General features: G+C 40.2%; 3 protein-coding genes across 5 annotated transcripts; all 3 read left to right on the top strand.

The window, feature by feature from the left end:
• Positions 1–7,676: 7,676 nt before the first annotated feature.
• rb1cc1 (RB1-inducible coiled-coil 1) lies at positions 7,677–32,336 on the top strand. Of its 3 annotated transcripts, none has more exons than XM_080778574.1 (23): positions 7,677–7,851; positions 10,714–10,846; positions 10,987–11,113; positions 11,375–11,545; positions 11,929–12,131; positions 13,341–13,755; positions 14,070–14,240; positions 15,198–15,382; positions 15,881–16,067; positions 16,514–16,595; positions 16,727–16,791; positions 16,896–16,999; positions 17,845–18,004; positions 18,807–20,722; positions 22,922–23,129; positions 24,639–24,747; positions 26,323–26,689; positions 28,315–28,369; positions 28,489–28,536; positions 29,064–29,122; positions 29,615–29,742; positions 31,062–31,132; positions 31,378–32,336. In XM_080778574.1, exons 2-23 carry the CDS (start codon positions 10,776–10,778, stop codon positions 31,453–31,455), a joined length of 4,980 nt encoding a protein of 1,659 aa, XP_080634700.1. In that variant the 5' UTR covers positions 7,677–7,851; positions 10,714–10,775; the 3' UTR covers positions 31,456–32,336. The 3 variants fall into 3 exon arrangements, with proteins under 3 accessions (XP_080634700.1, XP_080634699.1, XP_080634701.1); XM_080778573.1 differs by lacking the exon at positions 7,677–7,851 and adding an exon at positions 8,225–8,605; XM_080778575.1 differs by lacking the exon at positions 7,677–7,851 and adding an exon at positions 8,225–8,605 and having other exon boundaries at positions 17,878–18,004.
• A 9,093-nt stretch (positions 32,337–41,429) lies between these two features.
• On the top strand, positions 41,430–96,270 carry st18 (ST18 C2H2C-type zinc finger transcription factor; the record flags this gene model as incomplete). The annotated part of the gene is made up of 24 exons (XM_080779061.1): positions 41,430–41,483; positions 42,543–42,717; positions 66,235–66,350; positions 69,172–69,223; positions 70,679–70,709; positions 71,715–71,947; positions 73,683–73,751; positions 75,826–76,647; positions 80,780–80,914; positions 81,780–81,870; positions 81,976–82,068; positions 82,728–82,939; positions 83,994–84,208; positions 87,002–87,247; positions 88,933–89,048; positions 91,310–91,372; positions 92,204–92,272; positions 92,523–92,585; positions 93,040–93,120; positions 94,709–94,930; positions 95,101–95,189; positions 95,643–95,746; positions 95,844–95,990; positions 96,130–96,270. The coding sequence occupies 24 exons, from the start codon at positions 41,430–41,432 to the stop codon at positions 96,268–96,270; spliced, it is 3,639 nt and encodes a 1,212-aa protein (XP_080635187.1).
• Positions 96,271–100,185: 3,915 nt separating this feature from the next.
• Positions 100,186–115,199, top strand: pcmtd1 (protein-L-isoaspartate (D-aspartate) O-methyltransferase domain containing 1). The gene is made up of 6 exons (XM_080777514.1): positions 100,186–100,362; positions 108,770–109,221; positions 109,464–109,566; positions 109,857–110,028; positions 112,404–112,527; positions 113,105–115,199. The coding sequence occupies exons 2-6, from the start codon at positions 108,915–108,917 to the stop codon at positions 113,509–113,511; spliced, it is 1,113 nt and encodes a 370-aa protein (XP_080633640.1). The 5' UTR covers positions 100,186–100,362; positions 108,770–108,914; the 3' UTR covers positions 113,512–115,199.
• The last annotated feature ends 24,973 nt before the right edge of the window (positions 115,200–140,172 follow it).

Genomic DNA, 140,172 nt, shown 5'->3' on the forward strand with positions numbered 1-140,172 from the left:
AGTTGGCCTCGCGTCTGGCGGGCTAGCTTGAGGTGCCCTTCAACCCTGTCCCTGTGATGGTCACTGGCCTTTGGCGTCTTGCGGAGCCAGGCTCTAGGTTGCGTCTTGCGCCTGAGCGTTTAGAAACGTCTGTCTATGGGGCGTCTGGGTGTGGTGAGAGGTAAAGTACTCTCCCACCACTGCAGCATTAACTGCGGTGCCTCCAACTTGGCCTGGCGCTCCATCAAACACAATTGGCTGTGTTTACGGGTGGGAACTTAATCTGGCGATGGATCAAGTGACCGTCCCTTTTGCTGCACTGCAGAAGCTACTTGCAAGTGTGTATGGGAGGATGCACACAGTAGTTTATACCTCCCCAGCTGTGGGGGTGTTGGTGCCAGCAACAGGGACTCAAGGACACTTGGGGCAATTGGGAATTGGCGATGACTAAATTGGGTTCTCCTTCCATGGATTGTCGCCTTGACGTGGCGGAGGAGCTTATGTATTTCTTACCCAGAGAGCAGGTCAAGGCAGTTACATGCCGGACAGCTCAAATGGTAAGAGATCAACTAAGGACAATCCTTAGATAGAACAAACCTGTGTTACAGAAATCACCACAAGGGTATCCGAGATACCACCGTGGAGCATGCTAGGAGGTGTGGTGGCGGTGAGCACACTGAGCAGGGAGTCAGGGACCCCAGTTAAATCCCCCACCCACACACACACACTGCCTTTCTCAAGTAGTTTCATGTCTTTTTCTATATCCTTCCTGTGCACTGTTAACGCATTAAAACCCGTCAAAGTGTAATTTTAGATTATTGCATTGGATATCAGCAGATGTACAAGCTCATATCTATTTGTGAACATTTTTGAAAAATCTTGATTTGTGGTCTGCGGCCAAATGCATATCAATTTGAGAACTACTGATTTAGAAGGGATTTGTAGAATCGGGCTCGGGCGCTATTGGGTTAATGAAAAGACAGCCACACTAAATTAGTTCAATTAAAAATGTCAGTGTAGATTGAGAACTGATCAATAAAGGTCGTATAAAATGGGGCTTCCGTGGCTGAATGCTCATCAAACTGGAAATTTAAAAGGTTGAGAATCAAACAAAAATTAAATGGTCGAACTACTAGTATTGATTATGCACTGAATGATTTGAGGCATGACAATGGTGAAATGTATTGAGCCAGTATATGAAACGCAACCCCTGTGCACGTTTCCAGATTTTCCAAAAATAGCAGATCTACAAGCTCGTAGCGCGGTACTCAGTGCTGTGCTATGAGCTTGTAGATCTGCTATTTTTCAACAGCTGAAGTTTAAAATAGTGGTTAAAGGCTATAAGGCGACAGACACGGCCTTGGGTCTAAATGGGTTACGCTATGACTACGTTAAGTTTGAACTTCATGTGGTGCAACTGGCTCTTAAACTTCTGAGAATTAGAGTGTATTTGACGGCTTCTACTGTCTGCAGATCTTTGGTCCAGTGATGCAGATTCTGAAGTTCAAGACATTGGAGGAGGATGTGGAGAGACGGCCTGGCAGCTGCTGTCTTCACCAAAGACATGGACGACTCACTACATCTCTAAAGCTCTTGGTGCTGGAACCATCTGGTAAAACACGTCTACTATTACTTCTGTAGGCTGCATTGAACAACAATCTGGATGCAATTAACAACTTTCAACCTGGCATCCCTAGTTTAGACATGTCATTATACTGTATGTGACATTTTTCCAAAAATGGCAGATCTACATGATCATGTGATGTCTTAACTTACGTTTGTAGATCTTTGCTAATTGTCGGTGGGACAAAATTATGGACAAAGTATGTAAGTGGTTAATAGACAAAATGCAAAAAACACAATATAACAGATCCCTGTTCATATTTACTGAATAGAGGGTGTAATAAGTGCAGTTTCTTATGGAAGATCTGGTAAACATTCAATAACATAATTTCATACAGTATTAGACAATTGTAAAACAACGTCACGTGTTATTCTAGATCTCTAGAATAGAAAAAAACGTATTGGCATTAACCCATTTTGGGCGGGAATCCCTTTTGTTGTTTTAAGCATTATGTTGTACTTTAGCTTTTGAAAAATAGCAGATCTACAAGCTCGTAGCGCGGCACCGAGTGATGAGCTTGTAGATCCAGGGATGCAAATAGCATGCCCTGCATACTGCAGGGCATTTAGACTCACTAAATTGCGACAGGACGCAATTGTGCACCCTCCGGGGGTCCTGGGATGCAGTACTGTACTCTATGTCATTGAAGTATTGGACTCATAAAATGTCCCTGGGACACTTAAAAGACAACCCCTGGTCCCGGGACCCATTACATTGAAAACCTATTTACATCACTGATCTGCTTTTTTTTATTATCGTGAAATGTGGCACAAATCTTTTAATAAATTATTTCAGAGCGAACATTCTTTACTCAAATCTTTGTTTCTGGGGGGTCCCTGGAACAACATATTTTCAGATGGGGGTGGGCAGCCAATTACATATATTTTTGGATAAAACATTTATGAAAAACCCATGTTTCGATGTCGTTCTGACAGGATTTAGAAGGTAGGCTTTTTGTAGAATCGTCCTCAGGTCTAAATGGGTTAAAATGCAGTAATAAAAACTAAAGTAGACGGGATTATATTACTGTATATTGGTTTGCTTATCTTGTTGGAAAATGTAAATTGTACTTGAAGCAAGGAGAACATTCAGATGTTATATGTTGCATAAGGTTATTTCACTGTCTCCTCTATAGTGGTAACAGCCTGCAATCATGTAGTCTGCAACATTGTAAAGTGATGACTGCCTTATATTTATGTTTAAGGAGTACCGTACACAATAAGCTCATAGCAGTCAAAATAGCAGAATACTATTAATTACGGTCCTATCAATTGACAGTTCGGTATTTTTAGGCTTTATTAGAGCCCCTCATGTAAAAACAATATTCCAATATTTATTTTTGCTATCATGGCTATTGAGAACCAGTTATTCAGCAACAGGTTTACAAAGGCTTCTGTCATCTTGAATTCATGTACTTGATAGACTACGGTATTTGCTTGTTTATTAAAATACTTCTATTGTAACAAAGTTTTGCTTGTATAGAATCTTAGGGTTACTAAAATGTATCATATCGTTACGTTTAATCCAGGCCTTATTGCTGACCTTTCCATATCTTCTTTTGTCTGTCAGGTGACCGTCAAGGTATCTCAGAAGAACGTCTGAACAACATCCTTGAACTGTCCTCCAACCAGGAAGCCGCTGAGAGCAGAAACGGACTGCTGATACTGTTTGTGTGTTTAGTGTTTCTTTCTGGATGTCCCTGTATGAATGCATTATTCACAAGGAGGCAAATCATCTGACTCAAGTTTGTGTCCTAAACCGGCTGTATCTCTCAAACAGGGAACCCTGTAATCAGATTATTGTCATAACCTACAGTACTTGTTAGTTATGCAGTTTCACTTGACTGTACATTGTACTGCCTTTGAAATGTCCGTCTTCAGTTGAAAGTCAGATATTCTGATCGTTTAAATCAACAGTAGCTTAGTTTCTGTTTTTTTTTTTTTGTCAGATTTATAGCATTGGGAGATTGTGGAATAGTTGTCTGGCTACGTGAGTCTACTGTATCCCCAACAGCACTTACCAGAGTTATGCTATTTTTGTACGTTGGCCTGTGAACTTTGAGATTATTGAAAGAATTTCTTTCAGACATACTGAGTATTTTACTTCTACTCCACAGCCACTACATCTCAGAGGTAAATTGTAACTGCTGTAATTTGTTTTGTATTTAATTTCAGTTATTGCTTATATGCCTATTCAATGCATGTCAAAGTTGGGCCGGCAGTGCCGTTGTTTTGACTAATGCGGAACCCTTTATATGGCCGTCTGGTGTCAGGTAGATGGCTAGACATGGGTGCACACCTGTCACTTGACAAATGTTTATGCATGTTCTTTCATTTATAATGTGCTGTATTTTATTTATGCCATGTCTAAGCATTTATGTGTTTGTTACCAGTTCAACGTTGGTTTCAATAAATCCAGCAGTATGCAGAACAACTGATTCATTTTTGGACAAGAGCTGAGGGAGTGATACAAATTATCTTGTTTGAAAACTTGTATGTCCAACTCTGCTTGGAAGTGTTACATGTATAGGCTAAGATTACAACAGAACATCGGTGAGTTACTTTCATCTACAGAAGATAGAGCTGCAAAAATGCAGGTCAAGTTTCAACTCCAAAAACCCAGAAGTATGAACTGAAGACTGGTTTCATGCTGCAGTAACCGCACATGCCCAGTAGGTGGCAACAATGTTCTGTTTTAAAGGGAAGGTATGGGGAATTGGGATTGTGTTTTTAGTTGATGTAGCCTATACTTGGGGTCATATATTTCATGTTTCATGTCCAGCTGCAAAAGTATTCTATTTATGTTCTCACTAGAGCAGTGGTTTTCAACCAGTGGTCCAGGGACCACTTGAGAAGTGTTCTCTTCATAGCCAAAATATTGCAATATAATAATTAACTTTCACTGTTGAAGTAATACTATAGGAATATATATCTAACATTGTTTCTATAAAGTATGATGCCTCAGTAGATGAATCGCTCATATACGAATAACAAGAATACAAAATAAAAATAAGATCTGCAACAGAAGAAAAACATGTCTCTTTTTTCTTTACTTTTTTTACCTATAGGGAGCTAACATTGTCTGAAGAAAGCCAAACAAAAATGTGTTTTACTCTTGTGTACACAATAAAATGCATTTACTGAGCCTCGCCACTGTGGTTGTGCTCATTTCACTGCATTTCACTGTCGACAATCGGCTCCCATCTTCTTCTTGACATTGAATGCAAGGTTCACGACAGCTCTGTGTCAGTATATCTTTGTGCTGGTGTGGTCATGTGTGTACTGTAAACTCACTGTACAAGGGTGTCGAGGAGGGGGCTCAGCATGCAGCCCTGAAAGGCCCTCCTTGTATTGAGCGCGCAACAACTGCTTGGAAGAGGTTATGCCAGCTGGTCAGTGTGTGCTCCGAGGATGTAGCCTGGGATGCCTTCAGGTGCTGCAGCCTGTTTCGTTCACCCACTTTAAAAGGCTCTGTGTGACCTGGGCCGTGGCTCAGCAGCAGTCCAGACACCTTGGCAGTGTGACCTGGGCCGTGGCTCAGCAGTCCAGACACCTTGGCAGTGTGCCGCGGCCCGTGGGTTCGGCTCCCGATCCCGATGGCTTTTATTGCATGCCACTCCCCCATCTCTCTCTCCCCCATTTCCTGTCAGCCTACTGTACTACTAAAATTAAAATAAAGGCGAAAGCCGCAAAAAAGGCTCTGAGAAGTTTGGTGGTGGGTTGGCCTCCACAGGTAAGGCTCTCTCTGGTGATTTGGGGCCTTTTACTGTCCACCAGGGGGAGGGAGGTGCATGGGGGGCCTCTCTACGCAGCTCATGAATCTCCCTCTGAAGTCCATTATTGTCTGTAATCCCTGCCACACATTCCTCACCTCATTACTGTATATACTGTTATGTTGATTTGACCTTCGATCCCCTCTATTCTTGTACTCCTGCTTGGCCCCTTGGTTCTTTGAAGGTCAGAGTGGGATTTTGAATAATCCACCATAGTCCCGGTCGGAGCTATAGGAGTGTAGGTAGAGCGTATCACACACACAAAAAGTGAATACCAGCACTCACAGAACGGTTCTTTAAGGCACTTTGTTATTTTATCCACAGTTTCTGGTTGGATATATCCAAATTGTCTTTGTAGAAACAGTGTACAATGCAGTTTGAGTTTCTACATGAAACTGAGTTTTCAGAGATCAGATTTGATTGAACCACCTAGGAATGAGGTTCAAAATGCAGTTCAAATCTGACACTAAAGATGTGTCTTAGAAACTGAAGCCTGATTTATACTTCATCATATGACTGTGTCGCTTGCCAAAAATGGCTGATCTATAAGCTCACAATGTGTCAGAAATAATGCTTTGACAGGTCAGCAATGTCTGAATACACAATCTAATCTGATCACTTAGACCAGCGGTTCCCAAACCTTTTTGGCCATGCACCCCCTGTTACCTCCCGACCTACCTGATGCACCCCTCACATGGAAGTATAAATTGCATAAGCTATATAGAGACACATATTTCATTTCAAAATAAAACCATAGCACCACCATTAGACTTTTCATGCACCACAGTTTGGGAACCACTGACTTCAGATCAGATCAGACTTAAATGTATGGTAATTAGGATACAGAAGTGCTTAACAGTAATCAGTACAATCTTAAAATTAATCCCAAAACAGAGTGTTGGGAAATTAAATTAGGGGTAGGTTTTTCGGTTTTTCGTAATGGACTAAATTAGAGAATATATCTGGGACAAAATATTTTTCACAACCACCAGATTGCCATAAAATGGTAGGATAATAAACAAACATTGGTGAAACTAATTAAGGCTCCATTGCAATTTAGTGTAGCAGAGCCTGTCCAGTGAACCAACCAACATGCACAATAGCAGCATCCTGATGTTTTACCTGAATTGAAAACAAGTTCAACCTTTTTTTCCCTCCATGCCCCTCTGATGATATCACTTGCCACTTCAGATCTTGGTTCCATGGCATCACATAGAATAGATGTTGCCTGTGATTAGGCAACAACCCTAACCCTGAAATAATAGATTCCATTCTACCCCATGGGTCATGCAACAGGCGGCCCCATAAGGACCCCAGAGGTGTTGCCTTTATTTTTTTGCAATACAATGGGAAAAGATTTCTTATTTTTGCTTGTTTGTTTTACTAAAACAATGCAATGGGGAATGCTTCCATCATGCTAGTCTCCACATGGACAGATGAGTCGACAATCAGCCAAAAAATGGTGAGCTAGCTTTGAAAGCCTCTGAAAGTTACATTCATGCTTTCCACCTATAGTTTTGTTGCCTACGTATAGTACTAGTACATACCTGCTTTCAATAGTAACTGGGTGTGCGGAAGGCTTTCACTAAAAAAAAAACATATGCATAAGCATAATAATATCTGTTGGGGTCCCTGCCTGCTTCGTCTCTGTCTCAGCTTTAAAAATAAACTTTGACCCAACATCAGAACTTTTGTAAGGGGATTATTTGTGCATATTCTGCAGATTGATCTCTAAAGAACAGGATGGTTAAATTATAAATAAATAAAATGTATGTGAACTAGCTTATCGGATGATAAATATTAAATGATGTAATATACATCTTTAATAATTACATATTATATATTGATGAGAAGAAGCTGCCTGCAGGCTGAAGCAAATCACAATCATCTTATAGCCAGGTTCTTATACTGTATGTCTATGGGTTCTAACACTACACACTGCAGCCTACATTAACCACACCCCTCCTCATGTTGCAGCAAAACACAACAGGCTTTTTAGTTCATTTTCCCAGAATACATTGAGCAAAAAGTACAGTGACGACAGTATGTTGTGATGGAAATTTTGACTCTTTTGGGGGATGTGTGCGCTTTGAAACTAAAGTGTGTGTGGGGGGGGGATGCCAGGCTGAATAGATGGATGTTGATGGTTGTTTTGGGCTCTTTGATATTAGGGAGCACAACACCTCAGGGGCTCTGCATGGAGATTTGCAGGTGTGTCAACCTCCTCACAGTGGGACTGGGAGGGGACAGGGGACATGGTGGAGGTCTGGAGGGGGTCTGAAAGGAAAGGTAGAGGGGGGAGATCACTCGCAGAATGCAAGGTTGAATGTTGTAGAGAGTTGTAGCAGAGAGGACAATGTTGGTTGGTGAGTGATTCTTTCTTTGACCAGGGAGCCAGTGAACTGAGTGAAGGACTTGGAGGACTGGTGGTGTGCTCTGTGAAATTGTGAATCAGTGGTCTCTGGAGCGGATGCAGGTGAGCAAGACACTTTTTATGGCAAATAAACCTCAAACCTTTTATAAGCTATGTTTTTGACCGAACCCGGCAAAATAATAGTCTCGTAAATTGGTTATGGTGTGGAACTGAATTAGTCAAATTGCCCAAACAATTAACAGGGGGATCCAGGAATGCAATTTATGTTACCAGCCAAGAATTTAATGGCAGTGAGAGAATTAAGTAGCATACATCCAAATGTAGCTTAATTATAAACCAAGTTAAATTATTTCTTCGGGAGTGTTGGAGTAGTTGCGGACAGCGTTGCAACCATTCAGTGAACAGCAATCGCAAGTGAACCAATCGTTCGTGGGTCGCACATCATCAGACGACAACAACAAAACAGACTGGCTAGTGAGACAGTCAGTTAGCTTCGTTAGCCAGCCTGCTAAAATAAACATCAGCTGTTGACCGTTGGTAGATCGTGTGCACAACAATAATCGGGAGGAACATCTTTAGCCTTAAATGTCATGTCGTAAATGGGTATTTTAGTTGGCAGCAGTGTGGTCAGATTGTGAGATTATTTTAGTAATAAGTAAGAAGAAAAATACAGCTGGCCACGGTTGCTGGCTGGCTATAATTTCAGACTCGTCTAATCTAGCTAACGATAGCTAGCATCTGCTCTATGTATGCCAAGCTACAGTGTAGCAATAGCTAGCTTGCTAGCATCGCCGAGTCAAAGGTGGAGCCTCAGCCCGACCAGGGGGAGATCATGCATGCGAGTAAACAAAGAAAGGTAAGACCATAACAGAGCCGTTCATTTTATTTGAGACATTAATGGCGAGACCGCGTCGGCACATGGACAGCCGTTATGTCACGATCAGGTCCCGTTGGAGCATTCTGCTGGTCATGTTTCATCTGTCAAATGGTCGACGTTGTTGTCTGATGCCATATAACGTTAGCCTGGTAGCTAATATTAGCTGGACAGACAGCAGCACTGGGTGTCATTGACCAGCTTGATCATGCCAACAGCTGCTGCTGGCCTTTTGCATCGCCCCCAGTCAAGTCAACCCCCAATTTGATCATGTCAATGACACATTTCCCCCAGTTGATAATGTGTCTTTTTTATGTTTGATCTCTACTCTAATCCAAACCACCCGAGCGCTATAGCGCTGTTATGATAATTGAGGCCGTTTTGTTGTAACCACTTAAACCTGGCGTCACTGTATTCAAAACATTTTCAGAATGTTACATAGTTTTCCCTAAATGTACTGAATAGCAGATCTACAGACTACAACAAGCACACAACGCGTCGCGCATCTGAGCTTGGGGATCGGGTAGCAGAAGTATACGAATAGGGGCTTAATACGTGGGTAAGTAATAAGTTATAACGTAGCAGTGCTAGCGCCCTTGTGTTGTTGCCTTACTAAGTGGCAGCTGTGAAATGAGTTTATTTCGTGGTTTCGCCATACAGTTAGGTGGCTAGCCCAGTGTTCAGTGTTTTACTAGGCCTCTTGGGAGTTGGGAAAGACTGCTCGGGGGAAATCATCTTCATCACACTAGGTGGTCATGGTGGAAACCGTTTCGTTTGAATGCTGACACATTGGCTGACACATGAGTAATCCATGTCATTTTGGTATTTTTTTTCTTTCTAAGACACCACTAACTAACGTTAATTATGGTGAACTCTTCATAGTAGCCAGTCCAGTAACCTTAACCATGAAGCACATGGTGACTCAGCTCATCAGCCATGTAACCTCAACACCACGACTCATTTTACAATAACAGACCTCCTTGGACGTATGATCCTTCCACCTGTATATACCAGGTTTATGTGCAAAATCGGACAATAGCAGACTTCAGAGACTTGATGCTTAACATCACCCCCTATTGTTCCTTATTTCATAAACGGCTGAAAGCTGCCATTCAGTAATCTAATAGCCCAAAATGCACAAGTGTCCATGACAACAAGGAACGCAACAGGAGCAACCGACCATTACTCTTAATTGTTGTCAGACTCTAAATGTTCTGCATTTCTGTAGCTGTAGCACCTTTTACATTCACACCGAAGAATAGGTCAGCCATTTTTTATTCAGAACAAGGTCCGTTGCTCTCCCCAGGTTGGCGGAGGGTGTGTAGAGCCCAGGATCACAGTAGATGATTGACACAGGGGTGAAAAATGGGTTACAAAATCGTGGGATAAAAATATATATATAAAAAAAAGAACAAGGTTGATTTCAGACTTTCAATATGACCTGAATTATTTTGATGTGAAATATTCGCTGGCAAGTATTTTGTATTTTCATATCGTTTATTCTAGTTATGGGAATGATCAATTCATTAATTAAGTTTTGATAACCTTATCGATCGATTAACCGGTTAGTTGATAAGCAGCGTTGTTTTTGTATCCGAGGATTTTCCTCAGTGTCTAACATAAAAATCTACATTGGTTATACACAGAAAGAATACAAAAGCCATATTATTTGACTATTTATGATATAGGACCAGGCAATGGCATCTTTGTATGAGGAATATAATGTCACATCACATGCAAAAGCAGAGGTTTCTGACTGTGGCTACCAAGGTGGGGGAAACTTTATTTAACCGGCCTACCTGTGCGTTCCTCGGCCGCAGACAGCATTCACAGAAAACCCAATGAACCGCAGAATTTTGTATTAATTATTAACCATTGCGTTTAATTGATTACTTTCTTAACGGCGATTAATAGATTCCTGTTGACATACTGTAGGCTTAAACTAAAGGAACTATTAACATAACACAGGTGTGTAAAGACCTTTTAAGAATAACCCAACCACCATAATAATGGGAATCCAAAGCAAAATAGAAAAACTGTAAACTAATTACCATTTTGTCCACTGTCTTTTTGTGCATGTGTTGTTACAGGGTGTCTTTCAATGACTAAATGATCAAGTTAAGGAAGAGTGAAGATCTCTGGAAGATTCAACATGAAGTTGTATGTGTTCCAGGTCAACAATGGCATCACGCTAACATTTGACACAGAACTCGCTGTGCAAACGTAAGGCAGTCAAATATTTGTGTATTTCTGTGTTTGACTATTAACAAATAAATTCAGCATAACTATATCTATTTGATTTATCCAAGCTTGAACGAGGAGTTGACTAATCTGAAAATTGTTTAACTCTTATTTCTATTTAGTGTGCTAGACCTTAAACATGCCATCCAGGTCAAATATAAGATTGCGACCCAACATCAAGTCCTCGTTGTCAATGGAGGGGAGTGCATGGCTGCAGAGAGGCGCGTCTGCAGCTACAGTGCTGGCACTGTAAGTTTTGCAATATGTTTGTTCCTCTGTTGAACCACACCACTAACCATAATATTTAGTTGGAAAAAGATTCTGGAGCACATGGAAATCTTAATTTTTAGGCAAGGTAAGAGCAACAAATAGTAGTATTCCTAGTGACTTTTCATCCAGAGAATTAGGTACGTTGAAGCACCTGCACGACAAGTAAGGATGTTGTATTGTATGCCGGAAGAAGCATGTGATGTTATATTCAAAAAGTATTTTCTTTGTTTTGATTTCTAGGACACAAACCCCATATTCCTATTTAACAAAGAGATGATCTTGTCCGATCGAGCTCCAACGATCCCTAAAACCACCTTCTCCATTGAGAACGAGATGGAGCTTAAAGTGGAAGAGTCTCTAATGATGCCAGCGGTCTTTCACACGGTTGCCTCACGAACACAACTTGCTGTGGTAATTGCATACCACCGTGATAAAGCTAACTGTCTCATTTTTGAGAGACATACTGTAGGCTTAAAGGAACATGCCGGTGGTCTGGCATGTTTAGTATTGACATACTATTGACATTACAGTTGACTTTTCTAAGCATAACAGTTACATTTTCAGGGAAGCCTTTGGATTCCATTAATTCCAGTACAGTAAAAATCTGTTTCTGTACAATATATGGCCAGAAAATGTATTGACAGCAGCGTGGTAAAATAGAAAGGCATTCTTCTGAGATGAAGTCAATACTTTATTATTTCTGTTGAAATGATGACTAAATGGCTGGATGCATTCTCAAAATGAGTAATAAAGGGTGGTTGTTGAGCTTGTTTTCACATTTTGTCTCTCTCCAGGAAATGTTTGAAGTTGCCAAGAAACTTTGCTCTTTCTGTGAACGTTTGGTTCATGATGAACACCTCCAACACCAAGGCTGGGCTGCTATAATGGCTAACCTGGATGACTGCACCCTGTCTTATCAAAAGCTGCTCTGGAAATTTGACACCAAATACACACACTATCAAGAGGACTTTGAGGAAATTAAATTCAAACTCACAAAGTAAGTGATGACTTTCAGAACACAATATTTTGCACTGAGATTTGACATACTGTTACGAATGGCAAGCACTGCTAGTCTAGATGGTGGTTAATTGCGGCATATGTAGTGTTGCTAACATTACTCTGAATCTTAATGTTTTTAAATTGTACTGTGCAATATCAAACATCACCCATTTTCAATATTATTAGAGGGTACCATTTCTCTCCATTCACTCAGCGGCTCAGAGGTGGGCTGTGGGCATCATTCATACATAGGCAGGTTTGGTCATTCAAGATTTCAAACTTACGGAGACAGAAATCGGAATAGAATTATGGGGCTGCTATAGCCGAGAGGAAAAAGGAAAAGGAAGGTCTAGGAAAAGAAGGTCCCAGGTTTGATTCCCAATTCCCAGCCCTCAAGACATTTGACACCTAACTGGGTGAAGGACCAATTTCAGGTGTACTAAGATAAGGTTGAAAAATGGCTGAAGGTTCCTTTCAACTCAGTCACAGCAGGCTACATGAAAGTTATGAATAAGAGATAAAAAATAATCCTGCCGGTTATTTTTGTAGCTTCACCATTTCTAAAAAAAAAAAGTATAACTAATGAAACATTTTAAATGTAGGCTGCACAATTGCACCTAATTTCACTAAGACAAGTGTGTAGCTCTCAGTACAGTCCTCGTATGCTGCATGGTTGACAAGTAAAAAAGCAAACGTAAAACCAGCAACCATGGACGCTGATTATAGCTGAAATGCTTATTTTCTTTCCAGCATGAAGACTATTCTGTAACTCACCTTTCAGTCCTGATATTGTCACTGTACACACACAGGTGCATGGCATGTTGTAATTATTCCACGAGCAAAGACTGCAAAGAGGGGGAATTAACTTGGGTTGTTCTCGGATAGTTGGACAGGCTGATAAACTGGAGTTGTACACACAGTATGGCGGTTAACTGTCGGCAATCACCATCTATTGTGTACACACACACACACACACACACGAGTACACACAAGCTGCTGGGCAAAACACTAGCACAAGCAGGCAACGGATATTGGTAGCGCCACAGCGACTGCTATACTAAATGGTTGGGAATATGTTTTTCTTCCGCAAATCGTCCTGCGGGCTTCATTAGGCACCGTCGCAAGCCTGACGTGGCCTTTCGGGCCACCAGTGTTTACGCCACTGTGTCGGAGGTTTCCACTGATGTCTCCTCTTCTGTGGTTGCAGGCTAGGGACGGCAGTCTCCGTCATGGCCAAGATACCGTTGCTGGAATGTTTGACACGACACAGTTACAAGGAGAGCGTGGAAAAATCCGGCTCGACCCCGGACAAGGACTCCGAGTCGGACGAACAGAAATCCACCGACTCTGTGCGCTGCGCCGCCGCCGACGCACAGAAGACCACCAAGTTACCCGCGTCTTTTGCCGCACCGGGGGAAGCTGCGTCCCCGCCAACCGAAGGCCAGGAAACGAATGAGATGACCGACAGCGGTGGGCTACGGGCCGCCCTACAGGAGGATGACACCCCGGAGTTTGTGAACCCGCCCTCCTTCAACGTCACACTACTAGATTGGATCAATGTTCAAGACAGGCCCAATGACGTGGAATCAGTCGTGAGGAAGTGCTTTGACTCCATCAACAGGGTGAGTTGGTTCTGTGTCACACAGGCAAGAAACTTAAGAGTATATATTAATAGAGACGGCACCCGGAGGAAACCCGATATAGTGGACGAATCTGGTATTGCCGCTCGAGCGAGCGCTTTTGAGCAACTTCATGCAAGTGGATGGGAGGAAAATCCAGTGCCGTCTCTATTAATATATACTCGTAAGGCAAGAACGCATAGAGCGCCATTAGAGCACTCAAGCTGGCCTCATGAACTAGATTTACAATATGCATATTCCTTATTATTTGTCATTGTGACTTAATTCAACGTTGTACGGAAACATCTTTATTTCAGCTTGACCCACGGATCATTCAGCCCTTCCTCGCAGACTGTCGAGACACGATTGCCAAACTAGATAATCAAAACATGAAGGCCATCAAGGGGCTCGAGGACAGGTTGTACGCTCTAGACCAAATGATTGCAAGCTGTAAGAAGTTGGTCAATGAACAGAAAGAACTTGCTCAGGTAAGCCTAGTCTTAAGTACAGTACATTTGTTCAAGCTTTGTTGAATGTGTGTGCTGTATATGGTATAAGTCTTCATCCGTTGCTTCTGTCATCTTTGAGTGAACTGGAAGCAGTGATTAAATTTACTCGTATTGTGTGGTTAGACAGGTGTCAAAATGCATTGCAAAAACACAGATTCTGCCAATGTATAGAACATAAGTTCAGGACAAATCAAATACTTTTTTACTTGATCAATTAAAAACCTAACCAAACAGATTTTAAATCATTCACACGTAAGCAATCAAACCATTGACAATAAACCTAACATGATATGATTCTTAACTCACCACTGACTAACAATTGGAGTGAGTAGGAGTATGTCGTATGATCAGAGTAGGTCAAACAGAGCTGCAGAGCATGTTGCCCCGCAAACATTTCAAACACCAGTGGGAGTGGAACTCCAGGAAGTGGTGTCACTTCTATACTGATCACATGATTGATGATTGACGGGTTACCACAGGGGTGGGCGATATGGTGATATGGTCATTACACAGACGTCGGTGACGTATCAATTTCTGCTTTACTAGAGAACTTATGTAAATGGTGCATTTATATAGCGCAAAATAAGTAATGTAAAGGGTGAAATATTCCTCAAGAACCCAAAAGGCATCACAAAAACTGCTGGCTGGATTTACCTCGAATTTCATGCTCCCTCAAGTATGATTATTTTGGCGACGCCATGGCCTTTCCTCGTGTACCAAGCCTGTCTACTTGCACAGAAAGTGAATGTAATCTATTTCTCCTTCATGGAGCACAGAAGCAACGATGATGAAACCATATTCTACCAAAGAATTCATCTAGCCTTAAACGCCTTTCGGCTTATAATAAATAAATAAAAGTGTCTATTTTATTGGGTTCTAACAATCGTGTGTGTGTGTGTCTCTCTCTCTCTCTCTCTCTCTCTCTCTCTTTATTAGGGATTTTTGGCTAATCAGAAGCGTGCTGAGAACCTGAAGGATACATCTGTTCTGCCTGACTTGTGTCTGAGTCACGCCAACCAGCTTATGATCATGTTGACCAACCACAGGAAGCTGCTGGACATTAAACAAAAGTGCACCACTGCCAAACAAGAACTCGCAAACAACCTTCAAGTCCGTCTCAAGTAAAAGCTTCAACCGTTTTATTTCCCTCTTCTTTGCATTGCAAAAATCTACCTTTTTTTATACCGCCAGTGATCACTTCGCAACCATGCTCATGCAAATGAATCTGAACCTAGATAGATAAAATGCAGGCCATGCAAACACGGTTAACTTAACCCATTTTGGGGCGGGAACTTCTTTTGGTGTTTCAAACATTATGTTATGCTTTAGCTATTGAAAAATAGCAGATCTACAAGCTCATAGCGCGGCACCGAGTGCTTGTAGGTCTGCTATTTTTTTTAAACCGTGAAAATGTGGCGCAAACCTTTGAAGATATTCTTTCAGAACGAACGTTTTTAACTCGAATCTTTGCTTCTGAGGGGTCCCTGGAACTATATATTTTCATATGGTGGTCGGTGATGATTTAGAAGACTTTTCTTTTGTTTAAAATGTTGACGTAGGGCCTAAATGGGTTACGATAAACTTAACTGCGTTTATTTGTTTGATTGGGTTACTTTTAGATGGTGCTGCTACGTAATGCTCCACGCAGACCAGGACGGGGAGAAGCTTCAGGCTCTGCTCCGGCTGCTGACGGAGCTGATGGAGAGGGTGAGGGTGGTGGAGGCCCTCAGCACGGTGCCCCAGATGTACTGTCTGGCGGTGGTGGAGGTCGTCCGGAGGAAGATGTTCATACGCCACTATAGAGAGGTCAGTTGCAAATGCGTAAAGGCTCATTCATAGTCTGGATCTCCGGTGGTGAGCTGACCACCGGAGCTGAAATAACGTTGATCGGCGGTGAGTAAAAACAGAGAGAAGGGCTGGGGCGGTGGTTTGCCCTTCACCGCAGCTCGTGACGTCGCGTCGTAGTTCGGAGGTCACCTCACCACCGAAAATCCAGATTATGAATAACGCTTCAGTCTCGAGAAAACACGTGAACATAACTTCATATTTCTTCCTCTCTTGAAATGTTTTCATTTGAAACAAGAGGCAGTGCAAAAAGCGTACTTTATTGTGTTTTGTTATTACTTTTCAAATATATTAAACTAAACGGCGATGAACCTCTTGTGCTACTCGACAACAGTCAAAAGTGCAGTTAGGACCAAGATAATATTCTGTGAAATGTAACCGTTATTTATATTTGTACTGTTTTTCAGTGGGCCTGTGCTCTTGTGAAGGACGGGAAACGACTGTATGAGGCTGAGAAGTACAAAAGGGAAACATTTGGGAGACTCTTCAGTAAGCCTGTTTGAATTGAAACCCTGTTATTCGGCACGTCTTTGAAAACACTACCGGTACACAGTGTGATTCCAACCTGGACCTGACGACTGGCAACACATGTATTCATTCCCTTGCTTCTTTTCTTCCAGGGAAATCTTTCCTCCGAAATCGCCTGTTTAGAGGACTTGATTCATGGCCACCCACATCATTTTGCGTAAGGACTAACCCATAGCTCTTTGAACAACTAGGAATTTCAACTATGTTATTTTTTTGTGGGTTACATTTTAACGAGTCCTGTTCTCTCCCACTGTTCGACAGACTCGAAAGCCCAGAAGGTTTGACTATGAGCTTCCAGACATTTCGATCGATGACCTGCAGTACCTGAAGTCTTGTTGTCCCACGGAGGTGCAGCCTTTCCTCATGTAAGTTCATTTTGATATAAAACAAAAAAAAAACGTTTTTGGCATATTGTATTTATCTGAAATGTTTTACTCTAGTTTTAGTTGACTAAATATTATTATTAAGATTTTAGTCAACTAAATCGACAGTCGACTAAAATGTATTTTGGCAGGCCATGGTGGCGTCGTAGTGCCTGATTTATACTTGGCTGTGTGCCGGTTTTGAGCACGTGTCATTTTATGCTATAAATGTGTTAGTTCTACTGGATCTCTCCCTGAATTAGTCGCCCCCTCAACGTTGTACGTCTACTTTTTCTTTGACGAGATTGACAATGTTTAGTCGTCGTAGCTTAGTTTTTATTCAGTCCACGAACACTTTTCGTCGGTTGCAGTCGACGAAAGTAAATGAACACCGTTGCTGTTGTAAATCAGTGGCTTAGTTTAAGACATTCACCACCATGTCACCACATAAGGGGTCTTTTAATGATGCATGTCGGTGTGGAATAGCAATTTATCATCTTGTTTATGTTATGCGTTTGTATTTAGAAAGCAAATGGGAAAATCTAAATCTGTAAAAGGCCGCATTTCTGGATTTTAATGACCATTTTAACACATTGTCATTGTGTGTGCCCTTTCAACATTTTCAAAATAGTGAGTTTTTTTCCACAGACGTCCTGGGCATAGTGGTAATTCCCCAGGACGTCTAGGGCACACACATTGTTAAAATGACCAGATGACCACAAATGCATAGCCCCCCCCCCCCCCCCCCCCGGCCTAGACAATGTATACAAACATCTGGAAATGATTTCTCATTTAGGACATTTTGTGGTGCATGATGACGTTGTTTTCTAATACATTGTATTTCACAGGATTAAAGTGCCTGGGTTGAATTGTCCCCCCAGGGTTCCCACACTGTGTGACTTTGAGCCTTTAAACCAGCATGTGGAGATGCTTCACCACCTGGTCCAAGCAGCGCAGAGTGTGGACGAGATGTCTCAAACTATCACCGACCTGCTAAGCGAACAAAGGGTAAAGAATAAAGATCTCTTTTAACCCATTCTGACCTGAGATCAGATTCTAAAAAAATGTCTTCTACATCCTGACCGTTTTCCATTCTGACCTGAGATCAGATTCTAAAAAAAATGTCTTCTACATCCTGACCGTTTTCCATTCTGACCTGAGATCAGATTCTAAAAAATGTCTTCTACGTCAGTCGTTCTTCGATTTTTCCAAAATAGCAGACCTACAAGCACCACCGAGTGGCGCGCTATGAGCTTGTAGATCTGCTATTTTTAAATAGCTAAAGCATAACGTAATGCTAACAACATAAAGGGTTTCCCGCCCAAAATGGGTTAACCCATTTAGGCCTGACGTCGAATGTTTCTGTATCAGTGGTGCTCAATATTTCATGTCAAGGACCCCAAAAATTACAAGTAATATGCCAGGGACCTCCCCCAGAAGCAAAGATTTGAGTTAAAATGTTCACTCTGTAACAATATATATTCAAAGTTTGAGGCACATTTTCACAATTTTTCAAAAATTGCAGACCTACAAGCTTGTAGATCTGCTATTTTTCAATAGCTAAAGTATAACATAATGCTTTAAACACCAAAAGGGGTTCCCGCCCAGAATGCGTTAACCGGGAAAACCCTATGTTTCTATATCGGTGTTTCTACAAAGTATTTCTTGTCAAGGACCCCAAATATTATTATGTAATTGGCCCGCCGACCCCCATCTGAAAATATGTTGTTGTTATATTCATGTTGGAATCCATGGAATTCATTCATTTTTCTTGTTCCATATTTTCCTTTCATTCCTTTCTGTCTCCCAGAGATCCACACCACGATCCGAAAGCACACCCGGGTCGACCACCCCTACCTCCTCCAAAACCCCCTCCTCGGGGCTCAGCCTGGTGGGCCTCGCGGGGCTCACCTGTCAGCCCCTGCTGGTTCCCTTCCCCCCCGCCGGCACCACCACGTTGGAAGACCTGTCCCCCGACAGCATCGACGCGCAGACCTTCGACTTCGAGACCATCGGCCACCCCAACATGGACCCGCTCCTACTCCATCAGGGCTCCCTCGACCTGGACTCTCTGGCGGAGAGCCCTGAGTCCGACTTCATGTCCGCCGTCAACGAGTTTGTCATGGAGGAGCACCTGACCTCTCGGTCTCCCATTAACCCCATCAGCGACCCCACGAGCCCCGAGATGATGGTGGAGTCCCTGTACTCCTCGGTCATCAACGCCATCGACAACAAGCGCGCCCGGGACAACACCACGCTGCAGAGGCAGAACTCCGAGATGGCGTCCCTGAAGCTGACCGTGGAGAAGTACAGGTTCGCCGCGGAGGAGTCGAGGACCAACCTGAGCAGCGTCAAGGACGACATCTGCCACTTCCGAGGCCTGGTGCTGAAAGAGCAACGGGACTTCGGCTTCGCCCTCAAGAACGTGACGGCGGAGGTGCGCGGCGCCGTGGACGACATCCGCAAGAGGCACGAGTCGGACGCGAGGGAGCGGCACGAAGCCGAGCTTCTCTCCCTCCGGCGGGAGCTCGAGGAGCAGGTCCAGAGCCTGACGGAGGAGAGCCGAGTCAACCGAAAAGTCGTCGAAGACGTCCAGCGGGCCGTGCTGGAGCTGGAGGGGCTCCTGGAGCGCAAGGAGAAGGAGCTCGCTCAGCTGGAGGGCGAGAAGGAGCGCTGGGCGGAGGCGGAGAGCGGCCAAAAGGAGAGAATCCTGGACCTGGAGCGGAGGACGGGCGAACAAGCGGAAGAGGTCAAGACTCTGACCGTCTCCGGAGACTCTTTGGCCAGCCAGCTGGAGAACATGCACTTTGAGATCGAGCGCGGCCAGCAGAGGCTCCGGCAGGAGATGGAGGGGGCCGAGCGGACCCGCCTGAAGGAGTCGGAGGACAGGATGACACGGCGACACGAGGCCCGACTGGAGGCCGTCTCCAGGGAGAACCGGGAGGCCCTGGAACGCCTCGCCGCGGAGAGCGGGGTCAAGTCGAGCGAGGCGGACCGCTGTCACGTCGCCGCCTTGGGAGAGAAGGAGAGTCGGATCGAGGAGCTGGAGGCCCGTACGTCTGAGCTGGCCGACCTGCGCTGCAAACTGGAGGTGGAGCTGGCCCTCAGAGAGTCGGAGACCGAGGAGGCCAGGCTGCTGTTCGAGGACACCAAAGAACAGCTGGCGGAGGGCGTGAGGACCCAGGTGGCGGCTCGGACCGAAGCCCTCGGCGACGAGGTGGCGCGCCTGGAACGGCAGCTGTGGGTCAAAGACGAGGAGTGCGAACGCGCCCTGGCGGAGCTGAGGGCTCTCACGCGGCTCGAGAAGGACCGCTGCGTCTCGGAGCTCGCGGAGCGCCACGAGAAGGAGACCGCCGCCCTGCGGCAGCAGGCCCTCCACGCCGAGAAGGAACACGGCGAACATCGACGGGAACTCCAGCGAGACCTGGACCAGCAAGTGGCCGTTCTGCACCGAGAGAAGGACGAGCAGCTGGAGGGTTTCCGGCAGCAGGAGCAAGACTTGAGGACTCTTATCTGCAACCTGCAGGCAGAGAACGACCTGCTCTCTGAGAGATTAGAGCAGGAGAGACGAGCGGAGAGAAGTCTGGAGAAGGAAGGGGCCTTGGAGGTTGTGTCACCGGATGCCTTTAAAGAATTAGAGCAACAGAAGGAGGAGACGGAGAAGAGACTGTTGGACATAATTGGACAACTTGAAAATGAGCTTCATGAGAGAAAGTCCTCAAAGGGGTGAGTAAACTCATGACATGCCGAGTTAGGCACGCTGTTATTCATTGCAACGAATGTCAAGTTCAACCCTGTTTGTTCCGTCTTTACTCTCACAGCGGAGCCTAAAACCATTTTTAACCTTTTGGTAGGAAAATGGTACCCGACTGAAAACCTTCAGACTAAAAGCTGTCTCACACCAGTGTAATAGAGAAATGCATCACATGCAAAGTTTCTGCATAAAAAGCATACACACCGAGTCCAAAAAGCTAAACACATGGAGTTAATTTGGACCCTCCTTTTTGGTTGTTGGGCCTGCAGGCAGCATTCACAGTGGTGTCTAAGTGAAAGGAGCAGTCACCCCTTTTCAACCTTTCAACTTCCTATAATTGGTCCTCAATAATGCTTGCAAATGGGTGAAAGTGGTCCTTGTGTTCATTGACTTAACTGTACGATTGATCGTTGTCTACCTATTTATCAAGCTATTAGGCCTGTTTAATTGTTTGCATGTTAATTATTCACAATAGATTAGCAAATAGCCTGAGCTTGCCGTTTGCAGTATACATGTATATTACTGTAGGTGTGTGCTGCTATGATGCAGCATAACATTGAAAATATATACGGTGAGAAGCATCGTGATATACTGCGTTATCTACTTGATCTAAAACTAGGATAGAATTAACAATGTAAAATAGTCTGTAGCCTAATTGTTCATAATAACCCATAAAATTCAACATCTCCGTATTCAGTGGCAGCCTATATATGTTGCTTTATTGAGCGTCGCAGTCCCGCCCCCTTTCATGACGACGCCAGGCCCAGGAAATTATTCCCAATGCATTTTTACCATAGACATTTCAAAACTTATTTTTTATAGACCTTATAAGCGTCGTACAAAGCCAACTCAAGTCATGACAACAAACACAATATTTTTGGACCAAACAAATAATTTCAAAGAAGAAAAACAACAAAAAAAGCACTTATTTATAACCTGCCGTTTTCTTCTTTTTCTAATTATTTGTTCGGCCTGAAATCTTTTGTTTGTTGTCATGATTTGTCACAACTCGAGTTGGCTTAAAAGGTCTTTAAATAAATACTTTTTGAAATGTCTATGAGGAAAATGAATGGGGAATCATTTCCTGGGCCCTGGTAGGGGGCGGGACTGCGACGCTCTATAATTGAACTGTATTCTATGGGATTACCTAGATTATTGATTATTATATATGCTTGGCCCTCGTTCTCTCTGCGTGTTCCGGTCTTCCGGTAACTTGTTCTCAAGAAGCACCAGAAGTTCAAGGACCTTTTTAGCATATAGTGTATGACAGTGGTTCCCAAAGTGGGGTCCTTGAGGGAGTTCCAGGGGGTCCCCATCTAAACGATTGACCCTTATGGGTCTGTAACTCTGAGAGTGTACAAATGGAACATTTGTACACTCTCAGAGTTAAATTAACATTGATTTTACAATATAAATTGGGGTCTCGGAGATTGAAATGCCATTTATATTAAGTGAGGGAGTCAGGGACCCTAGCCTAAATGCATGTAAAACAGGGGGTCCTTGAAATTAAATGCGTTGAGAATCACTGCTGGAGCTGTAAAAATCTTCTCTTATATGGGGGTCCTTGGCATATCTTTTCAAATGGGGGTCCGCAGGCTTAATTAGTGTCAATTTGGGGGTCCTTGACATGAAAAGGTTTGGGAACCACTGGTGTATGGAATGAGACGACGGAGGTAGATGGAAAGAACGAACGCCAATCAAGTCGAGACAAAAAATACTTGCTTTGCTTCGTGCCCTGATATAAGTTGATCTCTATGCAGTGTTTTCACTGTTCCTATCAGTGTTGTTTTCGTCGACTAAAACTACGACGAAAAATGTTCGTCGACTACCTTTTTTTCACTGACAAAAACTAACTACATGAAAACTAAGCTATGATGGCTAAAACTAATTCTAGAGACTAAAGTAAGTAGCCTTGCCGAGCCATGAGGCCCATAGGGGCAGGAGCCTATCTCCTGTTTCTGTAGTGTGAGGCAGCTTGGTGTACAAGTACACCCCCTGGACATGACGCTAGTATGTCGCAGGGACTTACCCCCAATCCAACCCTTGATGCTGAGTGTCAAGCAGGGAGGCACTGGGTCATTGAGGCATTTCAAGAGACTACTATGATTAAAAACTAAAAAAATCAAAAATTGCTGAACAACACTGGTTCCTAATACTCTCCGTCTTCTCAGGGAGGAAGGCTCGTCGTCCGTACCGCAGGCCGCGTCGGGCAGCAGGCCAGCGGCGGCCATTATCAGCACGGCCCTCTCCCTGGACTCTGCTCTCCAGGAGCAGCTGCAGCAGGAGAGAGCCTCCCTGCTGTCCCAGATGGAGCTGCTGGAGAAGATGAAGGACGACGAGATGCAGAACCTCAAGACGTCGCTCATCGCCGAGCAACAGGTCTGTGTCTTTTCTCCATCAGTGTGTGTGTGGGTGTGTGTGTGTGTGTGTGGGTGAATGTAATGCACAATCTATGTAAAGCACTTTGGTTAACACATTTTGACCTGAGATCAGATTCTTAAAAAAAAATCTACATCCTGACAGTTTTCTGAAAAAGATATGTTTCTATGTCGGTCGTTCTTCCATTTTTCAAAAATAGCAGACCTACAAGCTCGTAGCACGCCACTCGGTGGCGTGCTATGAGCTTGTAGGTCTGCTATTTTTCAATAGCTAAAGCATAACATAATACTAACACCAAAAGGGGTTCCCCCCCAAAATGGGTTAAAAGCGCTATATAAATGCACCATTTACCCTTAAAAAATATTTTTGCACAAATCCTGAACGTTGGGCCGTTGCACTCGCCGGTTCTGGTCTAGCACCACAAACGTAAATTAACATACGTTAAACTGGTAAAAACCCATAATGGCATATTGACGGTGGATTGTGTAAGTGTTTTTTGCAATGCAAAATATTGAAACACAATTTCTGTTGATATGATTTTTTTCCACCCAGTCCTGTTTGCCTTTCCCTGGAAAACAATTCACAGCAGATGTTTGCCCCAATTTAATATAACCGCCACTGGTAATGGCGGACACCGATATACTAGTGTCACTGCCCTGAAACTTTTTTTTTTTTTTCTTTTTTTTTTTTACCGGTTCTTCGCTCACTGTTCTACATGCACCAGACGCAGCATTTACTAGTCATTGTAGATTGCAGGCCTGTGGCTTAGCCTGCATGTACACACACACACACACACACACACACACACACACACACACACACACACGCCATAATTATAGTACACAGAATGTTGTGATGACCTTGCACATAGCAGGAGAGCACTCGGAACGGCAATTTGACACTAGCGTCTGTGACACTGCCTGAGGGAGAAACCCAGTGTTGGTAAACATGCCTCCCTTCCATGAGCGCAGAAACACACAATCCAGCCTCTTGACAGCTAGCAGCAACTAGACTACACCCCTACAAGCTCATTTTCTGGAGCTACTGTATGTTTGCTAGATTTTGCACGGTATATTTCACAGAGGCGTGTGAAACACAATGTGGCAATGGTTTTATCATGAATAATCTAATCTGTTATTATTCTTTCTTTATTTGACCACGAGAGAATACAATTACCGGTACAATACACATTTTCATAGTCAAGGCCAGTGTTGTTTTTTTTTGGCAGCAAATTTAGTCAATTTTTTTAGCCAATCTACAAGCTCACAACACGTCGCAGTGCGGAACAACATATTTTCAGATAGGGGGGTCGGCGGCCGAATACATATATTTTTGGGACTTCTTGACATGAAAATGTTTGAGAACGACTGACATGGAAACATGGGGTTTTTCCGAAAACTGTCAGGATTTAGAAGACATTTGTAGAATTGACGTCGGGCCTAAATCGGTCAATACCCACCTGATCCTCTTTATTGACTCATACCTGTCCCCCCTGTCCCCCCCCACTAGACTAACTTCAACACTGTGTTAACCCGTGAGAAGCTGAAGAAAGAGCAGATCATCAATGATCTCACGGAGAAGTTGCGGCAGGTTACCCAGCAACAGGAGAAGGACAAAGGTATCTATCCAACCATTGAGTGAAGAGTTTGAATGCCTAGATATTCCTAAAGGTAGATATGATGCTGAAAAGGAAGACCTTGTTTCTCCTGGGGGGGGGGGGGGGGGGGGGGTAGTACCTTGTTTTAGTCATAAATGAAGTGTTCTATTTCATCCCTGCTGTCCGCCAGAGGCGGTGCTTTAAGCACGTCCCTTCGCGCATGCGCAGTCGAGTATTTTATACCAACAATGATTCATAGAACCGTAGTTACATACGTAACTTTCGTTCTGCGCTCTGGTGGCACAGGGGGGGCAACGCCTGAGATTGCCGAAGGCACTTTGTTGACTAGTTGCACTTTTATCAAGGGAATGTGTGCAATATCTCTGTTTTTGTATGTTGGGTGTTTTTTTTTCCTTTTCTCATGTGAATGTGTATGTTATTTGTATGCAGCTGTGACTACCAAGGGAGACAAATAAAGCCAACCTTGAACTTAACTGCCCATCACTGTGGATTCTAGGAGTTTGTCTCCAACGCAGTGCATCCGTCTTGGCCCTGAGCGTCCATTCGGGGACTAAATACGAACATTCCCTATTCATGTCAAACAAAGGAATATTGGACGGTAAAAAAGGTTGAGAGACTGCAGCAAGATTCAGAACGGCAGTGTCACGTTAATGCCCCCATTCCCCTTGCTGTCCCACGGTCTCACGGCAGACACACACCCAGACCTCAGCTTAGTAGTACTAAATGTACGCAACGTTGAATCACACGGCATTTTAATTGATTAAAAATTACAACAAGCTCAAATTGGGTGCTCCCCCATGTGTCAATGATGGCAGTGTTAACAACCCGACTCAACCCAATGTTTCATTCATTCATATTTATTTATTTCATTTCAGTTATGGTTTTACTAAAAAATGGTCTCCAAGTGGCACGAATAAAGTAGCCATGTATGGTATTTCCCAGTATTTCGCCTGATTATAGCTATTAACCCATTTTGGGAGGGAACCCCTTTTGGTGTTTCAAGCATTATGTTATACTTTAGCTATTGGAAAAATAGCAGATCTACAAGGCACAGAGTGCCGCGCTATATGAACTTGTAGGTCTGCTATCTTTTTTTAATCGTGAAAATGTGCCTCAAATCTTTGAATATTCTTTCAGAGTTTCAGTTTTTAACTCAAATCTTCGCTTCTGGAGAGGTCCCCTGGAACAACATATTTTCAGATGGGGGGGGGGGGGGGGGGGGTCGGCGGCATATTACATATAATTTTTGGGGTCCTTGACATGAAATATTGAGAACCACTGATATAGAAACATGAGGTTTTTCAGAAAAAAATACATTTTAAAAATATCTTTTTGCCCAGGCGGTGGCGTAACCGTCTGGGCACCCGACTGGTAGTGTGCCTCCCGAGCCCGACACGGCCTTTACTGCATGTCTTCCCCCCCCCATCTCTCTCCCATTTCCTGTCAGCCTACTAGTCTGTCCCTTCAAAAAAACAAAAACAATAAAAGGCATAAAAGCCGCAAAAAAAATCTACATTTTAAAAAATTCGACGTCAGGCCTATAATGGTTTAATTGTTTGTGGTCTCATTTCTAAGCTCTGATAGAGACCCTCTCGGAGGACAGAGCCAGCGTCATGCAGGAGAAGAAGCACCTGGAGGAGGAGCTGAACCGTCTCCGTGGCACCGCCCTGGTGTCCTCTGCCTTCTTCTTGCCTCACCCCGCGGGCGCCGCCGCGGCCCAGGAGGCCATGCTCCATGCGGACGGCGGCGCCGGGGCCTCTTCTTCTTGTGGCTTCGGGGCTTCGGCAGCGGCCAGGTTTGTGCCCGTCGTAGGAGGAGCCTGTTCCTCCTTGGAGCCGCCCCCCACGACGTCCTCCTCCTCCGACCCGGACAGGTTGGCCTCCGTGGCGGCCATCCAAGAAGACGAACACGTGGACTCTGCGGTGGAGGCGGTGACAGTGCAGTAAGCAATGGATCTATATATATATCCCCAAAACGCTTTAAATTTAACCCATTTTGTCCTGGGAACGATTCTATGAATTTCTTCTAAATCCCTGACAGTTTTCTTGAAAAAGCTGTGTTTCTATGTCAGTCGTTATTTGATTTTTCAAAAATAGCAGACCTACAAGTAGATCTTGTAGATCTGCTATTTTTCAACAGCTAAAGCATAACGTAACGCTAACACCAAAAGGGGTTCCCGTCCAAAATGGCAGATTTTACACTAAAAACTAATAAATTGTAGATCAGCTATTTTCAGCATGCAACCAAGTGTAAAATGACTTATACTGGATCTCTTGTCCACTATAGTCCCTTCCTAACATTTTAGTCTAGTTTTTATTTGTTGATTAGTTTTAGTCATCATAGCTTAGTTTCCATTTAGTTTTTGTCGACGAAATCAACCCTGCAGAGATGATTCTAATGGATATAGTAGAACTGATAAGCCTGAAATCATTATTACTAAATAATCTGTTAGTGTTAAGTCATGCTGGTGTACAAGTGCATGTAAAACATGGTTGCATGTTGTATCCAGCATAATATCATATTGGGTATGTTTCCAAATCAGAATATTAAACAATTCTAAAAGCTATTTCCGTGCAAACGTTCAGAAAACTATTCATAGCGTATAGTCGTATTTTTCCAGTTTATGTGGGATATTATTGTGGTGTGGCATTACCCATGAGCAGACGTAGAATACGCACATCGACGGGCTGGGTGCTGGACTAAATAAACTTCAGTAGGTATTGGATGGAGGCATTACCATGAGCAAGCTCTTAAAAGGCACACGTTACCCCCAATAACATTTGGCTAGAATACCGGAGTATCTGTAATTATGTTGGAATATTAAACGCACTCTCTGTGAAGGAGGTCCTCTGAACTGGCCATGACATTCATGATATTAAATTTTGGAGTTCATGATCATAATTGCTCATTGGCTCAACTAAGTTTAACTGGTATTAACAACATTCAATTTGAAACGGTGCAATATAATGTAGCTGTTTTGGCTATTGTGTTTGTCTTTATTGAGAACATTTGTAGCTAAATAATAATACGTGGCTAAATAATGCATTTATGTGGTTGAAGAAAGATTTCACACTGCTCAAGTTTACAAATTGGGGAGAGAGAGAGAGAGAGAGAACAAACAACCTTGTCATGGCCATTATAACCTATATTATTGCTTATAATTTTAGGGGTGCAATAGTTAATCAAAATATTTTGTGTTTGTGTATTCATTGATCAAACGCAATCAATTGGGTGGGTGTGGCGTTAAATAATTTTTTTGCTCCACTTTTTTAAAGTAAAAAATATATATATATTGCAAAAAGATTATTACAAAATGCTTCACGCTTGATTGATTTAGGGGTGACTTGTTTTGTAAACGGATAAAGATGCGCTGAGGAGTCTCTCGTATTAGCGTGCAGGATTTGAAGGTATAAAAAGTGTGTGGTGTCAAATGAAATGACAAAACCAACAGTACCTCCTCATACGTGCCTTTTATACATTAGACATCCTGCCAATAATTAACCACGTTACACTTTTCCATGACCGCTGCTCCTGACCATCTGAATTGTTTTTCCATTCTCTTTCCAGCGATAACATTTTGATGATGTCGGAGGAGAAACAGCGGATACTCTTACTAGAGAGGGCAAGTTCCACAATATTATCCATCTAGTTTACATCCAGTCCAATAACGTATACTTTTAACGTTGCCTGTTGTGTCGCTATTAGTATTCATAATTATCATTTTAATTTCAATCTTTCCAGACTTTACATATGAAGGAAGAAGAAAATAAGCGCCTCAGTCAAAGGCTGGTACGTTCTTTTTTTAATATGCATTATGCATTTATTTTCTATTTCAATGAGTCCCCTGCTGCACTAGGTGGCAGTAGCATCAAAGTGTCCAAATCCTGACCCAGGAGGCTAGGCCAAATGGCTCAATAAAGATGACTGGATTATATAGGGAAGAACGTCAGATTGATCTGAATGGTTTCAGTCAAAGTGAACAAATAACTAGTATGTGCTTCATATTGGCAAATAACTATGAACTTTATGATCACCTGTACTTTATGACCACCTGTAAAGGTGTCATCAGTCTCGCGAGTCTTCTTTTGAAATAAAGTGAGTGATGTAAGCCTAATTAATTATAATAATGTGTGTGTGTGTGTGTGTGTGTATGTATATATATATATAGAAACACAAACATAGCTTGCAGATTTCATACCGGTAAGAGAAATAAGCTGATGCATGTCTTGAAGTAAGTTATTCCTTTTGATTTCATATTTGTAACAATCTGTTGATTTCATATGTTTTAACATTCCCACGACCTGTTTTTCTTGTAGATGTCTCAAAGCATGTCCTCTGTGTCGTCACGGCATTCAGAGAAAATTGCCATCAGAGAGTAAGTCAATAAAGCTATGACTGCGTTTTAACCCTCGCCCCCCCCCCCCCTTTTTTTTCCTTTTTTTTTTTACCCCAGCACTATTTATAACCACTTTTAACCCATGTAGACCTGATTCTACAAATGCCTTCTAAATCATGACAGTTTCCCGAAAAGCCCATGTTTTCTATGCCAGTCGTTCTCAAACATTGAGACCTCCAAAAATATATGTAATTGGCCGCCGACCCCCATCTGAAAATATGTTGTTCCTTCCAGGGAACCCCCAAAAGCAAAGATTTGAGTTAAAAAGAATGTTCGCTCTGAAAGAATATATAGAGTGCCGCACTACAAGCTCGTAGTGCGGCACTCTGTGCCGCGCTGTGAGCTTGTAGATCTGCTATTTTTCCTATAGCTAAAGTATAACATAATGCTGTTAAAACACCAAAAGGGGATCCCGTCCTTAAGGAACCTAAATTCATTCATTTACATTGTGGTTGTGTGTCCATGTTGTAGTTTCCAGGTGGGCGATTTGGTTCTGATCATCCTAGATGAAAGGCATGACAACTATGTGCTGTTCACTGTCGGACCCACCCTCTACTTCCTCCACTCTGAGTCTCTCACTGCACTGGACCTCAAACCAGGTTAGTTTCACTCTCACTGCACTGGACCTGTTAGTTTCACTGCACTGGACCTGTTAGTTTCAATCACTGCACTGGACCTGTTAGTTTCACTCTCACTGCACTGGACCTGTTAGTTTCACTCTCACTGCACTGGACCTGTTAGTTTCAATCACTGCACTGGACCTGTTAGTTTCACTCTCACTGCACTGGACCTGTTAGTTTCAATCACTGCACTGGACCTGTTAGTTTCACTGCACTGGACCTGTTAGTTTCACTGCACTGGACCTGTTAGTTTCACTGCACTGGACCTGTTAGTTTCAATCACTGCACTGGACCTGTTAGTTTCACTCTCACAGCACTGGACCTGTTAGTTTCACTCTCACTGCACTGGACCTGTTAGTTTCACTCTCACTGCACTGGACCTGTTAGTTTCACTGCACTGGACCTGTTAGTTTCACTCGCTGCACTGCCACTGGTCTTGTTAGTTTCACTGCACTGGACCTCAAACTAGGTTAGTTTCACTCCCACTGCACTGGACCTGTTAGTTTCACTCTCACTGCACTGGACCTCAAACCAGGTTACTTTCACTCCCAAACAACCAGTGTTTGTTGACTAAAAACTATGACGAAAAATGTTTGTCGACTACCTTTTTTCACTGACAAAAACGACATAAAAACTAAGCCATGATGACTAAAACTGTGCCTAAATATAATGACAATTTCAACAAATAGAAACTAGACAAATATTAGGAAGGGACTATAGTGGACAAGAGATCCAGTATAAGTCATTTTACACTTTGTTGCATGCTGAAAATGGCAGATATACAACCTCACAACGCGTCACGCTGCGAGCTTTTAGATCGGCTGTTTTCAGCAAGTGTAAAAACAGTCATTACGACGGCCCATCATGGCCCGCCAAAATACATTTTAGTCGACTAAACTCTTATGGTATTTAGTCGACTAAAACTAGACTAACACTAAAACATTCCAGGTGACTAAATGTGACTGAAACTAAATGAAAACTACTACGACTAAAACTAAAATCTGAATTTGCTGCCAAAAACAACACTCGTTTGTTGGAATAACGGCAACTGAGACTGACTTTTATTGCTCTCCGTTCAGGTGGATTCAAATGTTGGAAGTCGATGAACATTGAAAATAGATCTACAAGTTCAAAACATTGATGTACCCAAGTACAGATCTCAGAATTGCTGTCCTGTAGCAAGTAGCAACTGTTTTTTTTTGTAACTTTATTTACAATTTAAAAGTAAAGAACGTAATGCGTATACTTTTTGAGTGTTCATAGAAGAGTTGGTTTGATGAACTGTGTTCTTTGTTTAGCATCGGGGAGTACAAGACGGCCATGGGTTCTTGGGAAGGTGATGGAGAAGGAATATTGCCAGGCGAAAAAGGTATTGTACATTAAAATCCATTCTGTCTCATGTATCCACTATAGACTATACTGTATACCATAACATATTTTATAATTACCGTAGTGGTATGACTTTGGGGACTCTAGTCTGGACTGAAATTATTTATTTTAAGTTTTTGGACAATACTCAATCCATGAAGAAGGTGTCTCATGTCTTTACAAACTACACTAGTCTGAACAGATGCTGTTTCTAATTCTCTCTCTCTCTCTCTCTCTCTCTCCCAGGCTCAAAACAGGTTCAAAGTTCCACTGGGAACAAAATTCTACAGAGTGAAAGCTGTTCCGTGGAACAGGAAAGTATAATAGCCAAGTAAAGAAGCTACTATGTATATTTATATTGCTTAGAGGTTTTGAAAAAAAGAATCTTCACACCGTATTTCATAACTTGAAATTTGAAAAGAACTTGAACACTGAACGAATGGAGGTCGTAAACATGCTATGGTTTTCAGTTGAAGATCCAACATACTCCCACATTTTATTCTCTTTTTTGTTTTTTGTTTTTTCCTTTTTGTTTTTTTTAACACAAATTAATTATTGTGGACCAAATGCTATTACCTTATTAGGGCATTGCCCTATACACTGTGGCATAAAGCCATCTGACCTGTGTGTAAATTGAACAAAAAGGTATTTGGATGTTAAATATTAGTTCTCATTATCAGCATTTGTCCTTTTTCTGTGGAAAAATACTGTATCAATATCAACATAATTCAAATGAAAATATACATTTATTATAAATGTTTATGGAGGAATGTTCATGGCATGCATATTGATATATTTTCTTTGATTTACTTCAGGTAAATGTTGTAGTAGGATTAGTTAATGCCGTTTGTTACTCACAAACCAGTATGGCCCTCTTGTTAATATTGAAATGTACATTTATGGCTGACTGACAAGCAGTCATTGCAATCCTTGAAATGCACTTTCAAAAACAATGCTTTTTGTTGATTTGAAGAAAAAAAAAGGGAAGTAATTGAGCTGTGGAAAAATCAAGTTAAAAAAAACAAAAGTCAACAGCACAAAACTTCTCGCTATCATAGAATATTGATATGTAGAAAAGGAATACTTTGTGACTGTGTTTCATTATTGGAAGACATTGTACATTACCCATCGAATCACACATGTAATGATAAAATGACTGTATTGTAAAAGATATTAGAGTTTTGAAACAATAAAGGACGGATCCCCAAGCATATTTCATTGTATTGTCTCGTTTGTCGATGGCCTTTTTGCAGATTGGCAGCATCGTCGAGCCTCATCCGTGGATTCCTGCGGAAGCTCAGAAATGTAAATGATGGGTGGTTCGCCTATAGAATGCATCCTTTAGAAAAGAGAAAACAACTTCCTCTGGTTCAAGGACAACAACTCAATTCATTACACCACTGACCACCTGCCAGTTTTGAAGAAGACTGGCTAGCCTTCCGGAAATGGAAGATTTCTATGCGTACTGTTAAAAAGACCTTTTAATTATTGCATAGTATGTGTGGGAGGGGGGGGGGGGAAATAAACACATTATTGACTTGTATATTAAATATTTGTATTGATCACAAAAATGAGGGATTTGGAATCAGCACGCAAGCTTTTCTTATTTTGCTTTTGTGTAAGCATTAGTTAATATTGGCAGACCGCTACAGGAAACAGACTTCAAAAAGGCTTCAAATCGGGTCCCAAGAACGGGGCAGACCTCATGGAGAAGGAACTGCACCAACATCACTTTCCCAGTTCACAGCGGGGAGCATAGCGGCTCTCTGTCGAGCACTCTACCATGTGGGTCTAAGGGGGTGTTTTAACAATGTTTAGCTCTATTTTCTCCATTTAGCATAAGCCGGTTGTCACATTTTGGACGGCTTTCTTCATAAAAATGGATGGTGTGATTCCTCCAATTTTCGGGGAGACCGGCCTGAATGACAAAAATATGTAACACAACATTCGATACCGAGGTGTCTGGCAAGCAACAGCCCATGTGCACTGGACAGGCTCTTAGTGTAAATGTTTACAGCCCCCCCACTGAGCCGAGTGCTGCTGGGACTCACTCTCATCAGGCCGGATGGGATTTAACATGGCCATGTGTACAGTCTTGGGCTAGTTTCGCCACTATAAACTGCCTTGTCTGACACCAACACCTAGGACAGATGATATTTTCACTCATATGTGTTCAAAGCCTCACAATTTCCCTCAAAAGGTTGCATATATATATATATATATATATATATATAAAATTATGCTCACACTGATATTTCCTCACAGTTAATTACACTGTGTGTGTGTGTGTGTGTGTGTGTGTGTGTGTGTGTGTGTGTATTCTGCAAATTACACAGAAAAACATTGTACTCAACCATTCCCTGATTTTATTTTTTATCATAGTACAATTGATAGTGGTGGTTTATGCTTTTGATGAATGTTGCTCGACTGTGACACAAGGGATATTGCATTCTGTCAAACCTTTTGATGGAAGAGGTTGTGTAGGGAGAGTGGAGACTAGGAACTCCACACCGAATCAAGATCACACTGTTGTATTATCAACAATAAGCAAGAATCCAAAAGCTGAAAATGGTATCGGTCATGATGCAACAAGTAGAATAGAAGGTTGTTGCCATTTTTTCCCTTTTTAGTTGCAGACGACAGACTTACGAGAGAGAGAGAGAGAGAGAGAAGAGGGGGATATTATTGTAAGTTTTAAAATGTCAGCTGATATTCAAAAATAAATTATCATGGCTTTTCTTTGCATGTCACCATACACCGGATAGAACTGAATAAAGGTTTAGATAGAGCAATGTTGAAATTTCACAACGGTGATGTGAAAGAGAGGAATCACAATGCATGTCAAATAGTCTCAGATCTTGCTCTTTGTCACCGATATATTCTGTATTTCAAGCTAATACACAAGTTGTCTTGCATTTCCCTATATATTTGACACCGTAATATAGGGTTTGCGAATAAACAAGCATTATCTGTTGGGTTAAATATATGCATGAACTTCAAATGATGCATAGATGGAAAATAAATAGGAAGGCATTGTAACATTTTATATTTTCAAAAATCTAAACGGAGCGGCGGAGTCTGTTGAAGAGCCAAGAAAGATGGCATTAAGGCTGAAACTGCAAACCAAGGACTAAATCGACTTAATGCCATCACATCTCTACCCTATTCATGCCTAAGAAAGAGGAAAAGAGATTAGGTTATACTGTATATCAGCTGTCAGGAGACTGAAGAGACCAAGTGGAGAACTTCACCTAAACAGAACGATGATCAAACAGACATGCTTTAACAGACATGCTTCATAATCTCATCCAGTATTGTCCCTCTCTCTCTCTCACTGTCTCTCTATGTCTCTCTCTCTCTCTCTCTCTCCCCCACACACACACCTCCCCTTCACTGCAGGTTCAGTGGAAAACCATAGACAGGGAACAGATTAAATATGTGATGAAATGTCTGAGAAATATGTCAGAATACGCAAACATCAGGATGTTTGCTCTTTCTACCCACATGGAGAGCATAATCACTATTAGTAACACATATCCACATAAATATGATAATTCGAAAATTTAAACACATTTATTGGGTTCATATTGGAAATCATCACCATCTTGATGGCATAGTTTTATGGATAATTACTGCCACGGCGATAATGCAGCATATGAAAGAGAAGGCTTTGAAGGTTTCTCCTCCACTCACTGGGAGGAGAGTGCGTAGGTTTAGTTGTGTGTAGCTGAGCTGTACCCAAAAGGCAAATATGTGGAAAGTTTGGTGACAACCATCCAAGTGGTTAACAAGATTGTATCTGGTGAGCAGAAAGTGTCGGATATAAGCTTAACTATTCATTTAAATGGCAACATTATGTTCATGTTAAGTTCAGAGCAATCAGTAATCCCTCCAAATATAGAAAGAACTATTTCATTTGCAGTAGAGAAATAATTATTCTAATACCCAATACTGCAAATCCTATTGATTTCTGTGCATGACACCATTTCCTATTTCCCTCCCAGAAAACAAAAAACACAAAAGACTCTAGTAAACATTAAAAGCTGTTGTTTTATTTGGGTAATCTGGCTGCTTAACTGACAAGTAAATAATCAATACGAAATAGTTTTGAAGTGTCTGAAAATAGCCAGGCGAATTTAAACTGTAACTAACAGCCATGCATTTTCCAGCTGCAATGCAGTGCTGGGGAAATGACACCGGCTTTGATGGGTTGTATAGCTTTTGAGATGAGCCTCTTTATGCCGCTTGCAGTTCCATTATGGCTTTGTTCGAAAGCTTGTTTACCTGCTGATAACATACACTGGTGGATTCAGAGAGCACCGATCCAAAATCTGCTGCCAAAGTCACTCAAGTCACATTGTACTGCAGGAGGGGAAGAATGAAATGTTTACGCGGAGGGGAATGCAAATGCTAAATGTGAAATCAAACTATGGGACCAATAAGGGATCAGAATAACTTTGCCAAGGTTTTATTTTTAGCCCAGTTTGCAATGCTTGGCTTTGTCAAACATTGCATTTTAGCCTCTGTGCATCTACTATGTACCTCTGTTTGCACTCATTGGGAGAAAAACAGTTTCCACTTTTAATACAAATTGTTTCAATGTAGGACATTTAGGCTACTGGTACTCCAATGTGTTGAAAATCAATATTCTACAACTCTGTTATACAGTGTTGTGCTTCACTGCAATTAATATAAATCTGAAGTATCCTTAGCTGTAACGCAAATATTTGTCAAGGAGATAATGCACTGTACCAGTATAATTATCAGCAATTGATAGTCGGAAATCTCCCCTAAACATAGATTTGATGATGATGATGATGATTAAAGTTTCTTTATTAGGAAAAAGACCCCTTGAGATGTATCATCTCGTTTTCGAGGGGCTCCCAACAGTTACATGTCACAACTTTTTTGTACATGTAAACAGTAAAACAAAACATCATGAGCATCATATAATGGGGTCCAGGGACCACCAAGGGTCCAAATGGACTCTTACGGGGTCAGTAACTCAGAGTTAAAGTTAAACTGAGGATTTTACAGTGTAGATTGGGTCCCACACCCAGAGTTTATTTTTTATTTTTTAAATCAAACAGGGGAGGGGGGTCCTTGAAATGAAAAAGGTTGAGAATAACTGATGAGAGAAATGCTATGGTTTCAGGTCAAAGGCATTTGCCCCTCGGTTTGCATAACAAAGTGGAATTGCTGGACCTCTGGGGAACCATGCGGGGCCCCCATATAGGCAGGTCTCCAGTGGGCCAGCAGGCCCCCACAGACGGCCATCTATGGGGGCCAGGTGACCCTGTCTCTGAGGTTAGGAGGAAACACTAAAGAGGGATGGGCAGGGAGCTGAGGAGCCACTGAGTGCGAGTGTGCAAGGCTGGTGATGGCAGCTGTCAATGGTTTGGAAGGAGAAGCAGACAGATTGTGCGTTCTGTTGGTGCAGCCAGTTCGCCACCTGGCAGGCTTTTCCTTGTTAGAACTTCTTGCTGTTTCTGTTCTTGTCAGAGAGATTTCTTTTTTTCTCTCTCTCTATCTCTCTCTCGTCGTCTGCGTAGCAGAGCGACTTGGAATTTATCGAAAAATGTTTAAGAATATTTATTGAATTGCAATCACGAAGGAAGTTATGTTCTATATATTGTAATTAATGTTTGAGAATGCCACGGCAACCTGCATGTTCTCATACAGAACAGCTACAGATATACGGTAACCATGTGCCTATAAAATACATTATCCCTTATGGCTTACATGCAATTATTTACGTAAAACATGAATAATGGTCCATTATACTTTCCTGATATTTGTTGTACAGATACTTCTGGGTTTTACATACAGTGACTTTGTAGTTTGTGAGTATAGTGTTCTCTTCACAAGTTAGTTTCGTATGGATATCTATCAGTGCCCTTGTATGCCAGAGGTGGCGCTATACTCTGAACAGCCTGTTGGGCCTTTAAGGGACATTAATTAGCATGAATTAACACATGCGTGCAATGAGAGAATAATTAATTCAAGTTATCACCAGCCACCTCTTCCATTCCAGGAATCTGATTGACAAGATAAAGTAATGTGCAAAACTGCTTTTCAAAGCTCTAACAGCACCCCTCTTAGTTAGTCATTCCCTCGGTATCACACCCAGAAGAACCTGTCATTTCACAAATGTCTCCCATGTGCCCATGATCTCACCACACCACCACAGAGGCTGCTGCCATCTAACAAGTTGATACGGAGAACAATCCAATTCACGTCCAGTTTTCAGTTCCATTGCATCTGAGGCAGGCGGCAGGCTGGTTAAGAATATGGCACATTCTGTTCTTTATCAAAATCTCATTTTCAGGACACAGGGGGAGTCGGGGAAAAAAAAAAAAGCTTAATTGCAGCCCACTGTATCCTTCAATCACCTATGGATGATTTACAGGAATCTCATTGGGTTTACAGTCTATGGTTTATAAGCATGGCTTGTCTTCAGCAGTCAGCACAGAATTACGTTTCCCAGAAGCTTAATACTTGACCTCATATAAACCTTATACTTAGTTGTCGATTCCTTAACCACAACAGTGAGTGAACACAGCTGCTGCAATCACACAGACAAGGAAACAACTAGTGAACACAAAAGGGGGAAAAAAAGAAAAAAACATCAGCGCTGGTAAGTTTATATTTTGATATGCTGTAGTTGACAACTTGATGTTTAGGAACTTTGATTGATTTAAAATGTTATTCAGTTTGTAGAATGGGTAGCCTACGTTTCAAACGAAAGCCACGAAAGTCACTACAGAAACTGCTGCAAGGATAAAACCAGAAAAAGCACTGTTTACATTAGCATTAATGCTATGGACCAGAGCTATGTTTACATCAGGGTCCTCAATTTTCAACTTATCAAAACATTTAAAGATAGCCTACATATACACCTATCACATAGGCCTGCCCTATACACAAAGTAAATGTGTATCGTGCATGTTTGCAGGCCTCATTGTAAGAGACTTATAAGCCCAGTTTCCACTGCCATGGCCTCACACCACTCCACCCCACACCGCCTACTTGTACCATCGTTTCCACTGCAAGGAATTGGGCTAAGTGGTGTCAAAGTGGTACTAAATGAGTGCCTAAAAGTGCCCACGCAGTACTCTGGTCCCCTGTTACTTATTTTGCACAGCATATATTGGCACTTTATTAACTTTATTAAATTTGTATTTTGCACAGTCATGACTTTATTGTTGAATACTGTTTCCTGTTTAGCTGAGATGGCCACTACTCAGCCAACGAGTTCCCCCCCCCCCCCCCCCCCCCGGGTTAAGATGTGCTGTTGTGATTGCTTATTTATGTAGTGTGAAGGATTTATTATATAACTTGTATAATTCATGTAGTTCACAGAACCTTGTACCATTTGTATGGTTTAAGGTTATTTATTTATATGTATTTATTGTATGCTTATTTATGCTATGTTCTCATTTGAAGACACCATGGTAAATGGTATAGTCCAGGCTCATTACTTCCAGCTGGTTATAAAAGGCTGCCATTTTGCCAGTCAACTGAAGTCTGTGCTGTAAGTAGAGAGCTTCCTGTATTTATGCCAGTTGGTAGTGCTTGGTTGGTGAATAAATATACCAGTTGGTTAGCCCTGGTCCATAGCCCTAATGCCATGGCGTCTAGCTCTCGCATGAAATGGAGACCAGCCTCTCTTCTGTAGTGGGAATATAAAGAACGTTTTACCTACTCACCAATACAAAGACGGGTTGTGTAATTAGAAAGCCTACTTTCCTTAGTGGACGCAGTCTGAGCCCCCCACCACACGTATAATATGTAGCCTACTTTTTGGCCAGAAAGGGATTGTTTTCGACGAAATAAATCTTTCCTATGAGGTTTTTCTCTTGGCAATATCGGTAGAGGGCGCAGTGGAGTAACTAAAAGTATTTATTTTCCAGGGGGGAAAAAAAATCCCTTTCTGCCCAAAAAGTATGCTACATATTATACATGTGATGGGGGGCTTAGCTCCTTTCGGAACCCTCGGTTACCTTTTCTGAAGTTTGGATGTGGCAACCTAGGGTCCCTGACAGCTTATTCCGCCCTCCATAGGATGCAGATGATGTACCGCCTCCTGCACCAGGGCAGGGTGGTCGGTGCGAGGCAGTAACGTAGGGACACGCAGCTAGCCAGTCGCCGCTCGGGAGGCGGTACAATGGGAAGTCAATAAGGAAGTCAATGAAGAGAGTGGAGAGAGAATTTCAGAGAAGCCAAGACTTAAAAAAAAAAACAAAAAACGAATAAGCTGTCAGGGACTCTAGGGTGCCGCGTCCAAACTTCAGAAAAGGTAACCGAGGGTGCCGAAAGGGGCTAGGCTATGGACCAGAGCTACCAGTTGGTTAACCTTTACCAATGCCTCTGTACTGTTTCTCCAGCCACTAACACCGTCATTCCTACACTAGTTTTTGCCGGCTGCCGGCTACACTAGTAATAATAACTTATGGCAGGCCTGTCTAGAGTTTGAATGGACAGGTATCGGTCAAAAGGGAGACATCGAAGAGGAAGGATGGAAGGGGAAGGATCAACAATATGGAATGTCAGAACAGGTAAGCTCCATATATGGATATCTGAGGGTTTGAGGTCAGATGTAGAGTTGCTGGCCAATAGTGATGATGACGACATCAGGGCATTACGGGCATTCCCATATGTATACACACAGGAGGCCTTTTGCTATGTTTCACCAGGTTCAATTGAAACGGGCCTCCACCCTCAGGGGGGCCTCCGAGCTCCGACTGACCACCAGACGTCAGTCAATCCCCCCCGGGCGCTCATATTTGGTCTCGAAACGGGCCTCCAGATTCATAAGGCCGCCCCTGTGTATACATATATGGGCATTCCCATATGGGTATAATATTGATGTCATGAGGGGGTACATTTCCATAGTAAATGCGACTCGCAATAATACTTTATATTGTATTATTATTATTATCATCACTGTTGTAATATATTATAATCATTTATATTGTATTATAATCACAGGTAGGTTCTCGCCAATAGCTGAAGTACTCACTCATCTAGGCTACATTACATTGTTAGACAAGAAACAATGACCTCCACGGTACCTATGTCCTTACATTACCTTCCCTCCAGGAGGGGAAGGGGTACTGCAAGGGGGTACTTAATGTAAACGGTAGATATTTTGATGCAGTACTGTGGGCTATATTTGAGTATGTAATTTTTTTTATGCTGAAAGTGCCACTACACTCAGTTTAGACACATTTCCTTCTCATGTGTTAATATTAGGCTTTATTTAAACAATTAGAGGTCAGTTTACAGCAAAGCGCTCAATGTTAATTTACTCTCCATCTTCGAAAAGTAGCAGATCTACAAGTTCACAACGCCTTGTGATGCGCAGCCGAACAGTACGAATTAGCCTATAAATCAGGCTTTTACAGGGCAACAACAATGTTTAGCACAGAATGTACTTGTAGCCTAAATGTGACTATATAGCCTACCACAGTGCTTAATTTTGAAACTAATTACTGAAAATGGGGAAGTGATGTAAAATGCTTAAGTGAATTATTCTTTTATTAATTTGCATTCTATTAATTTGCATGCTTTTACTACATGATCGGTTTTCTCCTTGTGGTTCTCAAAGGGGGGTTTGGGGACCACCAAGGGTCGTTGAGGGGGTTCCAGGGGGCCCGCAGAAAGTTCTACAAGGTCACAACATGTCACACCAGGATGTGTTGTGAGCTTGTAGATAAGTGACTATTTTCAAGAAATAAATAAATGTGTGGAATAATTTTAAAGAAATTTGAACATAAATAATTTCTTATATTGGGTGCCCCATGGCAAAACATCCTTTCAAATTGCGGTCCAAGAGCACAGGCAAAATCTGGGATTCCTCGACGTGAAAATCTTTGGAAACCAACAGAATATCTTACACTGGGAGCTGAGTGAGGTAGTGGTCAAAATAAGCTGAAAAAGAAGGGGGGGGGGGGGAACACCCGGTTCAAGTTGGATAGAAAGGGGGGGGGGGATGTTTCCAAAGAAGGATAGTAGTTGCACAAAAGTTGTTCTGTTGGCTATGAGTGTGGTGTCAGTCAGTCCCAGTCCCTGTGGCTCTCACCGTGCACTGTGCACTGTGCACGCCTGCCTGATGGGAAACTGACTGTAGATCAGGACATGGCCTCGTTTGTTCACGGCCTCCCCTCTCTGAAAAGAGTTATGCTGTCTGTTTTGAATGGACAGCGTTTTTCTTTGTGTGCTCGATCAAAACAGAGGGCAAAGTTAGTCAGCAAGTTGCATAGCTTCTGCATTCTAATTCTTCAAGCCTCTTTTGTATGAAGTTTGACACAATGTTTTACACTGTGTTTGACCTGAATGGGATCCTGGAGGTAGGAGTGATTTTTTTTTCTCTCCCCCCAGCCCCAAATACAAAATAGAAAGGGGTAGAATGCGTTTTTAACATTGTGATATTTCTCCTATTAGCGGTAGCTATACTACTAGTAAAAAAATGTCAATCAATGAGGTAGAAAGCCAACTACTACAATATACACAATGATACAGCTAGAATTGCTAAAATATTTATATGCTTTTTATCTGATCTGTATCCTACCCACAAGGTATTTGACTGTGAATCCCTGGCACTTTTGATATTACCTGAAGGCAAATGGTATAGATTTATACAAGTTATTTACAACAACAGCCAAGCCATTCCTCTGGAAACTAGGCTGCAGATCAAAGGATTGTTTTGATCTCTACTTAGCATATTTGTTTAACCTAGCCAGTGATTCTGAAAGTGCACAAGCTTTTCGGTGATATGCAGAGCACCCTTTATCCGTCTTTTTCTTCTGTTAGCTCTGGATTTAAGTACTTTCTGTATTTAGGAGACAACTGGATTTGCCAGCTTTTGAAATTTAGTTGCTCACTGCTAGCAGTCTTGGCACTCAGAAAGAGATAACTAGGTATGTTCTACTGCTAATCCCTATCGGCCTTATAATAGTATTTGTGGACTGTACAGTACTCAATTAGGTCATAATGTGCTATTTTTATTCCCTTTAAGTTGGATTAAATGTGAAAACCTGTTTGTTGTTGTTTTTGCTCGTTTAGTACTTTAGTTTCCATCTAGTGTTTAATGTATGTTCTTTGAAAATGATTGTTTTATTCCGTTTCAATCAGTAACTTTCCACACAGGACTTTAAAATGTCAGGAGAAAAACTATGTCCAAGCTCTCTCTCTCTCTCTCTCTCTCACTCGCGCAAAAAGAAAAAAAAGATGCCAGGGCAATCAGGACATTTTCTGGAATGCTTAAGAGAATGCATACAATGCCCTAATTCTCTCTTACTTTGGTTTTGGGGAAAGATGAGCCCAGGTTTACTGGGAGCCAAAAAAGGGGGCAGATGGCTCACAAGAGGGATAAACCTGGGAAGTCATGCTGTAAATGTGTTTTACAGAAAACAATGAAAGGAGCAGACAAAGCGATTGTGGCAAAGTCCTTTGGAAAATGGAAAAGCAGCTCTCTAAGGTCCAGGACCATGGAGAAGCCGGATGAGCTGTCCGAGGAGAGCAAGGAGGAGAGCCTTTCCAACTGCACCTGCGAAACCCCACAACAAGGCAAGAAACCAGTCCATTTTCTTACTGCATAGGACACAGTCCGATGTCTCTCAGCCTATTTTTCTTGTGGAAATTTTTAATTATTACTGTGGGTGACTTGTTTTTCGATTTGACTCTCTGGCCCGCCATATCCGGTGAACAAACAAACCACATTGTTGGGCTGGAGAATTCCTTTTGAGGGAAAGTGTGTCTCCAATGATACAGCGTTGCCAGAAAAAAGACAAAGCAAAAAATAGCAAACACAAAAACAGTCACAGGTGCATGAGAGAAAGAGAGAACCCAGTGAATGGTCACTGCGGACCCCAGGAGGTCTTTCAGAGTAAGCCAGTGCGGTGGGTGGACTTCTGACAAGGACATTGGTTCGCAGCCAGGTGGAGTGTGTAACTGAGAATGCTCCTGTTTATTCTTTTCACATGCTAATGTGGCTCCTATGTGACTTTAATGCGGCAAAACTTTATTCCTGGAGTTTTCATTGTTTTCTTCCCCCCATACAATACGAAGTTTTAGTTTTTATTTCCTTGATGGTTGTTGTGTGAACTCCTGAACTCTTCACTGTAAGTTGGCGATTTGTATGTCAGGAATGCATTTATTTTATTCTGAATATTTTAGAAAGAGATATTTTCTTCAGTGGAATGAACAGAAGCTATGCCTAATTTTTGTTTTTATAGTGGAGGTTAACTATTCTAACAACACAATTTCTTTTTAATTATCCATCACAAAATGAAATGATTTGAATTTTTGCTTAATATGCCTAATATGAACAACCTTACAGAGTAGATATAATGTATAACTTTACAGCACATTAAATCCTAAATAGATATCTTTGGATCCTGGACAAAGGCACCCCTATGTGGACACAATAAGAACAGAGGGCTGTTTGAATTTGAAATGCATTGGTTGTATAGTTTTCAATATGTGATACATGTACATGGTTAATTATTACCATTACGGTACACGCTTTAAACAGGACCTTCATTATAAATGCAGTTGCAAGTTTAGAGTCAGTTCAGTTGCTGAGAAGGCCAGTATGGCTTCACACTATATGTGCCATTCTATACCTTGTGGGGCAAAGTCTGTAAATAGCATCAAAGGCATATTGCCATCTGTACTTCTAGAATCTCTTCTGCATAACCATTAAAACAAGCTGTCTCAGAGGACGGCATACGTATTTTAGCCCTCAACCCTGAATTACTGTGTGTTCAGTATAATTATAAGGGAGGAGTGTTGCCAGGCTAGAATGCAGAATGCCAGGTGCACACTCCCATAGTCTGCCATTATGAGCGACTCGGAGCATTAACGGTAGTATCAACGTGCCATATCTAGCTATCACTTTACTCTGCCCGTTAATGGTGGAACTCGTCAGTCAGTCAGTCATTGGTTTGCTGAAACAGGCAGAGCTAGGGAAAAAGGCAGAAAGTGCAACACTGTGTAGTTTGAAGTGTTCCGTTTTCCTAAGCCTGCTTAGGTTATGTGACTGAGCCATGCTGCGGTGTGAAATTTTATCCCGATACTGGCACTGTATCCGTGTGAGGGAGTCTTGTAAAATGGGTTTACTTAGCGCTTTTCCTGGCATTTTCCGAAGATAGCAAAATGCACAAACACTGCCCATGCTCGGATTAACTGTTCAACAAAATGATGCAACTCTTTTGTCTGTCTTGTGTGGCATAGGTTCCTTAAGTTTAGTGGTCAATGGTCATCCAAAAGTGAGTGGATGGACACGTCAGAACGCTGATGATGTTCATTTATCCATTTGTAACTCGGCTCAGAGTGTATAAAGAGTCCACTGTGACTGTGCCTTGGTTAATCATCCATGTCTAAGAATTAACCATGCAGGTAAACTGCTTGGAAGGAACTACAGTATAACGGCAATATCTTATCCAAATTATTTTGTTTGTCACGTTAGAGATTTTTACTTTCAAAACAAAGAGGTATAGAGCGCACACCCGCAGTGGGGAGGTGCTGACCGCAGGAGATAAAACTTGGGGAAAAAAAGGGAAAGAGGCTCGTATAGTCACGATGTGAGAATGTTTTAATGAACCGACATTTTGGGCAAACGGGATGCCTTCTTCAGGATGTGTTCAGAGATTATCTTTTTTACTTTTGAAAGAGATTGTTGTCTGCTGGATGTCCATTCCCAATATGGAGAAAGAGATGCCTCTAAAATGACATGTGAATACTGTAGGTGTGGTGGATATTTTAGCGCCCTGGTGTACAGTATGTCGTGCCAAGTGCACAGAGAGCTCATGAATTCACAGCTGAGGACACGCACACATGCACACACACACACACACACACACACACACATACACGTGTGTATATATATATATATATATATAGGTGTGTAAATGCAACAACAATCTTTGTCATAGATCAGAGAACATCTCCATGGATATAACTTATTTACATTTTAATTACTACCATTACTTCATTTTTTTTAATTTTATGTGGCCATAGCAAGCCCAATTCCTCCCTTACACTAGAAAGAAGCAACATTACTGTCCCCCCCCCCCCCCCCCCCCCAAACTGGAGGTTTAGATGCTTGTTTATCACTTTTAAATACCATCATCTTTGCTGAAATCCCCTCTCAAAAGAACCTTTCACTTGCTGGAATAAATTCAAATTAAAATTTAAATCCCTCTTTGCATTTCTTCAGCGTCTTTTAAAATAGCTGCCTCCTTTTAGAAAGCTGTTTATGTAGTGATCTGTTCATAATCCAGTTTGTTTCTCAACAGCGAAAAAACACAGAAATCGTATTATCACTATCTTGGAGAGATGATGCGAGAAATCACAAAGTATAAACGTCAGGATCTGTGGAAGTTACCAAAGTTATACATCTGAAGAATGTGGCAAAAGCCTTTTCAGTACAGTAGTGTGAACATTACCATATTGACTTGCAAATGTACAGCACTTTGGGCCATGAGCAGTCAAAAACATTTTTCAAAAATGACAATTGCTGCTCCTTCAACAAATGCCCCCAAAATTGCCTTATTTTCCTCGATCTCATATGAACATGTATTCATACCTGTGCAATGGTGTTCTTATGTGATGCATAGCTTTAACACATTTTGGACTGATGTCGATTAAAAAAAAGGCTTCTAAATCCTAATAGTTTTCTGAAAAAACCCGTTTCTATGTCCGTTGTGCTCAACCTTTTTCATGTCAAGGACCCCCAGAATGATCTCTATTGGGCCACGGACCCCCATCTCCAAATATGATGTTCCAGGGAGCCCCCAGAAGCAAATATGTTCGCTCTGAAATATATATTCAAAGATTTGCACAACATTTTCACAACATTTCAAAAATAGCAGACCTACAAGCTCGTAGCGCGCCACTCGGTGGCGCGCTATGAGCTTGTAGATCTGCTATTTGTCAATAGCTAAAGTATAACATAATGCTTTAAAACACCAAAAGGGGTTCCCGTACAGAATGGGTTAAAATAAGAATAATTTGCACAGTGCCGGACAGGTCAGATTTCAGTGTAAACAGATTCTTCAGAATCTCACGAAGCGTTCACCTTCCAAGAGAAAAACTATATCTAATCAGAAATTTAATAAATATGAACAGAAACAGCTGATATTTATAGCAACACCTTTTTGACAACAATCCAGTGCAAATGTAAAATGACGCAGAAGAGGCCATAGGGAAATATAATATACTCAAGCTAGATTGGATTTATTGTTAGGAAACAAATTATAATTGTGTCTCCAGAAAGTTAACCAAAATCTAAACAAAAGGAAATCAATGGCCAACCACCATTAATCACTCAAAGCTAGCTACTTGTGGTGAAGAAACTTCATAATCAATTTCTTTGTTTTGCTCAAAGGGCATTTGCATTTCGGTTCGTGTCAGCAAGCTTTGTGTACTTGGTGCAATCAAAGAATTGCAAGCAATCCACATTAAAAGGATCTTTCTCTCTCTCGATCTTTCTCTCTCTCTCTCTCTCTCTTTTTTGTGCTTATCTTTGAATAGTCATAATAAAGCTGGCTTTTCATACAAAGTGTGCTACAAAGATTTGAAAACAAGCACACATTAAACTTTTCTGACAAAATGTGTCTATACCTAAAGATGAAGTTTCCCATATTTAATGGTTTATTGTATTATAGTGATAAACCATATATAGGCTATAGTTACGTTCTTAGACTTCTGCCATACTAAAGATGTTAAAACGGAGTCACTGATGAACATCATTAGAGAATGTATTTCAAATGTCTAGACATTCTAGTAAAATGGCTGATGTTATTATCAAAGCTTCGTACTATAATATACACACCTGTTACCATTGTTTGGACGCTGGTGCTTGGCTGCATCTAACGCACAATCTAGTCATTAGGCGACACCTCTTTCATTGTCTGCTTGTCTGTCTGACTTGAAGATATGGGAAAAGACCCCCAGAGACCCCCAGATCAGGACCTGACCTCTTGATGGCACAAAATAATGATGAGCCCAAGGCAAACGAGGCCAGACTCCGACTTGTACGAGACAATATTTATAGCATTTCTGTCTAAAGTGTCAGCCATTTGATAGTTAAATAAAACATGTTGACCGCTAATTATACCAGTGCATTTGGGTGACGGTATATTCATTATATGATGACAACTCTCTAAAAAAACGATAAGTGGATGCAGGTTTATAGTCTTCAAGTCTGAATAATTCAGCATTTTTACTTGACGAATGTGGTTCAGTCACATCCAGGGAACCACGATAATGTTAACGTTATAACGGTCTGCATTTCCAGAATCAGAATCAGGTTTATTGTCACACACAGGTTTACATGTGTAAATCAGAGGGAGTAATTTGTTTTGTGCAAGCTTCATTATTCCGATGTTTTCCAGGAAAGGAAAAAAAAGGGGGGGGAGTGGAGGGGAGGGGGGGGGGGGGGGGGGAGTCAAGGAGAGTATTCTTTTCAAAGATATCTAGATAAATACACATAGCATAGTACAGTAAATGGCAGTTATGTAGCTTAGACATACGGTGCAAAAGAGCGGCAAACATCGGTAGTTCGTCATAGCAGCAGTGTTGATTTCGTCGACTAAAACTAACCGTTTTCCACTGACGAGAACTACATGGAAACTAAATGAAAAAGCTATGCTGACTTAAGACTAAGACTCCGTATACTGACCATTTTGTCAACAAATAAAAACTAGACTGAAATGTTAGGAAGGGACTATAGTGGACAAGAGATCCACTAGTCATTTTACAATATTATTGCATGCTGAAAATAGTCGCAGCGCGACGCGTTGTGGGCTTGTAGATCGTCTATTTTAAAATTAAAAATTTGCTGCCAAAAACAACACTGGCATGTACTGAACATCAGTGGTTTTCAACCAGTGGTCCTGGGACCACCAGTGGTCCTTGAGGGGGATCCAGGTGGTCCCCAGCTCAATGATGGAGAGTTGGTATAACCAAATGGAACCATATAGATCTTTAACTCTTGAGAGCGTAAAATGAAACGGAGCACAAATGGACTCTTACACACGTTCATTTGGTTTCATTTGACGTTCTTAAGAGTTAGATTATTGTTAAACATCTGCATTAGTTATTTTTTTTCAGATTCGTTTTTGGCTTTTGTGCCTTTATTAATAGTTACAGTGAAGACGGACAGGAAAAAGAGAAGGGGGACACGCAGCAAAGGTCGTCATGAACGGGACTCGAACATGCAACGCGCTGTCAGGCCCAGAGCCGATATGTGGCATGCGCCTGGACGCCCCATGCATTAGTTCATTTACAAGAAGTCTACACAATTAGAGAATGTAAAAAATATATATTTTTTCAATGTATTTTTTATTGAGGCTCTGAAATTTCACAGCTGAACAATCGCAATTCAATGTACATAGAACCACACATTTTTCTTTTTTAAACGCAACATAGGAAAACGACAAACAAAATACAAACAAACAAAACAGATGTCACAATCATGTCATTTCTCTTGACATGATTGTACATTACAGGTCACCAGAGTCTTTGTTATTCACTACCGTTCAATAAGGTATCCGCAGTCTAGAAGGGTCCACTGTATCTAAGACCTTCGTGAACCCTTCCATGTTATCACGGAGGAGATAAGTCAGTTTCTCCAGAGGAACCACAGTCATTACCTCCTTGTACCATCAGCCAGGCCCCTTTTCCACCGGTTCAGTTCTTTTTGGTTGTTAGTCCATGAGCCAGACCTCCAAAATTGGAATGTTAATTATGAATTGAGTGTGCAAAACCATACCTATATTAGATTGTTATCACCATGAAACTTCCCCAGTTGATTACTTACACAAAGACAATGATTTATTGTGGTACAAATCTTTAAAATGTAAATATGCAAATTAGGCATCATATAGAAAAAATATGCAAAAGAAAACATATAAAGCTACTATACTGTGGAAGGGTTATCATATATTAATTTACTTATATTGATCCTATACACAATTTAATATAGGTATGGTTTTGCCCACTCGATTCATAATTAACGTTCCAACTTTGGAGCTCTGGCTCATAGACTTAAAAACTGGTTCTGAACTGAACCGGTTTGGACCGGTTGGAAAAGGGGTCCCAGTGTAGGAACGTCTCTATGAATCCAAAGCTTGAGTATAGTCTTTCTCGCTATGTATAAGAGTATTCCAACCAATTTGGCGTTGTGTCTTGAGGTCCTTGCACTGGATACCTTAGCTGCTATAAGTACACAACGCCCGGGATTCAAACTCTGGCCTCCCGCTTGAAAGTCCTTCTTAACCACTAGACCAAAGGGATATCCCTTTGGCCCAGGGGAGATATTAGACTTTTGAGGCCTTCAGGTAGACTAGAGGCTCTGAGCCACTGAGACACCAGCTATGAGGGCTGTATGAACATGTCATAACCCATAGCCAAAAGTATTTGATTAGTGGTTCTCAAAATGGGGTCCAGGAACCCCCAGGGGCCATTAAAAGGGTTCCAGGGGTCCCCAGCTAAATTAGTCTGCGTCATAATCAGTTTAACCACTTTAACCCATACTTTGCAGGCTATTTAGAAATAACAGATCTACACGTTCACAATGCGTCACTATCCAATGTGTTGTGAGCTTGTTGATCTGCTATTTCTTTTTAAAAGATCTTGAAAAGATGTGAACATTTTGGAATTTTATGTATATAGGGGGCACCTTTTTCAGATGGGGGTCCGTGACCAAATACATGTCAATTTGGGCAGGGGGTCCTCCTTGACGTTAAATGTTTGAGAAACACGGCTTTAACCCATTTTGGGCGTTTAACACCTTTTTTGGTGTTTTAAGCATTATGTTATAATTTAGCTATTGAAAAATAGCAGATCTACAAGCTCGAGCTATTTTTGAAAAATCGTGAAAATGTGCCTGAAATATTTGAATAATATATGTTCTTTCAGAGCGAGTTTTTAACACAGCAGCCATTATTTCATATGTATTTGTGGTCCTTGACATGAATATGTTTGAGAACAACTGACACGGGTTTTTAATAAAACTGTCCGGATTAAGAAGACATTTATTTTATTTCGACGTCAGGCCTAAATGGTTTTAGACATCATGTAGTCTCACGTTGTCAGACAAACCGATTGCAGCCTATAAGATGCTTCTGATGACATCGAAATTCAGTGTAGTTGCAAAACACCTGGGTGAAAACAATTCACCCTTTGTCAGCCCTCTGATTGGTCCCTGACTGACTAACCAGCAGGCTCTTTCTGCCTTGTTCACGCCCTGGTTCCACCTTGTTTATGTTGAATTTGCTAAAACATATATATATTTTTTTAAACAAACATGATATGCCCAGTCACCGTGCTGCACCTGTGATGTTCCTTTCTTACTGACACAAAGTTTAAAATAAGAATTAGAACGCACAGAATATCAATACGAAGCAACTGAAAAACATGTTATTTCAATGGTATAGTGGATGGAGAGAGAGGATTTTTGTCCAACCACGAAACGGCAACCAATGAGTGGGAAGAGGGGCACAACCAGGGGGCGGGACTTGACAAAGGGTGAATGCAGGGCTTTAAAAACGACAACTATATTGCAGAACCAATACAAAGTCTTATGGCCACTGGTTCTCAAAGTGGGGTCCGGGCCTCCAGGGACCCCCAGGGGTCCTTGGGGGGGGGGGGGGGGGGGGGGGGGGGTTATTTGAAAATGGCCGCTGTTCCAGCAACAGTGGACATCTACGAATCCGACAACGTGAGACTACTGTAAATGTAACAAGAGCTATAGCTCCAAAGACTCACTTCAAGTAGAGACTGAATATTCTTTTATATTATCTAATTATATTGTTGTGTACACAAACAGACATATATCATTGATGGCCACCATATATGGGTGCTACTATGGAGCAGTTTACTCTGCCTTTTTAGAATGTATTGTAAAGCTGCATGGTCACACACAAATCACCCCAGAGGGGATTTGGGGGGAAGCAATCTAATAATTTCCTTAACTGAGAGACACGGTGACATGCAGTGAAGATAATTATCCCTATAGGACAAAATAAATAAAAATGCATTTCCAAAGTAACATTCCCTCAACATAAAGATAGTGCTACATCCTGGAGCCATATATCAACAACATGCAATTAGGCTTGGTTACTCATAATTTGCATATGCAAATTGATTTTTAAAAATTAATTTGTCCTTTTATGTGACTTTCTCTGATGAACAAGCCATCAAGTGGTCGCACAATGACAGACGGATTGCACTATACTCGCCAAGGAAAGACTGCAAGCACCTGGGATTTTAGACCAACGTTGTAGCATTTTTACTTCAAATCAAATGGTTTCACGTTACTGTGTATATATATATATTTCATATTCAATGCCACGGTCTGAACAAACGTGCATTATTATTATTTGGGCTGTGCTGTGCTGCCATCTGAAATTAGCCACGCTGCTTTTAGGAACGGGGGGGGGGGGGGGAGTGGAGGAGGGGGCTGGTGAAAGTTTTATCGGTGACATTTTGATCTTTACCGTGCATTAGAAGAATTCAGGCAAACATATTTGTGTAGGTTTCACAGGAGTAAGGTATGGTGCTCAAAAACAATGGGGCGAGGTCACGGTGACATCTCACTTTGCTTACATAATTTGCAGCAGAATGCAAAAAGCTTTTAGATACACAGACGTGACCCCTCGTAATACCCTTCTAAATGCAATCAAACACTTTCTACAAATATGAACAGGACTTTTTAAACGTGAACCCTTGTTTGACATGTAATTTTATACAACCCACTCCTCGTGCTTTTCTCCATCAGCGCTCTCTAGTTATGCCCACATTTTTCCGTTGATGAAATAGTTTGACAGATCAGTATAGTTTTATTTTCCGAGCTAGCCACGGATGAAAACTATTGTTACACATTTCCACAGATGTGAGGGCCAAAAATGCGGGATTATTACACGTTTTCAACAACAAAATAGTCTCTTTCACTTATGGTTCGTCAAGATAGCTTTTCACGAGCTGTTCCTCTTGCAATGTTGTAATATTGTCTATTTTACAACATGAAACGAGTGCTGTTGTTGTAGCTTTTGCAGAGAGAGAGAGTGTCTGCATCAGCAGAGACAGAACATGGTTTCATTATTTGATAAGAAGCTCAGATAGATGCTTCTTTACTTTCATATTTTCAGACCATTATCGAGCACGAAATGGTGAAAGGCAAGGGAAAATGAAGCAGGACTAGTCTCTTTGTATGTCTCTCTCACTGTGTGTACCATGAATTGGCTCTTCAAGACAGTTACAAATTAGACTTTCAAATGAGGCATTAAACAAGGTGATGATCAACTGCCAAACCTTAAGTAATGATATGCTCCATCCTCAAGTCCCCAGCCTTGCATAACCAAATACGCAGATGACAAAAAAAAAAAGAGAAAAGCACTGAAAATATATTATTACACATTGTGTTCACACATCAGTCCCTGGAGAGCAGGGGACATAACCAAGAGATAAGCATGTTTGGGTGGCCCCTACCATCAGCTGGGGATGGCCTACGCTTGGATCTTGAGGAGGCCTCTTAACCCATTTTAGACGAGATCCCCTTTTGGTGTTTATATAGCATGATGTTATACTTTAGCTGTTGAAAAATAGCAGATCTGCAAGCTCATAGCGCGGCACCGAGTGCCACGCTACGAGCTTGTATAGGTCTGCTATTTTTGAAAAATCGTGAAAATGTTGGCACAAATTTGGAATAGATATTCTTTCAGAGCGAATGTTTTTAACTCAAATGTTTGCTTCTGGGGGGGTCCCTGGAACAACATATTTTCAGGTGGGGGTCGGTGGCCAAATAGGTTTTTCAGCAAACTCATGATTTAGTCCTCGTCCTCGGGTCTAATTGGGTTAAGCTGAATTTATACTTCGTCTCACGACAGCATTGCTTGCAGAAATGTACTGATTGTAAAAAAAAAAAAAAAGGGGGGTGAGGGTGTGGGGGGGAGAAATGTTTTATGGGTATCACTTATTTTAAATCCTGAAGCCCGAGCCCCACCCCACCCCGCCTCGTCCCCCCCCCCACACACACACCCGCTTGCCCCAGGCTCCACCCAGAAGTGTGGCTGCCTTTGTCATTGTAATCTGGCGCTGTTTGCTAAACGCTTCCACTGTTTACTCTCTGCTATGGGGGCTTGTATGAACAGGAGTCAGCAGGACGTGGGGTGACATCACTTCGGCTGGGGCTTTTGTAAGCTGCATTATGTGATGTCTCGGGGCCCCCAGTGCTTTCTTCTTTCAATCTTCCCCTCTCTCTCTATATATCCAGGCCTGTCGAATGCATGAGCTAACTCAGGAGGCTAATATGGCCTACAGGGAGGAATTACACCTAATTACTTAAATAACTGCTAGGCAGCAGCCTTCCTTAGTCACCAAAAATCATTTCCAGGTCTCTGCCTTTTACTGATAGCTGGCCCTCTTGTGACAAGAAAGCCTTGGACAAAAGCTTTCATATTCAAACAGTCCAGGAGAGAAATTAAACAGACTGACAGGTAATAACATTCAAAAAGGGAGGGAATAGAATTACCAGACAAGGTTTTCATATCACCTATTTTCTTTTTGTTTTTTTGTGTTGTTGTTGCCGTAGAGATAAATTCGCAGACACTGAAACTGGTCTGTTGAGCCATTGTTATCATCCCTGGCCATCTGCTGCCTAAGGAGTGACATTCCCTCTCATTTGCATGATGAGTGATGTATGGGGAGCTAGGGAGGGCATATGCACTATAGTCTTATGACAAAGCCAGAGAAAACTTCTTTGAATCCATAGAATAAAGACAAAAAATAAAAAATAAAAAATCTGGAGTAAAGATGCAAAAATAATTCACCTGTTTGCGTGTGTGTGTGTGTGTGTGTGCGTGCGTGCGTGCGTGTGTGGCTGAGTGCGAGCTAGCCTACATCAATCTGCAATGTCTGTGTCCAGGGCTTGTGTGAGCGTACGCGCATGAGTAGAAGCTATAGTGCATGCATCTGTCTCCTTGTGCGCCTGTTTGTGTGTTTTGCGGATGTGGGAGTAGAATGAGAGGAGGAGGAGGAGGAGGGGGGTGGGGGGGGTTGGTGGCTGTTGATGTGCAAATGTGCATCATGTTGAAGGGCTGTGAATGGGGAGGTGTGACGTAAAAAGGGACCCGAACGCAGGTGCTTATCTCCGCGCTGTCAAAGGCACAGTATGTCATATTCCTGGGGACTACCTTTCAAAGCTGCCGCACCGGCTCAGCTATCAAGAGACTGGGGGAAAAAATCAAACTTTTGGGATCACAGAAGTATATAGGTTTGTGTCAAAGTTCTTTTCATTTTAATACATTTGTCACGCTGGTCAGCGTTTTATTGTCCGTGATAGCAGGAGAGATCGGACATGAGAAAGACATGCATTTTAGCTGCTTAGGCTGGTCTGATGCTGCCGTTTGAAATAGGGCTAAAAAAAAAGAAAAGGCATGCACGGCACGAGAGTGGTGAAGTTAACACGCTTGTTCGTTACTTTTCTTCTCCCTCAAGTGCCGGACTTTCTGTATATTTGTCCTGACACTGTGTGAGGGAAGAAAATACACTGACAATTGTGTTGTTTGTAGTCTGACAAAAGGTTATGTGACTATATCTAGGAAAAATATATTTCTGATCGGTGTTGCGCAGAGGCATAAGAATGTTAGCACAACAAATAATAATCGATGGAAATATGAGTGCAGATTTGTGTCGTGAAAGGAGATTAAATGGCTTTTTGTTGTGTTTTTTTTTTCCTTTTTTCTTTTAAATGCATGCCCTATTTTTGATCACCCAGATAACATGAGACGCTATCTACCTAGATTAAATTCACAGCATTTGTGTGTAGTTTAAGCTTGTCTTAGATGGAACACATGCTAGTATTGTGTATGGAGACAAAGCATTGTCAGGTTGTGGGTGGCTTTGACAGTGACAGCTGTACACACAGTCCCACTGAGCCTAATGCACTTAAACTTTGACTCTGTATTCCATCCTACGTAATACCACATCTGAACAGTGTGTCATATATCATATTGTATTGCATTGCATTCGGGCCTTGCTTCTTCTTCTTCTTCTTTGTGTTATGGTCATGTTAACCCTGGCAAAGTTTGAAAATGTGTAGATCCTGTTGCACTGGATGTAATATCACAGTTGGGGAGTTCATAGGCGAGAGTGAGCACGTAAACGGGCACACATTTTACACTTAAAGTCACAGGGAGACATAGCACTCAGAGGTGTCCAGAGCAACCATTGATTTAGTTGGAGGGATGTTGACTGGAAAAGTTTATCATTTACTTATCAAGCTGCATATAGCGCTCATGCCATGGCTGAGAATCTGCTTGGATGAATACACTTTCCGACAAAACAAAGCTATAGATTTACCTTGATGTCGAATATGAGCAGTCCATGAATGGTTTCTGGTTTGTGTGTGCAGTAGTCTACCGTAGGCCTTTGGAAATATCAAATGAATGTGAACTTGTGAATGTTAACTGCATTTTACGAGCCTTCTGAGATTTGTGTGTACATACAAAGTCCTGCCCATGTGCTTTGTTCGGACTTTTCTAAGAAAAGTTACGCTTGTGCCAACTGGGGGTATTCTGAGATTTTAATGGGTGCACATTTCAGCTGACATTTAATGATAAGGTTATTTCAGTACGGTACCGCTCTGTCAACATAGGTGACACCTTTCATAAAGAAGTAATGAAGTGAAATAATTGCAATACATTGCGCCGTGTCACAAAGTCACTGGATGATCGTCCTGACTCCTTTCATAAAGTTGGACACGTTTGCAACTTGGACATTATGAGCCATGTATTGTGGTTACGTTAGTGAAGCACACACACACACGCACGCACGCACGCACACACACACACACACACACACACACCAATGACTTTGTTCATTCTAATTACATATGCAACGCTAAACCGCCGGTACAGATGTGAGCTTAAACGTGGATACCTAAGAGGCATTGCTCTCATCCTGGTTGTGCTCTATAAGCACAAGGATGTAAATTCAGCTCCTACCCTGTTTGTCGACATGTCAGTCAGGCAACCATCAGGAACTGTCCATGGTACCTCAGGGCCTAACAACTCTCTCACAGGCTTGTCTTGAGCAAATGCTGGGTGTCATTAAAAAACACACGAATATCATTTTAGATCCCACCACAAAGTGACGTCAAGAGAAATAGAAATTTAACATCAAGTTTTGGATAAAATAGTTGAATAAAATTGCGTTGACACTATGTGAACTATATGGGGAAAGTGTCCGTCGGGTTGTTTGTGTTTTGAAACTATACAAAATGACGTGAGAAAAGAAGCGCGTGTTCATCTGAAACACATTGTATGTACCTGTTTTTTTCCACACTCCAAACTTCACTTAGTTAATCCAGGAAAATGAATTATGTGGCTGTAATTCAACGAGGTCTCAGAAATGTTCCATCTGCTGCTGAGCAGCTGGTGAAAGGATAAATGTAATTAATTACTTAACTTTTGAACAGTATTCCAGACAAACAGCGGCGTGCGTATGATTGGAAATTAATTGTGCTGCTCTAAATATTCTTTTAATGAAGCAGCAAAACAAACATCAACACCAATACCTTTTTAAACTATTGTTTCTATCATTTTCCACGTATAATATTATATTGTTTGTATAGGCCCTCAACAATATCACTCATAATGTTTTTAATTATCTTTCGATATTGTTCATTGTGTAATGTGTTCATTGAAAAGTATGTTTTCATTGGTATGGCTTACAGAATCATATTGAAACATGATTGAAACAGAAGTCACTTTCAATGTAATATATTTAATTTCAAATCCATAATGTAATGAAGAGTATTGAATTTTGTGTAATGATAACGGGAGTAATCCTCAGAATATCAATTATGTAGGCCCTACATTCTAATTCTAATTAATTTCTCTGGTACATTATGAGATGAGCATTTTATATATTTTTGTAAAGCAATCAGTTGTCATATAGTTGATGAATGTAGAATATTGAAAATCTTGCATATGTTAGGGTTATGTTTCATATGTCAGGCAAAAGATTAACACTATAAATCCGAATGATCTAAAAAACACAAATGAGAACGACTCCGGTGGTGTTTCTTAAAAAAAAAAAAAAGATCAGTTACAAAAGAAAATCCCTTTTTAGTGAATAGTTACGGTAGGACCATTCAATGTTCCTAATTAAAATGACATGGGATTTTTTTCCCCCCCTCTCCCCTTTTTTTCTAAATCTATTTCAGCATTTACCTTGATTGTAATGTACCTCATTGGCTGCGGTTTTGTTTGTTGGCCTAACTATAAAGGATCTGCTTGTACCCTTGTGGGTTGGGGAAGAATTAGGATTTATGAATTTATTTCCTCTGTTGTATTGTTTAAACAGCTTTGGTTTAGTTTTGATCCCTTCCTCTTGCCTTTGAGGCTGTTCCACGGTGTCAGCTGTTGACTGATAGTAAGAGAACTGCCTCACAGTGTGAATGAAAGAAAACTAGCGGTTGGTAAACACTGATAAGGGATAAATAGAAAGCGGTCAGGCAGAGATAGTTCTGTGGGAGCCCAGATTGTGTGCGGTCTGTTAAAATGAGATTCTGAGCCCATGTCCTTTTTATTCTTCCAACCCCTCCCCTCCCCCTCCCCCTAGTGTGCCGCGTTTGTCTGGAAAATCTCCAGTGACCTGCCTCGGCAGTCCCCCCCCCCCCCCCCCCTCCCCCCTCCGACTGCAGTATTCTCTTTTTTTTGGTATTTGTTTTGTTTTCGAAACAAGGGTCAAGTTAGCCAATAGACATGTCCCCGATGCTTATAGACAGCTGTCATGACTTAAAAGTGCTTACCATAATTCACTTTACACCCAATTACTGTATAGCTTGTGCACCAGGAACACAGCATCAGGGAAATACAGTAGTACAAAAAAAAGGGGGGGGGGGGGTTGCTAGAATTTTGTTCCAAATATTTGTTACTTTTTTATGAATAAAAAGTTTGGAATAACCATCCACCCACTCATCCATCCATCCATCCATCCATCCATCCATCCACTCACCCACCCACCCACCTACCCATCCATCCACTCACCCACTCACCCACCCACCCACCCACCCACCCACCTACCCATCCATCCACCCACCCACCCACCCACCCACCTACCCATCCATCCATCCATCCATCCATCCATCCATCCACCCACCCACTCATCCATCCATCCACCCACCCACCTACCCATCCATCCATCCACTCAGCCACCCACCCACTCACCCATCCATCCACCCACCCACTCACTCACTCACCCACTCACCCACCCACTCAGCCACCCACCCACCCACCCACTCACTCACTCACCCAGCCACCCACCCACCCACCCACCCATCCACTCACCCATCCATACTATGTTACCTGTGCATCCACTTAGGCTACTCATGTTAAGTGTAGAAGTGTAGAAACATGCAATCATGATTTAGACTTTTAGAGATTGGGAGTGGGACAATATGGGTATATCTCACAATACCATATCTGTGGCCATATTGGGCCCTCCATAATGATAATATCACCATATTCCATATATTGCGATATTCAATATTTTGCAAGAGATTTCATCAACGATATATCACGATATCGGTAACTGAAAATGAAAAAAAAACAAACTTAAAAGGCAAAAATCTGGAATTATGTATTCATTCTGAAATCTTACAAGATTTTTAGTGTCACAAACTGGCCAATAAGTACATGAATCTTGCCTCCTCCAAACAGCAAAACACTGACTGCAACTTTGCAACCTGTCCACAACAATGGCTAGCCTAGTGCTACTAGTACTACCTAATCAATGTCACCATATTGTCACCATATTGGGAGGACGATATATATATATATATATATATATATATATCGCGGGAGGAAGCATTGCGATATATCGCGATATCGATACATTGGCACACCCCTGCTAGAGATCATATACACATGCTTTAGCATGTCATTAATTAGACTAAAATCGTTTTACTATTGCATTAAAATATTGGCATTAGGAATATCAACCTTTGTCCTAAACTGAATATCTAACAGGCTGTTTCATTCATTTCTTTTTAAGGTCCAATCTGTTCTTTCCTTTGGTCATTGATTTTTTTTTCTTTCTTTCCGGTTGGGTTGGGGAAGGGGGCGGGGGGGGAGGGGGCATACATCTTTTATATGATTAAAAGTACTTTTAGGGGTCTTACCTTGAGGGTCACCATGTGGTGTATTTACATGGAAAATAATTCAGCCCATTGTAGCCCAGCAGCTAATGAGATTGGTCGTTAAGTGAGTGACACAAAGGCTGCAAAAAAGCTTAGTGGTTTGGTTGAATATCACAGTGTCCCTGCAAGCGCATGCACACACGCACACGTGCGTGTGTGCGCGCATGCACGCGCACGCACACACGCAAACTACTCTCTCTCTCTGTCTGTCTCTCTCTCTCTCTCTCTCACTCGCAGCAGTGAGACACTGGACTATACCCTACCTCGCTTTCCCGCTAATATACTCCATCTCTTCCCAGATGTCACTATGAAACGCAAAACAAAGGCTAAAGGGGGCAGGGTAAGTCGAGTTGGAAATTGCGCCCTGTCTGTCAGACACGCGAGTGTGAAGTAAACGTGCAGCTGTATAGGAGAGTCTCCTATAAGGAGACACACGTGAGCTCTATCTCCGTTTAAAAGATGCGCTGCGCTGTGTAAGTGTCAGAGTAGTAGCCGGCTTAACAGAGGTTACTCTGTCATGCTCGGAGATGCTTGGATGATGGTGAAGACTATACAGACGACAGATTTAGTTTTGACCACTCTTACAGTGGCTAATATTTCTTCTCTTTTGTGGCTCACTAAGTTCTTTGCTGAACCTGTGTCCTTCGTGTTGCTTCATCGCGGTTGCTGTCGCTTGATTTCGGAGTATTGAATTCAATATAGTGGAAAGAGTTGGGGATCTTTTTTCTCTGTCTGTTTTGTTAACCTTGTATGGCATAAGAGGGAACTTTTCATGTACCAAATGTAAGCAGTGGGCTATATATTAGCTGTAATATATCATTTTTAAAAGTGCAGTTGCTTATGATACCCCTGATGGAAAGTGGGTTAAAGTCCATCTTGTGTATTAAAACCCTGGACTTAAGTCAAATTTACATTTTGTTAAAGATTACTCATTTTATTGATGCACATGCATAATCATATTCATGGACCATCTGCTGATCTGGCAAGCTTGGATCAAACTCACAAAACCAGCCCTGCTAACCTTTTAAGTACAAAATAGTCGGGCTTAACGCTTGCCATCCTAGACGTGTGTGTGTGTGTGTGTGTGTGTGTGTTGAGTGTGTATTTGAGGAGATTGTATGGATATTGGATAATACTTAATTTAGACCCTCTAGGCTGCTCATGCCATATATTTATATTATGATGATCCCTTTGATATCAGACAGGGCAATGTGTTTGAACAACTGAGCAAATGACAATACCACAAAGCGAGAATCTTTCTATATGGAATCTGATTGCACTCTTGACCACATATACAGCTCAGCGTTTGTATCCATTGCCATGGTGACACGGCTTTCACAACTCATGCGTGCGCACACTTCTCTCCTTGCTCTGAATAGATCGCTAGTGGGCCGTACTTACACGAATGCAATAGAGAACTCTATAAGGTTATGCTCCTGTATAAACGGAATTACAACTGTTTCTAGCTATTTTCCCCCCGTATACATTCCTGGGGGATAAAAAAAAATAGGAATTTAGTTACCATTGGGCATCTTTGTCACATGAAATACTTATGTTCAACTCGTTCCAAACAAAGCTTATGCAGACTGAGAATTCATATGCCAGAGGTAAATCCGAGTTAACACGGATTTATACTGGCATGAGTTAAAGGACTAGAGTTTGTAATCCAGGTGGCCAAGGGATTTTACCACACAGTGGCAAAAATCACTTAAATCTCCCCTACATCCTGAGCCACTGAGCTCAGTAAGCAGGCAGATTTTTCAGAATTGATGACAGCACAACTATATCAGAGCTGAACTGTGTGTGTGTGTGTGTGTGTGTGTGTGTGTGTGTGTGTGTGTGTGTGTGTGTGTGTGTGTGTGTGTGTGTGTGTGTGTGTGTGTGTGTGTGTGTGTGTGTGTGTGTGTGTGTGTGTGTGCCTGTGTGCATCCGTGCGTGCATGCGTTTACACACACACACACACACACACACACACACACACACACACACACACACATGCCTGGCTGTGTGTACATGACGTGTATCATGTGTGTGTATGTTTGAGTTTATTTGGATCATTTGATTCCTTTATACACTCAATTAGTAAGAGTGGGAGCTTGCTAGAATGAGACCTTGACAGATTGGTATTATTTTGCTTTGACAGGGTGCGAGAGTATTGGGAATACTGCGTCCCATCTGCATAAAGATGAATAGATGTTGGTAACAGCATAAAGAAAGGGACAATGACCTCTATTTCAACAGCCATTGACTGACCCTCATCTCGTAAAGTGATCAAAGTGGCTGTGCTATTCTGATTATTTTCTCTTTTCCCACTTTTTTTTCGTAGTTTTTCGGTGACAATATGACGTACGCTACGTGTTTGGAATATGGGAATAAAACGAGTCGATGTGTACACATGTGCACTCGTGTGCGCGTTAAGCGCACAAGTGCGTGCGCGCGCACGCGCGCGCACACACACACACACACACACACACACACACACACAGAGGAGGACAGAGGAACAGAGATAGAGTGGAGTTGTTTAATGACAGGAACAGCTGACTCATTTAGAGAGAGCAGTGAAAGGTAATTAACCCTGGGAAAACTACAGCTGCCATGCGAGCTGTTCACTTCAGCGCAATCTGATTAGGAATCAGTGCTAGAGTCCCTGACTCCTTTCAGGCACTGTGTGTCTGAGGTAAACTTTTCCCTTTGCCCCCCCGAGGGCCTCAGACTCGCACAGGAGACCTGCCTTTTGTGATGGGGGAGGATTAGCTCGAACGGTTACTACGTTTCTCCCAAATTACAGACCACCTGGTTGCATTCATGCGTCCTGCCGCCTCTATGAAAGGCCCTCCTTGGGCAGGAACAATGGGCAGGATTATACTCTGTAGAGATGACAGACACCAGGGCTGGAACTTCTTTCTCCCCAAACACCTGTCCCCAAATTAGTGAGGTTTGAAAAAGCATGTTCATGACTAAATTCAAAGATACACGCTAACACGAGTGTGGCTTGCAATACTGGAGACAGGCCAAAGGGATGAATGGTCTTGCCATTCCATTTATTACGCTACTGATGCACAGCATTGTGCAATTAAAAAATAAAATAATAACTTGTTTTTTTATATATACTATTTTGTGGGTTTAATTTGGATTGAATTTGATACATAAAATAGCATATTATCAATCCCCTTTCATGTGATAAGCGAACTAAAAGCACCAGAAATGTGGTCAAAAAAACGGAAATTGGCCCTTTGATGTCAGAAGAAACAATCTGGACTTGGTGAGTGTCTCTGTGTGGTCCGTCTCCAGATGAACTCTGTTTAGAGAGGGAGGGCTTTCGGATGACTTTGGAAAGCGATTAGAAGATTAATAAATCACCTCAGCAAAGGTGTCACCATCTGACTCTTTTATGGGGCGCCTTGCTAACTCGGTCCAATAACAAGTTTCGCCTGTAGTTATGCCATCGCAACAAATCATTGAAGCGATAGTGGCTAGCCAGCCTCCTAATTGTCTGTTAAGAATTCTGTGTGCCGCATTCTTTTATTGAAGCATCGCAGTCTTGGAGAAGTGATAAGATGCCAATTCCCCCTCTATAAAAGTACTCATATTGGCAACAGACACAAACACTTTGCTTGGCTGCCATGCGTAGCTGTGAGGCTGTTATATCTGAAATCACAGTTGACTTCAAGATTTTGACTATGTATCTGTGAATGCAGAACCTCCATTGGAGCCTATATATGGACTGGAGGAAAATTGATTTTCTTTTTCATTTTGATCTTGGGATGCATTGATTTGCATAATGTTCAGTGATACTTTTGGCATGTGGTATATATTTTTTGTATGTGTTTGATTCGCACTTGATTATTTTTCTTTTAATGACCTGTCACACACATATAAAATTGTTTGTTTTGTCATTTATAATTTATTTTGATTCTCAAAAGAATATTTTAGGGAGCCAGTGTGACCGTTTTTTGCTGTGAATCCATCTTTGCTGATATTGATCATCATCACAAGATCATGACCTAGTATTTTATACTTTGTATCGTCCAAATTATTCAGTTGTGTTCCTCCTCTTCCAGTCTTATTGGAAAATATTGATTTAAATAACCAAAGATCCATCATTGCAAAAAAAAACCCAAGAGGAAATGATTATGTCAACACTTTAGGCTCAGCTTGGATATGAATTGGAAATCAGAGTCCCCCCTCATTCCCCATGACCCTCCTCTAAAACGTCTCTTAGCTATTATTCTAATGTCCAGCTGCTAGCTTTTTAGACACAGACATCTAATGGCTCCCTCGCAATCTAGAAATGCATTTTCTTTTTGGAAAAAAAGAACTTGTTTCTCTAAATTATCTCTGGTAAGAAGGTGATCTTAGTTAAGCAGCGTTTGATATACAGACGTACACAAACAAAAAACCATTTGCGTTTCAGATTGCAAACAAATAAGTCCCCATTCTTTGTTTAAATAGCATTTGACCGTTTCCACAAGCCTTAAGGTGTGTGTGAGCACTATTCAAGGATGTATATTGCTGTGGGCAGTCACCCCCGGTTTGATTCTTCTAGCCCACACTTTACATTTTGCTGATTCTATAAGCATATATAGTGGATGATAACAAACACGCCTCGACCTATATGTTGCACATGAATCAGTCTTCCATTATAACCCCTCAAACATCCATTACAAGAAAATATCAAAGTAAACCGGTATCTCTTACATTTTCTTTTTTTTTGTTGCTCTTTATTATGCAGAAATAGAAAACACTTAAGCATGTGAAATTAATGTGAAAATTATTCCTGGGGTAAACTATAAACACAGAAGTTATACCCCGCACATTTACCCTTTTTTTTCCTCTCCTCCTTCCCCTAGATCAGAGTGTAATTGCCAGTAATCAGGTCTGTTTGCTGCTGATAAAACCACTCTGAATGCGAGGAACCCTCTTTGTGTGATGACTCAATTATGCCAGAAGTGGCTCATCAAACCTGGCCCATCAGCTGCTTTAATAAATAAGGAGGAAAACTTGCTGCAGGCGCATTATAATTCCATTCATTCCATAATTAAATCCATTCCAGTTTTAACCCTTCGCTTCAGTGTGCCCGTGGTATAAAAAAAAAGAAAGAAACAAAAACAAGCAGGGAGCGGAGGGGGGGTACAGAACAGACAGTGACCTTGTGCAGAGCACCCATCCGTTCCCCATAATTCAAAATGATACTGCCGAAGAAAGGTTAAGAGAAAAAAGGCTCAGGGAGGAAGGGATGGGTATCAGTCCAGATAGAGCCCCTGTGTGTGTGTGTGTGTGTGTGTTTTTATGTATGCATTGTTTCCACCACACAGCCCTAGACAGTAATTATGTTAAAAGACTAATCTAATCATAACAGTTGGTCGGGTGAGTGTGTGCGGTTCTGACATTTTGAAATCTTATTTTGCGTAATCTAATTTAGCCTCTATCAACCGTGCCTGTGCCCCCTATCTAAAAAGGAAATGCAAACAATGTAATTAATTTTATGGGTCTTCTTCAAAATGTTACTTTTCCTTTACTGGCCCTTCATTATTATAGTTTCAAGATCGGTATAGTGCCATCGAGTTTTTGTTTTTTTGCTCGATCACAATAACGTCTGTGTGTTAATTACATGAGAGTGTCCCAAGTGCACGGATAAGCTGGGAACAAGAGGACAAAATGATTCAAGGTCAATGTCGAATGTCCACAGCAGTTGGCACGGTATTATTAATACACCATTGTTAAAAAAAATAAAAAATAATAATAATAGCAGCATTTCCATAAAAAAATCTCCAATCAGCTCACTGAATTGGACTATAACAGTCATGCTATATAGCAGTATATATAGCATCTTAAAAGGTATTTCACAGATGTCTCTCAGCATATCCTCCTCGGCCTCAACCATCTCAACTTGGATCCATAGCAGCCAGCCAGCACCCTGACAATAATAATGGTGTGAAGCAATGGTTATTCATGACTGTTGGACTGGGAAGCCCCCCCCCCCCCCCCCAAGTCACTCACAGCCCCCATTCTTTCTCCTCTGTGCTGCGTGGTGGGAACACTAGCAGATGGGGTTAGGCTGGGGGAAATGGGTTGGGTTTGGAGGGGGCTCAAGGACAGCTCTAGCCAGCCCCAGATTAACACATAGAAAAATCACATAGACCCTGAGCATCAGCCCCCCCTCAAACAGTCCTCCGAGATGCACTATTTGTGTTGGGAAAAAAAGGGGAGGGGGAATAGATATATGATTCAGCAGAGATGACGAACCGACGTCGCTTTTTTCCCCTCCTCCCTTCTTATGCTAATGACGATCAGCCCCCCCCCATCCGTGTTTTTTGTTTTTTTTTGTTGTTTCTTTTTGGTGGAAATGCTGTAAGGGCTATAATTAAGAAGGTGGATTTATTTATTTATACTTTTTTTTTTGTTTTTTTTTTTTTAATTCAAAGCTAACAGAAATAAATAATTCCTTTTAATAAGATCTGTGAAGTGAAGAGGCTTAATGTACTCATTGTTGTTCATCCTTGTTTTCCCTCTTGGATGTTTTGTATTAATTAGAGGCAAGCAATTTGATCTCTGTCAAGCAATCAATTTGCATCTTGTTCCTTATTCCATGTGAGCTTTTTTATTACATTGCGTCTCCCTCCGTTTTCTAAACTGCACGTTCAACAGCCAATGGCTGAAACAAGCAGCAACAACGACAAAAGATAACGCTAATAAAATAGGTGGGAAGGAGCTTTTAGAATGATCCAATTGATTTGCCATAAACTGACGGCAATTATTGTTTGCCGGCGAAAAAAAGTAAATTGGAAGAGACAAATTGTAATGCACAATTTTATCCATGCCACGACAGAGATTTATATATGTGTGTGTGCGTGTGTGTGTGTGTGTGTGACGTGATTTTATTACAGAGAATGAGTTACGCACCCAGGTCCTGAGAGCTAAGAGTTGTGAACACATCAACCAAGGTGGACAGTGTGGGTCTGGCTGCTTGTCCTGCACAGCGCTTGGAAAACTACAATCAAAGGTAAGTCATCCCATGCCAATGCGGGACATAGAGTGCCCAGTTATTCTAAATCAATGTAATATCAAGTAATGTAAGGTCATATAAATATGTATATACATATTTTGTATTGTATATTTGTTGTAAAGGCCTATATCTTTTGTTTTCTCTGTATCAGAAATAACAGTAAGTGTGTGAAAGCAGATATAGTCTCTATCTCTAAAGCTCATGACTAATGCATGTTTGGGATAAGTAGCATGTTTAGTAGGTGAGGGTCACTGCTCCCAAACTGAGATTGTTTATACTTATGCAAAGAGGTGGGTGGTTTGGTGGACTCTATATACACTACAGCTGATGCTGCTGACTGTGCTTTTCAATGCACTGACGCTGGGCGTTGCTCAATCAGGAAACGTCCTAGGTTTAATTCTTGGATTAAACAATGCACTGCTTCAGTTGACCTTGTGGTTCTCGTGCAGGTCTTGGGACGATTAGACTGGTAGACTGGGGGACTTTTCCCACTTTTTATACGAACAGCCAAAAACCAGTATTTCATTATAAGCCTTATATTTGGCACTATGCAAGCTTTCATGCATTATTCTGTGTCAAGGATCAGATAAAGTTTCTAGTTAGACTGTGGAGGGAATATCAAATAAAGGCTCATGTTTGACCCTGAATGCTATCTATTTGTTCTTCCGTTGTACACATTCAGTCAAACGTCACAGCAGCTCTCCACATTACCATGTTAGGTGTATCCATTATTGGAACATGGACATCTTTGTTGTTCCTTTATTTATGATTCCGTATTCGACTAATTAGATATAGCCTTCAGTTTGTCGAGAACCATTAAGGGTCCATCATTCACTTGACAGCAGAAAAAACTGTGTTTACATGAGAAAGGCTTTATTTTTGTCCCCAGAAACCAAAATGAGTCATGGCATTCAGTAATACAGTAGCTCTTAGGTATTATACTGTCAAAGCGTCATTGAACATTAGTTGAACATGCACCCTTAACCACCTTCAGAACCATGCAAAAGTATCAATTTTTCATACACGTCTGCTTCATTTGTTGGACAGCCATGGGACAGAAAGACTAAAGGAAGATCTGAACTGTTCATATTGTCACTGTCGGGTATAAACCTCGTGTCCAACTACTAGCTACTGTTCAAGAAATTAACATTTCTCTTTCGGAAATCTTCAGGAATAGCGAAAAAATAGCAGATCTACAAGCTCACAATGCTTGCGTGTTTCATGATAAACCTTTTGGGATGTGTTCTCTTAAACACAAGTCAACACGTAAGCAATATAGTGTAAGTCTGATGATATATAATGAGTATACACACGACAACAATTGAATATTGAGGATGTGGCATATGTTTTAGTTCATAACGTCAAACTCATATAATAGAACCCATGCACAAAGTTGCAGAATGTTTGTTAGCAAAAAGAAAAGTGTTCCGAACTAATGAGGTGCATTCGTTTTTTTTTACAGAATGTAATCTATAGTGTTTGGGAGTTGTTTGTCTCAATAGGCTCATAGTAATCAAAAGTAATGAACCTATTATGAGCAGGACCTCTGATGGCCCAGCGTGGCATTAAGAGTGTGGCACATAAAAGGTTTATTAAAGGAAATTAAGGTCCATCACTGCCACACCTGCTCCCCTATTATAAATGTATGACAGGTCAGTGCCTTCAATCACAACAGCAAACGAGAGAGAGGAGTCATGTTTCCCATTACCGTGGAAAAGTAACAGCGTATCCTATGACTCACAGGTCTCACTGGCCCCTGTGATCACAATACGCCGCCATCAGCCCTGGAATAATTATGTCTAATAGGTTTTATTTGGGATCCACAAGCAATGGATGGCCAGGCAGGGAGAGTGGATGGATTTTGTTTTTTATTTTGCTAACTATCTTTGTCTAAACACATGCTGTGTGAGGCGTATATAGTCTGCACTTAAATATTATCATTTTAGATTATTATGGTGTGTTTCTCACGGTTCAAAGTTTTTATTTAATGTTTTTTTTTTTTTTTTTTTTGCTGCTGCGGCATGCATTAGCACGCTATTGGACATGTTAGGGGTGTTGTGATGTTATCTCCAAAATACATGAATACTCAACATTATACTGTAACTATCTAGTGTTTTGGTCTGTTTCTGAATGGCCCAAAAAAACAGGTACAAGCAGCAAAAGGATGGCGTGTTCTGCAAGACTGTGCTAACAATACAATAAATATAACAACATGTAATAATAATTTAAAAAAAAGTGAGAATACAGATATAGGGCTATATGAGCCCACTTCAGTTGTGTTTCTGGACTTATAGAATGTGCAGTAAGGTACACATTTATGTGCACCGTCATGGATTAAAGCAAAAATAGAAGACTGAAAAAAATATGTGTAAGGCCAATTAAGTCCTATTATGCGATTTGTGAAACGGTGTGAAAGGAGCCGTACTCGCACTAGTGCAGTTTCCCTAAATTAACACAAATATGTAAAATGATATTCTAGTAATATTGTTCCTGTTCTACATACCGCCAACCAGGTGAAGACACAGATTGAGTCTTTAACCTTTGCGTTTTAGGACATATCCGAGACCATTAGGGTTTTTCATGGAAAGTGCTTCTAAACATATTGCTAGTTTGACCACTCCAATCCTAAAAAGAAATAAATAACCGAGAGTATAGCCTATCTACAAGCTCACAATGCGTCACTGCGCAACACGCTTCCATTAGGAGACACATGCTGCCTTCGACGGTATGAAATCCAAATGACTGAAATGAAATCAGACTGAGAAACTTTAATCCGTAATGTATTTATTCAATAATCTGATGCTTTATTTATTTATAGATGGATTCTGATGGCGAGGACAACGCGCTTCAACCATGTAACAGAAGCACTGGTGAGTGTAGCAGTTGTCATGTTTAGCTGAGTTTTTAACTACACGCCCATTCGTACACACATACTTGTCACCAACATACAGTGTGCAAACACACACACACACACACACACACACACACACACACACACACACACACACACGCGCACACACACACGCATTTCCACTTACCGATATGGCTCAGGGGTATCAGTTCAAGAACAATCCAACTTCACAACTGTCAGGTTTATATATTATCTCGGCAGTTTTGAAGAGCGCTGCGTTGCCATTACATTATTCAGAGGGGAATAACTTCATTAAATTGGAACACTGGCTCAAATTAGTTAAGGAGTGCATCTATATTGTGTGATTGAAAACCTCTAGACTGGGTATGTCATTATCCCATATAGGCCTGAGAAAAAGGTCTTCCAAATCATGACAATTTTCTGAAAAACCTCATGTTTCTATATCCGTGGCGCTCAATATTTCATGTCAAGGACCCCCAGAATGATCTGTATTTGGCCACCGACCCCCATCTGAAACAAAATGTGTGAGGCACATTTTAACGATTTTTCAAAAATAGCAGATCTATAAGCTCGTAGCGCGGCACCGAGTGCCGCGCTACGAGCTTGTAGATCTGCTATTTTTGAAAAGCTTAAAGTATAACATAATGAGTTAAAAAAGGGGCTTCCCGTACAGAATGGGTTATGCAAGTGTTCAGGGCCTCTGAGGCCCGCCTGCGTATGCCGGAGCTATTACCGCGTCTGGGAAATTCATGGAAGCGTTATTATTGGTCGTGCAGTGCTTCATGGGAGTAGGGTTGAAAACCTGTGAATGAGATTTGCATGGGCCTCTGGAGAAAATCGATTTACCCTTTTAGATCATGTTGTCAAAGCCGTCAAAGGATGAGCTACACTGTTGGTCTCCTCCCGGAGAACACGGGGAGATTGAATGAGAAGCTTTTCAGATCAATAAAGAGGCCCCTCCCCCACGATCCTCCTCCTCGTCTGATCATAGCTGATGGCTTTGTTAAATGCAAGAAGAAACCTTCACATCCATGCACCGCGCATAACCCTTCATTTACCTTTGTGAATGTGGCCATTTTTTTACTCTCGCAGGGTTGAATTACTTATTACAACCTTGCTTTTTTTTATATGGGCTTATAGGGAGCTTGTAGATCAGCTGTTGTTGTTCTATAGTCACATGACAAAGTATATAGATTTGGCTTACGCTTTTACAGGAAGGAAAATAAGAAGCTCCAAAAGTACGCATGCGGGTGGGCAACCACCTCTTTGATCTACCATGCATGTTATGTGATCAGATTGGCTACTTGATCAAAAACAACCATTATCAATCATTGTTGTTTGATACAACTTTTCTCCATACATTGTCCGAATGTATCATACGATAAATGATACATTCAGCAACAGGCCTCGTCTATTGAATGTTTACCTGTCTTTTCTCCCTTCTTATTTACAGTGCTGGCTGACTGCACCACTGAGACTTCAAGGTAAAAGTTCATGACATATTTGTAAAAGAAATAAAGAACCCTGGGGGGGAATAGTTCCCATGCTTGTCTTAAAGCTTGTCCACAATCATACCCCAAGAGAATAAAACATAACTTCACCTTCAAATCATCATGCTCGACAAAAATGAACAAAATGTATAAAAAAAATGAAGTCAGTGCTCATTCTGTTTTTATTGTATAATGCAAATGGAATTTGCATTATATCAGAGTTTGCATTATATCAGAGTGTCTGTACTACTGCTAGACTCCTAGAGCATACAACAATCCAAGTTTTTGCACAATTCATTCAAAATACTTCAAACACACACACACACACACACACACACATTCTAAGAGAATTCTGTTTTTCCAAGACATCAGTTTTTGTATCCAAAATATGAATCATCGTGCAATCATGTCGACCTAAAAGAAAACTGCAGTAATCTCCAGTTTGTGCACCAATTCGAACAAAAGCACTCGTTAACTTGAGAGACACAAAGAATCCAGCTTGTCACTTTCGAAACGATCCGACGGTATATGAGAGCTACAGTATACCGACCACCGGGGGGGAATTCAGCTTATAATAATAATAATAATAATAATAATAATAGCTCAAATTTATATAGCGCTTTTCTAAATACCCAAAGCGCTTTACATGGGAACACTAGGAACAGACTTTATTAAGAAAAGAAATCTAAGCAAAACATAACAGATACAGGGTTAAAAAGATAAAAGGATAAACGAGACCTCAGCTGGGGAAAGCTATCCTGAAGAGGTGGGTTTTAAGTGAGGTTTTGAAAGAGAGGAGAGAGGGAGCAACTCTTGAGATGGTTGGGGAGTTCATTCCAGTTTGGGGGCCGAAACATAGAAGGCCCTGTCCCCCCCCAGATGTGGTACTTGGCCTTGCGGACCTTCAGGAGGTTGGCTTCACTGGACCTGAGGGAGCGGGGGGGCATATGGTTCGAGAAGATCGACCTATATTGATCTCTCCGTCCCCCTTTTCTCCAGCCCATATGGGCCCGTCGTCGTGGCGGCCTGGAAGAGGAGTGCCCCGGAAGGCGTGCAACAAGGTGCCCCCGTCAACAAGAGGAAGTCCCTGCTGATGAAGCCCCGCCACTACAGCCCCAGCAGCGCCGAGGAGGCGTGCGAGGAGGACTGCGGCGGCGGCGAAGAAGAAGACCTGGCGGCCATAGCAGCACCGTGGGACAAAGAAGAGCCGAGGAACATCGACACTCCAGCAGGTAAACCAGATGTCCTGTTGTTTTGTCTGTTTCGATGAACAATTGACGCTGAATTTTAAAATCCCCATCTGTTGCATTCATATTTCCCCACTCCCCTCCGCCACCAGCACCAGCCCAGCCAGCCAGAACACCGTCATTGTGCACTGGAAGTGAAAGACTACACTGCTGGGTCCACATTAGTTGTGTCTCGCGTCCTCAAATTGAAGTTTTGACAGCTGATCTACCATGATATTTTTGGCATAGGTTTTTTTTACCCTCTCCCCTTTTGATGAGGTCCAGATTTTGGCCCCCGCCTCGTCTGTCTTTTTTTTCTCCTTTTTTAATAGCCATTCCAAATCCATTGAATGGACGCCATGGAATGGGAAAGAATTGAAAGCCTGAGCACGTTATATGCTTCACCTTAATTTGAATGAAAGTTTATTTCATTTTCTTTAATTGATTTTTATTAAAGTTGCACATTATACGCAGCAAATGAGCAGACGCCAATTGAGAGCACTATACCGGGCAAGGATTATTTTCCTACAGCTGGGATTTTGCCTAGCTACACGTTAATGTCATCAACCACAGTTAAATGGTCATTACAAGTTAAAGCGCTGTCTTTTTCAAAGGTAAACATGTCTATTTTCTAATGAATTGAATTTTGTGCATTTTGGCAACAATGTCCCTGGTTTGTGTGCATGTGCATTCTCTCCCACTATAATCTGCACTTATTTGGTATATTTTTAACGATGTAACTAAGCAACACAACGTAATTGTCCCTTTCAAAAGCTTTTGTTAGGCTCTCTAACACAGTCTAATACATAATTAGGCATAATGTCTACAGCTCATTATAGTACACATGTGTGTAGTTAAATGGACCAGAAGAGTAGCTCACCGAATTGTGTGGATTCATTGGAAATGGAATTTATATTTGCTTCCCTCTGTTCATATTACAGTTACAGTTACATCCGCGTATGATCAGTTTCCCTTCTGTGTTTTTCTAACTTCTCTGTGGTTTTGTTTATAGTTTTAGCTTGTGGAACATTGCATTATCTTACTTCTCACAAACCCTGCAATTCGTTTTAAAATAGAAATGCTGAGTGAGAAAGATTCCATATATTCGTCGATCGCATCACATTACCGTGAGGAAATGACTATGTTAACTGAACACATATAGACCATTGTTTTCGTACCACTGTCAGATTTGGGAGGATGTTTTGTTTTTTCTGGTTTGTTCTTTAGCAGAAGTGGCATTAAGTGACTTGGAAACGACTCATTTTACAGTGGGATGCTGCATGCTGGTCATATCTGCATTCGAACATAAAGAGAAAAACAAGCGTGTCATTTGTTTGAGCCACACTGTGCTCAACCACAGCCAACTCCAGTCCTGCTGCAGAGGGCTGGTAATGGCTATTCTGGAGTACAAACCGTTCACCTGTTCCAACACACAAAACACCAGAGGGATTCCTTTTTTTTCCTTTTTTCCCCCAATCTCTTTTCATTGCACTTAAGTGTGTGTGTGTGTGTGTGTGTGTGTGTGTGTGTGTGTGTGTCTGACTGCGAGTGTGTGTGTGTGTGTGTGTGTGTGCGTGTGTGTGTGTGTGTGTGGGTGCATGCGTGCATGTGCGTGTGTGTGTGTGTGCGTGCGCGTGTGTGTGTGTGTGTGTGCCCGTGCGCAGATGCATGTGTGATGTGTGTACGCATGTGCATGGTGTGCTTGCATGTGTCTGTGTGTGACTGCATACATGTGCGTCAGGTCCTGTGTCCATCCATCTGAATGAAACACAAGACTTTGATGGCCACCTGATACTGATTAGAACTAAGTGTAGCTGCCATGAATATTTCATTGGACAGGAGTTATCTTTAGGCGCTATCTTTAGAAAACACCTGTTGCACAAATATGTTTACCGCTGGGGAAATGGATGGATAGATTGATAATAGATATTATGGAAGAAAAATGCACCATTAACTAGTTGGAATAAAGCAAATGTTACAATTAAAAGTCCATCGTACACAATAGGCTAGGAAGTCTAGACTAGGAATTGACTAGGAATTAGCAAAAGTGGTTTTCCATCTTATTGTGGCCATTTTATTTATACCCGTTTGTCATATCGTTGCTGTCGGGAGGAAACCTCATAACTCCATTTTTGAGGTTTTTGATTTTGTTTTTGCATAAATCAGTGCTATTGAACACCTTTTACGTCTGTGTGTTGTTTCAAAAATATTGAACCAATGAAAAGTAGTAAAAAACGCTCTGGAGAAAACCTCTTAACTCCATTGGACCCTCAAACTGCCTGCTAAAGCAACTAACTCCGCCACCGCTTCCCCTCTCATGCAAGTAATTGACAATATATAAACTCACAACACCAACATTGATGAGGCTGTATTGCTTTGTTTTGAAAATATAAGGTTTTCTTAATTTCCTGAAAAATGTATAATTTAAATTTCCTGAAAAATGAACAATTTGGAGTTAAGAGGTTTCTTCCCGACAACAGAGATATATTGAAATCTCTTCAGAGCAATAAGTTGCAGTGGTGATATTATTCTCAAAATGGATCCGGACCTATAGAAACCCGGATGGGTCTGTGGGGTACTTTTGGTTTGACGTCGTCTAGCCACTTGAGAGCATAAACAAACAGTATCTAGCCTCCTTAGTGCTTATGCTTATATTGGTCTAAAATATATTGTGGTCCTAGGTTGGGGACTAGGTTGGTGGAGGGTGTGTAGAGCCCAGGATCACATTAGATGATTGACACAGGGGTGAAAAATGGGTTACAAAATCGTGGGATAAAAAATATATTTAACCCATTCTGACCGGGCACCCATTTTGGTGTTGGCATCATGTTATGCTTTAGCTATTGAAAAATAGCAGATCTACAAGCTCATATCGCGCCACCGAGTGGCGCGATACGAGCTTGTAGGTCTGCTATTTTTGAAAAATCTAAGAACGACTGACATTTTTAGAATCTGATCTCAGGTCAGAATGGGTTCATCAGACCAGTGTGTTGTCCAGTGGAAACCTCGTATGAATCTGATCTCAGGTCAGAATGGGTTAATTACTGACTTTGATTTAACGTCATCAGTGTCGGTCTGTTTCGATGATCAGACTTGCCATTCATTCAAACGGATTCACACAATCTTGTATAGCTCATTGGATGCTCATTGGATTTATGGATTTCCACTGAATAATGGCAGGCCCCAAATCAGTGCAAAAACCTGTAGCAAAATTATTATACTATTAAATTAGCATGTGAATTACATTATTTATAGCAAACATATTATAGTGTCATCCAAATACCGCTGACAGAAATTAGCCCAAAAAAAGAGTTTAGGCTATTAATGATGTTATTCCATTGGGACAATCTGCCAATTTTATTTATGACTTTTAACACGTTATTGCGTTGTATACAGATTTCTCCTTCCTAGAAATAGATGTTGGTTTTAAACAGGCTTTGTACGGATAGCCACATTTAACAGTTTATATTACAGTTAATCACAAACACTATATACTTTCAGTTGACCCCCCCCCCCTCATTTAATAACGTTCACCTATTTTGCTATGCCAACAACTGATTTTCTGTTGGCACAGCACTGAAGATCCATGGTTAATCTGGTTATTCTGGATTCAAATTACGATGTTGCACTCTGATTGAAAACATTCAAGAAGAAAAGGATAACTAAACCAATCTTGTTCTTCATCTCCTCCAGGTTTTATATTCATCCATTTGTAAGAAATGGTCACATATTGTGACTTGCCGGAGATAAAGAAACCACTTGCTTTAGGACATACAGGTCTTATCCTGTCAAGTACCGAAGTGGTCGCAAAAAGAGCATAGCATGGCTGAGGCGTGAAAACAGAATTGAATAATTAGTGTTGTCATTTTTTCTCACTACCTTAGATGGAGACTTGAAGGTTGTAAACGGAGTGGCCAACAGAAATGGTTTCCACGGCACAGCGGCAAAGTCCCATGATCCTATTGGGTGGTCTGAAGTTCGATCAGATGATTCGCCGCGGTTTGAGGCGGACGCGTCTCAAAGAGCTCCGGCGGAGGCGGAGGAGGAGGAGGAGGAGGGGGATCTCGCTAATGAAGAAGAAGACCAAAGTCAGGACAGGATGAGTGCAACGTGTAGTTTATCGCCTCGGGGGAGCCCATATGGAGGAGACAGCCCGGAGGATGAGTGGGAGCCGCTATCTCTGTCTGCCAGTAGGGCGAACGACTCCAACAGCAGTCCCTCCAGACCCTCGGAAGACCCGTCGGGACGGAGCGGCAGCGGCCAGCAGATGAGAGTAGACCTCGAGTCAGACGACGTCGTAGGTGTTCCCATGAGTCGAGCGAGCCTTTACCAGGCCGAGGCCCTTCGGTACAGCCGGCTACCCCCACCGCCTATGGAGGAGGAGGAGGAGGCCCTTAGGTACAGGCCACCCCCGCCTATGATGGAGGAGGAGGAGGAGGAGGACAGTGAGGGGGAGCCGGAGGTGAAGAGGCCGCCCCCACGGCACGAGGACTGGACCCAGAGCCTCCAGGACAGGGCCTTGGAGATGGGCCGGGGGAGAGCCAACTTCAGCCTGCTGGAGCAGGCCATGGCCCTGCAGTCGGAGCAACGGCAGGTGCTCCACCACGCCTACAGAGAGATGGACCGGTTCCTGCTGGAGCAGATGACCAACGAGAGGAGACACCAGAGGATGATGGACCTGGAGAGCAGACTCAACTACCATGGAGGTATACACGACACACTGCACTTTGACCCATTCTGACCTGAGATCAGATTCTAAAATTGTCTTCTAAATCCTGACAGTTTTCTGAAAAAGCTATGTTTCTATGTCAGTCGTTCTTCGATTTTTCAAAAATGGCAGACCTATGAGCTTGTAGATCTGCTATTTTTCAATAGCTATAAAGCATAACATAATGCTAACACCAAAAGGGGTTCCCGCCCAAAATGGGATAAAGATGTAATGATGTGATGTATTGTAATTCAGGTGTGATATGGTCATTCCTCCATGGCATCTTTTTTTTCCCTTCCCCCTCTCTCTTTTCTTTATTATCTCGGTACTGCTAATGTCTATATTTCGGTTTAGCTGGGAAATAAATGTCTAGTTTCACTTGGGGGAAGTGACACATGGTCATGCAGCGTGGACACATGAATGGTACATTCAGAAATGCACCGTGTTGATCTAATATACAAATCAAACTGACTATTTGTGATTTATGGGTGGCTGGTTACTGGAAAACAGAAGGAAAAATAAAGAATAAGAGAACTATACTCAGAGGGAAATTAGAGGGAGGAAATCCTCTTTATACTAAAACCATTAGGCAGCAAGTGAAGTAGTAAATAACCAGACTAAATGTTTTAAAAGTAAAAAGTTTCCTGTTGGAATTGCTACAACTCATTATATTGGCTTTTGATAGGAATCAACTATACTGTAGATATACTGTATATTGTATAACCATGACCATAAGTCTTAAATCCTTATAAAGTACCTCTGGTGTTTTCCTCTTGATTCTTCAAATGACTGCAGCTAAATGTGTAATCCTAGATGTAATCTTTCGATGGATGGGCATTAAGAAGTGAACGCTCTGTGTTGAACTGTGGCCTTAACTAAAATGACAGATTAATAGATGCGTTTCAGGAGGGGGGGAAAAAAGTATCTGGCTTTGCATGATATTTCAAGCTACATGGAGTTGTGGACACTATGTTACATACTGGAATGTAATGTACTAGAATTTCGTGCGCGCTACGCGCGCACTCATCCCAGAGCGACTTTGCCACGCACTATGGGAAGAAATAAATGGCGGGAGTTGACTCCACATGTAGTAACGAATGGGTTATTGGAAATGTACCATTGTTTTGTCCTGAATATTTCCACAGCCTAAGTACTAAAGGATTGTGACTGTGGGACAGACATACAGTCTGACATACAATAGGCTACACGTGTGCACAGTGAATAAACAATGACCTATATGCCCAGAGTTCTTAAATTAACATAGTTGGATTTTAACAGAAAGACAATGCCATAAATCAGTCAAAGTAAGTGACAGACTCAACAGTAGCACACAGCATGCAAGGCAGCGATGCATGCATGCAAACATGTTTGTCCAGCTGAGATTTAGTGTCTCCATCTCTCTGTGGAAGAGGTTGCACATGACCTGTACGGCCACACTGAGGCGCTCCAACACAAACACAGACACAAAACAACACCACGCTGTTTGTCCAGTTGACCCAAATCAACACCAATACCTAGCCTGTTTGTCCAAAACACAGTATCTGCTGGCCACGTGTCTACTTCGCCACAACCTAATGTTAGTAACAAATGTAGGGGAGAGCCGCCAAGGTTGTAACGCTTCACGGTTGTAACATGGACGTTATATCTTGATTGGTCAACGCCACCATGACGCCATCGCGTCAGTATGTGTACAGCAACGTACTCTACGTGGCCAGGAGTTTGAAGTTTGAAGTGTTTACCTTCAAAATGCGTCTAATTTTACACCTGGAGTATATGTGTGGTACAATTTTTGTCTTTGGTGTTGGTGAATAAAAATCCACATGGATGTGTTCATGCTTATGTTCTTCATTAGTTTGCATCGTGTTTAGACGGAATTCACGTTCATTCTGGTCTGTAAGCAACTGCAAAGAAAACTTGCAAAAGCGGGTCATTTGTAACATGTGTTACAAATGGTCCGCTTCCATTCAATGCCATTATATGTAATATTTACATATTTGACATATTGGCCAATATTATATGTTCTGAAATGGTATTGTATCGTGTAGTGTATTCTGAAATTAGTTTAGGGTTGTATAACGTTGTACAACTCAATCAATCAAACGTTTGTTTAATCAATGTATTGCCCCATTGAAAAAAAAGAAATGGCCAAACTGGTACTGGTACACCCGATACTATTTAATATTTCCCTTATGTTTGATACATTTTCTTATCACATCCATGGTATAAAAACAATGCTAAGGAGTTGCTTCAATGAAATGTAATTGCTTTAAGCTGAGAACGATATGTTTAATGGTGTTTTTTAGCGTTGTTACATTTATCATGCATGCCGTTACAATTGATCCGATATGCGCAGCAAATGTAACACTGAAACAGCGTCCACGTTCGGTTGAATAACTCCCGACCTGTTTTATCAAAAAAATAACTTGAAGTGGTTTATGGTAGCTGACATGTGTAGGTCCGTTGCCTGAAAATATTACATGTGTAGCTAAACGGATCTCTGAGTAAAAGAATGAAACGTGCAAAATGTTACATCCTTGGCGGCTCTCCCCTATTAGTTTACTCACAGCACAGCACCGTCACTCCTGTCAGTTATTTCGTCCTAATAACTTGAAGTGGTTTATGGTAGCTGACATGTGTAGGTCCGTTGCCTGGAAATATTACATGTGTAGCTAAAGGGATCTCTGAGTAAAAAAATGGAACGTGCAAAATATGTTCTAAAATTGTATTGTATTGTGTAGTGTATTCTAAAATTAGTTTAGGGTTGTATAACGTTGTACAACTCAATCAATCAAACGTTTGTTTAATCAATGTATTGCCCCATTGAAAAAAAAGAAATGGCCAAACTGGTACACCCGATCCTATTTAATATTTCCCTTATGTTTGATACATTATCTTATCACATCCATGGTATGAAAACAATGCTAAGGAGTTGCTTCAATGAAATGTAATAGCTTTAAGGTGAAAACGATATGTTTAATGGTGTTTTTTAGCGTTGTTACATTTATCATGCATGCCGTTACAATTATTCCGATATGCGCAGCAAATGTAACACTGAAACAGCGTCCACGTTCGGTTTAATAACTCCCGAGCTGTTGTGTGTATTGCGTGGTGAAAAGGCCGTGTGTTTGTGTTGTAAACAACTCATGTTATGTCTGCGCACACTGTATGTTGCTATGGCTGCTGACGTTAGCATGTGTGCTATCAGGCAAAAGCTGAGATAGATATGCAACTACTACTGGGGAAAATGCCATACAAAACACAACACCTAATTTCGGAATGTTATTGTGACCTATTGAGCACAATCAGACCATCATGATTTGCTTGCTGGACCTATAATTAATTTATTAGCATTAAATGTCCACTCGCCCATCCAAAAGAAAAGCAAGATGGCTGCGACAGATTGTGAGCGCGACGGACTACGGAGGCCAGGAGGAGCAGAGCTGGTGACGTAAGAGGCAGGCAGTGTTGCCAGGTTTGCGAATTGTAAGCGAGTTGCAGTGTATGCAAGTAGCGTGGTTAAATTCCTTGTTTCTCGGCGTGTTGTGGCACCCGTTTATCTGCTGGCTCGATCGTGATTTTCATAAAAGTAATATTTGCAGAGTAAATAAGAAACTTGAACGGCTAAAAAATAGGCTATGTCAGTTCGGGGAGGGTGGCGAATTTATTTTGCATATAGAGATGTGTGGTAAAAGTGTGGTTCGGTCGGAGATAGAGCATGAAGAATGAGTATGGGTACACCTTTTCACTTGTATATAAGATACAGTAAGAATGCATGCTGTACAAGTGCATTTCAATAGTTTCTTTCCAACACGAGGCATCTATTTGAAAACAAAAAACAAAAACGATTTTATTAAAAAATTACTGACTGACTGAATGCATTTCTTAACTCAAGAGAGTGTAATCATTATTATTATTTATTTATACCGAGCAATGAACAATAGGTAACATTTTCCACCCCCATAATTCCTTGAACTCTTCAGAGTGAGGCTTTTCTTTTAGATATATAATTCCCCCCCCCCAAAAAAAAATTGGAAAGTACATTCATTCAAATATAAAGGTACAATGAGTGTTGTTGCCAATTTAGCCAAACAAATAGTTTTTTTTGTTTTGTTTTTTGACTGTGTCCACAGATTCACCACGGACCGATAAGAAAGATATCAAGTGCCCGACTCCCGGTTGTGATGGCACCGGTCATGTAACTGGTCTCTATCCACACCACCGGAGTCTGTCTGGGTGTCCACACAAAGTCAGAGTTCCTCCAGAAAGTAAGCCACACAAGCTACAATATGGAAATTGTTGTATTTTAACTGATGATCCTGTTTAGAACTCTCTTATGAGTTTGAATTCAATAAAAAAAAAAGCCTTGCTTACAGTAATTCCAGTTCAGTGATGTGAGAGACCTATCACGAATAAACTACCTTTTCCCCCGCCTTTTCTAAAATGTGTTGCAAAGTCTGACTATTGAAAATGTTTGGGTTTGGTTGAATTGATAATCGTTAAGTCATTTCAACATAACTTAACAAACGCTGAACATTAAACAGTAATGTTACAAAAGGAACAGAAAACGTAATTAACTTTTTTTCTAAATGAAAGCATATGCTCTTAGACTGGAGGCAGTATTTGCGAATCAAAGGCCTAGCTTGTGCAGTATTCGAAAATAAATAGACAACTCCCACAAACTAATTGGAGAATATGCACAAAAGAGAAGTTTCTAAGGATACAGAGCAGACCTTTAACAATGTGGTGGTTTTTGAAGAATATAATTAGCTGTGTCTTGTTAGTAGTCTGCTTTTCTGTAAGCTATTTACATTTCCGACCGTCCACCACCACACGGCAATCCCTCACAATAAGGAAACCGTTTACCTTTGTTTTTTAGCGTTTTAGCAGCAGCAATTATATAATATTGTCTCAGTGAGATCTCTGCTCTGGAGGTTTACAAAATGTGCTAACTATTTGTGAAAAACCACCATTAAACAGAACTCCTATACATTTTATTATATCAATTCTGAATATGCTGTAGTGTATACCGTCTATAACTGTGCCTGTATTTACTGACAACTGACACACGATCTGAAAATGGTGTCCACCATTGTCTTAACTATAGCTCTCTCTCCCTCCATGTCTCCCCAGTCCTGGCCATGCACGAGAACGTCCTCAAGTGCCCTACACCTGGGTGCACCGGAAGAGGCCATGTCAATAGCAACCGTAGCACCCACCGGAGGTACGTGTACGTCCAGGGGAGCGCGCTATTAGCACGACTACTACTTTGTTCACAGATGAGTGACATGACGGGGCTTAATGTGTTTGACTTCCTCCCGTCGTCCAGTCTCTCAGGTTGCCCCATCGCCGCAGCGGTGAAAGTCTCCAAACCGCAGAGCGAGAGCCCGAAGTCCAGACTAACACCCGATCGATCGCCCAAGTACGACGCCAGGTAAGATTAGAGCTTTTGCTTCTAAATGCACACATATTATACGTAGTTGCAAGTAATAGTTAACGGTCACGTAATGTACTAGTGCAGAGTGCTGAGGGTATTAATTTACAATTAGGTAGAGGGATTTATTTTCCTTTTTGTTGCAAATGCAGTAACTGTCAAATAAACTATTAAGATGCTTTATTCCCGGATGCGAACACAATTTGTTTTTGTGGGGTTTTTTTTTCCCCTCTTCTATTTTTCCTCTTTACTAGAAAGAGTTGATAGCGTCTCACTTAAGTAATGGTTGTGGGTCTTGTGAGTTCCTTTTTTTTATTAAAGATGATAAAAGACCAGAACTCTTTGTTCATATTGGATATGCCACGGGCAGGAAGCCCACTCCTACGATATTAATTAGTTTGGCAACATTGCTGTGAGTCGACAACACAGATCAGATACCAGTCTCCCAACAAGGACAAAGACATTGGCATCTGTGAATAAATAACAACAGCCATGAAATGGTCTGCTTTTCTATAGCTATCACTTTTCTGTAGTATCTCATATTAATAACTCGTCAATTCACTACACGCTATTATTTCACAGCATAGCATGGTCGTCATCTTCACTTTCATTTTGTTTCCCCCCCCCCCCCCCCCCCCCTCCCCTAGACCCATCAGCTTGATGAATAAGTTTGACATGAGCCAGTTGAACTATAGGTTCTCGCATCCAGTAGCGGCCTTGCAAACCAACCTCGCCAAGGACATGGACAAATTCAGCAAGATCCGCTTTGATTATGCTAGCTTTGATGCACAGGTCTTCGGCAAACAGCCTCTGATGGCATCCAACCAGGAGCAAGACATCTCTTCACACTTCCCTGAATGTGAGTTTCACACATTATATTTGACTCACAAGAATACGCCTGATATACCATAGTGCAAGATATATAGGCAGACAGTATCGGCACGTCTTAAAGGAGACGATGGTCACCTCCTGCCACAAGAAAGGGACAATATATATATATATATATATATATGTATATATATGTGTGTATGTCCGACCATGCTCAGTCACAATAATACACTAGAACTGCACTCTGTCGAGTGCCTACTTGCTTGTTGCAAGTCGACCGCTACAAACTGTCAAATCTCAGCTTCTCTGTGAAAGAACGTTTGAAATATTGAATTATTAGGTCTAGCTATTTGCTACGTAGCCTACCTAGTTTTTGGAGGTAAAAAAGTAGTATTGTGAAGTATGGTAAGAGACGGCTTTCGATGGTGACGTGTATGTCGATCAGTGTCGGGTGGATTAAAGGAAATGCCTCTATGTATTGTATTATGTAATTTGTAAATTGATTAGCGGTATACTGTGGTTACTTTGTGTATGCCCCGTTTGATGCGTATGTATCGTAGCAGCATATGACGTCAGGGTATAACTGGTATAACTAGCTCTCAATGATGACGTAATAAAGATGTGGATTAAAGGACCCAATGCAATGCCAATGTGTAATTGGTTTTCGATGGTGACGTAATGACGATATGTTTTAGTGTCGGGAGGATTAAAGGTAATGCCCCTATGTATACATGTATGTATACTTGTATGTAATCTGACACCACTGCCATATCAAGCACAAGTATAGTCATTACGTCATATGCTGGCCCGGCGCATATATATACGCAGCAAACGGCGACATGGACGAAAACTATTACTTATATAAGTTCCATTTAAATTGGTCTGAAGTATCTTTTAGATTTTAATTCCATTTTGGCAATTCATTAGTAATGAAAATGTATTGGTAAAATTGCAAATAAAACTTCAATCATTTTTTGCATTGAGCATAAGCATTATTTTGATAAAAGTGCTGGGGGGGAAGCAGTAACATAAAAAAAAAGAAAGAAAAGAAAAAAAAGATAATTGAGTGACTATGTGTCTTGTAGCTCCTCATCAATATCCGGGGTTCCTTACTGCCCCTGGCGGCCGGCTGCCCACCCCTGGTCACCACAGCCCGGCCAGTCATCATTTCACAAATGGAGACGGTAGTCTCCAGGGCCCAGCGACGGCGGCGGCGACCGCCGTCATCCTTAACCTCTCCACGCGCTACCGAGGAAACATGGAGGCCATCGCTGCCCGACCCCTGGCAACCCCAACAAAGGTAATCAAATCAGACCACTTGGAAAGGCATTTAATGTGGTCCCTTTTAAAGGACCTCTGATTTGTGTATATGAAGAAAAAAAAAGGAGCAACATCAAAAGAGAGAATTTGGCAAGAGGAGCTATAGTCTCTCTGGTGGCAGAGAAACAAGGAGGTGTACTGTGCAGCTTTATCATACATACAAAAGAAAATGAGGGTGAATCACATAAAAAAAATAAAGGGATATATATATATATATATATATATATATATATAATATATATACACACACACACACACACACACACATACAACCATCTTTTTGTTGACCACTTTAACCCTGGCTTCACAGTTTGGTGAAAGTAAAAGCTAACTTTTCTTTAATAGCAGTTCCGCAAGCTAATTTAGAATGTTTTTTTTGTGGTTTTTAAGTGTTTAAGTGGCTAAACATGTCCTGTAATTGTTTCCTCATGGTTGAACATGTATAGATAAACCCGGGCTAGTAGTATAGTCTGTGTGAAACTGCATTGTGAGCGCTGCAGATGGCGGATGGATGATATCTTTGCGTAGTTCTGTGCTCCAGCATCGGCAGTGTGCCTGCCCTGCACCCAAGAGTCTATGGAAGCATTTGGATGGATTAAATCAAACAGCTAAAGGATCTCAAGTCTTTTACTCACTCAAATCCAATTTCTTTTAAAGTACACACTGGTATAACCCCCCCCCTCTCGATTTATATATAAAATGGGCCTTTTCTACTTGCATTTGCATACATACAGTATGTATGTAATGTAATGTATATGTTTGAATCTATATCTCGTTGCTGCTTTTCCCTGTGTCACGCACCCAGAAATAGCAGCTACAATGTTCTCGCATCACGAGTTCACGACACGTTCTGAGCTTGTAGAACTGCTGTTTTCTCAATTTAATTAATATATTATGGAAAAATGAAAGTAACAGTGATCAATTAAGTCTGTGAGTTTTATAAACATTTAACCAATGAAAAGTATTAACAATAGCTTGTGATTATTATTATTATTTCTTTTCCATTTTGCTGAAAAGTAATGGTTTTGGACATACAAGGTTTCCCCGCCGACATCTCTCTCTCTCTCTCTCTCTCTCTCTCTCTCTCTATATATATATATATATATATATATATACACACACACTGTGTGTACTGTGTAGATGATTCAAGGTTTCCACTCCTACACAGCCCAGATTCCTTGTCTCCCAGCTTGTTGAGTTGAGAACGTGGCCCGGTACCATGAGGTACCGGGCTACCGGCCCACTGAATGAATTAAACAGCGTTAGCAAGTTAGTCATCTGTTCTCTTTACAACAATAAAAGGCTAAATCTATAATTAATTTATTGTGGCCGAGCAATGATTCCAGGCACAGACTGGTCTCCGAGAGATTCATAATACAACTAAAGCTCTGAAAAGTCTCCACGGAACAAGACCATGAAATGGAGTGCAATGTGCAGTTACGAGTGTTGAAGACAGACAGACAGACAGACAGACAGACAGACAGACAGACACATAGATACACATGTCATAACATGGCCTGATAGCCACATGCGATATCCATGAAAGTCATCCTCCCTTAATTCATTTTAAAATCCCTCTTTTGTTATGAAAATAATGGTGCATAAGGTTTAATGGGACATATGCACCCAAATAATTGGTTTCATTTATAGAAAGGATTTCAGCATTTAACAAGGTAAAACTTTTAACGCCATGAAAATCTCAGCCATAAGCGGCCATACGCATTTCAGCACAGAATGAGTGACACATCTGTCAGCCAAGAAACTTATGCTACATTAAGCTTTTTTTTCCTTTTTTTTTAATTTATTTTTTATTATAATGGTGATGACCTAAAACCAGCCGCCCCCAGCTGCCATCTTGTTTGTGTGTGTCCTAGAAAACAGATGACACAGCTGTCACTGGAAAAACTATACCACCACCCGCATTTATTATTTTTGTTGTCTGTGTTGAATAGAATTAACGTTGGCTTAGTGTGGGTAGTTTTGCTCCATGTTAGATTCATCACTAATTTCAATATAATGTATGTTCCACTGAGCATTGCAACATTGGTTTCAAATTCACCTTTTCATAGTCTGCATCATCATCATGTTTTTTTTAATGAAGAGTATTGTTGTTTTAGTATTTACATTATAGTATACAGTGATGTAAATAGGTTTTCAATGTAATGAGTCCCGGGATGCAGGGATGGTCTTTTAGATGAGTCCCGGGGACATTTTATGAGCCCACTTCAACGACGTTAGGAGTCATATTTTGCCATTTTTTACAAATTCAGCATTTAACTCCAATTTAATTTTATATGGTTATAATGTGGTTATATTCATGTAGAAAACAGAAGAAGAAATTGTGTCCCTTAAGTATAAACTGCGTTTTGGGATGCAAAATGCACCCTATTTTAATCACTGAGTATATAGGTATGTTTTTCTGGTTCGTCTGGACTTTTCGACCTAAACTGGGATCATAATGAATGCTTTATCATGTCTCATGGGTCGTCATGAGGCATGGATACCCGATGAAGGTCTATTTGACCGAAATGCTGTGAAACAGTGAATTAAATATTGAGAACTTTCACTTTTCAGTGTGTGAGGATATTCCTTCTTTTTCATAATTACTCCTTTATCCTGCACCTGAACCCAATTGACCATAATCACATGGCAGACATTTCATAACCAAACCCTGGATATGAAGTTAGTAGCACAATGGTCACAGTATAAAGACAAGGTGGTAGGAATGTACACACCAGTGACCTTATTTCTTCTATGTTGATTAAATGTTTAGGACACACTCATTGAGGTGGATGAAAACGGGACCCTGGACTTGAGCATGAAAAAATGCAAGATGGAGAATGTGAAAGCCCAGACACAGGTGCCTTCAGAAGACCGGCTCTCTTCTCCCGAGTGCACCATGTCCAAGGCCGGGAGTGTTTTCATCAACCCTGCCTTCTATCAGGCTCTGTGTGAGAGAGACTGCAGCTGGGAGAGCCATATCCCCGTCAACTTCAGTAAAGCACAACTTTTGCAAGAGGTAAAATCACAGTATATTCCTTATGACAGTGGTTCTCAAACGTTTTCATGTCAAGGACCCCCAAATTGACACTCATTAGCCTGTGGACCCCTGTTAGAAAATATACGCCAAGGACCCCCATATAGATTTTTACCTCTCTGGCAGTGATTCCCAACCAGTTTAATTTCAAGGACCTGAATTAGGCTACAGTCCCCCATTTAATGGCATTTCTATCTATGGGACCCCAATGTAAAAAGCAAACTCCCATTTGTACACTCTGAGTTACAGACCCATAAGGGTTCATTTGGTTCCTAATTATCAATTAGCTGGGGACCCCCTGGAACTCTCTCAAGGACCCCACTTTTGGAACCACTGGAATAAGGGACACCCTGAGACGAATACTGGACAACTCACCCCAGTGCTTGCTCGTTTTTCCTCCCGGACTTTTCCCCAGTGAGGGGGATAACTTTGTAATGTGCTATTGGCTGTTAAGTATTCTTTTTGGAAAAATATAAAAAGTTACCCCTATGGAAAGGCTGTATTATTTTACTTATATTGACCCTATAATACAATTTAGTATAATTTAGTATAGTTTTGCCCACTCAAATGGTACCTCGTCAGATAATCCCCACATAGCCTACAACAACTTCACTGTAGTAGCTTTTCATAAATTACATTTGTACTTGGGCTGTCTGCTGTCGTGAAAGTTTATACTTAGAGAAATTCAAAGTCCAGCCGTCTGCCGTCCAGCCTCTCCCACCCCAACCCCTCACTGGGGGAAATTCCGGGGGGAAAATGGAAAAAAGGGGTGAGTTGTTTTGAGACTATTCATAGAATAATAAGATGTGCAGCATGCTAAGCACAACAGCAAGTAACGGGTGCAAAAAGGGCTTGATGGATGGAAAGAGAGGTGCTATGATGTCTGGTTTATATATTCATTTTGGGTCACAGTTGACTCTGTTACGAAGAGGTACGATGGACAGGAACACTAAGAACGAGAACGAGAATCTAACGAGGATTCAGGTGGATCTTTAACAGATGGCGCACACTCTAAATGATTCAATAAGTTGTCAGAGACCAGTGTTAGTACAGTCACTGAAATAAGCTCCCCAGTGCCAAGTGCAACAAGAATAGAACACTCAAATAGAAATTATCATCTTCTTCTCTCACATCTTGCTAAGTCTAAAGAATCGGTGACATATAGTATTTATACCGGGGCCATATGGACCAATGCCGGGGCCTTTAAAATGTTCCCAGGGACCCCCAGGGGGATTTTAATCTGGGCTTCGAGGCTCCGTTTCTTTTATTCTTTTCTTTTTATAGGTGGGATCCGTTTTTTGTTATGCTTGATATCAAGAAGCTTCATGTCTGACCTGCTTCTAAATCACCACACACGGCATCTGTGGCTACAGAATCTTGTCTTTGGAAATAAAAGGAAATCTAAATGTCATGGCTGTACATCATAAATACTGTAAGGGATTAAGTATGACTTTAAATGGATGTATGGTTTACTACAGTGTAAGTATCCTTAAGCGTAATCGCTTTGCCGTGCACTCTAACCCGCTCGTTGTTTTAAGAGCATTAAGTGGGACTTTCGATTGATTATTCACTTTTAGGTCATTGCGGATCATGATCAAGTCTGAATAGTCAAACAACAATGTTGCACTGGGGTCTGAGGAGACATCTTTATTGTGTTTGTTTCTCAGCAGGAGGACCTCGAGGAGGCTTCCCTGGAGGACCAGCATTATCACGATAATGGCGGCTGCATGCTCAGCCCCAAGTCCAAGCTGCTATTACGAGATGCCAAGAAGGAACTAATGAGGTATGATGGTGGCACTGTTAAATATTTTGGGGTTTTTTATTTATTTATTTTTAAAGGGGGGAGGAGTAGAAATCTTGTGGGCATCTTCACTCGGTCATCCGTGAACAATGAGATGTTCCCTTTTACAAAGGTCAATGGACAGATGGCCAGTGTCATTAACAAAAGTGTAATTCCATACAAGACCTTTGCTCAGTAGGACGGTAATACAAGTCAGTGAGAGCAGTGTTTCTCAACGGGGGGGTACAATTATGTACTGCAGAGGTGAGAGAAAGTGGGAAATGGAAGAATTTAGGCATTTTTTATGTTTTGCCCACTGATGATAAAACATTGAGCAACATTGTGAACCTGCTGTGTAAAGTTAACACTTAGCAGAAGTGCTATTCAGTAGAAAGCAATACGTTTTCTTTCTATTAGTTTATATTTAAAGCGGGATACTTGGATTCAAAAAGCAGGGAAAAACGGGGGTACTGAAGCAAAGAAAAGTTTCAGAACCACCGAGAAAAAAAAAGCAGCACTGAAGCTCACTGTCCCGCATTCTGTCCTGTTGCCCCATGATATATCGTTTTGAGTTTTGACTGATATTGTCTGCAGGTTCATGTGGAGAAGAAATGTATCTAATTAAAAAAAGTGAGTTTTATTTTTTACCTGTACTACACAAGCTTGCAGCTCTTGACTCTTGTAGCTAGAGTGCATGTTCTGCTGGGTATATACACATCTCTTGAGATTCACCCCCACCAAAAGGGTGTAGGCCTGTCTAGACTCCACAGCACAGCATACCTCTGTCTGCCTCCCCTTTTCCAACTGCATTCAGAAATATTGCAACGTTGAATTCTACGCAATATATAATACAAATTTCTACTAAATTTCTCTGCTGTACTAACTCTATACCATAGTGTCCATTAACCACTTATTAAGACCTATGTATGCTTTGTCTTAGGACCCAGAAAGCGTCACACTGCAGCACTTTGTGGGCTTGTAGATCTGCTAGTTTCACAATTGTATATATATTCTTTTTTTAAATAGAAATGTATTCTTTGCTTAATTGCCCCAAAATAGGGACACTAGGTTGAAAGTGGTTAAAACAAGGTCTTTCTGAAAAGATGCAATGCAATTAAAGGGATAGTTCAGATTTTTATTTATTTAACCCATTTAGGCCTGAGGCCGATTCTAAAAACGCCTCTAAATCCTGACCTAAGGTTTCTGAAAAACTTCAAATATGTATATAGCAGCATCAAACATTTTACATTTTTGAATACTGTACATAATGTACAGAACCCAAAAATGGGTTCCCGGCATGAGGGGGCAAAACACCAAAAGGGGTTCCCGCCCTTAAGCTGTATGAAATATTTGCCATTAAGTGGTTGCAACTGTATTAATTGATTGCCTGAATCCCGTGGTGGGAGTTCTGCTCTGGTTTTGGTCAATATTAAGTAGTTCCGGTCATTTTGTGGGGGCCCCAGGGGGCCACGCAGTAAGAGTAAATTAATCCACATTTGTATTGTTGACCTATCTCTAAAATATCAGCACAACTTTCGTTCAACTTTGACCCCTCTATCACATGGAACTATTTTTTGGGCGTAGTGATATGGACACAAAAAACATAGTTCCGTGTGATAGAGGGGTCAAAAATGAACGACAGTTGCACTAATATTTTAGAAATGGGTCAACAATACAAATGTTAGTTTGGTGGATTAATTTACTTTTACTGCGTGGCCTCCTGGGCCCCCCACAAAATGACCGGAACTACTTCATATTTCACCAAAACCAGAGCAAAAAAAAATCTGAACTAACTGTTCTAACCATTCTGGACAGGAAGCCCTTTTGGGGTTCTGTACAGTATGTACAGTATATACAAGAATGTATGCTGCTATATAGATACTTTAAGTTTTTAATAAAACTTAGGTCAGTATTTAGAATCGGCCTCAGTCCAAAATGGGTTAACCACTTTTAACCATTATTTTATACTTTAGCTGTTGAAAAGTAGCAGATCTACAGGCTCATAGCGCGGCACCGAGTGCCGCGCTACGAGCTTGTAGATCTGCTATTTTGAAAAATCGTTTCCAGCGAACATTTTTTTAACTCAAATCTTTGCTTCCGGGGAGGGTCCCTGGAACAACAGGGGGGTCGGCGGCCGATTACATATAATTCTGGGGCTCCTTGACATGAAATAGTTTGAGAACCACTGACATGGAAACATAGTTTTTTTTATTTTCAGAAAACTGTTCAGGTCTCTACATATTAAACGCCTGTTTCCTCTGCAGCTGTCCAACCCCAGGCTGTGATGGCAGTGGCCATGTTACAGGAAATTATGCATCGCATCGAAGGTAGTGTAATTAATTACACACTCATTAGCACCAGCCAGAGGATATATGGACTGGGATAGCAATGTCGATGTTTTAATGTTGATCATTATTACAGTTTAAAACCCTGCGTTAGGAGCTCATATTATGATTGGGAGTTATACCCTCTGTCACTCTTTTAAATAATTGTTGATTGTTTCATGAAGATGGAGCAGAATTGCGTTCCCCAAAATAATTTGTTGGCGGCACACTATATGACGTATTGACATTGTTTGACCATTACAAACTTATACATAGTTAACAGGGGTCTAGACTTGGTCCCATCCTTTCACCCCCCCCCCCTTCCAAAATAGCAGTATATACAAGTCTCAATGTGTTACATTGTGACGCGTGGTAGCTTGTACATCGGCTATTTTCTGCAAATGTTTGCCTTACCAATGACTTACCCAGAATGAGGACGCTACAGGCTTCATAACATGACCATAATGAAGCATACTTCATACTTATACTGCCCTCTGTCCTCTTGTCGAGATCATACATGGGCAACCCCCGGGTTAATATCAGAATACTGATTTTCCAAACATGACCCGCTTTAATTACTTCAGTCTATACACAGTATGTGTAGTTCAGGATTCCAATTGAAAACAAATAATTCAGGATATCAATTAAAATATAGCAAAAATAAATATAGCTGATCTGCGACACGTTTTGAGCTTGAAGATCGGCTATTTTTTGCCATGACAGAAGTATGCCAAGTGGCCCTCTGGAGTGAGTGTCGAAATATAGTGGCCACTCTCCGTCGTCCCAAGTCCAACAGTGCATTGAAATGACTGCTCTCTCTTTATCCTCTCTTAGTGTCTCTGGATGTCCCCTGGCCGACAAGACACTCAAATCACTGATGGCAGCCAACTCTCAGGAATTAAAGTATGTACTTGCTTTACTTTACCCCCCGAGTCTAACTTCTGTGATTTGTGATAGATCGATAGATTATTTCTCCGCGCTTCCGTCCACTCCACGCCGTCCCGTTGCTTAGATTACATAGAACATCGGTCTAATTAACATGAAGTTGCTGAGTGTTTGTATAACTTCTATGCATATTAACAGCACGCTGTTGTCCCAGTCTTTTCTATAATAAGATACGCCTGGACTCTGTGTCTCCTCTGTGAACCTGCAGGTGCCCAACACCTGGCTGTGACGGATCCGGGCATGTTACTGGGAACTATGCTTCGCACAGAAGGTATCCTGTCTGACCAGATTGCAGAAAAATAATAAGTAATTAGAACTGAGCACAAATTATACTTGTCTGAAGCATGGCAGAAGTTGTGTGTTCTGTAATACAAATACATAAATGTAGCCAATGTGTCAATATAGTCCATGTTTACAGTATTATTGAGCATTAATACAATGTATCCTGTATTGCATTCTCTTCTGCATTTGCACTACAGTATATATCTTACACTTATTTTATTAAAACACAAAGAATGGGCCACAATGCAAATGCAGGATATATTATGCATGATAGGGAACTGACAGATCTGACACTGTTATGGGAGAGTTTGTTTTTTCCTAAATGCATGCATTTATAACCACGTTATATGTTTCCCAGAACTTAAGTGATGACTTTAGCCATGACTCGTGGTTAAATGGTCCTTTGTGCCTCTTGTCTCCCAATGTCTCCAATCATCGTTTAGTCTATCAGGATGTCCACGTGCCAGAAAGGGAGGTTTGAAGCTCACACCAAACAAGGATGAAAAAGAAGAACAAGAATTGAAGTAAGAGAGACCATCGCACTAGTATTACTAGCTTAAAAATAAAAGAGGGCGGGCGGGGGGGGCATGAAACGATCTTATTGCTCTCAACGAGGCGTATTATACCTGGAAACCATTAAGTTAAACAAAGGAAATAATATGCTCTTGTCCCAACATTAGTGAATTATTTTCTAAGGATTAACAACATGTTTATAGGGCAATGTTTCAGGCTTTTGCGTTTCGTCCTATTGGCTGAATGGAATATCTGGCTTATCACTCTATTCACTGAGTGCTTTCTTTGTAATTATAGTATTCATTCAGTCATATGAAGAAAATGTTGAAAGGCATCTGTGCCTTTTGCACTCATTCCAAGCTTCAGCATTCTGGTTGTTGTCTCTGCAATAGAGGGTTATTGAAACAAAATATATAATAATAATGATAATAATGTAATTGATTTGCTGCATAAATCCAAAGTCAGCTATATGAAACCTTGTTTACTTTATACATCTGGACACTGATTATTTTTTTTCTTTTTAATTACTAATGCAACTAGGAGCCTGAGCTTAGGAATTAAACTGGCATAGATCTCATAAACATTAAAGGGAGAAAGGCAGAGAATGGGAGGGGACAGTGCATCAAACCAAGGCTACAGTACATCCATAGTGTCCCTAGATTATTGTAAATAGTGGGCCATATGGCGTGCTTCTATTGTCCTGGTGCCTAGCATGGAGCTACCTACCTGTGGTACTGTAGATGTAAGTAATGGGGACTGATGCTGTTTTGTCCTCTAAGTGCTGTTTCTCTCTCTCGAGTAATAAAGTGCTGAAACAGGCTTTTTGCAGCGGCACTCTACTACTGCATGTGTGCCATTTGTATCATCTCGCACAACCTTTCACCTTTATCAATAAGGGAAGGGGGTGAGCAACCTCAAAATTACATTCTTTCACACGAGGGGACACATGACAATTATCTGTAATTCATGTCACCCCATTACTGACCCACAGAAAACAGATGTGGAAATGCAATTACTAAACTCTTAATGATATTCAGCAAGAATCATCCGTTTGTTTTCAAGCACAAACATCAATAAGCCCACTCTGTACAGTGTATATATATATATATATATATATATATATATATTCACTAAACCAGCATTTGTTCTTTCTAAAGTTTTTGTGGATTAAGCAAGTTGTTGTTAGTATGATTACTTGCGTCCATTTCTAGTTTTGTTGACTTTATTTTTAATCTGCATTTGGCAGGATTAATCAACATAATGGTTAAATGAATCTTCCGGTCTAGTTATGTAGAGGTTGGAGAGGAACTCAAAGGATTAATTAATTTACCGGTTATGCGGCCCTGTATTTCTTGTCGTTTTAAGTTAAACAAGTGACATTTTAAATACCTAGTACCTAATATCTTTTATTCGATTTTTGTTAATTATTAACATGAAGAAGTGTTTAACAACATTGCAATTTCTCCTCTTATCAATTTCATAATCATATTGCTCATGAGTTGCTCATGATGAATGACCTGGATTTGACAGATAATGTATGCTGTGCACTACTATGCAATAGCACAACCAAATCTGACATCTTGATTCTGTCTCTGATAGATGTCCAGTAATTGGATGTGATGGCCAGGGCCATGTATCAGGCAAATACACATCCCACCGCAGGGCAGGGAGTTGTCCCCTTGCTGCCAAAATGCAGAAGGAGTCCCCCGTCAATGGACTGGCCTTTCCCTGGAAGACCAATAAACAAGAACTGCCCCACTGTCCCTTGCCCGGATGCAATGGCCTTGGACATGCCAATAATGTCTTTGTCACACACAGAAGGTGAGTCCGACCCTCCTTCATAAAAATACTGCTGGCAACGGAATCGTTTTCGCACAACCGTTAACCCCCTTCAATATTTCTGTTGAACTTTTAACAAATCAACATATCAAACATCATATTATTATCTCATCTGAATTATTATTCTTTTGCTTTTTTTTGTGTTGAATTAGCTTGTCTGGTTGCCCACTGAATGCTCAGAGTATCAAGAAGAAGCAGTCTGGAGAGGAGATGATGACCATCAAACTGAAAGCCAGTAGTGGTAAGCTGTTTTGAAGTGGTATAACCATGTGTGCCCTAGCCAAGCTTATTATAGTTTTTATTTTATTATTTCTAATTAGTTTTTACTTTTCATTTCATTTTGACTTATTTTAGTTTGTCTTTAAAGTGTGTTTGCTAGTTTGCAACGAGGTAAGACAAATAACAAAAAATTGCAGATCTACAAGCTCACAACATGTCCAGGCTAGCCATGGGGGGACTAGCCTGCCATGGCCAGACTAATATCACCAGCGCAATTCTTTTTTTTTTAAAGCTGCGTCAGATTTGTCTGGTTTCCAGGCTACTGGTCATAGGGTTTAAGTGGTTAAAGCACTTGTATGTGAATTAATTTCACTTAATGAAAGCGTTTGAGGCTCCTCTGTAATTTATTCTTAGAAAAGAAGCATGGATTCACAGTTTGTACTAGTATGACGAAAGGTCTGTCGTTTTCGCTCAGGTGTTGAAAACAAAGACGACGTCCATCACTTGGATCACGAAATACACGAGCTCAATGAATCCAACCTGAAGATAGAAGCAGACATGGTGCAGCTTCAAACCCAGGTATGTATCCACACTGAGAAGATGGCTCCACACCGCGATGAACTGAGATTCTGGGCTTCCTCAAGGTTTACAAGGTTCCTTCCTCTCTCTCCGAAAGCAGATCTCATCGATGGAATGTAACCTGAAGACAATTGAGGAAGAAAACAAGATGATCGAACAGCACAATGACAGCCTTCTGAAGGAGCTCGCTCGCCTCAGCCAAACTCTCATCAACAGTCTAACAGACATCCAGCTGCCTCAAATGGTATACAGTAAGCCTCGTCCACATTTCTTCACCTCAAAGGATGTGATTGTTGCATCCCTAGAAATACCTTATATTTCTATGAAATGTCATCATTGCTGTGCATGTTTTTACTAATAGCCAAACATGTTTTTTGTTGCAGGGGCCCATCAGTGAGCATAATTTCGAAGCCTATGTGAACACATTAACGGATATGTACAACAACTCGGAGCATGAATACTCGCCGGAGTGTAAGGCCCTCTTGGATAATATCAAACAAGCTATTAAGGGCATCCATGTTTAAGCTTGTAGAGCTACCAAGAGGTATCTTTGACTTGGAATAATAATGGCACTAGATAGCTCTATTTTACTGAAGAGTGCTGGCTAGGCTGCATTATATACAGTATATAAGACAAGGCTTTTGGAAATATGTTTTTCGAATTTTCCTCGTAAATACACTGCACTGAGAAGAATTACCAGCCAGATTTGTAATGCTTACTATTTCTGAATTCACTTGATATTTGTTTCCTGGTGAGATTTTTTTTTTCTTTTTTCTTTTTTACCCCTTTTGCACTTAATTATTTTGTATGGTTTGCTTGCTATGAATTCTGTACCTGTTCATGTCATTTTATTGCTATTTATTATATTTGTTCATCAATGTATTTATTTCCTTTTTTAATTTATTTCTAATTGTAAATGCTTAATATTGAGAAATCTGTTGACTTTCTGCACATTGTAAATTACATTGAAGCACATTCCAGTTTCAATCATGGCTTACCTTCGCCATCTAGTGTTGAAGAACAACCCAGAAGTATAATCCCCTTAAAGAAAAATCCACCAAAATTACCAAGCATTAATATTTTTGAGTGTGCTTTTGCTTTCTATTCTTTAAATGAAAACTGAATGTATGGCAAGACAAAGTGAACGCTAGGATGGAAAAAAAAACAAATGCAATGCACTTGTACTGTACATTTTCTCATCCAATAACTCTGAAGGCTGAATGCAACCAGGAAGTGTCACTGATCTCCTATCAAAAATGCAACATTATTTATTTGATTCAGTGACCCGAATGTCCGATCTAATTTAGCATCTAATGTGTCACTACTAGATTGGTCGACCTGACAGCACAAAGAAAATCAAAATCCACTTTTGGCAAGATGTATTTCTTTTACTTGAGATATATAGATATTAAAACTGCCTTCTGTGCACACATTTAAGAGTGCGCCCTATAGTATGTGCCTAAATGTATATCAATTCATAAAATATACAGTACTCTGTTTTGTGGTAGGACAGTATTATGTGGATGGTGTCTAATTTATTATACAGTACAATTATTTTGAAAGAAGATATTCCTATAATGACTGTTCCAAGTTACATTGTCTCAGTAGCTGTAATCTTAAAGTCAGGTTTTTAAACATTATACAACTGAAAGAGAAAAAGTCTAGTGTTTATTTTAAGTTTTGTTAGCGCGGGGGAAAGAGAGCATGGAGTGATTTATAACGGTTACTGAAACAATTCAGTATACAGTATTTTACTACCGTTTTACCTTATACTGTTTCTCTGCCTTCCCATTTCCTCAAGTCTGATGAATATTTCTGTAAGTGCAGATTTGAACAGTAGCTACTTGAATCCCCAGCCCAATCATCACTTTACTACAACTAGTATTTCAACATTTCAGTTTCAAGACAGTTTTAGGTTTCGTGTTTGAAATGGAGGAAAAAAAAGAAAAGAAAAGATACAAATCAAAGATAAGTGATATTTGTTGGTTAATGACTTGTTTGTTTGCATAAATTGCACTTTTAATTTTGTACGTCATTTCCTCATACTGCCCTCGACTTCAACAAACAAAAAGACAATAGAAATCAAATAAAGATGTGGGGGAAATTACACTTTTGTTGCTGTATGTATGTGACTTGAATTTCCAGGAGGAGAAAACGTTATTTATCAATTATCAAACAGGCCAATTCAATCTGAGTTGTATATCCTGCTGTATGTATAAATGACAAAATGTAACAGCAAAAGAGCCAAATTACAGAAGATAAAATTAAGTTGTTTCTAATGACCTTGTTTTTTTTTTGCAAAATACGTATGTTTTAAATTATTTAAATCTTTTTAAATGGAATCACATATTCTTTCAACATAATGTATCTATAATTTATCATATTTAATTCCTATACCACACATTGTTTGCTCAGGAAGTTTTGTGAATAATATTTTATTTCCCCGTTAGTATTTGACGTTTTGTAATGTGAAATGGGTTTTTTGTGGAACGATATTAGTATGATATGAAATTGTAATGTATTTTATTTTCTTTTACATTAAAATGTAATGCTTTTTCAGTTGAGGTAGTTTGTAAATTGAAACTTCCTATTACTTTTACTATTTCATAATGAGCAGATATGCGCTGTTGTTGTACAGTTTGTGTATGGTAGAAATAAACTTTTCAAACGGTTGTGTATTTGTTAAAAAGTGATGCCTCACAGTTCAAATCTCCTCACCCTCAACAGTTCCAGGAACAAGCTTTCATTTCAGTAGGTCTTACTGCCACCTGGTGGGGAATATTAAGAATACAAGACTTCTCGCAAAGCTTGATAGATAAATCCCATAGTGGTACAATGGATAAATGCAAAGCAAGAGCTGTTGGGGAAATTGACAATGATTATAGTACTGTATAGAACAGCAATCTGGGGACCACCACTATTGTGTGGGGTGGGTCCATCATATCACAGGCTACATTCATGAGCTGGTCAAAAAACATTCTTTGCCACCATGCCAGTTGTGAACCAATACAGTCACAATGTCTCAGGGTTGAGAATCACTGCTAGAGCCATAAGAATCTTCTCTTATGCATGGGGTCCCAGGCATATGTTTACCCTAAATGGGGGTCTGCGGGCTAATTAGTGTCAATTTGGGGGTCCTTGGCATGAAAAGGTTTGGGAACCACTGGTCCAGACCATACCATCCTCCTGTCCCTTTAAGCATTCCAGGCCCTGCAATGTTTTGAAGACCTTGACCTGTCCTATATGACCCTTGACCCCCATGTTTAGCTGAAGCTCCAGCAAGTTTATCACATGTGAACTTGATGAACTCCTATAGATGTTACCTATGTTACCTATAGGGCTTGCAGACATTAGCATTGCTTCATGTTTTATGCATTACGGCACTGGTGTAATACAAAAATGCAATACATATAATATAATGTAATGCATATAATCTACACTATAATACAATCATATAATTTATATTCAGTAGAGAGAGAGAGAGAGACTACAGTTGAGTATGAGTAGCAGCATGAGTGAGTATAGCCAACAAATATCAAGTTAATAGCCTATGTTTGTGTGTGTGTGTGTGTGTGTGTGTGTGTGTGTGTGGGGGGGGGGTATACTGACTGTATCATCTTCAAGGGTTATGCAAAGATACTTCTTTACTTTGGATGTTTTCAGTTCTGCCGTGAATACTTCCAGTCTAAAAGCTCTCTGATATGAAAGGGCATAATAATTTCTGTGAGCTATTAATGTTCACTTTGAGTAGATAAAACACTCAATGCCACTAAACACTAAAGGCTAATATGTGATTCTTAAAGGAATGAAAGTGGAGGGGAAAAGTGTGTTATCACATAAGCCACTAAAAGCCTTTACCTATATGCATTAAACATAGGATAGACTGAGGATAGCTCTGGTCCATATAACTGTAGCCTATCCTCTTTTGTAAAGTGGCGAACTCAGCATGCTGCAACACTGAGATAAGCATGTGTGAGTGTGTCACCATATCGTTATTATGCAGTTATACTTCGGCTATAGTGGTCCCTGCAGCAGTCTAAATTTAGAGCACATGGCCACACGAAAGGTTGTGTGAGGTTATGAGGTAGGCAGGTTCACTATAGCTTGCTAGTGAATGTATCGGCTTATGTGTGCAGGCTTTGATGGTTTCACAATCACATCACAGTGTTCATGGTTACTTTAATTACCAACTGAAAACTGAGTCGGATGGTGATCACTTTCACAAGATGAGTCTCATCATTATGTTAATGTGTTCAGCGTTTGTCAGTAGAGTATTTTTGCTCTAACAACCACATGCAGACAGGCTGACCCAATGACCATATTTCCGTGCTTGCAGGGGGAGGAGGAACACGGGTACCTCTATCAATGTTTTTGTAGACCACGTGACGTGTGTTTACATCCTCTCAGCTGTTCTTCTTTCCTCCACTTGGCCCGCCGTAAGGAACCGATCACAGATCAGCTGTGTTGTACAACACAGACAGTACACTGAGTCCGTTGTTGTTGTCTCTTGAACGTTTTCTGTCTGTGGACGTTTTTTTGTCAACTGAACCACTTCCTCCATCTATCTATACGGAGTTGATGCGAGACAGACAGTGCGACACACACCGCGTTGTATCGTAAGTGATGTCTTTCAAATTGGTGTTTGATGCTGACTTTAAAGTAAATGTTTTTGTTAAGTTTTTGCGGCGTGCCATAAATGTATTGCTTTGTTGGTGTTGTTTACAACACGTTAAATTGAACGCGTGTCTTTTATAGACGAGACACTAGTGTAATTCGTAGACAGGTTGTTATCTAACGCCGTTTCCAACCTGCTTTGTCCGTGTTGACGGTGGTGATGATGGCGCACACAGGCCCGCACAGCACAGCACACACACAGGCTAATGTTAGCCAGCTTTAAAGGGATCATTATAGCATCCGTCGCACGAGCCCAATTGCTCTTTAAAAATTACACGGTAAATATAACTGGAGGGGGGGGGGGACAACTGTCGATACTTTACCCATAACCCACAGTTAAAAGTACGTCATTTTTTTGTCGAGCGCAAGGCTCGTACGACGAAGTATAAACGCATACTATATATAATCGTAATTTAAGTCAAACGTATAACGTTGGAATGGATTGCGGTATTCTTTAAGATTACCGGACGAATAAATGATCCACTGGACCACTTTTGTCCACTTTGACGCTCAGCGCGCGAGCTTCGTTGGGTGCAGGTTTTTGTTGTTTTCGTCAACTTTGAGCGTTAATAACACGATCCTGGTGGAGTTTTACAACAACATCACCCTTAAGCTGGATGTCTGTCTGCCATGGCGTGTTTGTTATTGTGACCTGGCATGAACCGCAGGATTGTGAATATAATGTGTAGCGATATGTCAGCAGTCAAGAAGACCCAACAGACCTGTTCAACTGCTGCTGCTAAAAGAAAACCTCGTCGCACTCTGCTGCAGGCACAGCAATTGTTTCTGTTGTTGGGCTTGGGGGGGGAGACAAAAACACAGCTTGTAAAGCTCACACTTCTGTCAATATCTCTCAATTTATGATCGGTGGGGGTGAGTTGGCAAGTTCTAGACGATATGATTGTGTACATACGCTTTATACGGCCATAGCGTGCGTTTCATGAAACCCCTAGCTGTTATTGTTTTGTTCTCATCACATCACACGCAGTGGGAACTGGGAAGAAGCAGCTCTGTCAGCTCAGCGTTGCGATTGGTTGAAGAGCTCCACTCTTGTGTGGCAACTGCAGCACATGACCTGCTGACAAGATGATTGGTTTCGTAAACTGTCAGTCATGCTGAGAAATGAAGAAACATCTGCTAAAGCCAATACATTACAGTATACCCAATGCAGTGTTGGGTCAATATCACTTAGGAGAGTACCGTAATATGTTACTTATTACTTATTACACCTTAGAATAAGTAATAATGTTACATTACTTATTACTTGAAATGAAGATATATTAGCCTACATATTATATTACTTTTGCGCCCCCCCACAGCCTAAACAATCTGTTTAGTCAGCTTCTTTTAGAACTGAATCCAATTGTTTTGAATAATAATATTAAGAAGAAGAGTCACACATCACCCTAAAAGGCTATACAATAAAGCGGCAATCTCTCTCAACCTTTTAAATGAAATGTATTCAGGACAACGGCCAACAAAACAAAAAAGTAATATGTAATATGTGCTAATTTTACAAAGTAAATGGGTATAATATAGAAATAGAGGAAAATGGGTATAATGTTACTGTTTTGTCAGAGTAATACCTTACTTTACTCGTTACTGGGAAAAGTAATAATATTACAGTAAAATACAGTGGTGGAAAGCAACTACTGTAAGTACTTTTACTTAGGTACTGTACTTAAGTACAATGTTGAGGTATTTGTACTTTACTTGAGTATTTCCAATATCCAATACTTTTACTTCTACTACATCTCAGAGCCAAAAGTTTTACTTTTACTTCACTTTTATTTCACTATTATTATTATTATTATTATTATTATTATTATTATTATTATTATTATTATTATTATTATTATTATTTCATTTTGATTAGAAAACATACATTAACCACTTCAACCCTATACATTTCGGCCATTTGAAAATAGCCGATCTACAAGCTCACAATGCGATCGCGATCTGGTATTTTCAATAGATTTTGTACACATTTTGAACTTGTGAAATGGCACCTTCTGCACAATGAGTACTTTTAGTACTTTAAGTACATTTGAATGCCGGTACTTTTGTACTTTTACTCAAGTACATTTTAAATTCTGTACTTTTACGTGTAACGAAGTAGTTCTAAATTGCAGTATTGGTACTTTTACTTAAGTAAAACAATTGAGTACTTTTTCCACCACTGGTAATATATTACTAGTAACTAGTTACTGCCCAACACTGCTGTAATGTGCATGGCAACACACGTGTGTATACTCTCCACACGTGTGTTTCTGCATGCACTGTAGAAACTTCCCTTCTCCGTTTGACTTTGCGCTGTAGAAACGTCCCTTCTCCGTCTCCGTCTTTGCGGAAAATATTTACTGCTAAAAATCAACAGTGTGGTAGTGACCTGCCTGGACCTGTAGTCTACTTATGCAAGCCATAACAGCAAACATCACTTCAGTTGTGCCAACATTAAAGGTGCAGTGAAATCATGGAAATGGTGGGCATTTTGTTTTGTAGTTTCAGCTTGAAACGCTGGCTCTGAAGTTTCTGAAACAATCAGAGCGTTGCATCCCTCCAGGCTATGGGCAAGACCTACGCTGAAAAGACTATCAGCGGAAGTTGCGGGATTTTAGCGGAAGTATTGCCCAAGGAAATGACGTTGATGCTTTACAAATCAGTTTACATTCTCCACGAATGAAACAAGTGTTGCGATTGGTCGGGAAAATATCGTATCCGGGGGAAATACATTTGACGGATGTTCCGGAGGATACATCCGCCGATAGCTTCTCTGTCTTACGTTGTGACCAGGCTTTACTTTTCGCAGATAAGTAAGCCTGGGACCGAGGTTAGGCTATGGGAGAGGAAGACTCTCACGTGCAGTGTCGTTTGTAAACAAAGTGACAGAGACGTGGGGCAAAGCCAGGGGATCATTTCTAACCTATACACAACTATACATATTTTAGCGTGATGATTAAGTTTAAAACGAGTAATACACTGTTTGGATGTCATCTTGAATGAGATTAAAAACAGAGTAGTTCTTTAATCAAAACCAGCTTTTTTGGAGGACAATGAAGCATGGGAATCAAACTCGTGAGCTTCATTTTTATTGGCTTTTATTGATGTGTGCCTCGACACGTCAGGAAGTAATTAATTTTTTTTAATGGACTTTTAATATAAAAACACACAATGAGAATTTGCCAATGTTTTGGGCATCCATTGTTGGGTATCCCCATATGATGACCACGGATATGGTCTAAAAGTGTCATGAGGTCATGCCCAGGAGACAACAGATTGAGTTTCAGCAGTGTAGTATGCACCTTATTGCATTTCCCAGGGATCTGTTACATGTTACATTGAGCAGCAGGCTTGCTCAATGAGCTGTCCCCAGCGCAGTCACTCTAGGCATGGCATGTATGCTCATTCTAAATACACAGTATATCTAGGGGGTCAACCTAGGCCATCCTAGTTTAGAATGGAGCGACGTTTCTGTGTCAAGCTGCAGCTACGGTCCCCACATGAACTTATTTTGGGGGGGGGTCGCAGACTCGCAGCCTGAAAAGGTTGAGAAGCACTGACCTAGCAAGTTGTTAATTGGCCTTTTGAGGTGAGCATGAGTAATGACCTCTGTGGGTTATCATTGGTAAAACTGTATTGCAATTCCCAGAAGCAATTTACTTGTAAAATACATTTCCTGACCTATTTTGCTGACTTGTATTTTTCAACTGAAAATTCAAAGGAACTAGCCTTTGTATTACACTACATAGATGGCAGGGGGGGTGATAACTAGGACGAAAAAAACCCACTGCCGTACTGTCACTGATGGTGAGAATGGACCAATGATGCTTTTGCTGGAGAGAAAGGGAGGCCCAATGGAAAAGTACTTGAACGGGCCCACCACCACTACACTACAATGTCACCCCTGAGTTTAATCTTTATTAGCTGAGTCAGATGTGGAGATGCTGAGGAGGCAGGGAGAAAAAAAAATCAAGAGTCACCTCCCACTGCTGCTGCATGTCTCATTCAAGGTTTTACAGATTAGCCCATGCCTATTCATCATCAAACTCTGGACTGTTTGTCAGATCATTCTGTACGAGTCTTTTTGGAATGTTCCTCTCGTTTGCCGTAGAGGGTTCTATTAGCAAAGTGTGGATCAATAATTTATACGCTCCCCAGTTAATCAGAATCCCATTGGTGCGTTGTCGGAAAGGTTACCGTGGTGACTGATTAGAAACACAACAGAGAGACGGTGAGAGTTAGGCTTTGAGTCGTCGTGTTAAATTGATTACGGAGTATTCTCTAGTCTAGACTGCACCTTCACTTACTGAGTCACCACGAATTACGTCATTCAGCCAGATCTCATTTGAATTAATTTATTTAATGTATTAATAGGTGCCGGTCGGCACTGTCTCATCTGAATTCATTAATTACATACCTTCATTTCCATTTTTGTGGGGCGGAATGACAAAGGTCATATCGTTTATGCTCTTTCAAAGTGACTGTTTACATTTAGTCACACTGAAGCTCATGGTGACTTTTCACTTTGAGGAGTGACAGCCCAGAAGGTGCTACAAGGTTTATTTCATTATTTGTGATTTTTCTGGTCTTTCAATATTACATTTTATTGTTTGCCAATTTCTCAAAGCATATCAAGTATACTGTACCAGTAAGCCAGCAGCATTGGTAAATGTAATTCTATCTGGTGTATAGGCAACATTGTTTTGCAATATCAAAATGAAAGAATAACTACAAGTTCAATAATAAATTATGATTAAATGTAAAGGAAAAGAAAAAGAAAACCTCTTATTCCTTTTCTCATACTTCTTTTCCGTAGCAACTGGGAGCCACAGGAGAGGGCCTATAAGAGCCACACGTGGCTCTAGAGCCGCAGGTTGCCTAACCCTGGGCTATATGTTTACAATTTATTGCCACGCATTAATTTCACTAAATACTGGCACTGACTGACAGTCTGACACCACGCAGCAGAAGGCACCAAAGCACTGTACTACCGAAGCATTTTCCTTCTCCAGTGAGTCGTCCAAGTCCAACCCCAGGGCTTGACATTAAGTACATTTCCCATTCACTTGTCCGGGCACAAAAGTCACTTGTCCGGAAGCACGAGCACACAAATACATTTTAAATCAACTAACTGTTGGTTTTGGTGAATACAATATATATTGGATGAATATTCTCAGTTAATGGCCCTATAATGTCTGTAATCTTACATGCATTTCATGTATTCCAAATACACAGCCATAGATAGATGGGTCCTATGCGTGCACTGCAGAATGACACAGTTACGGCGGTTTGAAAATCCTCCTTTCAACTGCTTACAGTATATATATTTGCAATCCCATAGTTGGAACGGTGGGGCGTTGCTATAGGAACCGGACCAACGTCAAAGGCTTCCGTAGGCATCAACCATTATATAGTATAGTATAGGAGTATACGTTGGGGTACGTATATATACGGACTTGGGGGAAAAAGAGTTAAGCTGTATAGTGGTTGCAACTGTATTAATATTAATATATATAATATTAATTGATTGCCTGAGTCCCGGGGTGGGAGTTCTGCTCTGGTTTTGGTGAAATATTAAGTAGTTCCGGTCATTTTGTGGGGGGCACAGGGGGCCACGCATTAAAAGTAAATTAATTTGTATTGTTGACCTATTTCTAAAATAATAGCGCAACTTTCGTTCAACTTTGACCCCTCTATCACATGGAACTGTTTTTTGGGCGTAGTGACACAAAAAGCATAGCTCCGTGTGATAGAGGGGTCAAAAATAAAAGAAAGTTGCACTGATATTTTAGAAAAAGGGTCAACAACACAAATGACGTTAGTTTTGTGGATTAATTTACTTTTAATGCTTGGCCCCCTGTGCCCCCCACAAAATGACCGGAACTACGTAATATTTCACCAAAACCAGAGCAGAACTCGAACTCCCACTACGGGACTCGGGCAATCAATTAATACAGTTGCAACCACTATATTAATGGCAAGTATTTCATACAGCTTAAGTTAAAAATAAATCTGAACTATCCCTTTAACACACATTTTCTGCCAGAGCTTTCAAATGGATATGAAGCTAAAGGACAATATCTGACTCCAAGTACATTATATATTTAGTTTATATTTATATTTAATTATTTCAAGATATAAAAAAATGACACATTTTTCATGAATTAAAAATAAATACAACAAACATAATACATAATAATACTAGATTAAGATGGCTACAATATAACTGGTTGATGCACACTTACATAACACCAGCTAAATTACATCAGTTCAATGAAAATATTCCAGACATTTGTGAGCAGTCAAAGTGCACACTTTTTCACTGTATGTGGGAATGCAGTGAGATTGTGGTATTCTGGAGTGAGATCTTACAAATCATTTATAGAATGCTAGATGTAAGGATATACCCAATTGGATCCAAAACTCTGCATATTGGGGTTGCAACCCTGGTCATATCAAGGAATAAACAAATTATTATAGACACTCCAACCACGAGCGAGCCAAATAAAAAAAAGTGAAATGTATGATGAGGTCTGCGCTGATGCATCTTATCTGTGTTGACTTACTTTCATTCTCATTTCTCTGCTTATTATGTACTGACTTGTGTGTCTGGTTTCTTTTGTTGTTTAGTTTGGTTGTTTCTTTTCTTTTTGCTCCTGGGCAAAGTTTCATGAATTTCAGTTGTTTTGTCACATCTTGCAACTTTGTGAAAAAAAAAAAAAATAATAATAATAATATTGTTTAAAAATGAATAAATACATAAATGCAATGATTTCTTAATTTACTAATTTGATGAAGAAAGAAAATAAAAATCGAAGAAATTCCATACAAATGTTTAAGAAGTAGTGAAAATGGCAGAACTACAAGCTCACAACGTGGTGTGAAGCGGCAAGTTGTGAGCTTGTAGATCTGCTATTTTCACTAGTTTGGGTCCCGGGGGAAAACGCCTAATCTCTCTTTTGGGTCTCGAGCTAAAAAGTTTGGGAACCACTGATTTAGAGTATTATTTTGATTCAAATCTGCTACTGTTGCCAGTGCCACTGTAAAGTCAGAACTGATGAGTGTCGCCCATTTTCACGCAAAAATAAAAGCTGTTTATTTTTCCAGGTTGTGAAACTGGATGCATCGAAGCAGGTCGAGCAGTTAACTTGAAATGATGATGTGGGTGCAGCCTGCAAGTAAAAAATAAAATGGTTTGAGCTAGGAGGGTGGACAAGACCGTAGCCACACAATTAACCCTCTCTTGCCATGCAGACTGTCCCTTTTGATACAGTCAGAATTCGATTCAGCTGGCTTAATGCCCTATACATTGTGTTACGAACTGTTAAAGTCTAGGGGTTTTACTGCCCGTAACGGGTTTGAAAGAACAACACGGCTCATAAAAGATCGGATTTAATACTCAATTCACAATAAATTACAAAGTGGCGTTAGTGCACGACGGAATGATGAAGACAGAGTGGCTCTGTATGCCCAGAATTAATATGGAAAATGACTTGCATGACTGAATGGATGAACACACAACACACCCCAACAGACAGACAGATGGAACTACAACTAAACCTGACACACAGAACGAAACGCATAAGTAGACCGGCTGGAGGGAAGGCCACACGCAGCAGTGTTCCCACACCGAAGTCCAAGCAGAGAGTGAGCTTTATAGTCCAGGTAGCGAGGCCTGAGCTGCCACAGGACCAATCCGAGGGCTGATCAGGCTCCAAGCCAGGCCCTCCTCAGGACGGCAACACATTAGGGACACGTCACCCATCATCTGCAGGGGACAGAAGCAACAACCAGTACCAGGCAACATAATAGGCACTCCTCCTATACAGCTAGTACAGCTAAGCAAGCCTGCCAATAAATATATATAGATGTGATAGCATCAGCTCTATATATATATATATATACAATTGCTTCGTCAGGTGCCTTTGATAAATGTTTTTTTGAGTGGTGCAACCACTCCAAGGAACAGCAATGTCTGTGTTCCCGTGTTCGTCAATTTGTTGGTCATGCACCTATGTGACGTTAATGAGCACCAGTATGTGCCAGTAGGGGCGCTGTAGTAGTACTGCACTGTTGCCTGCTAATGAGAGAGAGAGAGGGGGGGAGTTGCACCACTCGGTTCACACAGGTGTGATTTTTTTGTATCAAAGGGGGCCGGGGCCTCTAATCATCTTTGTTTTGTGATAAATAATGCAATAGTCTGGAAGGAAGGTTGAACTAAGCCAAAGTTGGGCAAGAACACTCCTGTGGAGATGTGCCATCACCCTCCTGATATACTGTAGGTCTGTACAGATGCTGTATGCTTTGAGGTTTATAATTGTAACTCGTGTGTTATTGTTCCTCTCTCAGTTCCCTAGTTCACCGGTCTTAACCATGATCTGAACCGACAAAGGAGAAACCCCCGTAGGATCCTTCAACCATTTGATTAATATCCATGCCATTCTAAAGACGACACTGCATCTCTCGGAAGTCCTTTTTTTCCTTTTTTTACACCATGGGGGGAGCTGTGAGTGCTGGGGAGGACAACGATGACCTGATCGACAACCTCAAGGAGGCTCAGTATATTCGTACAGACAAAGTGGAGCAGGCCTTCCGGGCCATAGACCGCGGCGACTACTATCTGGAGGACTACCGGGACAATGCCTACAAAGATCTAGCGTGGAAGCACGGCAACATCCACCTGTCCGCCCCGTGCATATACTCTGAGGTGATGGAGGCACTCAAACTGCAGCCAGGACTAGCGTTCCTTAATCTTGGCAGTGGAACTGGCTACTTGAGCACAATGGTTGGCCTCATCGTAGGTAGGTGTGATATCACGTATGGTTTCTGTGTTGTTGTGTTTTCTGCAATATCTATGTATGAAGGTTGAGATATTTTAGAGAAAATCTAGGTAAGCAAAGCTACTACTACTGTATTATTACAGTTTGATTCTAGTATAGTTATACGTTTTGACACCGATAATAATGCAAGAAGCGGTGCTGAAACAAACAAATAAAAACGGTTGTAAATGAAATATTGTTTTGTTTTATTTGCTCTTTTCTAGGGCCTTTCGGTGTGAACCATGGGGTTGAACTCCACAACGACGTGGTTGAATATGCCAGGGAGAAACTGGAGGACTTCATTAAGAACAGTGACAGCTTTGATAAGTGAGCAAATGCTTCATCAAATACCACAAATGTTGCACTTTACAGAGGATGTAATGATGCGTGTATTATTCATTCAACAAAATTAAGCACTATAGATTTGCATGTCAATTTATCTGTTGCTTTTCTTTGCCTGGAGGCTTTCTCTTTACAAATGGCATATACTTTTTAAGAATTTAATTCAGCTTGTTTGTTTCAAATGACTAAAAACTGTGATGATTAGATAAAGAAAATGTATTTTACCATGTTTATCTGATGCAGGTTTTCTTTTTATTCTCCACTTGTCACTGTAGGTTTGAATTCTGTGAGCCAGTCTTTGTGGTTGGAAATTGCCTTGAAATCTCGACGGATAGTCACCAATATGATCGCATCTATTGCGGGGCAGGAGTGCAGAAGGACCATGAAAACTACATGAAAGTGCTGCTCAACATTGGGGGCATACTGGTGATGCCCATAGAGGATCAGGTAAGCGGTGCGAAGCATGGGAAGAACATAGAATAAATCGTTGCTATACATTATAATGGCCTGTGACTGAGGAATTGCTTGGAGAGGTCCAGACTCCAGATGGGAAATGCCACCTCATGGGGCATCTTATTTTGAGGCTCTATAAATGCGATGTGGAAGATACAGACAACAGTGGGTGTTTCACTCTAATGCTCGGGGAGGGGAACCACTCCCCAACTGGACATATGATCAGAATGTCCACTGTGTGAATACGGTCCATTGAGAACCATTTCCCTGTCCTCGGCATCAAACAGTGTCAGGTTTCAAAACTAGAACATTCAGTATTTTCTTCAAAACACTTTTGCTTTATTACTACTCCTGGAGATGTTGTCCCAAACTCACACAAATTGCTACATATTGTCTCATGTGATAAATATGTATCATTTAGATTTTTAATTTCACTAGAGTTTGGGCATGCCCATACAAGCGATTATGTCTGAGACATACTGTCAGGGCCCTTGTCTGTCTTTGTCCCTTTTGTGCAAAGACAAAATATTGAGATCTCTGTATCTGTCTGTCTACCTGTGTCCATTTTATGCCCATATATGGTGATCCCTGTATCTGTCAGTACATGACCCTTTTATGCCCAATTGCCAATCTATGGAGGTCCTTGATGTCATCAGTACATCTATTGGATTGTCCATATGGACTCCATCTATGGGCATATTGGTTGGATCGGTGGTTCTAGACGAATACAAGAACGCTCGCCCCAAAACATGCTCGCCTTATGGGAACTCTTTATATGGTTATGACTGAGTCATGGTGACATGAGCGTGATATCAGAGGTCCGCCCGTGATGTCATTGGCCAGTCCAATGGTGGCTCTCCTACATAGACTTTTATTGAGAATGGGACAACCAACTGGGACAAGAAGTAGGCAGAAATACATTGGACTCAGGCAACAGCCCAGCTTTAATGATCTTAAATCCCTTTATTTTAGATTGTTTTGTAGTAATAGTACAACATAAACATTAAAGAGACTTTAGTTGTTACTGTACAATACTTTAAAACAGTTGTCATGTTGCACACATGGTTAAAATAGCTCTTATTTGCACCGCCCTCGTTGAAAACAATGTATTTCCAACTCCAGCTCGTCTCAGTTCAGGCTGCATGAACAGCGCTCCGAGCGCTCGGTTTCTGCCCCCTCAATATCGTAACTCTTCTATTAGATGGCTCTGGGTTAGACACACCTCTCCACCAATAGTTTTCCTATATGATAAAACATTGTTTTAAAATAAGAAATGTCACGCACATATTTTTCCAGTGCATATGGCAGGCCTTGTTGACGGATTTGGAAGAGATTTTTAAGCTCTGTTTCCAAAAATGAACCAGTATTTCATGTGTAAAGTCCATGATATTTACATATTGGAATGAATGAGCCCGACTGGAAAGTGTCCAACACATGGGGAGAGGGCGGGGCTTAGCTAAAGGTCTATTCAGAATGCACAAAAACAGTACATTGGAATGGATGACCTCATACCAAGGATTTGTTTTTGTGGCTTTCGCCTTTCATTTTATATATTTTATGGAGGGACAGACAGTAGGCTGACAGGAAATGGGGAGAGAGATGGGGGGGGGGGGGGTGGAAGACATGCAGTAAAGGCCGTCCTGATTGGGAGTCGAACCCGCGGCACACCGCCAGACTGGATTACCAGCCAAGGTGCCTGGACCACTGAGCCATGGCCCAGGCCATACAGAGGATTTATGATAGGACTATTCAATTTAGACTACAATGGACCTCTGCAGGCAATATGAAGAATGACACAGTGAAAAAGGCTTGGCCTGCATAACTTCTAATCTTAGGTAACATTCACATACATTATAGAGCCGCAAATAGCTCTGGATTATCAGCTTTGTAAAGTCACTGGATGGGTATAATGGTATAAAAGAATAATAGAACGGAACATCTTGGGGAGACTGTAGGGGAGGTGAGAGGACATGTATAACATACTGGCAAGCTGGTAACATGCTGGTAATATGCCAGAAAGAAGCCTAAAACCTTGGACAAAGACATTTGGGGCCGTGGTTTGTGGAAATCTTTGACGGCTCAAGAAACAATTGAGCATTGAAGCTCACTTCAGCTGTTACGGTACATCATCTCAGTTTGCCGTTTAAAAGTGGCACTGGCGGTGTATTATAATAATAATAATAATATTAACTTTATTATATATAGCACCTTTCTAGGCATGAGCCACAAAGTGCTGCACAAGATGGACAGGATAATAATTTAAAAAAAAATCATAAGGAAAATAAGATGATCTATCATAATATCTGATGTTCATATGTATAGTCAAGTGTTGCTGTTGATAGTACGTGGTCAATTCTGTTTTGGTGTAGCTGACCCAGATAACCAGGACAGGCCAGTGCACTTGGGAGAGCAAAAACATCTTGGCCGTGTCCTTCGCCCCCCTGGTCCAGCAGAGCAGAGCAGACGGAGACAAGTCTGATGCCGTTCAACTGCGTGAGTTTTGAAACTCTCTCTCCTTCAAAAACATAAAAGTTTCCACATTTTTGCATTACTCTTTTTGAAGTGTAAATTAGCCGTCATTATAGGAATAATTAGCACTTACTGAAAGTTGAGCGATACGACCCGTTGCTCGGACATAAAAGACCTCACAATTCTGATTATTCTTTTCTTCTTCTTCTTCTTCTTCTTCTTAACCCATTTTAGGCGGGAACCCCTTTTGGTGTTAGCATTACGTTATGCTTTAGCTATTTAAAAATATCAGATCTACAAGCTCGTGGCGCTCCACCGAGTGGCGCGCCACGAGCTTGTAGGTCTGCTATTTTTGAGAAATCGAAGAACAACTGACGTAGAAGACATTTTTTTAGAATCTGATCTCAGGTCAGAATGGAAAACTGTCAGGATGTAGAAGACATTTTTAGAATCTGATCTCAGGTCAGAATGGAAAACTGTCAGGATGACGTAGAAGACATTTTTTTATAGAATCTGATCTCAGGTCAGAATGGGTTAATGATTCTTCTTCTTGTTTGCCCCCTATATTGACGCCATGACACCTTGTGTCTTGCCCTCACAGCCCCGGTGACGGTCAGGGGTCTTCAGGACCTGTCCCGGATCTACATACGTCGCACTCTCGTCGCCCTGGCCGAGGAGGACAGTCGGGACAACAAGGGCCTCGACGTGCACAGAGTTCCCCAGAAGCGCAAGCGCAGGCGCTGCCGGCGGCGACGCATCAGCACGTACGTTTTTGTGGGCAACCAGCTGATACCGCAGACTGTGGAGAGCGAGGAGGAGGAACAGACCGAGGACAAACACAGGGAGGAGGAGAACCACAAGGAGGTGCAGGAGGAGGAGGAGGAGGAGGAGCGAGACATTGGTGATATTGAAATCCTCAAGCAAGTTAATGTGTTGAGAGAACAGATAATGGCTCTGCCTTTGCCCGAGTCGCTCAAGGCATATCTGCTGTATTACAGGGAGAAATGACTTGATTTCACTTGAGCCCTTTTCAGTGAAGATGTAGCATCATTTTCCATTTATTTTTGACGGCAATGGAGAGAGACTTATAGATAAAATGTGATAACGATGTTATGACTATCGAGATAAAGTTGCTTTGATTGTTTATTTTGATTTAAGCTTTTGATTTGTATATCAAAAATCTATAAAAGAAAAAAAAATGATGTCTATGATGGGAAACCTTTCTGAAACCTGTCTTAAAGATTCCGATTTTATCTCAATGTTAATATTTCTGCAAGCGTTGCAGACCGAGAATTGTATAAACAACAAAGTTCTTATTATATTTGTTTAAAAAATATATATGTTCACAAGAAAATGAGGAAGTTTACAGCACCTTTTCTAGCAGCTTTAACCTCACCATTGATATCTGATAATGTATGGATGCTGAATGAAGCACAAGGTAAAAAGAAAAAGGCTATTCCACAGTCGCATCCTTTCAATTACTTTAAAGCCATAGACTAAGAAATTGGGGTAAAATCATTAACGAGGCAGGTCTTTCATTATTCTTACTACCCGTAATGTAAGAGATCAATGGGAGACAAGATTGGTTTATAATTCCTTCTGCAGGGGATCTTTGAGTATAAAAGAAATATTTCTGTAGGGAGCTTAGGCACTACTGTATGTTCATGTTTTATCTCACTTTTGTGCTTAATAATCTGGCATCGGGCTTTATAGGAGTTTGGCAGTTTGATTTGGTAATTACATTTTATGGCCATGAATGCACATCCATTATAAAGTACACCACCCCCCCCCCCCTTTTTTTTGCTGACATGCATAAGAGTTTAATCACATCAGTGGTTAAAGTAAAGATGATTTGTTTTATATTCACTTTAGGTCATGCAGCATTTTCTTTTACAGATTAATTTTAAAATTTGTATCAAGTAAATTAATCTCCATTACGCGCAAACACACACTCGATCACTGGAAGTGATGTCCCAGGTGATCGGTTCTTAAAGTCTTTTTTTTGAACGAACATTTATGTAAAGAATTTTGATAAGACACACAGACGGTCATTAGACAAAATGACATATTATACGGAGTGATGCAAAATGAGAATCATGGGGAGTTTTTAGTCTGGACTACACAAGTGCCCCAGTGAAGCACCTTATACTGCAGTCTTTAATTGTAAAAGAGGTGCCATCTTTTTGGGGCCCAATTTGTACTGTGGGCCTGACATGTAGCTCATGAGAATCAATTTACAATGTGCTTACAGAAGTCCTATGATCGTGATGGCTTTCAAGTGCCAATATACCCCCATCACATTGGGATTCTGTGAGTTTTGATTTGTCACAGTGAACTTGCCCAAATGATGGTATGCATTCCATTAAGAAAAATAGTATGCCACCTTTTATGTTTTAGGCTTTACAACTGTCAGAGTTTTCTACATCTTACTTAAAAAAAGAAATAATAGTGTGTGTTCTGAAAGATCAGACAAATGTTTTTAAGATCGATTATATTCAGTATAAAATTGGTATGATTATATGGTTCTGTATAAGATATAATTTGGTTTGTCGTAGCGCCATCTTTCTGTACTGTATCTTGACACTGGGAAGTCTGTATATCACCAATCTCCACTGCTGTGTTGAATAGAGGAGACATAATTAGTGCTCAAGGTCTTCTTTTCCTTCTGGTGTTATGTAAAATATTTTTGTTTTAAACTGGGCTGTTTCTGTTGGTTATTGGTCATTGTGCGAGTGGTGCAACCACTCCAAGGAACGGCAATGTCCGTGTTAACCTATGTGACTATGTGTTAACCTATGTGACTATGTTTGTGTTAACCTATGTGACTATGAGTACCAGTAGTGGCGCTGTTGTACCAGAAACGGAGAGAGAGATAGTGCTGCACTGTTGCCAGAGAGAGAGAGAGAGAAGGGGGGAGAGAGAGGCATAATCACACCTGTGTGAGAGGGGAGTTGCACCACACTGAGTGGTGCAACTCCCCTCTCACACAGGTGTGATTATGTCTTTTTTAATCTAATGCCGTTTCTCCCCAATTTACCAGACACAGATGCCACATTGAATGCAGTGCAACAATTTACTTAACTGTAATCTAGACATCAGCTACTGTACAACCCTCTCAAGTCAATTTGCAAATGATGTTAATGTGACCCCTATGATTTTATTACAGTAAGGCGGACGGTATCGATTAGCCACTTAACCACTAAAACCCTACTTACTTGACCAACGTCCCCCAGGGATATCGTACTCTGCTCCTTTTCCTCCTCGAGTCGATACCAAATCAATAGCAGATGTACAAGCTCAAAGCGTGTCGCATTGCGACGAATTGTGAGCTTGTAGATCTATATTCTCACCGAATATATATATATATATATATATATATATATATATATATATATATATATGTCATAGAGCAGGAATGTGTGGATTGAACCCTCTATAGGCCTACTTAGTACCTAATAATTAGTTGATTGGGGTTAGCTCTGGTACGTCTGTTCTTTTTGAGCGATGCTAGCCATACACTCCTATACACAGCAATGTGTGTGTGTCGCTAGCTGGCAGGGTCTGTCCCTGTATCCGTCCGAGTACGGAAATAGCGTTTGTTGACCACCAAGTGTCACTGTTGTGCAGTGCAGCACACACACAGGCCAGGGAGGAGGGCTTATACAGTACCGTATACAGCACGAGTACAGTACAGCACTCATTTTACCCCTCTACCGAATCTCTTCGGTAGAGGGGTGTCGTGTTGCGAACCCCTCGCAACACGAGGTGAGAGCCTTTATGAGATAGTGGAGTGGACGAATAACACTCATGCAGAGGTTCCATGTTCAAATCCCACCAGTCCTCACTTTCAGTCAGTGTATGATAAATAATCAACTTTTATGTATTGGTGTTAATTAAAAATTTCACCACGTACCTGTCCCTTAATTTTGGCATCACAAACTTTTTCAATAAAACAAAAATCTACAATTCAAGTTGCTGCACAAAGACATTTAATAGTGACATCTTTCCAACTACCTCACTGTCACTGAGCAAGTGAGCACATATAAGTTAACTGAGCAGGGAGCGCATAACCAACAGGGACGTCCATACGACGTCAAACGGACCTCTCTCTAAACACCAACCCCAAAACGTATAACACGTAGTCCAGGTCGCCGTCCCAGCCAGACGTCCATACGACGTCCGCACAACGTCCTCGATACGACCTGACAAACTACGACTTTAGGCGTGCTCACAGTCCGTTGCAAAAAGACGTCTATATTACGTTCATACGACGTTGATACCACCTCGCCGCCGGGAATTCTTTATGGTTGTGCTGAACCACCACGGACGTAATGACATTTCTGGCCACAACGTGGGTGTCAATGCGCTGTGGCGCTGTTCCGAATTTCACTGCCGGTGTGCCATCTTTGATGTGTTTTAAGTAAACATTATACCTATTTTGTTTAGACTTGTTTACCTTGTTCAATTCATCACAACATTTAGAGACATACAAATATACACTTCGAGAGAGAGAGAGAGAGAGAGCAGGTGAAACTAGGCTACATGTTTAAAGTCGTTTGTCATGGACAGACTGGGAAGCCATCTAGTGTTCACCAGCAGACACTGCATGTGTCTGAAGATTTTTTCCATCATTTTGGACCATGGGCTATAGCCCATATCGTACGGCATACTATAGCGCGCCGTTTTTCATCATTTTTGAGGATTTGAAAAAAATGACGAAATGACAAAAACGATGGGTTATAGCCCATGTTTTTTTTAATTTTGAAAAAAAAAGTTAGCCTCGTTTCTCATCATTTTGGACCGTGGGCTATAGCCCATATCGTACGGCATACTATAGCGCGCCGTTTTTCATCATTTTTGAAGATTTTTAAAAAATGACGAAATGACAAAAACGATGGGTTATAGCCCATGTTTTTTGAAATTAAAAAAAAAAAAGTTAGCCTCGTTTCTCATCATTTTGGACCATGGGCTATAGCCCATATCGTACGGCATACTATAGCGCGCCGTTTTTCATCATTTTTGAAGATTTAAATTTTTTTACGAAATGACAAAAACGATGGGTTATAGCCCATGTTTTTTGAAATTTTGAAAAAAAAAGTTAGCCTCGTTTCTCATCATTTTGGACCATCGGCTATAGCCCATATCGTACGGCATACTATAGCGCGCCGTTTTTCATCATTTTTGAGGATTTGAAAAAAATGACGAAATGACAAAAACGATGGGTTATAGCCCATGTTTTTGAAATTTTGAAAAAAAAAGTTAGCCTCGTTTCTCATCATTTTGGACCGTGGGCTATAGCCCATATCGTACGGCATACTATAGCGCGCCGTTTTTCATCATTTTTGAAGATTTAAAAAAAAAAATGACGAAATGACAAAAACGATGGGTTATAGCCCATGTTTTTTGAAATTTTGAAAAAAAAAGTTAGCCTCGTTTCTCATCATTTTGGACCGTGGGCTATAGCCCATATCGTACGGCATACTATAGCGCGCAGTTTTTCATCATTTTTGAAGATTTAAAAAAAATGACGAAATGACAAAAACGATGGGTTATAGCCCATGTTTTTTGAAATTTTGAAAAAAAAAGTTAGCCTCGTTTCTCATCATTTTGGACAGTGGGCTATAGCCCATATCATACGGCATACTATAGCGCGCCGTTTTTCATCATTTTTGAAGATTTAAAAAAATGACGAAATGACAAAAACGATGGGTTATAGCCCATGTTTTTTGAAATTTTGGAAAAAAAAGTTAGCCTCGTTTCTCATCATTTTGGACCGTGGGCTATAGCCCATATCGTACGGCATACTATAGCGCGCAGTTTTTCATCATTTTTGAAGATTTTAAAAAAATGACGAAATGACAAAAACGATGGGTTATAGGCCATGTTTTTTGAAATTTAGAAAAAATAAGTTAGCCTCGTTTCTCATCATTTTGGACCGTGGGCTATAGCCCATATCGTACGGCATACTATAGCGCGCCGTTTTTCATCATTTTTGAAGATTTAAAAAAAATGACGAAATGACAAAAACGATGGGTTATAGCCCATGTTTTTTGAAATTTTGAAAAAAAAAGTTAGCCTCGTTTCTCATCATTTTGGACCATGGGCTATAGCCCATATCGTACGGCATACTATAGCACGCCGTTTTTCATCATTTTTGAGGATTTGAAAAAAATGACGAAATGACAAAAACGATGGGTTATAGCCCATGTTTTTGAAATTTTGGAAAAAAAAGTTAGCCTCGTTTCTCATCATTTTGGACCGTGGGCTATAGCCCATATCGTACGGCATACTATAGCGCGCAGTTTTTCATCATTTTTGAAGATTTGAAAAATAATGACGAAATGACAAAAACGATGGGTTATAGCCCATGTTTTTTGAAATTTTGAAAAAAAAAGTTAGCCTCGTTTCTCATCATTTTGGACAGTGGGCTATAGCCCATATCATACGGCATACTATAGCGCGCAGTTTTTCATCATTTTTGAAGATTTGAAAAAAATGACGAAATGACAAAAACGATGGGTTATAGCCCATGTTTTTGAAATTTTGAAAAAAAAAGTTAGCCTCGTTTCTCATCATTTTGGACCGTGGGCTATAGCCCATATCGTACGGCATACTATAGCGCGCAGTTTTTCATCATTTTTGAAGATTTGAAAAAAATGACGAAATGACAAAAACGATGGGTTATAGCCCATGTTTTTTGAAATTTTGAAAAAATAAGTTAGCCTCGTTTCTCATCATTTTGGACAGTGGGCTATAGCCCATATCATACGGCATACTATAGCGCGCAGTTTTTCATCATTTTTGAAGATTTGAAAAAAATGACGAAATGACAAAAACGATGGGTTATAGCCCATGTTTTTTGAAATTTTGAAAAAAAAAGTTAGCCTCGTTTCTCATCATTTTGGACCATGGGCTATAGCCCATATCGTACGGCATACTATAGCGCGCCGTTTTTCATCATTTTTGAAGATTTGAAAAAAATGACGAAATGACAAAAACGATGGGTTATAGCCCATGTTTTTGAAATTTTGAAAAAAAAAGTTAGCCTCGTTTCTCATCATTTTGGACCGTGGGCTATAGCCCATATCGTACGGCATACTATAGCGCGCCGTTTTTCATCATTTTTGAAGATTTGAAAAAAATGACGAAATGACAAAAACGATGGGTTATAGCCCATGTTTTTTGAAATTTTGAAAAAATAAGTTAGCCTCGTTTCTCATCATTTTGGACAGTGGGCTATAGCCCATATCGTACGGCATACTATAGCGCGCAGTTTTTCATCATTTTTGAAGATTTGAAAAAAATGACGAAATGACAAAAACGATGGGTTATAGCCCATGTTTTTGAAATTTTGAAAAAAAAAGTTAGCCTCGTTTCTCATCATTTTGGACCGTGGGCTATAGCCCATATCGTACGGCATACTATAGCGCGCAGTTTTTCATCATTTTTGAAGATTTGAAAAAAATGACGAAATGACAAAAACGATGGGTTATAGCCCATGTTTTTGAAATTTTGGAAAAAAAAGTTAGCCTCGTTTCTCATCATTTTGGACAGTGGGCTATAGCCCATATCATACGGCATACTATAGCGCGCAGTTTTTCATCATTTTTGAAGATTTGAAAAAAATGACGAAATGACAAAAACGATGGGTTATAGCCCATGTTTTTTGAAATTTTGAAAAAAAAAGTTAGCCTCGTTTCTCATCATTTTGGACCATGGGCTATAGCCCATATCGTACGGCATACTATAGCGCGCCGTTTTTCATCATTTTTGAAGATTTAAAAAAAATGACGAAATGACAAAAACGATGGGTTATAGCCCATGTTTTTTGAAATTTTGAAAAAAAAAGTTAGCCTCGTTTCTCATCATTTTGGACCATGGGCTATAGCCCATATCGTACGGCATACTATAGCGCGCCGTTTTTCATCATTTTTGAGGATTTGAAAAAAATGACGAAATGACAAAAACGATGGGTTATAGCCCATGTTTTTGAAATTTTGAAAAAAAAAGTTAGCCTCGTTTCTCATCATTTTGGACCGTGGGCTATAGCCCATATCGTACGGCATACTATAGCGCGCAGTTTTTCATCATTTTTGAAGATTTGAAAAAAATGACGAAATGACAAAAACGATGGGTTATAGCCCATGTTTTTTGAAATTTTGAAAAAAAAAGTTAGCCTCGTTTCTCATCATTTTGGACCGTGGGCTATAGCCCATATCGTACGGCATACTATAGCGCGCCGTTTTTCATCATTTTTGAAGATTTAAAAAAAATGACGAAATGACAAAAACGATGGGTTATAGCCCATGTTTTTTGAAATTTTGAAAAAAAAAGTTAGCCTCGTTTCTCATCATTTTGGACCATGGGCTATAGCCCATATCGTACGGCATACTATAGCGCGCCGTTTTTCATCATTTTTGAAGATTTGAAAAAAATGACGAAATGACAAAAACGATGGGTTATAGCCCATGTTTTTGAAATTTTGAAAAAAAAAGTTAGCCTCGTTTCTCATCATTTTGGACCGTGGGCTATAGCCCATATCGTACGGCATACTATAGCGCGCCGTTTTTCATCATTTTTGAAGATTTGAAAAAAATGACGAAATGACAAAAACGATGGGTTATAGCCCATTTTTTTTGAAATTTTGAAAAAATAAGTTAGCCTCGTTTCTCATCATTTTGGACAGTGGGCTATAGCCCATATCATACGGCATACTATAGCGCGCAGTTTTTCATCATTTTTGAAGATTTGAAAAAAATGACGAAATGACAAAAACGATGGGTTATAGCCCATGTTTTTTGAAATTTTGAAAAAAAAAGTTAGCCTCGTTTCTCATCATTTTGGACCATGGGCTATAGCCCATATCGTACGGCATACTATAGCGCGCCGTTTTTCATCATTTTTGAAGATTTAAAAAAAATGACGAAATGACAAAAACGATGGGTTATAGCCCATGTTTTTTGAAATTTTGAAAAAAAAAGTTAGCCTCGTTTCTCATCATTTTGGACCATGGGCTATAGCCCATATCGTACGGCATACTATAGCGCGCCGTTTTTCATCATTTTTGAGGATTTGAAAAAAATGACGAAATGACAAAAACGATGGGTTATAGCCCATGTTTTTGAAATTTTGAAAAAAAAAGTTAGCCTCGTTTCTCATCATTTTGGACCGTGGGCTATAGCCCATATCGTACGGCATACTATAGCGCGCAGTTTTTCATCATTTTTGAAGATTTGAAAAAAATTACGAAATGACAAAAACGATGGGTTATAGCCCATGTTTTTGAAATTTTGAAAAAAAAAGTTAGCCTCGTTTCTCATCATTTTGGACCGTGGGCTATAGCCCATATCGTACGGCATACTATAGCGCGCAGTTTTTCATCATTTTTGAAGATTTGAAAAAAATGACGAAATGACAAAAACGATGGGTTATAGCCCATGTTTTTGAAATTTTGAAAAAAAAAGTTAGCCTCGTTTCTCATCATTTTGGACCGTGGGCTATAGCCCATATCGTACGGCATACTATAGCGCGCAGTTTTTCATCATTTTTGAAGATTTGAAAAAAATGACGAAATGACAAAAACGATGGGTTATAGCCCATGTTTTTTGAAATTTTGAAAAAATAAGTTAGCCTCGTTTCTCATCATTTTGGACAGTGGGCTATAGCCCATATCATACGGCATACTATAGCGCGCAGTTTTTCATCATTTTTGAAGATTTGAAAAAAATGACGAAATGACAAAAACGATGGGTTATAGCCCATGTTTTTTGAAATTTTGAAAAAAAAAGTTAGCCTCGTTTCTCATCATTTTGGACCATGGGCTATAGCCCATATCGTACGGCATACTATAGCGCGCCGTTTTTCATCATTTTTGAAGATTTGAAAAAAATGACGAAATGACAAAAACGATGGGTTATAGCCCATGTTTTTGAAATTTTGAAAAAAAAAGTTAGCCTCGTTTCTCATCATTTTGGACCGTGGGCTATAGCCCATATCGTACGGCATACTATAGCGCGCCGTTTTTCATCATTTTTGAAGATTTGAAAAAAATGACGAAATGACAAAAACGATGGGTTATAGCCCATGTTTTTTGAAATTTTGAAAAAATAAGTTAGCCTCGTTTCTCATCATTTTGGACAGTGGGCTATAGCCCATATCGTACGGCATACTATAGCGCGCAGTTTTTCATCATTTTTGAAGATTTGAAAAAAATGACGAAATGACAAAAACGATGGGTTATAGCCCATGTTTTTGAAATTTTGAAAAAAAAAGTTAGCCTCGTTTCTCATCATTTTGGACCGTGGGCTATAGCCCATATCGTACGGCATACTATAGCGCGCAGTTTTTCATCATTTTTGAAGATTTGAAAAAAATGACGAAATGACAAAAACGATGGGTTATAGCCCATGTTTTTGAAATTTTGGAAAAAAAAGTTAGCCTCGTTTCTCATCATTTTGGACAGTGGGCTATAGCCCATATCATACGGCATACTATAGCGCGCAGTTTTTCATCATTTTTGAAGATTTGAAAAAAATGACGAAATGACAAAAACGATGGGTTATAGCCCATGTTTTTTGAAATTTTGAAAAAAAAAGTTAGCCTCGTTTCTCATCATTTTGGACCATGGGCTATAGCCCATATCGTACGGCATACTATAGCGCGCCGTTTTTCATCATTTTTGAAGATTTAAAAAAAATGACGAAATGACAAAAACGATGGGTTATAGCCCATGTTTTTTGAAATTTTGAAAAAAAAAGTTAGCCTCGTTTCTCATCATTTTGGACCATGGGCTATAGCCCATATCGTACGGCATACTATAGCGCGCCGTTTTTCATCATTTTTGAGGATTTGAAAAAAATGACGAAATGACAAAAACGATGGGTTATAGCCCATGTTTTTGAAATTTTGAAAAAAAAAGTTAGCCTCGTTTCTCATCATTTTGGACCGTGGGCTATAGCCCATATCGTACGGCATACTATAGCGCGCAGTTTTTCATCATTTTTGAAGATTTGAAAAAAATGACGAAATGACAAAAACGATGGGTTATAGCCCATGTTTTTTGAAATTTTGAAAAAAAAAGTTAGCCTCGTTTCTCATCATTTTGGACCGTGGGCTATAGCCCATATCGTACGGCATACTATAGCGCGCCGTTTTTCATCATTTTTGAAGATTTAAAAAAAATGACGAAATGACAAAAACGATGGGTTATAGCCCATGTTTTTTGAAATTTTGAAAAAAAAAGTTAGCCTCGTTTCTCATCATTTTGGACCATGGGCTATAGCCCATATCGTACGGCATACTATAGCGCGCCGTTTTTCATCATTTTTGAAGATTTGAAAAAAATGACGAAATGACAAAAACGATGGGTTATAGCCCATGTTTTTGAAATTTTGAAAAAAAAAGTTAGCCTCGTTTCTCATCATTTTGGACCGTGGGCTATAGCCCATATCGTACGGCATACTATAGCGCGCCGTTTTTCATCATTTTTGAAGATTTGAAAAAAATGACGAAATGACAAAAACGATGGGTTATAGCCCATTTTTTTTGAAATTTTGAAAAAATAAGTTAGCCTCGTTTCTCATCATTTTGGACAGTGGGCTATAGCCCATATCATACGGCATACTATAGCGCGCAGTTTTTCATCATTTTTGAAGATTTGAAAAAAATGACGAAATGACAAAAACGATGGGTTATAGCCCATGTTTTTTGAAATTTTGAAAAAAAAAGTTAGCCTCGTTTCTCATCATTTTGGACCATGGGCTATAGCCCATATCGTACGGCATACTATAGCGCGCCGTTTTTCATCATTTTTGAAGATTTAAAAAAAATGACGAAATGACAAAAACGATGGGTTATAGCCCATGTTTTTTGAAATTTTGAAAAAAAAAGTTAGCCTCGTTTCTCATCATTTTGGACCATGGGCTATAGCCCATATCGTACGGCATACTATAGCGCGCCGTTTTTCATCATTTTTGAGGATTTGAAAAAAATGACGAAATGACAAAAACGATGGGTTATAGCCCATGTTTTTGAAATTTTGAAAAAAAAAGTTAGCCTCGTTTCTCATCATTTTGGACCGTGGGCTATAGCCCATATCGTACGGCATACTATAGCGCGCAGTTTTTCATCATTTTTGAAGATTTGAAAAAAATTACGAAATGACAAAAACGATGGGTTATAGCCCATGTTTTTGAAATTTTGAAAAAAAAAGTTAGCCTCGTTTCTCATCATTTTGGACCATGGGCTATAGCCCATATCGTACGGCATACTTTAGCGTGCCGTTTTTCATCATTTTTGAAGATTTAAAAAAAATGACGAAATGACAAAATCGATGGGTTATAGCCCATGTTTTTTGAAATTTTGAAAAAAAAAGTTAGCCTCGTTTCTCATCATTTTGGACCATGGGCTATAGCCCATATCGTACAGCATACTATAGCGCGCCGTTTTTCATCATTTTTGAAGATTTGAAAAAAATTACGAAATGACAAAAACGATGGGTTATAGCCCATGTTTTTGAAATTTTGAAAAAAAAAGTTAGCCTCGTTTCTCATCATTTTGGACCGTGGGCTATAGCCCATATCGTACGGCATACTATAGCGCGCCGTTTTTCATCATTTTTGAAGATTTGAAAAAAATGACGAAATGACAAAAACGGTGGGTTATAGCCCATGTTTTTTGAAATTTTGAAAAAATAAGTTAGCCTCGTTTCTCATCATTTTGGACAGTGGGCTATAGCCCATATCATACGGCATACTATAGCGCGCAGTTTTTCATCATTTTTGAAGATTTGAAAAAAATGACGAAATGACAAAAACGATGGGTTATAGCCCATGTTTTTTGAAATTTTGAAAAAAAAAGTTAGCCTCGTTTCTCATCATTTTGGACCATGGGCTATAGCCCATATCGTACGGCATACTATAGCGCGCCGTTTTTCATCCTTTTTGAAGATTTAAAAAAAATGACGAAATGACAAAAACGATGGGTTATAGCCCATGTTTTTTGAAATTTTGAAAAAAAAAGTTAGCCTCGTTTCTCATCATTTTGGACCATGGGCTATAGCCCATATCGTACGGCATACTATAGCGCGCCGTTTTTCATCATTTTTGAGGATTTGAAAAAAATGACGAAATGACAAAAACGATGGGTTATAGCCCATGTTTTTGAAATTTTGAAAAAAAAAGTTAGCCTCGTTTCTCATCATTTTGGACCGTGGGCTATAGCCCATATCGTACGGCATACTATAGCGCGCAGTTTTTCATCATTTTTGAAGATTTGAAAAAAATGACGAAATGACAAAAACGATGGGTTATAGCCCATGTTTTTGAAATTTTGAAAAAAAAAGTTAGCCTCGTTTCTCATCATTTTGGACCATGGGCTATAGCCCATATCGTACGGCATACTATAGCGTGCCGTTTTTCATCATTTTTGAAGATTTAAAAAAAATGACGAAATGACAAAAACGATGGGTTATAGCCCATGTTTTTTGAAATTTTGAAAAAAAAAGTTAGCCTCGTTTCTCATCATTTTGGACCATGGGCTATAGCCCATATCGTACAGCATACTATAGCGCGCCGTTTTTCATCATTTTTGAAGATTTGAAAAAAATTACGAAATGACAAAAACGATGGGTTATAGCCCATGTTTTTGAAATTTTGAAAAAAAAAGTTAGCCTCGTTTCTCATCATTTTGGACCGTGGGCTATAGCCCATATCGTACGGCATACTATAGCGCGCCGTTTTTCATCATTTTTGAAGATTTGAAAAAAATGACGAAATGACAAAAACGGTGGGTTATAGCCCATGTTTTTTGAAATTTTGAAAAAATAAGTTAGCCTCGTTTCTCATCATTTTGGACAGTGGGCTATAGCCCATATCATACGGCATACTATAGCGCGCAGTTTTTCATCATTTTTGAAGATTTGAAAAAAATGACGAAATGACAAAAACGATGGGTTATAGCCCATGTTTTTGAAATTTTGAAAAAAAAAGTTAGCCTCGTTTCTCATTATTTTGGACCGTGGGCTATAGCCCATATCGTACGGCATACTATAGCGCGCAGTTTTTCATCATTTTTGAAGATTTGAAAAAAATGACGAAATGACAAAAACGATGGGTTATAGCCCATGTTTTTTTAAATTTTGAAAAAAATAGTTAGCCTCGTTTCTCATCATTTTGGACCGTGGGCTATAGCCCATATCGTACGGCATACTATAGCGCGCCGTTTTTCATCATTTTTGAAGATTTTAAAAAAATGACGAAATGACAAAAACGATGGGTTATAGCCCATGTTTTTTGAAATTTTGAAAAAAAAAGTTAGCCTCGTTTCTCATCATTTTGGACCATGGGCTATAGCCCATATCGTACGGCATACTATAGCGCGCCGTTTTTCATCATTTTTGAGGATTTGAAAAAAATGACGAAATGACAAAAACGATGGGTTATAGCCCATGTTTTTGAAATTTTGAAAAAAAAAGTTAGCCTCGTTTCTCATCATTTTGGACCGTGGGATATAGCCCATATCGTACGGCATACTATAGCGCGCAGTTTTTCATCATTTTTGAAGATTTGAAAAAAATGACGAAATGACAAAAACGATGGGTTATAGCCCATGTTTTTGAAATTTTGAAAAAAAAAGTTAGCCTCGTTTCTCATCATTTTGGACCATGGGCTATAGCCCATATCGTACGGCATACTATAGCGTGCCGTTTTTCATCATTTTTGAAGATTTAAAAAAAATGACGAAATGACAAAAACGATGGGTTATAGCCCATGTTTTTTGAAATTTTGAAAAAAAAAGTTAGCCTCGTTTCTCATCATTTTGGACCATGGGCTATAGCCCGTATCGTACAGCATACTATAGCGCGCCGTTTTTCATCATTTTTGAAGATTTGAAAAAAATTACAAAATGACAAAAACGATGGGTTATAGCCCATGTTTTTGAAATTTTGAAAAAAAAAGTTAGCCTCGTTTCTCATCATTTTGGACCGTGGGCTATAGCCCATATCGTACGGCATACTATAGCGCGCCGTTTTTCATCATTTTTGAAGATTTGAAAAAAATGACGAAATGACAAAAACGGTGGGTTATAGCCCATGTTTTTTGAAATTTTGAAAAAATAAGTTAGCCTCGTTTCTCATCATTTTGGACAGTGGGCTATAGCCCATATCATACGGCATACTATAGCGCGCAGTTTTTCATCATTTTTGAAGATTTGAAAAAAATGACGAAATGACAAAAACGATGGGTTATAGCCCATGTTTTTTGAAAATTTGAAAAAAAAAGTTAGCCTCGTTTCTCATCATTTTGGACCATGGGCTATAGCCCATATCGTACGGCATACTATTGCGCGCCGTTTTTCATCATTTTTGAAGATTTAAAAAAAATGACGAAATGACAAAAACGATGGGTTATAGCCCATGTTTTTTGAAATTTTGAAAAAAAAAGTTAGCCTCGTTTCTCATCATTTTGGACCATGGGCTATAGCCCATATCGTACGGCATACTATAGCGCGCCGTTTTTCATCATTTTTGAGGATTTGAAAAAAATGACGAAATGACAAAAACGATGGGTTATAGCCCATGTTTTTGAAATTTTGAAAAAAAAAGTTAGCCTCGTTTCTCATCATTTTGGACCGTGGGCTATAGCCCATATCGTACGGCATACTATAGCGCGCCGTTTTTCATCATTTTTGAAGATTTAAAAAAAATGACGAAATGACAAAAACGATGGGTTATAGCCCATGTTTTTTGAAATTTTGAAAAAAAAAGTTAGCCTCGTTTCTCATCATTTTGGACCATGGGCTATAGCCCATATCGTACGGCATACTATAGCGCGCCGTTTTTCATCATTTTTGAGGATTTGAAAAAAATGACGAAATGACAAAAACGATGGGTTATAGCCCATGTTTTTGAAATTTTGAAAAAAAAAGTTAGCCTCGTTTCTCATCATTTTGGACCGTGGGCTATAGCCCATATCGTACGGCATACTATAGCGCGCAGTTTTTCATCATTTTTGAAGATTTGAAAAAAATGACGAAATGACAAAAACGATGGGTTATAGCCCATGTTTTTGAAATTTTGAAAAAAAAAGTTAGCCTCGTTTCTCATCATTTTGGACCATGGGCTATAGCCCATATCATACGGCATACTATAGCGTGCCGTTTTTCATCATTTTTGAAGATTTAAAAAAAATGACGAAATGACAAAAACGATGGGTTATAGCCCATGTTTTTTGAAATTTTGAAAAAAAAAGTTAGCCTCGTTTCTCATCATTTTGGACCATGGGCTATAGCCCATATCGTACAGCATACTATAGCGCGCCGTTTTTCATCATTTTTGAAGATTTGAAAAAAATTACGAAATGACAAAAACGATGGGTTATAGCCCATGTTTTTGAAATTTTGAAAAAAAAAGTTAGCCTCGTTTCTCATCATTTTGGACCGTGGGCTATAGCCCATATCGTACGGCATACTATAGCGCGCCGTTTTTCATCATTTTTGAAGATTTGAAAAAAATGACGAAATGACAAAAACGGTGGGTTATAGCCCATGTTTTTTGAAATTTTGAAAAAATAAGTTAGCCTCGTTTCTCATCATTTTGGACAGTGGGCTATAGCCCATATCATACGGCATACTATAGCGCGCAGTTTTTCATCATTTTTGAAGATTTGAAAAAAATGACGAAATGACAAAAACGATGGGTTATAGCCCATGTTTTTTGAAATTTTGAAAAAAAAAGTTAGCCTCGTTTCTCATCATTTTGGACCATGGGCTATAGCCCATATCGTACGGCATACTATTGCGCGCCGTTTTTCATCATTTTTGAAGATTTAAAAAAAATGACGAAATGACAAAAACGATGGGTTATAGCCCATGTTTTTTGAAATTTTGAAAAAAAAAGTTAGCCTCGTTTCTCATCATTTTGGACCATGGGCTATAGCCCATATCGTACGGCATACTATAGCGCGCCGTTTTTCATCATTTTTGAGGATTTGAAAAAAATGACGAAATGACAAAAACGATGGGTTATAGCCCATGTTTTTGAAATTTTGAAAAAAAAAGTTAGCCTCGTTTCTCATCATTTTGGACCGTGGGCTATAGCCCATATCGTACGGCATACTATAGCGCGCAGTTTTTCATCATTTTTGAAGATTTGAAAAAAATGACGAAATGACAAAAACGATGGGTTATAGCCCATGTTTTTTGAAATTTTGAAAAAAATAGTTAGCCTCGTTTCTCATCATTTTGGACCGTGGGCTATAGCCCATATCGTACGGCATACTATAGCGCGCCGTTTTTCATCATTTTTGAAGATTTAAAAAAAATGACGAAATGACAAAAACGATGGGTTATAGCCCATGTTTTTTGAAATTTTGAAAAAAAAAGTTAGCCTCGTTTCTCATCATTTTGGACCATGGGCTATAGCCCATATCGTACGGCATACTATAGCGCGCCGTTTTTCATCATTTTTGAAGATTTGAAAAAAATGACGAAATGACAAAAACGATGGGTTATAGCCCATGTTTTTGAAATTTTGAAAAAAAAAGTTAGCCTCGTTTCTCATCATTTCGGACCGTGGGCTATAGCCCATATCGTACGGCATACTATAGCGCGCCGTTTTTCATCATTTTTGAAGATTTAAAAAAAATGACGAAATGACAAAAACGATGGGTTATAGCCCATGTTTTTTGAAATTTTGAAAAAATAAGTTAGCCTCGTTTCTCATCATTTTGGACAGTGGGCTATAGCCCATATCATACGGCATACTATAGCGCGCAGTTTTTCATCATTTTTGAAGATTTGAAAAAAATGACGAAATGACAAAAACGATGGGTTATAGCCCATGTTTTTTGAAATTTTGAAAAAAAAAGTTAGCCTCGTTTCTCATCATTTTGGACCATGGGCTATAGCCCATATCGTACGGCATACTATAGCGCGCCGTTTTTCATCATTTTTGAAGATTTAAAAAAAATGACGAAATGACAAAAACGATGGGTTATAGCCCATGTTTTTTGAAATTTTGAAAAAAAAAGTTAGCCTCGTTTCTCATCATTTTGGACCATGGGCTATAGCCCATATCGTACGGCATACTATAGCGCGCCGTTTTTCATCATTTTTGAGGATTTGAAAAAAATGACGAAATGACAAAAACGATGGGTTATAGCCCATGTTTTTGAAATTTTGAAAAAAAAAGTTAGCCTCGTTTCTCATCATTTTGGACCGTGGGCTATAGCCCATATCGTACGGCATACTATAGCGCGCAGTTTTTCATCATTTTTGAAGATTTGAAAAAAATGACGAAATGACAAAAACGATGGGTTATAGCCCATGTTTTTTGAAATTTTGAAAAAAAAAGTTAGCCTCGTTTCTCATCATTTTGGACCGTGGGCTATAGCCCATATCGTACGGCATACTATAGCGCGCCGTTTTTCATCATTTTTGAAGATTTAAAAAAAATGACGAAATGACAAAAACGATGGGTTATAGCCCATGTTTTTTGAAATTTTGAAAAAAAAAGTTAGCCTCGTTTCTCATCATTTTGGACCATGGGCTATAGCCCATATCGTACGGCATACTATAGCGCGCCGTTTTTCATCATTTTTGAAGATTTGAAAAAAATGACGAAATGACAAAAACGATGGGTTATAGCCCATGTTTTTGAAATTTTGAAAAAAAAAGTTAGCCTCGTTTCTCATCATTTTGGACCGTGGGCTATAGCCCATATCGTACGGCATACTATAGCGCGCCGTTTTTCATCATTTTTGAAGATTTGAAAAAAATGACGAAATGACAAAAACGATGGGTTATAGCCCATGTTTTTTGAAATTTTGAAAAAATAAGTTAGCCTCGTTTCTCATCATTTTGGACAGTGGGCTATAGCCCATATCATACGGCATACTATAGCGCGCCGTTTTTCATCATTTTTGAAGATTTAAAAAAATGACGAAATGACAAAAACGATGGGTTATAGCCCATGTTTTTTGAAATTTTGGAAAAAAAAGTTAGCCTCGTTTCTCATCATTTTGGACCGTGGGCTATAGCCCATATCGTACGGCATACTATAGCGCGCAGTTTTTCATCATTTTTGAAGATTTTAAAAAAATGACGAAATGACAAAAACGATGGGTTATAGGCCATGTTTTTTGAAATTTTGAAAAAAAAAGTTAGCCTCGTTTCTCATCATTTTGGACCGTGGGCTATAGCCCATATCGTACGGCATACTATAGCGCGCCGTTTTTCATCATTTTTGAAGATTTAAAAAAAATGACGAAATGACAAAAACGATGGGTTATAGCCCATGTTTTTTGAAATTTTGAAAAAAAAAAGTTAGCCTCGTTTCTCATCATTTTGGACCATGGGCTATAGCCCATATCGTACGGCATACTATAGCACGCCGTTTTTCATCATTTTTGAGGATTTGAAAAAAATTACGAAATGACAAAAACGATGGGTTATAGCCCATGTTTTTGAAATTTTGGAAAAAAAAGTTAGCCTCGTTTCTCATCATTTTGGACCGTGGGCTATAGCCCATATCGTACGGCATACTATAGCGCGCAGTTTTTCATCATTTTTGAAGATTTGAAAAAAATGACGAAATGACAAAAACGATGGGTTATAGCCCATGTTTTTTGAAATTTTGAAAAAAAAAGTTAGCCTCGTTTCTCATCATTTTGGACAGTGGGCTATAGCCCATATCATACGGCATACTATAGCGCGCAGTTTTTCATCATTTTTGAAGATTTGAAAAAAATGACGAAATGACAAAAACGATGGGTTATAGCCCATGTTTTTGAAATTTTGAAAAAAAAAGTTAGCCTCGTTTCTCATCATTTTGGACCGTGGGCTATAGCCCATATCGTACGGCATACTATAGCGCGCAGTTTTTCATCATTTTTGAAGATTTGAAAAAAATGACGAAATGACAAAAACGATGGGTTATAGCCCATGTTTTTTGAAATTTTGAAAAAATAAGTTAGCCTCGTTTCTCATCATTTTGGACAGTGGGCTATAGCCCATATCATACGGCATACTATAGCGCGCAGTTTTTCATCATTTTTGAAGATTTGAAAAAAATGACGAAATGACAAAAACGATGGGTTATAGCCCATGTTTTTTGAAATTTTGAAAAAAAAAGTTAGCCTCGTTTCTCATCATTTTGGACCATGGGCTATAGCCCATATCGTACGGCATACTATAGCGCGCCGTTTTTCATCATTTTTGAAGATTTAAAAAAAATGACGAAATGACAAAAACGATGGGTTATAGCCCATGTTTTTGAAATTTTGAAAAAAAAAGTTAGCCTCGTTTCTCATCATTTTGGACCGTGGGCTATAGCCCATATCGTACGGCATACTATAGCGCGCCGTTTTTCATCATTTTTGAAGATTTGAAAAAAATGACGAAATGACAAAAACGATGGGTTATAGCCCATGTTTTTTGAAATTTTGAAAAAATAAGTTAGCCTCGTTTCTCATCATTTTGGACAGTGGGCTATAGCCCATATCGTACGGCATACTATAGCGCGCAGTTTTTCATCATTTTTGAAGATTTGAAAAAAATGACGAAATGACAAAAACGATGGGTTATAGCCCATGTTTTTTGAAATTTTGAAAAAAAAAGTTAGCCTCGTTTCTCATCATTTTGGACCGTGGGCTATAGCCCATATCGTACGGCATACTATAGCGCGCAGTTTTTCATCATTTTTGAAGATTTGAAAAAAATGACGAAATGACAAAAACGATGGGTTATAGCCCATGTTTTTGAAATTTTGAAAAAAAAAGTTAGCCTCGTTTCTCATCATTTTGGACCATGGGCTATAGCCCATATCGTACGGCATACTATAGCGTGCCGTTTTTCATCATTTTTGAAGATTTAAAAAAAATGACGAAATGACAAAAACGATGGGTTATAGCCCATGTTTTTGAAATTTTGAAAAAAAAAGTTAGCCTCGTTTCTCATCATTTTGGACCATGGGCTATAGCCCATATCGTACAGCATACTATAGCGCGCCGTTTTTCATCATTTTTGAAGATTTGAAAAAAATTACGAAATGACAAAAACGATGGGTTATAGCCCATGTTTTTGAAATTTTGAAAAAAAAAGTTAGCCTCGTTTCTCATCATTTTGGACCGTGGGCTATAGCCCATATCGTACGGCATACTATAGCGCGCCGTTTTTCATCATTTTTGAAGATTTGAAAAAAATGACGAAATGACAAAAACGGTGGGTTATAGCCCATGTTTTTTGAAATTTTGAAAAAATAAGTTAGCCTCGTTTCTCATCATTTTGGACAGTGGGCTATAGCCCATATCATACGGCATACTATAGCGCGCAGTTTTTCATCATTTTTGAAGATTTGAAAAAAATGACGAAATGACAAAAACGATGGGTTATAGCCCATGTTTTTTGAAATTTTGAAAAAAAAAGTTAGCCTCGTTTCTCATCATTTTGGACCATGGGCTATAGCCCATATCGTACGGCATACTATAGCGCGCCGTTTTTCATCATTTTTGAAGATTTAAAAAAAATGACGAAATGACAAAAACGATGGGTTATAGCCCATGTTTTTTGAAATTTTGAAAAAAAAAGTTAGCCTCGTTTCTCATCATTTTGGACAGTGGGCTATAGCCCATATCGTACGGCATACTATAGCGCGCCGTTTTTCATCATTTTTGAAGATTTAAAAAAAATGACGAAATGACAAAAACGATGGGTTATAGCCCATGTTTTTTGAAATTTTGAAAAAAAAAGTTAGCCTCGTTTCTCATCATTTTGGACCATGGGCTATAGCCCATATCGTACGGCATACTATAGCGCGCCGTTTTTCATCATTTTTGAAGATTTGAAAAAAATGACGAAATGACAAAAACGATGGGTTATAGCCCATGTTTTTGAAATTTTGAAAAAAAAAGTTAGCCTCGTTTCTCATCATTTTGGACCGTGGGCTATAGCCCATATCGTACGGCATACTATAGCGCGCCGTTTTTCATCATTTTTGAAGATTTGAAAAAAATGACGAAATGACAAAAACGATGGGTTATAGCCCATGTTTTTTGAAATTTTGAAAAAATAAGTTAGCCTCGTTTCTCATCATTTTGGACAGTGGGCTATAGCCCATATCATACAGCATACTATAGCGCGCAGTTTTTCATCATTTTTGAAGATTTGAAAAAAATGACGAAATGACAAAAACGATGGGTTATAGCCCATGTTTTTTGAAATTTTGGGAAAAAAAGTTAGCCTCGTTTCTCATCATTTTGGACCATGGGCTATAGCCCATATCGTACGGCATACTATAGCGCGCCGTTTTTCATCATTTTTGAAGATTTAAAAAAAATGACGAAATGACAAAAACGATGGGTTATAGCCCATGTTTTTTGAAATTTTGAAAAAAAAAGTTAGCCTCGTTTCTCATCATTTTGGACCATGGGCTATAGCCCATATCGTACGGCATACTATAGCGCGCCGTTTTTCATCATTTTTGAAGATTTAAAAAAAAAGACGAAATGACAAAAACGATGGGTTATAGCCCATGTTTTTTGAAATTTTGAAAAAAAAAGTTAGCCTCGTTTCTCATCATTTTGGACCATGGGCTATAGCCCATATCGTACGGCATACTATAGCGCGCCGTTTTTCATCATTTTTGAGGATTTGAAAAAAATGACGAAATGACAAAAACGATGGGTTATAGCCCATGTTTTTGAAATTTTGAAAAAAAAAGTTAGCCTCGTTTCTCATCATTTTGGACCGTGGGCTATAGCCCATATCGTACGGCATACTATAGCGCGCAGTTTTTCATCATTTTTGAAGATTTGAAAAAAATGACGAAATGACAAAAACGATGGGTTATAGCCCATGTTTTTGAAATTTTGAAAAAAAAAGTTAGCCTCGTTTCTCATCATTTTGGACCATGGGCTATAGCCCATATCGTACGGCATACTATAGCGTGCCGTTTTTCATCATTTTTGAAGATTTAAAAAAAATGACGAAATGACAAAAACGATGGGTTATAGCCCATGTTTTTTGAAATTTTGAAAAAAAAAGTTAGCCTCGTTTCTCATCATTTTGGACCATGGGCTATAGCCCATATTGTACGGCATACTATAGCGCGCCGTTTTTCATCATTTTTGAAGATTTGAAAAAAATGACGAAATGACAAAAACGATGGGTTATAGCCCATGTTTTTGAAATTTTGAAAAAAAAAGTTAGCCTCGTTTCTCATCATTTTGGACCGTGGGCTATAGCCCATATCGTACGGCATACTATAGCGCGCCGTTTTTCATCATTTTTGAAGATTTGAAAAAAATGACGAAATGACAAAAACGATGGGTTATAGCCCATGTTTTTTGAAATTTTGAAAAAATAAGTTAGCCTCGTTTCTCATCATTTTGGACAGTGGGCTATAGCCCATATCATACGGCATACTATAGCGCGCAGTTTTTCATCATTTTTGAAGATTTGAAAAAAATGACGAAATGACAAAAACGATGGGTTATAGCCCATGTTTTTTGAAATTTTGGAAAAAAAAGTTAGCCTCGTTTCTCATCATTTTGGACCATGGGCTATAGCCCATATCGTACGGCATACTATAGCGCGCCGTTTTTCATCATTTTTGAAGATTTAAAAAAAATGACGAAATGACAAAAACGATGGGTTATAGCCCATGTTTTTTGAAATTTTGGAAAAACAAGTTAGCCTCGTTTCTCATCATTTTGGACCATGGGCTATAGCCCATATCGTACGGCATACTATAGCGCGCCGTTTTTCATCATTTTTGAAGATTTAAAAAAAATGACGAAATGACAAAAACGATGGGTTATAGCCCATGTTTTTGAAATTTTGAAAAAAAAAGTTAGCCTCGTTTCTCATCATTTTGGACCATGGGCTAAAGCCCATATCGTACGGCATACTATAGCGCGCCGTTTTTCATCATTTTTGAGGATTTGAAAAAAATGACGAAATGACAAAAACGATGGGTTATAGCCCATGTTTTTGAAATTTTGAAAAAAAAAGTTAGCCTCGTTTCTCATCATTTTGGACCGTGGGCTATAGCCCATATCGTACGGCATACTATAGCGCGCAGTTTTTCATCATTTTTGAAGATTTGAAAAAAATGACGAAATGACAAAAACGATGGGTTATAGCCCATGTTTTTTGAAAATTTGGAAAAAAAAGTTAGCCTCGTTTCTCATCATTTTGGACCGTGGGCTATAGCCCATATCGTACTGCATACTATAGCGCGCAGTTTTTCATCATTTTTGAAGATTTGAAAAAAATTACGAAATGACAAAAACGATGGGTTATAGCCCATGTTTTTTGAAATTTTGAAAAAATAAGTTAGCCTCGTTTCTCATCATTTTGGACAGTGGGCTATAGCCCATATCATACGGCATACTATAGCGCGCCGTTTTTCATCATTTTTGAAGATTTGAAAAAAATGACGAAATGACAAAAACGATGGGTTATAGCCCATGTTTTTTGAAAATTTGAAAAAATAAGTTAGCCTCGTTTCTCATCATTTTGGACAGTGGGCTATAGCCCATATCATACGGCATACTATAGCGCGCAGTTTTTCATCATTTTTGAAGATTTGAAAAAAATGACGAAATGACAAAAACGATGGGTTATAGCCCATGTTTTTTGAAATTTTGAAAAAAAAAGTTAGCCTCGTTTCTCATCATTTTGGACAGTGGGCTATAGCCCATATCATACGGCATACTATAGCGCGCAGTTTTTCATCATTTTTGAAGATTTGAAAAAAATGACGAAATGACAAAAACGATGGGTTATAGCCCATGTTTTTGAAATTTTGAAAAAAAAAGTTAGCCTCGTTTCTCATCATTTTGGACCGTGGGCTATAGCCCATATCGTACGGCATACTATAGCGCGCCGTTTTTCATCATTTTTGAAGATTTGAAAAAAATGACGAAATGACAAAAACGATGGGTTATAGCCCATGTTTTTTGAAAATTTGAAAAAATAAGTTAGCCTCGTTTCTCATCATTTTGGACAGTGGGCTATAGCCCATATCATACGGCATACTATAGCGCGCAGTTTTTCATCATTTTTGAAGATTTGAAAAAAATGACGAAATGACAAAAACGATGGGTTATAGCCCATGTTTTTTGAAATTTTGGGAAAAAAAGTTAGCCTCGTTTCTCATCATTTTGGACCATGGGCTATAGCCCATATCGTACGGCATACTATAGCGCGCCGTTTTTCATCATTTTTGAAGATTTAAAAAAAATGACGAAATGACAAAAACGATGGGTTATAGCCCATGTTTTTTGAAATTTTGAAAAAAAAAGTTAGCCTCGTTTCTCATCATTTTGGACCATGGGCTATAGCCCATATCGTACGGCATACTATAGCGCGCCGTTTTTCATCATTTTTGAGGATTTGAAAAAAATGACGAATGACAAAAACGATGGGTTATAGCCCATGTTTTTGAAATTTTGAAAAAAAAAGTTAGCCTCGTTTCTCATCATTTTGGACCGTGGGCTATAGCCCATATCGTACGGCATACTATAGCGCGCCGTTTTTCATCATTTTTGAGGATTTGAAAAAAATGACGAATGACAAAAACGATGGGTTATAGCCCATGTTTTTGAAATTTTGAAAAAAAAAGTTAGCCTCGTTTCTCATCATTTTGGACCGTGGGCTATAGCCCATATCGTACGGCATACTATAGCGCGCAGTTTTTCATCATTTTTGAAGATTTGAAAAAAATGACGAAATGACAAAAACGATGGGTTATAGCCCATGTTTTTTGAAATTTTGGAAAAAAAAAGTTAGCCTCGTTTCTCATCATTTTGGACAGTGGGCTATAGCCCATATCGTACGGCATACTATAGCGCGCAGTTTTTCATCATTTTTGAAGATTTGAAAAAAATGACGAAATGACAAAAACGATGGGTTATAGCCCATGTTTTTGAAATTTTGAAAAAAAAAGTTAGCCTCGTTTCTCATCATTTTGGACCGTGGGCTATAGCCCATATCGTACGGCATACTATAGCGCGCAGTTTTTCATCATTTTTGAAGATTTGAAAAAAATGACGAAATGACAAAAACGATGGGTTATAGCCCATGTTTTTTGAAATTTTGAAAAAAGAAGTTAGCCTCGTTTCTCATCATTTTGGACAGTGGGCTATAGCCCATATCGTACGGCATACTATAGCGCGCCGTTTTTCATCATTTTTGAAGATTTAAAAAAAATGACGAAATGACAAAAACGATGGGTTATAGCCCATGCTTTTGAAATTTTGAAAAAAAAAGTTAGCCTCGTTTCTCATCATTTTGGACCATGGGCTATAGCCCATATCGTACGGCATACTATAGCGCGCCGTTTTTCATCATTTTTGAAGATTTGAAAAAAAATGACGAAATGACAAAAACGATGGGTTATAGCCCATGTTTTTGAAATTTTGAAAAAAAAAGTTAGCCTCGTTTCTCATCATTTTGGACCGTGGGCTATAGCCCATATCGTACGGCATACTATAGCGCGCCGTTTTTCATCATTTTTGAAGATTTGAAAAAAATGACGAAATGACAAAAACGATGGGTTATAGCCCATGTTTTTTGAAATTTTGAAAAAATAAGTTAGCCTCGTTTCTCATCATTTTGGACAGTGGGCTATAGCCCATATCATACGGCATACTATAGCGCGCAGTTTTTCATCATTTTTGAAGATTTGAAAAAAATGACGAAATGACAAAAACGATGGGTTATAGCCCATGTTTTTTGAGATTTTGGAAAAAAAAGTTAGCCTCGTTTCTCATCATTTTGGACCATGGGCTATAGCCCATATCGTACGGCATACTATAGCGCGCCGTTTTTCATCATTTTTGAAGATTTAAAAAAAATGACGAAATGACAAAAACGATGGGTTATAGCCCATGTTTTTTGAAATTTTGAAAAAAGAAGTTAGCCTCGTTTCTCATCATTTTGGACCATGGGCTATAGCCCATATCGTACGGCATACTATAGCGCGCCGTTTTTCATCATTTTTGAGGATTTGAAAAAAATGACGAAATGACAAAAACGATGGGTTATAGCCCATGTTTTTGAAATTTTGAAAAAAAAAGTTAGCCTCGTTTCTCATCATTTTGGACCGTGGGCTATAGCCCATATCGTACGGCATACTATAGCGCGCAGTTTTTCATCATTTTTGAAGATTTGAAAAAAATGACGAAATGACAAAAACGATGGGTTATAGCCCATGTTTTTTGAAATTTTGAAAAAAAAAGTTAGCCTCGTTTCTCATCATTTTGGACAGTGGGCTATAGCCCATATCATACGGCATACTATAGCGCGCAGTTTTTCATCATTTTTGAAGATTTGAAAAAAATGACGAAATGACAAAAACGATGGGTTATAGCCCATGTTTTTGAAATTTTGAAAAAAAAAGTTAGCCTCGTTTCTCATCATTTTGGACCGTGGGCTATAGCCCATATCGTACTGCATACTATAGCGCGCAGTTTTTCATCATTTTTGAAGATTTGAAAAAAATTACGAAATGACAAAAACGATGGGTTATAGCCCATGTTTTTTGAAATTTTGAAAAAATAAGTTAGCCTCGTTTCTCATCATTTTGGACAGTGGGCTATAGCCCATATCATACGGCATACTATAGCGCGCAGTTTTTCATCATTTTTGAAGATTTGAAAAAAATGA

Source organism: Protomyctophum bolini (genome assembly GCF_963924005.1).
Source record: "Protomyctophum bolini genome assembly, chromosome: 12".
In the NCBI taxonomy this organism is placed as follows: Eukaryota; Metazoa; Chordata; class Actinopteri; order Myctophiformes; family Myctophidae; genus Protomyctophum; species Protomyctophum bolini.

Excerpts from the sequence above, each read along its gene's own strand:
- rb1cc1 (XM_080778574.1), top strand. The coding sequence starts at position 10,776 with ATGAAGTTGTATGTGTTCCAGGTCAACAATGGCATCACGCTAACATTT. Across the intron at positions 10,847-10,986 it reads ACAGAACTCGCTGTGCAAAC|TGTGCTAGACCTTAAACATG; the intron begins GTAAGGCAGTCA and ends ATTTCTATTTAG. Across the intron at positions 29,743-31,061 it reads TGCACTGGACCTCAAACCAG|CATCGGGGAGTACAAGACGG; the intron begins GTTAGTTTCACT and ends TTCTTTGTTTAG.
- pcmtd1 (XM_080777514.1), top strand. The coding sequence starts at position 108,915 with ATGGGGGGAGCTGTGAGTGCTGGGGAGGACAACGATGACCTGATCGAC. Across the intron at positions 109,222-109,463 it reads AATGGTTGGCCTCATCGTAG|GGCCTTTCGGTGTGAACCAT; the intron begins GTAGGTGTGATA and ends GCTCTTTTCTAG. Across the intron at positions 109,567-109,856 it reads AACAGTGACAGCTTTGATAA|GTTTGAATTCTGTGAGCCAG; the intron begins GTGAGCAAATGC and ends TTGTCACTGTAG.